This window comes from Prunus avium, chromosome 7, assembly GCF_965620075.1.
Source record: "Prunus avium chromosome 7, drPruAviu1.hap1.1, whole genome shotgun sequence".
Lineage (NCBI taxonomy): Eukaryota > Viridiplantae > Streptophyta > Magnoliopsida > Rosales > Rosaceae > Prunus > Prunus avium.
In genome coordinates, this window is record NC_142290.1 from 32,443,991 (window position 1) to 32,569,199 (window position 125,209).

Sequence of the window (125,209 nt, forward strand, 5' to 3'; positions counted from 1 at the left end):
AACTCAAGTTAACAATTACATATAGTAAGTTTTTACTCTTATTTTACTCATATTTCCTGTCAATTGCTCCTCGGGAATGTAATCAGGTTGCTCATCTATTGGCTAAGCAGGCACTTCTGACTCAGGATTTCAAAGTGTGGTTAGAGGATGGTTCTTTATGGATTTCTGATGTTTTGGCCAGTGACAAATTATTTTCTTAATTATTTTCTACTGGATGTGATGTAGTGGTACTCTTTTTCCTTGACCGGATTTTCCCCTATTTGGGGGTTTTTAAAGGCAAGGTTTTAATGAGGCCACATTTGTTACATTACTAAGGTCCAGTTTTCATTTGTACTATGACATTGTTGTTTCAATAAAGTTATCTCACTTTGATCAAAAAATAAAAAAAAGCTAACAATTACATATAGTAAGTTTTTACTCTTATAATTACAAGTAGTATGCAAAATACCATGTGGTATTGTACGATGTTATCATGTTCCAGTAGAGCTATGATCTCTACCTCCATGTACGTAAATGGTCACATTAGTATAAAAAAGAATTGAAGGAAAAAAAACATTTTGGTCCTTGGATTTGACATGAAAGTTCAGTTAATATTTAGAAAAAAAATAAGGATGTTCAACCCCATACCCATAGGTAACATACGAGTGCAGTCTCAACAACGTTTCTATTATTACATCATTTGCTTTCGCAAAGACAATACTGAAAGTCTTCCTCATTCTTAGGTTGTATAATGTCTCATACCTTAATTTCCTATGCTCAAACTTTTTTTTTCCTCCTCAAAGCTAACTCTTCATTGCATTTCCTATTACTTATGTTGTGATTCGTGCAGGTTCTTTATTTTATAAAATCTAGATAAACCGACTATTTGCAAACAAGGTGAGGAAAGTAGAGTAAAAAGGTTCAATTACTTACCTTATAACCTGATTATAATCGAAATCAGGAAATCGACCAATCTCACTTTCTTCACTGCATGCGTCTCCGGTTCTTGGATGAAACTACCACCTCGAATGCTCCTTCACCTACAAAGATCAAAACATATTATTTTGGCACCGAAAAGAAAAAAACAGATATCAGTAAATAGATATATAAAATAACAAAAGGTACTAACCAAGGACTTTAATCTCCTCAAACTCCATTAACAATCTTGATTTGTTGTTGTTGAAGTACTGAGCCTTTTGAATGACTTCTTTAGTTATTAGGCAATGTATCTCTGCCATCTGATCATGCCCCAAATTAACTTCCAATATGTCAATGCCCAACATAATCTCTAATCAAACCCTAGCACTAATATGAGATAGCACCAAACACTTCAAGCATATTTTGATACAATACAACTCAAGTTTCTTTTTTTTCTTTTTTTCTTTTTTTCTTTTTTTCTTTTTTTCTTTTTTTCTTTTTTTCTTTTTTTGGGTAAAGGCAAACTTCATTCATTAAATATGCAAAAACATTACAAGAGTTTGAATGTTGAATAGCATAGGTAGAAGCATAAAATATAGGCCAAAAAGAATACAAAACATAGTTTTAATATAAGCAAGGCCCAAATACAAAGTTTCAAACCGAAACAACCCTAAAACTGAAAACAAGTTTGAGGCCTTTTTGTGTTGTCATTGTTAACAGAGTTTTATATTGTACTGTGTTAGTGAGAAATGAATAAATTGTCTTTATTATGTTTGGTTATGCATATGACAAAGGGCTTGTCACATTTGAAGTGCATCACAAAGGTACACTAGTCTGTTCTGAACAAAATAAGTAGCTTTATTATGTGGAGGGGTCTATGTCGTACTTGGATTTGTGTGTAGAGTATTATATGTCTATGTTAGAGATGTGGAGGATTGTTGAAATGCTTGGATACAATGGCATTTGGTTTGGGGTAAAGAATGGTGAAAGATTTAATATACACATAGATACTCATCACCAAGAATGGTGTGCATTGGTGCTACATAGCTATGCAAAAGTGATAGTGTTCCACTTGGAAGATGCAAATTTAAGTCCAATGACAGTCAAAGTACAATGTGTAAGAAACCTTGCCAAGGAATTTCATAAGGGAGAGATAAGTGCATTTGTGACAGGACCCGACCTAAATTCCACTTTGGAATCCGAGCCGGACCCAGTTCGTGTCCGACACCTGGCAAGTGCCGAGCACAAAAGACCTAATTGCCCTTCTAGTCAAAATTCAACTAAAACTGGGGTTTGACTTTTGCCGAAAAACTCAGCATAGTCTCCCCTACAATTAGACCAATCCCAAGATTACACCTGTCAAACATGTATAAGAATATACACCAACTGCCAGCATACAAAAATTTACATACTAACAGTTAGACAAGTATACTAGGGCAATATCGAAGCTCTACACAGATTAGATTACAAGTATAAAATAATTATACAAGACCCTACGTTGTCAAGGGATGTAGCGGAAGATGGACTCGGCCCGGTGGTGGCTCACTGTGCACGCTTACTGCCTGGGGGCGCAAAACATTAAAAAGGGTGAGTGGACCAAAAATAAGGTTTAGAAAAAATAGTATACGAACATACTAACCCCACTGTAAAAACTGTTATAAAATCTAAATCATTTCTTTTATCTATATTCATACTGAAATCAATGCATTCATATTTATAACTATAGAATCATTCAAATACTTAATCAAACATGAAATCTTAAAAGCATTGAAATCAACTATAATCTACCACCTAGGTGTACCCATTTATAATTTCGTCAATTCCTTTAGTTTCCGTCAATTCCTTATAATCCGTCAATTCCATATAATCCGTCAATTCCATCCTTGTGCCACCGGAGTGACACGTCCTAGCAGACCTCGGGAAACACAAAGTCACCCAAGCCGCAATCCTAGCAGAACTCAGGGGACACTTGGTCAGCCTGATCCGAAATCCTAGCAGAATTCAGGGGACACTTGGTCGGCCTGATCCGCAATCCTAGCAGAATTCAGGGGACACTTGGTCGGCCTGATCCGCAATCCTAGCACCACACGGTTCGAGCGTCCCCGAGACTCGTGGGGCTGTGTCAAGCATGCTGACCTACCCGAAGGCAACTGGATGTCCGTCGACATCATTATAACCGAAGGCAACTGGATGTCCGTAGACATCGTTATAACCGAAGGCAACATGTTTATCGAAGGCAACCTTAATTACTCTTGGGTACCTATGGTGGTTTCTAAAAAATATATATATATGAAATTCTAAAAAAATTTAATAAATATAAGAATTCTTGTTTAACTTAAAACTCTGCCGTCATTTATCCTAATATTTAATTAGAATTTCCTTTTTCCTATATCCTTTACGGATATCCCACTCGGCAGCAAATGAGTTAAAGTATTTAAAAGCGCAAGTTAAAACTATGCAGCTCTAATAGTTGAATAAAACTTATTCAAGATCAAATAATGAAAATAAATTGCATAAACCATTTATAAAACAAAAAGTCCACTCACAGATACTCTGAGCAAGCTAGACCCTTTGAAGGTCCGTCCTGCGGGTCACCTGGTGCCCGGGTGCCTGTATTACCATCATAATATTTTATTAATAACTCAACTCAATAATATAATATTAAAATAAAAACCCTGACCCTATGCCCACTTTAGCTTTCCTCTTGCTGTGTACAATTTAAAAGCACCTAGGGACTCAAAAGCGATAAAGTCCCAAAAAGTCAACTTGGGACCCCGTGGGGTCCACGACCTCAGAATTCCGTACCCATCGTTCCTAGAGGTTCCGACAAGCCTAGGACACATGTACCCCAGAGTGCCAAAGCTATAGTGATATAGCTAGCTAATTAGCTAATTATATTTTTGAAGCCTGAGTTTTGTTTTTCGTTTTGTTTTTTTTTTCATTTCGTAACATATGTATTTTTTACAACATAAGATTAAAAAAAGCAATGTTCTTTCATTTGGTAACAGACGAGGCTTCAAATGATGGAGTCTTTCACTTCTCTCCAAGAATTTGCACTTCGGTTGAAGACTTGGGCTTGGAAGAAATGCAGGAGGAGGATGTCTTCTGTTGAAACATCAACTTTGATTTAATTTCTAAAGTTACTAAATCCATTGCATCTTTTATATTTAGGTGCCCTTTACCAACAGAAACCAACATGCCAACAAAAATAAAATTTCTTAAATATAACTAGAATATAATAATTTAATCTTGATTTAATTGTACATACAAAGTGATGGAAATTGGAGGGTTTGACCAAGTCCAGGAGCCCTAAAACTACAGCCTACTCAAACAGTAATTTACAAGATCAGCCCCAAACTACATCCATCTACCGCTACCTGGCCACTACAAATTGCTACAACGAAAAACTTCGGCCTAGTTTTGCAAACCCAATTGGTAAAACTCATCCACTGAGACTTTATCACTAGGCTTGGCTTGAGAAACTTGACAAAATTAAAGAATGGATGCAGTAGGTATACATATTCATTCACCAAATCACCTTAAGCTAACACAAACTGACATACATGTTTCCTCCCCTTTTTCTAGCTTACACTTCACGTATGCTGAAATTCCCAAGTTAAACAAACAGAGGGAAGAAAGGTTCTCTGGTTTTAGCTTTCACAAAAGTCTACACCAGCCAGACAAAGTCATTTTCGCCCTAGTCACCAAGGCAGGAGAACAATAAAAAAGACCCAACTGCCTGTGTTCTGATGCTTACCTCTATGCCATGAGGGCTAATCTTTTATTTTATTTTTATGTATGTCTTACTTCACTCTGCAACATCTACTTTCCATACTCCAGATGAGCCTGCACCTTGTACACCCCTTCCTCTAAGTCAAATGGAACAAAATGACTTCTTCAATATTCCATTTCATGTGCTCCTTGCCAAGTCTTTACCACTATATTCCCCGCCTCCAAAGGATGCAGCTGCAGCGGCTACATCGAGACCTCCACCGATAGATGTAATTAGGGCTGACAAGCCTCCACTGGGGCTATTACCAGCGGCCATTCCTAATCCCAAAAGATCGAGTGTGGTTTGCTTAGGCCCGAACATGGAAGGACTTCCCATCATTAGTTCCTTCCATCCTGAACCTCCATCACAAGGAAGAGCAAGTCCAAGCCCTGCAGCAACTGAGGCACTATCTGGTTCTGCTTGCCGCTGACTCCATTGCAAATTCTCTTGTTGCGCAGAAGCTGATGAGGAAGACATAATGCCAAACCCACGAAGCAACGATGCATTAGTTGCTGCTGCTCCCATTTGAGCAGCTTTCTGAAGCAGTGCTGTAGCTGACATAGCTGGTTGTGGTGGAGGCGCATATTGCCTACGCTCCTGTCCTGCAGGCCCAAAAAGTGAGGATCCATGGCTGGTTGAGAGGCCAAGAGAGATAGGTTCTACTGAAGAAGATGGTGCTAAGTCAGTTGTTCTATCTGGATTCCCCATGGCTCGAATTAAGTCAGTATATGCAGGAGGTTGAAGAGGTTGCAAGCTTGCTGATGCTGTTGAGGAAGCAAATAAACTTGCAAAAACACTACTGCTTGTACTACCATTGCTACTTGAGCTGTTGCTGCTGCTACAGTTCCCCTTTGGACCAGTCACAGCTGGTGCTTCTTCCATAGTTTGTGTGGGATTTTCAGGCAATTCTGTCACTACAACCAAAGGAGAAAAGATAAAAAAAATTAAAGGGGTCACACTTAAACACACAGAACATACAGGAATAGAAAGTTAGGCCTTTCTTTATGAAGGACTTTTGAAGGAAAAGGAGGATCAATAATGGTTTCCTTTCTCTTAACCCACTTACTCTTCCCTTTTAGCTTTTGAATCACTAGTCTCTTTATTGAGATTACGCAGTTTGAAAACTAAAACTTTAATATTAACCTCTAAGAAGCTTATTTTTATTCAGTTGTTAATTAAATTCCAAAAATCTCTGTTCAGTTACCATTCTGTGATACATAACCAGCTGAAAACAAATTTCATAACAGACAAAAACTACTACACTCCAAGATCCATGGCATGAGAGAGAGACACACACACAAACAAAACAAAGATAACTAAGTTTTGTTGTTTATTCAGACTAAAAACACATCCGACAAAACCCAACTGAAAAGATTGACAATTTTCCAATTTGGGACATATTTACCTGGATTTTGTGTAGTAGGCATAGGTGAAGATAATAAACCAGCTGACTGAGATGGGACTGATGAAGTTGTAGCTTGGGAAGGAACTGGTGCCTGTGGTGGTGGCTGTGGAGGTGAATTAGCATTTTGAGCTTTTGGGTCTGATTCTGAATTCAAATTCACCTCTGTTTGAGTCTGAGTTGGAGTTTGGGTATGGCCTCTGGCGCTCTCCTCAGCCAAAGCATCACAGAAGGCCCTATGTGTTATGAAGCTATCCCTCCTTCAAAGACCAAAAACACAACTACTTTACCAACTTAAAACCCAACAAGTTAAGCTCAAAAACATAAAATTTCTAAGATAAAAATCAAAGCTTTTTATGAACCTTGAAAACAAAGTCCCACAATCGCATTTGTACTCTCTGGTACCACAAATCTTGGAATGGGCTTTCCAATCCGACTGGACCGCATATTTCTTGGAACACTTATCGCATTTCCACTTCTTCTCGCCGTGCTTTCTGCAAAAGTGCTTCTTTATCCCAGTGAGATCACCCAAAGCTCTTGATGGGTCATGGTGCACACAAGAGGGCTCTGGGCAGACATAGACTCTCTTCTTCACCTCTTTACTCGACCTCTGCCTCAGCTTCCATGGCAGATTGTGACCACGCCTATGAAGCTGCAGATTCTGATCCCTCTGAAACCCTTTGTTGCAAATTTCACAAACGAAACGGTTTGTGGCCAATAGGGTCTTGGGAGACAGAGCAATCACCTCTGCATCTGGATCTGTAACAAAACCCAAAAGTCAAATTTCACCAAATCAGACAAAGATTATGAACATCAGCGTAAAAAACAAATTTGGGGAATTTTCTTTTTGAGCTACCTGGCATTCCTGGCAAGTTACGTTTTTTCTTGGTGGTGGGTTTGGGAGGAGCAGTTTGGTTGCCAGAGGAAGAAACGCTAGCTTCACCTGAAGCTGTAGAGGAATTATCTAGGTCGGTCGGCATCAGAACTAAGAATTTCTCTCTTGTGTTTTCCTTTTTTTTTAACTCAATCTACAGGACAAAAAGCAAAAAATCTACTATTGGGTTTTCATCTTAGAACTCCAAAGAAGCCTTGTAGGTACAAAGTTTTCATTTTCTAGGGTTCAGTCTCATCTCTTTCTCCCATCTACCAGTCAAGGTGCCCCCCTTTTTTTTCCTCTATGCCCACCTACCAGCTCTGTCTGATGGATCTCTGACCAAAGTATACATTACCCCAGAAACACAATGATTAAACCCAAAAGAGTAAAATAAAAGCTTCTCACTCAACCCAGAGATTAATAGAAAAAACCCCCCAAATTACAACTACCCATAAAGATACTCTGATCCAACAGTCAAAATTTGATCTAAAACGTTCAAAATCAAAAAAACTCAGCTAACTTGTAGCTATTTCTTAGCTACTTCACTACTCTCAAAACAACCCGATTGAGCTTTCGTCTAAATAGAACACAGAACAGAAAAGGCAGGGTTTTGTAAAGCCTCCCAAGAACAGAGTGAGATTAAGATTCTGTGAATAAGGAGAAGAAATAGAATAAGCTTGTGACTTGTGTGAGAGACGGAGAGAGAGAGAGAGAGAGAGAGAGAGAGAGTCTGAAGCCAAAGACTTTCCTCTGCTTTTCTCACTGACTTTTCAGGAGAGAGAGAAACTGAGAAAAGTGATCAATTAAAAAATTAGATGTTTAATTGAGATTAATTAGTGGCAAGCAGGGGATTAACCTGAGCTGGCCATGACTTGTTGTTCAAGCTTCTAATTACAGACACGGAGGTTATTACAGTCCACCTGTCGAGTTTTTGGGTGGTGTTGTCGGACGAGAAAAAAGTGGTACCAAATACGATGGGTTTGTCGTTTAGTGGAGTGTTTGAATGCGTTTTGGGCTACCAAAGGACAATCTTAATGGTCGACGACCGGTGCTTTAAATTCATAAAAGTCAAACTACTTTTTTCTTGATTGGAGATTTTTGTGTTCTGACCCATTCTGATCTGGACACGTTGTGAGGTTTCCTAGGCTTCACCACGTTCAATTACTGCTCTCTTTTTATTTATATATTGTTTTTACTGGGGTTACTGCGGTTAAATGAGTTGTGGTTTTACACGTAGGATTAAAAGTGAGGACGTGGCTTGATCTTTTTTCCCCCATATTATCCAATCTCATGCAAACCTTCGAAATATCATTTGCTTCCACCTCCTCCTCTCTCTGTAATAAGATTTTAATCGCAGTCACCAAGAATTCAAAAATTAACCCCCAATATAAGCAACTTGACATGCTCTATTTTTTATGTAGAAAATCAAACATTTTGGAGCAAGTAGAACTTACATTCATTGATTGATTTTTGATCGACTTTTCTTATATCTTCATTTGGATTCCAGAGTTACATATTTTAGGTTAAAGTTTAGGTAATCAATTGTCACTGACGCAAATGAAGTTAATATGACGGCCGATACTCTTGCAAATTCATAATATTATTTTATTTTATTTTGTGTATGATTTTTTAATTTATTGTCTTATGTTGCTTTAAAAATTTATGCTGATTTCTGGAATATTGGGTTCCCTAAGAATTTAATTTATAATCTTATTTTAAGTCATAAAAAAAACACTTAAACGTATTATTTGTGTGATTTTTTTTGCTAATTCATTTCAGAGAGAGAGAGAGTTTGACATTCGACAACAAATGGTACTTACTAAGAATTTAATTTGTAATCTTATTTTAAGTCATTAAAAAAACACTTAAACGTATTATTTGTGTGATTTTATTTGCTAATTCATTTCAGAGAGAGAGAGAGAGAGAGAGAGAGAGAGAGTTTGACATTGGACAACAAATGGTACTTAGTTAGAATGCATGAAGACAAGGAAGGTAAGAAGAAGACACAAAGCATTCGACTACAAAAAGACAAGTTAATTAATTCACATAGAATATTAGTCGTCTTGATCTCCGGCAAAATCAAAAGAGTTGTCTTGACTTGAATTGATCGATGGAAAATGTGTGTGTGTGTGGCATGTGAAGTAGGTTATAATTTATGAATATGGATGGGGTCTTCCACCATGTGAAGTCCGAAGAATATGTTATTATTCTTATTTTTGTCTTCATTCACTTGTAATAAGTCATTTCATTTGTATAATTAACTTTCATACGAGTTTTTTTAAAAAAAATAATTTAATTTTTTTACGATTCACACTCTTTCTTGTCCTCATTTCCATTAACACGTTCCCAATGATCTCTTGAACATTTGAGTGGAGATTAAGGAGGATAAGATTAAATAATTGTCTGATATTTTCAATTTCATGTCCCCTTCTTTAAGGGATAGATGATCGGTCACGGTGGTCCAAACTCAAAAGAAGAAAACCATTTTTGTGAAATTAAAAGTAATGACTTTTGATCCTTCCACGTGGGGTTTTCCTATTATTGTGAAACAAAATTCATCTATTGTTGGATTGTTCATGCATCAAATGGAACGTAAGATGAGTTTAGATTATTATGAAATATGTTAGTTTTATAATATAAATGAGAACGCCATAACGGTAAATCAGAATTTGGACTAGAAACAATGCACTCGCTGCTCGTTTGTGAACTTATTTGAGTGATCGGTCTCCAAATGCACGTGCCTTTTGCAAAACATATTAATCACACAACTATCACACTTGTTGAGAAAAGTCTGTTCTAAAAAGTATTTTTTTTTTAGAGAATAGCGATAGGATTTTATTGATAGGATAAGACGTAACTAGTACAAAAAATCGGGCAATATCGTCGGGGATTAGGCGAGTTTCTCTACACATACGGGCTCGGTCGTCGGACTAACTGAGTAGCCTTACCCGCTCAACTGCAATCAGGAGCGGGAACCTAACCACAGGTAGAGTACCCCCCCGTCCCCCTAGGATCATACCCGTAAAAACTACTTGTTACAATCCTCAAATAAAACATCAACTAGAAAGTCTGGAGGTTCCTCAAAACATGAGATGTGCGTTCCAAGATGTAAAGCAAAGCGCGTTTTTACTTAATAGAAAATTTAGCATAAGTCCAATTATGAGAAGAGATTTTGGGTGCAATCCACGCAGAAATTGTTGTTGATCCAAGTTCTTTTGACTTTTGCGCCACATAAGATTACATGCCTATTTCAATTTATTGATATTTACTTTTTTATTTTTTTTATTTTTTTGTTCCAGTTACGCACCTAAAACATAAATAAGGTAAATTATAAATTCATAAAACTGGCAAGTTATTGATTTGTAGGACATTAATTATCATATTTGATTTGAATTTAATTTAATTGCAAATCTATTTATTGAATTATGAAATTTTCCCAAGGTATACTAACATCAAAATTTGTAATAAGAGTTCATAAAAACTTCATACATTAACAATAGGTAAGGTACTTATGCATACACCTTGTATGCAGTATGCAGGTAATTAAACCCATAAATTACCTCTGGTCCAGATAATTAAATCCATAAATTACCTCTAGTCTAAGTAGTTATACCCTCTAGCCCAGCTAATTGAACTCATATAATATCTTGGTATGGATCTTTAAACTCAACTAAGATAAAAATCCATACAAAATTTCTTTGGAAAAAAAAAAAAAAAACACTGCTACATGGAAGACATGTACATATGTATATAAATATGAACCTCCAGAAAAAACGGCTTAAGAAAACTCAAGAAAAAAACACTTACCCGTAAGGCAGGTACATATATACCTGTATGTATTAACATTATTTACCTGTATGTCAGGTACATAATTTAATGTGGGTGCTTGTCTGATCGATTGATATAATATGTGAGTTTTTACTTTTTATTAATTAAATTATATTTTATCTATATATTAGGAATATTATCAAGAAAAAAAAATTCAAAATTCAAAATTTGGAATTCAATTTCAAGGAAATAATGCATTACATTTTGATTTTCAATGTGTTTTCCTTATTTACCTTAAAGGGTAAAATCAGCACAACAAAAAAGTAATAAATATCAAAGGACCTACATCTAAAACCAAAAACAAAAGGACTAGACCCAGTGACAGCTAATCGTTTTGAACCTAGATCTAAGAACCCCTTTACTTAATCCTAACATAATAAAATAAGGGGTTTCGCTTAATGCATAAGTTCTATTTTTTTGGATAACAAAGGATCAAAGTCCCAAAGCTTGTAGTTACTTTATAAAAACGATGTTGCTTACTTTATGGTTGTCATCTTTGAATAGATCCCAAAGTCTTTCTTTGTCTTTTGAATTCGACAAGTATCTTACGTTTGTCCAAGGGTTCATATAAAATTAAAATAAACAAGCCATAATCCTCCCAAAAGCCATTATTTATCTCAACTAATAAAACCTACCATGTTTGTGTCGATAAATTAGCATAATAAAGTGTGCACGGATTTTCAATTAAACTTAGTTAAGCTTCCAATTTTTCATCATGTGAACATTTGTTAATTTATAGTTCTAAATTATAAGTTTAACCAAAAACTACACATATAAGCTTAACCAAGTTGGCTAGAATGAATGTGCTATCCACTCAACATCTGAGTTTGAATCCCCTCTTTGTAGTTTAGATTAGATTAAAGTAGATTATCGTTTATATAAAAAATAAAACTAAAACTAAATGTAGAAACTATATTACTAAAATATGTAGGTAAATAAATTGGGGTAATTTCAGGTTTTTTTTTCCCTTGGCTCTGTTGACTTTTTTGATTAAGGAGTGTGACTAAAAAGTGTTTGATAAAATGTCACAAAGAACCATGCAGCAATATTTCCTAATTTGTTGTTGAAAAAATTGTCATCTTTAGAGCGAGCCAGCTAAAACCCAATCAGAAAAGCATTTGTACGCTTAACGTGCACGCATGTGGCTTTGACAAAATTGATCCCTTTTATTTACGTACAATTACATGCTTTTGAAACATGTAGTACGTGGGGAAAAAAATACTATATAAAGTAGTATTATTTCAGGTTTCAAATTCTGTTTAACATAAGCAAAAGACAATTAGGCTGAGCCAAGAAATAAATACAAACCAAAAGGCCGGCAAGTTTTCTATGCAGACTCCTATCGTCCACTTCACTTGCATTGACTTGGAATGCATTTCTTTTTTTAATTAGGCATTGTGTGGGGCCCTTTGGATGGATTTCCACCCAGTTTAGAGACGGCAATGACCAATCACATTCTCAATTTGAGATCAAAATGAGATTAAGATTTTAATTATTAGGCAAGAAATTGAAAATAGACAGGCGTAGTCAAATTAGCAACTTCCAAATTTAAAAACTCACCACCGCAAGCATGAGACTCATCATCTGTCTATATTTTTATGCTAATACTGTCGTTTATGAATAAGACGACGTTGATTTCGAGTTTGGATTATGTTTAGGTCAAAAACTAATTACATCATGAAGATTTAAAACGATGTTAACTACCAAAATACAGGATAAGCTTAAACAAAACTCTTGTGAGCCATGAGACGATTTTAAATTCTGATCATGACATGAACGAACGACCCTACTGGTGCTTTTGCTTTTGTCCACATGTTGCTTCTGTCCCTCAACTTGGTGACATTTGCTACCTTGAAACACAGTTGCTATTAAATTTTGTTAGGGTCCATCCTCTGATATATTGGTGCAAATCTGAGTTTCGGGACAGGATTTGCAGGTAAATAATCAATCTATTGGCCATGCTGCAATGAATGTTTTCACGATATTGATAACATCAAATAATTATTATGTTACTACAAAATATCTGAAATCCACTTATAATTGAGATCAAAATAGTACGTATGCACTTTGTTTAATATGTAAACGATGAAAGTTGGGACCTACTTCATGATAAAAGTATAATTAACATTGATATATACATATACGCAAAGAGCTTCAATCGAGGGACATCCTTATAGGGTCCACCATACATTGTTTTTCAATAATCCGAACTGTTTGATATATTCCCTCAAATATCGTATATGCAAAAAATCACTTGAATCTGAAACCATTTGACCACTCAATTAGATGATTGTTATTTTAGTACTTTCTTGAAGCACCATGTTCATCTATTTCGTTGCTTACAATTAGATGTCTTAATGATTTTTTTTTTTTTTTTTTTTTTTGCAAGGATGATCTATGTATAAAGACTTAAAAAATACAGAGTTTGGATTGACATTTTTTTCTTTGGGTAGTAAATCCATCAATGGAAAATAGACTGTAAATATATACATATAGGCTTTAACTTTATATTAAATTGAAGGCATGAGATCTTAATTTTTTGGGCATTAGTTATTCAAGTTTTAATCTAAAACGTATATTTGTCAATTCAAAGACTGCCGTGTATGATTTTTCTTTTGCTAATACATGAGATAGCACACAATTCTTTGCCTTGAGATTAAAAGTCGACACAAACGTGACAATTTGTGCAGCCTAATACAAGGCTCATTGATGCATCTTAAAAGTCATATATGTGCATATGCATGCCCACACACAAAAGAAGAAAGAAAAAGTGTGGCTTTTTCCTCATTAAAAAGGAGCAAAAGCTTTGCAAAAGTTCAAACGGGCTCTCTCGATTATAAATTGTAAAACAGATATTCCATGGAATGGATCAGTTTTTTCTCAAGCATGTCGATGGACCATGCATGATGAATGTGCTTTTCAGAGGCCCTTCTCTATTTTTCCCTCTCTCTTGTTCCTTTCGTGATGTAGCTTGCCGAGTCAGCTGTGCATAATGGAAAACTACAAGTCATTGACTAATTAAATACCAATTTCCCACACTATTTATTTCTGGTTTGAAAGAGAGATGGGAAAGGTGGATGTATATCTCAAACTTTTCTAATAGGTTCCCATCTCCATTGACGCCTTCACTTAAAAGAAAACAAAACAAAAGGTGATTGATTCCTTCTCCTCTTTTGCAATTGCGATAGGGACAACTGACAAGAGAGGTGGCCGGTGGCCACAGTTTCAATCCATCACCCCCACCCCATCACACCAAAAAGAAAAACCCCTAGAAAGAGTAATGATGTTGTACTTGTGTCCATATAATAAAATGAAAATACAAGAATTAATTAGTGTTACATTATATGGTTAGATTGTAGTTCCCTATCTATGTACATGTTAGATCTTAAATTGTTTATCGCAAACAATAATATAGAGTGTGAAAGTGACTAAACTAATTAACCTATAAATAATTATTTTAGGCAAATTTAGAATAGTACTCGATTCGTATTTGAGTCGAGACTATGATGTCTTGGATTTTCGTCGACACGTCCAACACAAAATTAGAATAACTTCTAATAAATGTACATGTCATTTTAGGCCAGCCAATTAGCATTTAACTGTCTCACCATATCATGCTTGTGCATGGATATGAATCATATGATATATGGGATGTAAAGTGTTCAAAGAACACACATTACACACCAATTTTCTTGCCAAGTAATTTGGTGTATTATGTTACTAGATTGTGAGTATATATATATATATAATACTAAATCAGATTTTCTCAAGATTAAAAAAAAAAATTTCGGTAAATCAGATTACTGTCGCGTCACTTATTTCATGTCACTTGAGTTCCTCATTTTAACCTTTCATTCCTTAACAACTACGTAAAATTAGCTGCTCGATTAAGTTTTGAAACAAGATTGCAATGAAAAAACAAACGAAGGGAAGAAATATGACTTGGCAAGTCACATCCTTCCTAAATTTGGACATGGTAAATAAGACTACTTGCAAACACATATAACATAAGATCATCCTCGAATACTGTAAATTTGCAAATTCATGATACCATGAATTTGATAAATTTTCTTTATGGTATCATTTTGTGAAGCTTTATTGGGACAGCTAAAGGCTCGAAAAAGCAATTTTTTGTTATATGTCATGATTTTATTGTTTCCTTTACTTTTGGAGTGGTCCTTTCAGTAACACAAGGATCCAACAACACATCCTTTCACAGTGCCAAGTTGCCAACAAACTTTCTACCAAAACACAATATCTACCAAATTTTTTTGTCCATGATTTTGAAATCCGGCATGGATCAAAGATGAAGTTAAAACACTGTCTTCAATGGTTTAGAATCATGAAAATACTTGTAAAAAAAAAACGCGGAAAATAGCTTCGCAAGTTTAATGTCTGATATGTGGACCAAGTATTACACTGGAGTTTGGGCTTGGGCGCACCCCAATCAAAATGAATTTGCCTATCGTTCCGAACATTCTTGGGCCTTTGGGCTGCCATACACTCACAAAAATTGTCATACGCGAATGAATTTGAACATTATTTGCTAAAAACAAATATGAAAGCATTGAAGAGGCATATATATCCCTAATGGTTTCTAACATGAAACTATTGATCTTAGGCCAACCATACTTTTTCACTACGGTATAACCCCATTTGCAGGAGGCAGATTTTTTTGATTGTGTTTAAATTGGCGTTGGAAGAAGGTCTATGCAATTTTTATAATAAATTAAATTACTGTGTAATAATAATTTGTATGTTTGCAATTTGGAACATATCAGAATTTCCAAAGGTAAAAGATTTAAGATTAGGAAAATCTAAATTTTTGAGATTTGCCAATGGAACGAATTATCAAATCCAAATTAAGGGTTTAGGCCCGCCATTTCAACCACCAAAATTTTTTTATAAAAAAAACCTTAACCACATTTATCTCAATAGAGAAACCATTATAAAAAAAAAATTGAAGAAAAAGAGGACAGAAAAATAATTTTGCTTTGCCTTTGTAACTTGTAAAAACCCCACGCCCAAAACATTCACCCCCAAAAACCCCTAAGCAAACAAAAAAACCGCGCACAAGAAACCTCACAGTGATAGCTCTCTGCTCTCCATTTTCACCGTTCACCGGAGCAAAGAAAACAACAGAACCATGGACCTGGACGACTTCGACAAGCCGAGCCAGGTTGCTGCTCGGCCCAGCAGATTCGTGCCCCGGTCCTCCAAGGCCAAGCCGAAACCGAAATCCGAACCCGTCGTCAAACAAGAGCCTCCGAAACCGGTTCCCGAGCCCGAACCCGAAAAGCCAGGGCTGAAACCTAAACCAGAAGAACTGGATGCCCTGCTTGCGGAAAAGAAAGAAGAAGAAGGAACCGATGGCGCGCCCAAAAACGAAGATTCAAATGGCGGGTTGAAAATGGAAACCGATGAAGAACCAAAAGATGACGACCCTATGGAAGAAGACGATGTCGAAGACGCAGTTGTGCGTGAAATCGACGTATTCTTCAATCCTCATATCGATGACAACTCTCTGGTCTGTCAATCTCTCTCTCTCTCTCTCTCTCCCTTAAGCTCGTTGTTGCTCAATTTTTTATTTTTTATTTTTTGGGGAAATGTTTTCTTTACTTCTTTTGATCTTTCTTTATCAGTTGTATGTATTGCAATATCCTCTGAGGCCATGGTGGCGACCGTATGAGTTGGAGAACCGGTGCGAGGAGGTGAGGCTTAAGCCTGCCACTTCAGAAATGGAGATTGATTTGTCTCTTAATCTTGACCCTAAGAATTACGACGAAGATTGCGGTAACAGACTTAAAATGACTAAGCAGGTCAATTTTTTTGCATAAAGATTGTAGCTATATCTTAATTCTGTTTTTGATGTTGTGACATTGTTGCCTACACTGTTATGTAATGCAGTGTGGTTTTGTGTTCTTGGATTTTTCCTCAGACTTTGTATACAACATGGAAGCCAACTCGCACAACTGGAACTGGCTATGCTGTTGGGGTTTTGATGGGTGATAAGGTGTGTGCAACTTTTCTTGACCTTTTGAAGTATCATCCACGGATTTTATGTTTAATGTGGTTGAATTTACTATATTACTATAGATTGGTAAATGAGCTAGATTTCTTTAGACAATTGCGTATGCGTTTACTCCAGCCATCCTGAGTTTCAGAGAAAGATGTTTTCAATAAGGTTGGTTTGTCATTAAGATCGTCTGAGGAGACCGTGATTCCAGGAAAGAAGTAATGACCTTTAGTTGTGAATTTGTGGCCGATAATCCTCTCAAATTGACTCAATTTGATTTTTTGAAGTAAAAGAGAAAAATTGTGAAAGGCTCCTGATCTTGTAGGTCAGTTAATTTTCCTATCAAATTTCAGATGATATAAACAGTATTTTCATTTTTGAAGAGAATACACTTATTGCTCTTGAAAATATGCATAGTTGAACAAGTAGTGTTGGAATATTTACCTTGGAAGTGGTTAGGTGTTTAGTATGAATGGTGTTAATTTGTTGAAGGGTAGCTAGGTTTGAATAATTACTTGAATGCCCGTATATGCTTAGTTACTGAATTTTAACACAGTCTTCAGACCCCGACAAGGTTCACTTTCAGGCCTGTATAAAGTTTCGTGAAAGGGTTCTTGCGTAAATTTTAGGCTGCTAAATGCTTCTCCTCCATATGTTGTCTCTTAGTTCTGATAAAAGTTGGCCAGAAAGCATGAGTTTTTGTTGTTTTGGGATTAGACTGAGCATGTTAGTGCACAAATCCAACACTCTTCGGTTGGTCAAATGTGTCATATCATGCTAGGCCCCAAGGTGATTCATTTAAAAGGGTGCTTGTGAAATCATGAATATATGGGCTTGCTTGGTTTGGTAGACGAGAGTTGTGCATTTATTTCATTGAATCTTTGATTTATTTATTTTAATTATTTAAATATAATTACCATGGATGCCCTCTCTAGACATACGCGCACGCAAATGCAGACAAATTGTCCTTCTGTGTTCTCTTTATATTGGTGGTTTTGCACATGCAATTATACCAACAGATTTTTTTAAAGGTTACACACAAATGTTGCAACGTAATTAGTAGTTTCTTAGTATCTCTTGCGAGAGTAAATGGTTTTTAAAGTTATAGTTATAGTATCTCACTTTGCAACACAGTGTTGGTTTGACTCATTGATATAGAAGCATTGAAAGAGGTTTTGCTTTTTTTCTTAATCTTGCAGTTACACTTGAATCCTATTGATAAAGTTGTGCAGCTCCGACCGTCACTGGAACATTTGAAGTCTGGTTCTTCAAGAAGGAAGAACAGTGTCACAGGGGATGCAGAAGTTAAAGTTAAATTAGAGGAGTCTAGACAAGAAACATCTTCGGGTCCATCGAAGAAGCAGGTTCTCTCTCTCTGTCTCTCTCTGCAATTTGATATTTTGTAGGAAATTAGGGCACTACAGTGAAGAATTTTTTAGAATTTGGACCCATTTTGTGCATATTTTTAACTTATTAAAATCTATCCAGTATTTAGTTTTAGATTTTACAATGATACTGCAGTTTTGGACTTCTCTAACTCCAGCCTGAAGTCTGACTCCATCTCATCGATCCAAGTTTTGTTTTTTTTAAAACTTTATTTATGTGGTACATAAGAACAGTTGAATCTATGTTATGAACCATTTGAAACTATTTTCTTTCAGACCAAGCGGATGGAGTCTTCAACTGAGAAAAAAACGGAAGATGAAGAGGTATGGGAGTGTTACTATTTATAATCTCAAACGTCTGTGCAGAATGAGGATTATTTAATGAACTTTGCTTATTAGTATGATTCTTTTCATTCTGATCTGACGGCATTGAAGTATTAGTTCCTCCCTCCTGCTATGAATTTGGATTTCTTAGGAGAAAATATTACTACTTAGTAGCACAATGTCAGATAAGAAATTGGTATTCTGATCACTTAGTTGAGTATGACATCACCAAGCTTTATTTCTAAGTGCAGTTCATAAGTAAGAAGTTTTGTTTTCCTATGAGACAGGTGTTATACCTTTCGGTTGAATCCTTTGACTATTTCTAACAATTAACTCGTTTTTTGGGTGATATTATAATGAACCATATGAAGGATGTGTTAGAGATTTTTCATGGTTTATTCTTTTGGTTATAAAAATGGATAAATTTATTGTTGGTGAGGTTTGTTTTTGAAGACTAAGCATTCTGGTGGTCATTCTTTATCTTGCCAGCCTAGATACATTCTTTATCTTGCCAGCCTAGATACATTCTTTGGAGCCCAAGTATTTTGACGATTGCTCGTTTATGTTGCTGTCGTAGATGAAAATTGTCTGAATGTCTGGAAACACTAGACGTTTTGTTCTCCCAGGCATTCCAAACATGGCAGTATCATTGCCATTTTAGCGATTTTTCAAACATTCGCAACAGTGGTTGCTTTGTTGAATTGTTATTTCACATTTTACAGGATCTTTGATTATATTGCTTTATTATCTTAACTTATTCCGTGGAATTAATGCTCCAGATTTCGTTTCTTGATTTCTACCATAAAAAAAAGGCTTATTATCACAAAACATCCCTGACGTTTGCGAAACTATCACATTGCATCCTTAAAGTTTTTTTGTATCACTCATGGTCCCTAACGTTAATATAAGTGCTCTCAAATAGTCCTTCTGTTAAAAAAAATGTTAAGTCTAGGGATATAATCGTCAAATCAATCCAAAACTATAAAATATATATATAAGTTTCTCTCTCCCCTCTTTCTTTTCTGTTTCCTTTCCTTCTCTCTTCTCTCTCTCTCTATTTCTTTTTTTCTTCTTTCTTCCTCTCCCCGAGTGCAGGCCTCTCTCTCCTCTTTCTTTTTTATTTCCTTCCCTTCTCTCTTTCTTTTCTTCTTCTTCTTACTCTCCCCGAGTTCACTCTTCTCTCTCTCTCTCTCTGTTTTTCTTTTTTTCTTCTTTCTCTCTCGCTATTTGACCCGGCTCCAACCGAAGAATCTATGAAATGGGTTTTGGTCCACTTGGGCCTGGAGCTTGTAGGAATGTGATTATCATGAGATTGGAAGTGAGAGAGTTTGGGAACAAGGAAAGATCATGAGAAGAGTTGAAGGGATGCTGTGTGAGGAATTTTCACCTGCATATTATGGGCTCTGCACTGTTGTTGAAATGTTCAGTGCCGGCACTACCCATGTTGCAATCACGCCTCTTGATGTCTTGAAAGTTAATATGCAGGTTCGTTTTATTGGTTAAGAGAAGGGAAGGGGAAAAAAAAAAAAAGAGAAGACTGAACTTGGGGAGAGGAAGAAAGAAGAGAAAAAGAAAGAGAGACAGAGACAGAGAAGAGAGAAGGAAAGGAAACAGAAAAGAAAGAGGGGAGAGAGAAACTTATATATATTTTATAATTTTTGATTGATTTGACGATTATATCCCTGAATTTAACAGTTTTTTTAAACAGAAGGACTATTTGAGAGTACCTATATTAATGTTAGGGACCATCAGTGATACAAAATTTTTTTAAGGATGCAATGTGATAGTTTCGCAAACGTCAGGGACGTTTTGTGATAATAAGCCTAAAAAAAATGTACTTGGTGTTTTGTGTTTGAGTTTCTACAAAGGACTGTGTGCATTACGGTGGTTGATTTTATTAGATTAGTTGGGATAATATCTTCCTCCTCTGCCTCTTTCAGAGTTGGGTTCCACTTCAGTATCATTCCTCAGAAAGTGATTTTTCGGCCAAATATTTACGAAGGATGGTAGGACAAGAAAGTTCTCCTATACAGTTTACTATGAGCCCGTATGTTATTTATTTCCCAATACTACCTTTTTCACCATTCTTTAAAAGCTTTTAAAATTCAAATTATAATGGTTAAATTTTTATTGTTATTTGAAGGTATGACTATGTTAACTCCTTGTGTCCTAGAACGTGCAAAGGTTCTTCAAGAAGGTGCGGTCATTTTCATATTATTGAGTTCGTCAATTTCCTTTCTCTTTAACATCGTGCATACTGTAATATGTTGAGTTCCTTTGATTAAGTTGTACTTTTGAAAGCATCATCTTAAGTTTTCAAAGAGGTAAGCGGAGTATCAATTTTGCCCTTCTTTTAATAGTTGCAAAAAGCTGAAACTGATGGGGTCTTTTAATCTTGCATGAAAACAGAGGATGTGTATTTGAAATTTTGAAGATGAGTCTTACATATAGAAACAAAATACAGAACGAGAAGCAACCAAGACATTGTCATATAAAATTATTGGTTGACCTCACATTCCCCTTGTGAAGTTGGTTATCTTAATCCTGTTGGCTGGCTAGATAAACAACGAGAGAAATATATACTATATGGTGATTGCTCTTGTTTTTGCCTGTTTGTCATTTTGGTGGACAAACAAAGTTTTTGGTTCACATGGTTTTGTGTACATTTATGCATATTTATTTATTTACTTGTTAAGGACATAGCTTTTGAATGAAAACATTCGCACTTTTTTTAAACCTTATTTTGATTTTGATTTAAATATGTGAATGAATGTCGTTTTAGGTTTCTACTTTCCCTGCCTCTGGAAGAGCGTATCAAGAAGTTGCTTGTTGAGGTTGGTTGCAACTTACTTAAGCCACATATTAGTGTTTTGATAATATTATAGTAATAAATTTGAAGCTGGTGCGTACCTTTTTTTGTCTGACCTCATAGTAGCATTGTGCCTTCCATCATATGGAACTGGGGCTAATTTTCCATCATTGTCTTTATTTTTGAAAAATTCTAAGTCATGACAGTGGATTCATAACCTTCAGAAGCACACTCTCTTAGGGCTGTTCTTGAGCAATCCATTAATTCAAGATTGTGCCATAACAGGAACCTGTAGCTCGTCGGTTCAGTGATCTTAAGAAGTACTTCGCTCCTGATCACACTGGGGAAGAACTTCTGGATGTTCTTCAGAAGCATGCTCAATTACTGCTGGACTCTGGTCTCTGGGTTCCAAAAACTTTATTGCTATATCCATCCAAAGATATGAAAGATAGAGATCATGTTGCTCGGCAGACAGCTAGAAATTACGTCCTAAATTTATTTAGGAAGAACACTGTAATCAGTAATTCACAGTTGAACCTCCCACAAAACCATAAAAATCATGTGTATGAATCCATGAAAATTTTAGCTGTCTCAAGACCTTCCTCTCAAGATTGGAAATTAAAAGAGAAGTCAGATAAGTCTTTTAAAGAACTCTACCCAGACATCTTTAAAAGCCAAGAACAGAACTGGGAAAGAATGGAAGAAAAGTTGGCGAATGCTTTTAAAGCTCATACTGACCGTGGTGTGAAGAATGCTTGTATGACTAGTAAGCCTGGCAAGTCACTGAATTCTGATAAAGGTACGACAAAAAGTGCAAGTGATGTACAGATTGGGGGAAGAACCATGTCAGATGAAACTCGAGCAGCTTTACCAGAGGCTATAAAGGAAGTTCTTCAAGAACACAAAGTTTGCAAGTAGGTGATTTGAGCTGTAACCTCTGCACATTTCACAATTTGTGAAGCTGCATTCATGCATCAAAAAGTTTCTGATAGATTTTCTGTAGTAGACATTGAACTGGAATTATAATTGCTAGCATTAGGTAGTTCTGCTAGTTCCAACTTTTATTTTATTTTATGAAAAGTCAGGTGTTTTAGAAAACGAGATAGAATTAGTTAACTCTTGACAGCAGTGTAAATTTTTTTAATTCTTATGCCACCTCATTACTTCTATTGTCTCTTGTTATTTCTTAGTTAAAATTTTGAATTTAATTTTTTGGTTATGAATATCATGTCTACCAAATTTGGCAATTACTTTATCAATTTACTTCAAATTTTCATGTAAAATGTGTAAGGAAACATTAATTAGTACAGTTATGGGTATCAAATTTAATTGTTTAACATGCATGATGAACAAAAATACTAATACTAGCATTCATATTTTAGTTTGGAATTTTAATCCTGTTAGAACGGCTATTAATGTTGCTCTATTATTAAGGTTATAACTATAAAACGGTAGTTTCATAGTATACTTGATTAAATTATCTTTTGAAAAGGTTTCTGCTGTCCTTCACCTATCCAGTTTACACTTTACAGTATTAACGCTCTTTGTTCTCAATATGATGGTGCAATCATGAAGTTGTCAGAACTGATGGAAGTATCTTCCTCTATCTTGTAGTTTTGACTTGCAATTTTCTTGGCAGCTTTAGGCTCATATGTGAAGGATTACGGAGGTTGGCAGTCAGAAAATCTTCTCTTCCAAAGGTTGATCCTAAAACTAAAAGGGTGATTGATGCAGCATATGGTGTTGATGCTCCTCAACATGAGTTGCAGAAAGTGATATGTCAAGTTGCAGCAGACATACATGGGTTATATGTCTTGAAATCATCGCCAGAGCACTCAGAGCATGACAGATTGAGGTTGTTTCCGTTTTCATCTATTTATTGACAAAGTGCCTAAAACATATGATGTTGTGTACCTTGGTGTAGGGATGATATATTAACAGAAGAGGTTATAAGAATCACTTGTTTTCTTACCAGAAACTATGATGATGTTGTGGTGTGTGTTCCACGGTGATTTCTGAATGAGCGGGATTCCATCAGTTGCAAGAATTGTTAAGTAATAAGTTATACTCTTATTTACTTTGTATTTGTGTTTGTTCTTGCAGGAAAGTTGTTATTGATCTACTATGCACAAAAGGACCTGATGCGAAGCTTAAAAGAGGTGAGGTTTTTGAAGCTGCCAAGATTGCCCTTGAGAGGGACATCAACACTAACGAATACAACAAGGTTAGTTGTTTCTTATGTTTGTAATCTGAAGGAGGTTTACATTGGTTGTCAGGCTACCTAACATAAAATTTCTCCTTTTTTCTTTATTTTGACTGTTTGTCACAACAATTTTTTTAAAAATAAGTGAGAAGACCCTAGGCTCTAGAAACCCCTAAGAAACCATAGGTGTTCTCTTCTTGTTGCCCAATGTTTTCAACTCTGTAGTTGAACCCAATTATATGGTTCTTGTGTATCAGTGGTCAGCAAAACACGTTGATTCTTCTGGAACGACGGTACTAGCAGTTCTTGATAAAAACCCTTGCTTTTCTGTTGCACTTGCACCTCAGCATGGAATTGCACATTGCGTCTCAGTTAACCTCATCTGTACCGAAAGATAGGGATGAGGGCTCAATTAGTGGCAATGAAAACCAAATCTTAGAATCACGGTTTAATTAAGTTTATACTTTTTACATGTTTACATAACAGTCTAGGAGGGGTCTCAGCCCTTGTGTGTAGCAGTGTAAATGCTATATCAGCGATGACTGCTTTTGCATGTTAACCAGAAGTATGATTCTTCCATAATAATTTCTCATTAGAAGTTGCTTACTTGTGCAGGTCATGAATGATTTTTGCGTGTTCAAGGGTTCTGCTTGGATCTTAAAAAGCGGTGACGGCAGTCCGAACTAATTTTGGAAACCTGATGATGGATTTATGACAAAATTTTAACCGGTGGTTCAAGGAATAGGGAGCTGCCAAATTCATTTTTTCTTTCTTTTTCATGAAGTACATCGTTGTGCAATGTTAGTAAATTTTGTTTTTTTTGGGATTGCCATGGCGGCCAAGGCCAAAACAAGAAAAAGAACGATACACGCCAACTTGTACAATGATAGTTTTATGCAGGCGCATTTTCAACATGTTATCTTTGTTTCCTCTATAACAAGCTATCCGAGATTTACCGTGATGAACCAAACTCAAAACACACGTATATTGGGACTCCCATGGAAATTTGATGAAACCTTTTGGATGAATAGTTGAAAAGAATTCTATCGTTGGGGCATTTCGTTGTGTGGTTAATGGTCTAAACCACCTAGTTTTTAGATCTCAATTAAGAAATATCTTGGTGAAAAATTTGCAAAGTTTAAGATTATTTGACAATTTAAACTTTTATCGTATTACACATGCTATATCACACATTATTAGATACTGATCTTCAATAAAATTTTGATAGAGCATTGTGTTACGCTAACTCTTAATTTAGTGATATTTCTTTTCGTGAGACCATCAAAATTTCAATATTCTTGTACACATTTCGATGTTTGGTATAAATCATAGCACAAATTATCTTTGTTTCTATACGGACTAAAAGAAGAGATTAGGTTAAGAAGAAGACTTAAATAAGGATACCTCTTCTTCTAGTGTTATTTTTAAAAGTCAACATTTTTCTAATGTTATCTAATAAGAGGTTTCAAGTGCAATTTCTAATTTTTGGTAAAATCTCATCATAATATTACTGGCCGCAGTTTGTAGTAAAAAGTTCAAGAAAAAAAACACTTATACCGCCTAAGGTAAATCCTTTCCGCTCAACTCAACTTCGTGCTCTCTATAAAGTGGAAAAATCCCAATTATCGAGCCCTAGATTTCTCACCGCTCAGAGTCGGTCTAGTCTTCTAACATCGCAGACAATTTCCCCGAGAAACAAACGCCAAGTAAGACTGTGATAGAGAGCAACTCCGAGAAAGTCCGGGATAACTGAAACCTAAGATGACGGACTACGAAGGAAGGTACGAAGGGAACGGAGAGGACGCTGACAACTATGGCGATGGGGGTTCCTCTCCCCAACCTCGTGCTACCAACCATGGCGGTCCCGACGATTACAGCGATTCCAAATCTCAGGTACACCAAGAGTTGCAAAATTATGCGATTACTGACTTCTTATTTTCTTCTGATTACATAAAATTAAGATCGCTGCGAAGGGGCTCCGTTTATGAGGGTGTTTTAGGGTTTATGTTGGGTTAGCTGGACTGGTTAGGGTTCTTTGTATAAATTTAATGTTGTTGGTTGTGTCTGTATGTGTATGATCTGCTCGTTTTCTGCTATGAATCTGGGGCTTTTAGTTTTTCCTTTTTCATATTTTATGGAAATACTCAATATTGGGGTTTTCTAGGATTATGCATTAAAGTGTATTCCATTGTATCTTAGATATCCAATCTTAGAAAAGCTTGTTGATATTTATTAGCACTTGAACTTCCGGTTTATTTTTGTAAAGGATAATAGACTCTTTTCCTTACTTCTGATAAAATATTTATTTCAATATCTTTCTGAAAATGGTGTATATTAGCTTCATTTCATCAGTTATTTTAAGGTACAGTGATCTGATGGTCTCTTTTGCAGCATGGCTCTCGTGACTATGAGAGAGAATCTTCAAAGAGTAGAGAAAAGGAAAGAGAAAAGGGGCGTGATAAGGAGAAGGACAGGGACAGAGATCGGGAGAGGGAGAGGGACAGAGATAGAGATAGGGGGAGAAGCAAGGACAAAGATAGGGAAAGGGACAGGGACAGAGATAGGAATAGGGATAGGGACCGAGATAGAGAAAGAGAAAGGTCTCGAGACAGGGATCGTGATCGTCATCATAGGGACCGCCACAGGGATCGCGAGAGAAGTGAGCGGAGGAGAGATAAGGACGATGACGATGATGATCACTACCGTATCCGGGACTCTGATAGGTATGAGTTTTTTTTAGCTAGTTATTTACTTGTAAAATGAATGTTCTGTTGTGTGCTGTCAACTGAGTTTGATGCAATTTGGAATTTTTTATATTGATTGTTACTAGTGTGTGAATTAATCAGGGGAAGCATTCCCTTTTTTTAAATTTCTTTATTCTAGAAACAAATCCTTTGAATTATTGTGAGTCTTATTTCTATTTCTATTATTATTAATAATATTATTATTATTATTATTATTTATGAATTGATTTTACAGGCGGAGGGATTATGACAGAGACAGGGAGGATAGGCATAGGCGCAAGTCTCGGTCTCATTCGAGGGGTAGATCTGAGCACAAATCCAGATCGAGGTCACGTTCTCGTTCACGCTCAAAAAGGTAGTTATTTGAGAGATTAGTATGTGAATGTGGATAAAAAATGCGTTTGAATCACTTTAAAGGGCTTCCTAACTACCGTAGCAAATTCTATATTTGGAATAAACACTTGGTTGACATGAGTTATTGTCATTCAAATTTTTTGCTTTACTCGGGTCTCTTTATCGACCAACTTATTGTTAGTCATTTTGCTTGCTTGTCGTCTTTATTCGTACTATTTGACTATGTAGGATCTAGCTGCATGGATTTAATTAGGAAAAGGAACTTTGATGGCGTACATAAATATCTACTATCCGTAGTGGTTTAAATTTGTAGGTCATGATCAAATTTATACAAATAATTTTTGGCGTAATTTTTAAATATTGTGCTCCTTGGAGTATGTTTTGATTAGTGTTATCTTTCCAGATGTATGGGGTTTTCAAAATTTGTTCTGTATGTGTTGTGGTTTATCATTTATGTACTAAATCTTTCGTATATTTGTTTCCCTTTTATATGAGTTCGGTATGTATTATCCAGATGTATGGTCTACAGTAACCAGTTTATGTAGTGAAGTAGAGAACTATCAAGTTATATGAATTCTGTAGTAGAGATTTCTTGTATTAGTTTCATGTAGTTTATGTCTGGGATAAGATGGAAAATTTTGCAGATTTTATTTTTCTCTTTTGTTGCGATCATAACTTTTTTTAAGTAATTCCCAGAACGTAGGTTTTAGTCTCAGGGTTTTAAGTTGTCACTTATATATTATATTTGTTCTTTGTATCCTGACATTAACTCCTGCAGCAAAAGGATTAGCGGTTTTGACATGGCGCCTCCTGCTTCTGCAATGTTAGCTGGTGCTGCCGTTGCTGCAGCAGGTACATTTTCACTCCTATACGTAGGATTGTTATATTTTGTTAACTGCCTTTTGTCTTTGTTGGAATAGTGTGGAAAGTTCGTATCCAATTGATGGTGTTACTTTGGTAAGCTATATTTTGTTCCTTCACTTGTGCATATAGCCTTTATAAATCTGCGGTCTGTGGACGGGTTATGATTTTTTATTGTTTAATTGGTGAAATAATTCTGGGACTGAGAGATCTTTCTGGTTTTTTCTTGTGTTTGGTGTTTTTGTTTGTTTGTTTCTATGTCTTGTCCTTTGTTGTAAGAAGGCAATGTTGGGCTACTTGCCCCACTGTGATGACAATGGGTGTGAGCCGACTTCTGTAGCTTTTATGTACAAGGAGGAATCAATGCACCGGTTTGATGGATCTTGTTCGTCTTCAACCGGCAACTATTGCCTTTTTTTGGTAGTCTTACAAATATTTCCTCCAGAACTTGTAAATGATGTATTATTTTGATCTCCTTTTGATAGACTATATAAAATTGAAGGTTAGGATATCCTTAATCTAATGAATTTTCATGGAAAATTAGTGGCAGAGGAGTCATTTGGTATTTACATTCAGTTAGTCCTAGAAGTTAAATTTGATCTGATAACTGAAATGGGATCTAATTTTTTTTGCAGGGCAAATTCCTGGGACTAGTCCGACCATTCCTGGGATGTTCCCAAACATGTTCCCTCTAGCGACCGGTCAGGTATCTCTCTCTCCTCTCTTGCTCACTTTCTTTCGCTGCCTTCATCCTCCCTTCCCTCGTCCCTCCCACCATCCCTCCTAACATATTGCGACCCACACATGTTAGCATGCTTGATCTTCACTAATATTATGTCTTTTTGTGTGCTTACAGCAGTTTGGATCCCTTCCAGTTATGCCTGTACAGGCAATGACTCAACAGGTTGGCATGATTGATAATTTTTTTTTCTTCGATGCATTCCTACATCCGACACTCCCCTATATGTAGCATGTGCTGACATTAATTGTTTTTTATTTATAATCAGGCTACTAGGCATGCCCGACGGGTGTACGTTGGAGGGCTTCCTCCTACAGCAAACGAACAGGTTTACTCACTTTTTTTAACCTTTTATTATTTGTGCTCTTCTACTTATGGTTAGTAAAGTTACATTGTTATATTCTTTGACATTGTTCAGATAAATATCTATTTTTCTTCAATGAATACTTCCATGAATTTTGTTTTTGTTAAATTAGTCACGCTACAAAAAGAATAAAGAAATATGGTTTACTCCAAATGTACAATGTGTCTTAATGTGCCATCATCTGCAGTCGGTTGCTACATTTTTCAGCCAAGTTATGGCTGCAATTGGAGGGAATACAGCTGCCCCAGGTATACTGATGTTTGCACTCAAGTCTGTACATAATCAAGTGTCCTTGCCTAAAGACGATTACCTAATTGTTTTCCTATTTGTTTCATGCAGGAGATGCTGTTGTCAATGTTTACATTAACCACGAAAAGAAATTCGCTTTTGTTGAGATGAGATCGGTTGAAGAGGCCAGCAATGCAATGGCTCTGGATGGAATTATATTTGAGGTATTCTAAACTTCCCTTGTGTTTAGATCAGTATAGGATTGTTATTTGTGCCGCTTTGACATTTTGTAAAGCAGATTGCATGGTATTGACACTTTGTGAAGCATATTGCATGGTATTGACTTTCCCCCTTCTTTAATTGGGTAATTAATACAGGGAGCCCCTGTAAAGGTGAGGAGACCTAGCGACTACAACCCATCTCTTGCTGCAACACTTGGTCCAAGCCAGCCAAGTCCCAATCTGAACCTGGCTGCTGTTGGGCTTACACCGGGTTCTGCTGGTGGGCTTGAGGGTCCTGACCGCATATTTGTGGGTGGGCTACCCTATTACTTCACAGAAGCACAGATCAAGGAGTTGCTGGAATCCTTCGGACCCCTTCGTGGTTTTGATTTAGTGAAAGACAGGGAAACAGGAAACTCAAAAGGCTACGCTTTTTGTGTTTATCAAGATCTTTCAGTTACGGACATAGCTTGTGCAGCACTTAACGGTATTAAAATGGGTGACAAGACGCTCACAGTTAGGCGTGCTAATCAAGGTGCCAACCAGCCCAAACCAGAGCAAGAGAGTGTTTTGTTGCATGCACAGCAGCAAATTGCATTGCAGGTAAGAGTTAAATTGGTTTTTCCTTTAGAAAATTGTGTTATGGACAGGTCACTCCTGCTGAAGGAGTCCGTAGTCTGCAGTTACTGATATTTTGGTGAAAAGGTGTCTTTTTTTGTTGCAAATATGATGTTTACTTTAGAATTGTCCATGTTATCCTAGTAAATAATGCATAAATTATACATGTAGTTGTAGACTTTATAAAATAGTGTATCCTTGATAAATATATGATGTAGTTTGAAAACACTCTTTTTCATAACTTATCTATATATTTCATATTATCCTTGTACTGAATTTTTAATCTTTTCGTTTTTGGGTGAGAATATTTTATGTAATATGGGCCGTATTTCCTAACATGCAGTGTTTAAATGAATGTGCTTATATACTTTACTCAATAATACTTTCAATCTTCTTAATATTGATTCTGATCTGAACTCGACTTTAGTTTTGGTTTAACATCTTGAGGTGTTTGTTTCATTTGCAGAGGTTCATGTTGTTGCAACCGCCTAGTTCTGTCGCCACCAAGGTTGTATGTTTAACTCAAGTAGTAACTGCAGATGAGCTTAGGGATGATGATGAGTATGAAGATATTTTGGAAGACATGAGGCTGGAAGGCGGAAAGTTTGGTAAATTACCATCACTCTAGTGTTAATTTCACAATTTCTTTTTTTTTCTTTTAATTATCCTACAAAGTTTATTGTGGTATTGATTTTCTTTTTCTTTTTTTTTGTCGCCATCTTTCTGTTTTACAGCCTTTTTTGTAGTCACACATTCTGCTATAAAGATTCAGGCCTAACATTCAGACAGAAGCCTCCCTAACCTTCTAACTGAATTCATCTACGATTTGTTTTGTTGTCTATTTCTAAGATCTATTTGTTTTTCACTGATTTGCAGGACCGTTAGTGAATGTCATCATCCCACGTCCAAGACCAGATGGTGAACTGTCACCTGGAGTTGGGAAGGTTGGTCTGAATTCTAGTTATTAATACATTTAAGTTTGAAAAATCTGATTGACAGGATAACGTCTTCTACTTGCTGAAACCAATCTTCAATTCACAGGTGTTTTTAGAGTATGCAGATGTTGACGGTTCTACGAAAGCCCGCACTGGGTTGAATGGCAGGAAGTTTGGTGGTAATCAGGTGGTAGCAGTGTTTTACCCGGAAGACAAGTTTGCCCAGGGCGATTACGAGGGCTAGTTGTTTGTCCTAATATACATATTAACTGGATTGTCAAGATTTCTTAATTAGAACTTTCGAGTTTGCTATTTCCTCAGTGTTCTACATTTAGTGGTATCTTGTAGCCTAGTAAGTAAACTAGGATGATTGTTCCTTTTTTAGTTTCTTTTTTTGGTTGAAAATTACAATTGTGTACTTTTCCAGTTGGTGCGAGAAGTGAAAATATGAACTTAAATATGAGTTATGGTCTCTGTGGTTGAATGCACTTCAGCTTTTCATAAGCAAAACCACGTATTTTTCATTTTTGGTATAAATTAAACACTTTGAAGCATTTCTCAACAACAACAAAAATCACTTTGAGCCATTACCTTTTAGGCCTCATCCCAAACCTTTCTAACTCACCAAGAACTAGTTGGTGAGCTAAACATATCAAATTGAGCTTCAGGCTCGATTGGGAATTATTATCAAATTGAGCTTCAGGCTCGATTGGGAATTATTATTATGTGACGATAACACAACGTGATAAACAATTGATAAGCTGATTTAGTTTACGAGTTTATTCAGTAACATGTCCAATCTTTCATTACTCAACATCATTGAGCAATTATATGATCGGGCCTAAGAAATCTGGAAAGAACAGAAAGGGATTACCCATAGCACAGAACAATAAATTTCACCATAGTGTCGCTTTTTCCTTTGAGTTGAAGAATTATATTTAAATAAAAATATATATATTCCTGGGTAAAAGGTTTCCTGATACGGAAAATCCCGGGAAATGGTTTCCTATATTTATGCTCCGCTCTGACCCCACAAAAAAATGTTTGCACCACGACAAAACCAACTCCTAAAACCCTAATATTCAGAAGCAACCAACAAGTCTTTCACCCAAAACCCTGAAACAGCAAAACCCTAAAAATGTCATCTTCAATTCCTCTCCGCCATCTCCGCCAGCTCTCCACCACCGCTAAATCTTCAATCACCATCTCACAAGCGAAGACCAAGCTCCGAACAGAGCACGACCCTGACAAAGCCCTAGAGATTTACACCTCTGTCTCCGAACACTACTCGTCTCCTACCTCCTCTCGCTATGCTCAGGACCTCACCGTTCGTCGCCTCGCCAAGTCTCACCGCTTCGCCGACATCGAAAAATTCATTGAATCTCACAAAAATGACCCAAAAATCACCCAAGAGCCTTTCTTGTGCACCCTCATCCGATCGTACGGCCGCTCCGGCATGTTCGACCACGCAATGAGGACCTTTGATCAAATGGACCAGCTGGGTACTCCGAGATCTTCACTTTCCTTCAATGCTCTGTTAACTGCGTGCACCTATTCGAAACAGTTCGAAAAAGTCCCCCAGCTGTTCGATGAAATTCCCAACAAGCATGGTGTCTCCCCAGATAAAGTGTCGTATGGTATATTAATCAAGTCGTATTGCGCGGCTGATAAGCCCGAGAAGGCGATTGAGACTCTGAGGTTGATGGAGGAGAAGGGTATTGAGATAACTGCAGTGACATTCACCACAATATTCAATGCTCTGTATAAGAAAGGCAATGGTGAAGAGGCTGAGAACTTGTGGAATGAGATGGTTAAGAAGGGTATTGAGGTTGATGCTGCCGCTTATAATGTTAAGATTATGTATGTCCATGGCGGGAACCCGGACAATGTGAAAGCTTTGATCGAAGAAATGGCGAATGCCGGGCTGAAACCCGACACTATTAGTTACAATTACTTGATGAGTTGTTATTGCATGAATGAGATGAAGGAAGAAGCTGTCAAGGTTTATGAGGGGTTGGAGGGAAATGCTTGTAATCCGAATGCTGCAACTTTTAGGACTTTGATATTTTATCTATGTAAGAATGAGGATTATGATAAGGCGTATAAGATTTTCAAGAGGAGTGTGGAGGTGCATAAGATCCCCGACTTTAATACGATGAGACATTTGGTTGAAGGATTGGTGAAGAAGAAGAAGATGAAGGAGGCCAAGGGATTGATACGCACAATTAAGAAGAAGTTCCCTCCTAATGTTTTGGTTGCCTGGAAGAAAGTGGAGGAGGGTCTTGGTTTGGCTTCTTCTGATAGGAATGCTTCTTCGGTTCCTGATGACGAAGAGGCTAAGGAGGCTACAGCATAGTTATTGGCGGGATTCTGGTTGGTCTTGTGCTGAATGTGTTGATTACTTCATCTGCGGCCGCCCGAATTGATCTGGTGAAACCGTGAGCAAGGATGTCGATTTTCCGAGGAAGCAAGTTTGAAGCTTTTGGAAATTGTAATGCTGTAGAAGCTTCAATTTTGATTTTTATGTTAGTTTTCTACTCTGCTTTCTGCTATTTGGTTGAATCTGTTCACCTATTGTAGTGCTAGTAAAAATTACTCGGCTCATCTGGCATTTAGTAAGATTTCCGAGCCCTTGTTCAAGCTGTCTTTTATCCAGATATGGAAGCAGGCATATTTTATTACTTTGCATCCTGCTTATGCCATATCCAGTATGAGGATTCCGTTCACATCCTGCTAAGTGTTAACACTCTGTAATGTTTTATTTTCCTTTATAAATTTTGATTAACAATATGTTACATTAGAGTATTGTGATAACTTCGCTCAAGAAAAAAGCTGGTTGAAAGTTGTCCTGCCACCAACTATTGGTGTGGATTCAGTGGTCTGCTTGGAAGTCTACTGGAGTAGAGCATATATATTGAATTGCAAATTGCAAACCAGAGTGAGTTTAACGGCTATGAAGAAATGTTCATATTACAATTCGAACCAGAGTGAGTTTAATAGTTTAAGTAATACAGTTCTCTGTCAAGGACCCACAAAACTATTTTGGCTCAGAATCAGAACCAAAAATTTATTTGGAGTTCCCAGATTGTATAGAATAGAGGAGGTCACTGGGTTACTGTTACAGAGGAGGTAGCCTGCATATGAGAGTCGTTCGATTGTAAATGAGAGAGCCATTGAATTGCAGGAGAGAGTGTCAAGGAGAGAAGATAAACTCAGCCAAAGCTATTTTGTTATACACCAAAGAGCAAAAGAAAAAACTCAAAATCACTGTCAGCAGTAAAATTTATAACTAGACATATGACATTTTGTGGGTCAGTTATTTGCTAATTTCTTTTTGTAAATAGAGTAATAAGGAAAGTTTTTCAGGCCCAACCCTGCTGAGTGAAACGAAGATGCCACAGCTTAGCTTAGGCTGGCTATCTTGAAGTTCAGGTTCTCTTTCCTTTATTGTACTTGCAGTTTTAGTTTAATGTTCCTTCCGTTCAGTTCTACTTTCGGTTCAAGTAGTTGATTTTGTTTAATTGCTTTCAGATTACTGAAGATTTATCATTGGAGTTGTTTGTTCAGCTGGCCCTCTTAGCGTGCCCCTGTTGAAGATCAAAGCCTGCCTTGCAGGTTTTGCTGGTTGCATACCTGTGTGTTAAACTCCCAATGAAAATATATGAATTTGAGCGAGAAGCCTTCACCAAGGATACGATTTTGTTGAAATCTGTAATGAGAAAGATTCTGATTATGGAATCAATAATGGTCCTTTTCTCAAGTTACTCTAGCTCCCTTTTCCTTGTTAAAGTTTTCTACTTCCAACTCTATTTTGTATTTGACTGCCAAACAGGAAATCAAGGTGCTTAATATGATCAAACTTTATGGGAAGCCAATATGTGTAAATAAGGTACTGAACTGTTTTTCTTCCCTAGCTATCATTTTCTGGGTCTGTACATCTGTCATCTTGTTCTACATAGACAGGTGCCAATCATAGAATTGCACTTAATTTTTGTTTTTTGAGGGCTAGGCATTCTGTTGTGTCTCTACCGACTGCATATCATATATGTTCTGTAGTGATGATAGATTGTGTGAGAGTTTTCAAGTATCTAAACTAGGGAGGGTTCTACTTATAAGTAAAAGCGGAACTTCTGCTACGCCTTGTTATGAGTTCCATGCTATCACTCCTGGAAATTGGAAATTATATTTGTTTTGGTTTTGAAGCCAAAGTCAAAAGGGTATTATTTTAGTTGCAATACACATATAACTTCTGGCATTTGCTCATTGTTGTAATACTTGCTGAAATGGTGGCTATTTTACATGAAGTTGATTTAGAATTTGAATTTCTTGCACTGCAGTTTTACATTACAAAGTAGCCCAAAACTTATTTTTCTCTGTAGTTTCTTCTGTTGAGTGACAAGAAGGGACTAAATAGGTAGGCTGGGCTAGAACTTAGAACTAAACAAGCCAGATAGATAAAGATCACGGGCACCGTGATTCAGACTCAGTAGACCACAGGGTTGGGATCTTTGATTTGATCCTCTAAAAAAGTGTGCCTCAAACTCAATCCCAAAGGCAAATAGTAGGTAGAAACAAAGATAAGAATCCAAGGGTGGAGGACACATGGGTTATTGCTGCAACTGTGACTGGCTGATGACAAAGATTTTCTGATGAAACAGAGACATAATGAGCACGCTGCAAGGCTAAGCTCTAAGCCTCTAAAGCTAAGATTGATAGATAGATAGAAAGATGGATACACACAGAAGAGACACGAGTACATATGAACCAGAAAGATCTGATCAACTGAGCTCATGCGCTAAAAGAAGCTCTGCTACTTACTTGTGGTAAATAAAACTCATAGGGACATGTGCTGCTGATTTCAATTTTGAGCCAGCTATATAATTTCTCAGGTGGATGATGAATCTCTGATACCTTGTGTGCCCTCTCCACACTGAAACTTTACCATTTCCAGAAAAGATTCATTCTCTTCAGCCAAGAAAGAGAGAGAAAATTAAATGACAGCCTAATCAGCCATTTACTATTAACAGTATGAGTGAAGTGTTACTTTTTACTGCAGTGCTGGGTCACAACAACCAAGTGAGAGAGAGAGAGAGAGAGAGAGAGAGAGAGAGAGAGTAGTGGGGCGGGATTGAAGAAGAGCACCACCTGACTGATGATGATGACTGGTGAGGAGGACTGAGTTGGAGGGTGGGTCATCAATTCGTCATATCGTCATGGATCCGATTCCATTTCTCTACTTTTATTACGTTACGTGGTGTGTACGTAATAATATCCAAGGGCAAGGGCAATTTTCTTTCTTACTTTCTTTCCATTTGTGCGTAAAAGAGAAAGGTGAAAGGAATAGAAACAAATGGCAGACCCCACCAAAAGAAACAACGAAATAATAGAAAGAGGAGCAAGCAAATTGCATATCGGATCCTATAGTGAATTTTAGTTTTTAGTTCATGTATAAGGGATGTGTTAGCTTCTAGCGACTCGAGAAGATTTTGGTAATGTACATGCAATGGCACAATCAAATCAAACAAGGTGGCTATGTGATGTCCAATAAACAATTACAATCCTTTTCAAAGGTACAAGTGTGAGACTCAATTACATCAACAGTCAACGATTACATTATTTATGTGCGTGTGTGCGGGTGTGAGCGGTTGTTCGTAAGTTGTATTAGTACCAAACAAAATTATCAAATATTCCAACAACAAGATACGACATCATATTGACTTTCATGGACTAGAGTTGGATACTAGGCATGTGCACCACAGAAATGAGCGTGCAAAGCGGAGAAGATTAGAGCTTTTTATTGATGTTTCTTCCAAGTTGCAAGCTACAACATCATTTCAGTCCATGAGAAGGCAGAAGGCAGAAGACTGGCTTTTTAATCATTGGTCGGTCCAACTGCTTAATTGGTCCTTAATAACATCATTGATTAAAGTTGTACATCCCAATATTTTCAATTGATTGTGTTCTTGTGTTGTGTCCGCGTGATACTCTCAGGCTCCCTGTCAAAGGAGCTACCATATCATGTCATGTCGACCAAAAGTGCAAACTCGTTTATCAGCTCTTGCACCTTTCACTACCTCCCAACTTTTGCTTTTTAATCAGGCACCATTCAATAATGTGTTAGACAGTTAATTGAATTCAACCCCCACAATTTTTTTTATATAGGACATTTTCTATTGAGGGGTACGATAATAGTCTAAATTCACACATACACGAATGCTAGTACTCGAATCTAGAACTTTGATTGAAGGAGTAAATACTCCAAACCACTACACGGTTTCTTTGCCAACCCCCATCATTTAAGCTGCAAAGAAGAATCACACACTATATCAAACGGACTCCGAGCTATTCCTGAAGAGATGGAGCAACTGTTTGCGAAGAGTTATTGAATCGTTGGAGCCCCATTTGAATTGTTGGATAAATGCACGGTCTCTTTTTGAGTAATCTCATCTTGCATATTGCGCATTTGCATGCCAAGTACTTCCATTAACAGATCATCCATCTTTCTACGTAGAATAACAACATGCACCACAACAAATTAATGAAAATTAGCCACCACCATTATCATCTTAACTAGAAACCTTTGAAACTAACCCATACTATTTCATATGATCTCTTGCAACACATATATTACATAAAACCCTCAAACTGAAAAATCATCAAAGTGATCATCTAGTTCGTGTTTTATTTTGATTCGTTTGAGAGCTAGCTAGCTAGGTTTTAAAGAGCTCCAGAAACCCTTGCTCCTGATGATGATCTTGCACTACCAGTAGCGCAGCAGAATAGAGCCTCCCAAATCTCGGCGAAAGCTTCAACGATGACCCCATGGTGCTCCCTCGAGTTCAGAGACAAGAAACAATGGAGCAACTGCTCCAACTCTCTCTCGTCGAACATCTGCTTCTCCAAAATCATCTCCATCATCGACCTCTTGAAGTCCTCGTACGGATCCTCCGACTTCTTCACCACCGCGAAGCTCTCCCTCACCTTCCCCTCCACCGTGCACGGTATCAGCCTCTGAAACACCGACAGCCTAGCCGGCGCAGCCGTTTCCATCTCCGCCGATGACCTTCTCGAGACGCTGCGTTTTGCGGCGCTGCTGCCACGCTTCTTTTTCTTTTTCCGGCGCGGAAATGGCGGGGACGAGTCGGTGGAGAAGCTTCTGGAAGATCTGGTGGAGACGAGGGTTTCGGTTTCTTCGTCGTCCAAGCAGCCGCCGCCGCCTTCGCTGCTGAAAATTCCGGTTTCGAAGGAGGACGTGCTGATCCGGATGCGACTTGTCGTTGTTTTCTTCTTTTTGTTTTTGACTCGTCGTTTTTGGTTCGTTTTCTTGTTCTGCTCCGAGACAGAGGAGGGAGGAGGCGAAACGGTGTCGTCTACGTCGGAGGAGGCGGAGGCGGAGGAGGTGTAGATTTTGCTGCGTGGGTTAATGTCGTAGACCTTGGCGACCACGTGCCACTTGTCCTCTCTTTCCCACTCGAACTTATGATGATGGTCGGGCGGCGATCTGGTGCGGTCGTCGTCTGAGAGTGTTGGTCTGGATCTGATGCCACAGAATAACACGTGGCGTTTGATGGAGGAGTGGTGATGGATTTTGGACGGTAGAGGTGGTGGTAGTGCGGTGGTGGCTGGGAAGTTCACGTGGTTGACTACGGGGGGTGGTCGGGAGAGAAATGAAGGGACAGGATTTGAGGGGAGAGTGGAGGGGTCTTTTGAACGGCAAGATTGGAAGGAGGGGATCACTCGGGAGATTCGGAACTTGAAACGTTTCGCCATGAAGGATGGACGTTTCTTAAGAAACAAGCTCTCTGTGTATGTATGTATGGGAGACTAACTTGGCAGGAAGCAGGAAGGAGCAGTGTGATAAAATTGACATGCAAACTGTTTGTGTATGAGAAGTGGTGGGGCTTAAATAGAAAGTTGTGTGCACCACTTCTCTCCAGTTCCTCCCATTTTCCACTGTTCTGTTTATAACAATATATTCTTTTACTTTTTAATGTCACTCATATAATGTCGTTCATATTCACGTATCCAATGTTATAATACGACACGATATTTGAAAAATATTCTTTTATCAGACAGTCTAAAATTAGAGTTATAATAACATTAATTAGTTTCATTTTATTTAGGATGTGTGGTACTTTAGATTTACAGCAAAAGTTAGTGAAAATGAAATTATAGTAAATATGCAGGGTAATAAGATATGCACTGGTTAATAATTGGTAACGCATTTTTCGAAAGTACTGTGTGTGGATTGAAATTACTTTGAATCCACATACAAAAGAGAATCTATTGTTGGATTATTTTGTTTTTGGGGTTGTGGATATACATGAGCTGGCTAGCCTGTTTCTCTGTGGACTGGTGAGCTGCTGCCATTTCTCCCTTCTTGTATTATTTTTGAGGGAAGATATATGAAAGCCAAGGAGCCGACTTCCAAGAGAGTAAGACACACCTGAAAATGGGAGACTATATATATATATATATATATATATATATGTATATCTAGGCTTATGTATGGTACCTAGCAGTATCCAGGCCGTACGCTGATGGATTCTTGGAAGGTGATCATAGATTCATAGATTACAAAATGCTGAAATTTAAACTTGGGTTCATTAATTATTATAATATTGTTCTGTATAATACATTCTCTTTGGTGAGACAAGTCAATAGAGTCATGACAAAGTTGATATCTAAAAATTTGATTTTGCTCCAGCTTGGATTGGCACCTTCTTAGCTGACGACGTGATGGGGGTCTCTAATAAGACCTGCTGGATCTGTTTTGATAATAGTTAGTTTTGTTTGTTGCTGGGGCCCTGCCCCCCCTACTCACCCAAAAACCAAAAAAAAATAATTTGATTTTCATCTCCTGCAGAGCTTCCACAGTGTGTTGCAGGGTAGGGGAGCCAATTTCCACCAGGCCCCTACCCACCACAATCAAAGTTGAGTTGTATTATTAAGTCAATGGTCAAGCAAATGCATTTTGACAAACATGTGTTCCAATGATTTGGAATTTTCATCCTGAGGATCTGAGTTAGGGCATGGTCCAATTTCATTATGTTGCATGAACATAGAATAGCAAAGATTAACTAATGCTTTGTTTGGAATTGCATTTTGAAAGGGTCAATAGTGTTAATTATAACTTTTGTTAAATATGTGCTTCTTAATCATAAAAGCGTATTTGGACGATCCAAAGAGGCCTTTTGTTTAGTGCGATATCCTGTAATAAAACCATTCTGCCTCGCCCAATACATGGGTTTCGGCAAAGTTTCTTGACCACAACCTCATCTCATGTTGGGGTTTATGACTCAACCATTGGAGATGCCCTAAGAAGACTGTTGAGGAGCCAGTAGAACACTGGAGATGAGATGACCTAATAAAAGAAAACAGATAGCCGATGATGAGGAGCCAGCAGACGAGTTTCAAATTTGTAAGCAGCGCTGTGTACAAAAATTCAACCTCATAGCCTAGCTAGGCCCCAGCGCTGCAGCACCTGTCTCAGAACTCATGATAGTGGTAATAATCTTTGCTGGATTGGTGGATAAATAGTCAAAAAAAGATAGTAAAAAAAGCGAGTCTTGTCCCCTCCATGCTCCTATTCTAGCACTGAAATTGCATTTACGCAAACGTTTCCAAAGCTTGCAAATAAAGAAGCCAAGCTTCTTTTTTGTGCTTGAGAGATTCAATTTGTACAGAGACTGTGAACTCAAAAAAGTCAAACAGAAGAAGAGGCATTTCTAATTTATCAAACACGTGGTGTGGGATGGGATAAGATATCCATGGAAACAAAATCATCTTTGCATGCAAGCGTCTCTTTTTTTCTTTTTTCTTTTTCTCTGTCCTTTTGGACATGCTCTTTGGCAAAGTTAATGCCTCTTGTCTATACATAAAATCTCAGATGTTCCCCCACCCCAGCATGGGGCGCACTGCGCTCTCTGAGCATCACAGTCGTGACTCTGTGGAGCTCATTTGCACAGTTAATAATATCACTTTTTTGTTCAGGTTGCTTTGCTTGTATTGTTTTTTTCTTTTTTGTCTTTCTAAATTATGAAATTTTACTATTTGGGTATTCTCTTCTCAATTGTATGCCAGGCCATTTTTGTTGAGAAGCGTTGCCTTTTGGCCCTATCATCTCAACTCTACCTATTGGATAAGAGTATTTACTCATGCTCCCGAGGTCATAGGTTTGACTTATTTCTCCCCAAATATTGTTTGTATTTATACAAAATGAACTTTGGAACGAGAAATTATAGAATACTACGTATGGTGGTACATCTTGTACACATATTATAATATGGGTGGGGACAGTTTATTTTCTCTCCTTTTAGGGAATAGAATATCCACTTATATTATAACACGTGTACAAAATGTACCACGTGATCGTACTACCGTAATATTCTATAATATCTCGGAACATAGAAGGTGAGGACAAAAAAATAACAAATAAAAAAATACGGAAGGTGAAGTGGTGTTTGGTAAAGTTTGCAACTTTCCTTGTTTCATCATCAGTAAGATATTTATATCATACCTTAACAACTTATCTTCCACTTGCATATAATTTAATCTGCTAAACAAATACAATGCATTCCAACATAAAAGGGGTACGAATCAAAATAAATTGACCCACCATTGTTTTTCTTTTCGTTTTCTTTTTATATTATATAAAAAGGTAAGAACTTGCCGGCCGTTGTTCGAACAAGAAGACAGTCGAGCATTGGTTTGTGACATCATATAGTTAGTTCTCTTGTCGTATTAGCTGCTAAAACTTAGGAGAACATTACCGTATATCTTTTGTCACACTCTTTGACGAATGTTATATATGTTCGTCATCCCTAAATCTGAAATCGTCGGGTTTCTTTTCTTTCTTTTTCATTTTTGCTGTAAAATTCTTTTATTTTATTTTTTAATAACAAATTATGTAATTAAAACAGAGAAGATGGTAGATGACATGAGTTGCCATGTCATGTTCCACATGTTTTGATATCCAAAAGTAAATAAATAAGTTGATGCCCGTACCGTAGCGCTATTGATCTAACTATATCTATATGTTTCATAATAAAACAGATTTGATAGTAACGTAATAAAACAGAAGTGTAGCTGGCTTTGGCCTAAGTAGAAACAATATACTGAAAAGCTCAGAAAGGATATTTGTCAATTTCACCGCCCACCCACTTCTCTATAGTGCAATATTATTGTATGGCATAAGTGAAAGCGATTCTAATTTGCCATGTCACAATCAATTGGAAATCAAAATACAATTTTGCCAAATCTTCCAGGCACCCCTTTCTGTTGTGCACTTAACCTGGCACAGTGACACGACCATATAAAAAATAAAAAATAAAAAAATTTGAACCATAAATACCAACTTATTCGATCCCACCAAGAGTTTTAATCCAAATTTAAAACCATCATTTTTGGTCAATGGCACATCAAGCGGGTGAATTTGGCCGAATATGCAGGTCGGATTTCATGCTTGACCAAAACAAATAATTTGGACAAGGACTGAAATCAACCCTTTTTCCTTCGAGTTTCTGAGAGTTTATGGTTATTTTGAAAATATAATGACCAGTTTAATTCAAGTCCGCGTTTTGTGTTAAAGGAAAGGTTATCCATTTCCCACATTTTGTTTTGCAATATTGTTTTTACTGTTAGAAAATCTCTTTGGGCAACTATATATGCATTGTTTATTGCATGAACTCCCAAGTTTAGCGCTCTTATGTTCCTATATAAACCCCATCTGTTTACCCTAATGACACATATATTTTCTCTTCTCTTCTGCCCTTTTCTAAATTTCGCTTGAGCGTTTTTGAATCTTTAGTGTAGTGTTCTTGAGTTCTTTTGAGCATTCCTCAATCCTTGAGACTTGTTTTTAACTCTTTTGAAGTCAAAGATTTTCATCCAAAGGATAGAGATCAAGTTGTTTCTCGATACACGTCTTGTTGTATCTTGAAACTTGTTACACCCAGTTCTATATATATATGCCTCAATCTTATTGTTTTTTTTATAAAAAAAATGAATGATTCTCAGTGAAGAAGAGTTGTTATAACAGAGAGACAATATAGGCGAGGGGGAGCTTGTGCGACATACAGACGCTTCAAGTAAAATGGAGCCTAAGGAACACACAGATATGCTAGAGAAGAAGGCCTCGATGGAGGTGGAGGGTAGCCGCGAAGCCCCGGAAAAGATCAACAAGGTTGCTTTACTTTGTGCTGTGGTTGGCTCAATTATATCCATTATATTTGGCTATGGTAGGCTTTCTCTCTCTTGACAGGATAATACTTGTTCATTTTACTTTCAATTTGCTAAGGTTTGTGGTTTAATATCTAGATCAATGTAGGTTCTAAAGAATTTGGGTTTCCATGAATTACATTTTGTGAATACAGATACTGGTGTGATGAGTGGAGCCATGATCTTCATCAAAGAAGATCTCAAAATCAACGATGTCCAAGTCGAAGTACTAGCCGGAATTCTCAACATTTGTGCTCTAGTGGGATCTCTAGCAGCTGGAAGAACCTCTGATTATATCGGTCGGCGTTACACTATTGTTGTAGCCTCCATAATTTTCTTAATTGGGTCAGTTCTAATGGGGTATGGTCCAAACTATCCTGTGCTGATGACTGGAAGATGCATTGCTGGCTTAGGTGTAGGCTTTGCACTTATGATTGCGCCAGTTTACTCTGCAGAAATTTCATCTCCAGGAACCAGAGGCCGTCTAACCGCTCTGCCAGAGCTTTGCATAAGTCTTGGCATCTTACTTGGTTACGTTTCAAATTATGTTTTCGGAAAACTGGCATTGACACTTGGATGGAGACTGATGCTAGGCATTGCTGGAGTTCCTTCAATTGTTTTGGCATTTGGGATTGTCAAAATGCCAGAGTCGCCAAGGTGGTTGGTGATGCAGGGCAGGCTAGCAGAGGCCAAGAAAATTTTGTTTCTAATTTCTAACACCAAAGAAGAAGCTGAGGCTCGTTTTTGTGATATCTTGGTTGCTGCTGGACTTGATGAAAATTGTAAGGAAGATGTAATTGAGGTTCCCAAAAGCAACAAGGGTGAAGGGGTTTGGAAAGAACTACTTTTGAGGCCAACTCCGCCCGTCCGTCGGATTCTAATCGCAGCCATCGGAATCCATTTCTTTGAGCATGCCACAGGGATAGAAGCTGTTGTGTTATATAGTCCAAGAATTTTCAAGAAAGCTGGGGTTAGAAGCAAAGACAAGTTGTTGCTTGCCACAGTTGGGGTTGGTGTTACAAAGACTTTGTTCATATTGGTAGCCACATTTTTGCTTGACAAAGCTGGCAGGAGGCGCTTATTGTTGACAAGCACTGGTGGCATGATTGTGGCTCTAACAGGATTAGGGTTTTGCTTGACAATGGTAGAGCACTCCAAAGAGGAGCTTACTTGGGCACTAAGCTTGAGCATTGTGTCAGTTTATGTGTTTGTGGTTTTTTTCTCAATTGGGCTTGGGCCCATAACTTGGGTTTACAGCAGTGAGATTTTCCCTTTGAAGTTGAGGGCACAGGGAACAAGTATTGGGGTGGCTGTGAACAGACTTACGAATGCTACAATTTCTATGAGTTTCCTGTCAATTTACAAGGCAATTACCATTGGAGGGACCTTCTTTATGTTTGCAGGCATGGCTGTCTTGGCCTGGCTCTTTTTCTTTTTCTGCTTGCCAGAGACCAAGGGGAGATCATTGGAAGAGATGGAAATGGTTTTCAGCAAAAGCAGTGATACTAATAAGTCTAGAAATGGTATTGTATGAATGCAATCAAGAATTAATGTACTAGCTAGCAGGGTATAGCTCAGTTGGTTGAACTTTTCCACGTCCACCTATGTGGGCAGAGGTTCGAAACCCCAAGGCACCCAATAAATATTTGTGTAAACCCCTTTCCCGCAATCGCTTGTACTAAAAAAGAAACAATATTAATGCACTCTATGTTTTATCTAAAACCTTAATTATGTGGTGATTCCAAGCTTTGCTCATATGGTAAACAGATTACAAACCTTGCTTATCTAGTAAAAGAGTACAAGCCAAAATCTCAAATAGTAGTATAATTTACAATAAATTTATAGATGCACAAATTTTCTAAAACAATAATGCATAAAAATTGATTGTGCCATCAAGAAAGAATCAAGGAGATGATGTAGCTGGCTGGTGGCCAATCCTCTGTGTACATATGGGACTTGATTTTTTGGGGACAACTCTTCAAACAATACAAATTATTTTTTATTTTTTTTAATCAACACAAACTTTTGGAATAACCCTTCAAATTAACCTACGGGTAAGGTTTAAAGAGCCATATGCTGGAAGATGCTCTTACACCTGTATCTAAGGAAAAAGTTGCTAAGATGAGACAAGATATAAATCTATGCTCGATCCTGTGAAAAATTATAAGCTGCCTTTTCTTACTTCTCATATAAATACAGTGATATCGATCCTTTCTATTTGGCTATAGTAATTTATCTCTCCTCTTGATTTATAGTCTTTACTAAAGCTTTGTAAAGAATTTATTTTAGGTGTGATTAGATTGTCATCTTACAGTTCATATATCCAAGTATAATATTCATAATCACAATAATGGCTTACCCAAAGTTGACAAGCACTGGGGGCATGGTTATTGCTCTATCAGTGTTAGGGTTTTGTTTAATAATGAAGGAGCAATCTGAAGGTTTTAGCACTGCAAGCCAATATGCATACGTGGCTTTCTTCTCTTTTGGGATTGGGCCCATATCTTGGGTTTATGGCACAGAGATTTTTCCCTTTGAAGCTGAGGGCACAAGGACTGAGTGTTGTTGGGGTCGCTGTGAACAGGGTTATGAGTGTTACATTTTTAATGTATTTCTTTGCAATGTATCAAGCAATTACGATTGGAGGGACTTTCTTTATTTGTGCAGGGATATCTGTGTTGGCATGGGTTTTTTTTTCTTTCTATTTCTTCCTGCCAGAGGTCAAGGGGAGATCTTTGGAAGAGATGGAATTGCTTTTCAGCACAAACGCTATTGATGATTAATGGTGTTGGAATTCAGTCCAAAATCAATGCATAAAATATGTTTCGATGTCCTTCGTTTTCTCTATATCTCTCCTTATGTGATTGTCCGGCGGTGAAAAGAGAAATAGTAAAATATGGAGAGATAGTGAAACGGAAATGGGTAAGTATTGAACAAGTTAGGGGAAGTTGGACATCATTTGGATGTCTATAATTTCTTGTAATCAAGGGCGGATCTATGTGTGGGCTAGAGCCACTCTAACCTAGTGCTAAATTTGGAGATGAAAAAAATTAGTGTTAATTTTTAAGATTTCATTAAATTAGTGCTAAATTAAGTCCTGTCGTCAATAAATTTGTGACTTATGCATGTGTCAAATTTGAGAGAGGAGAGAGTGAACAAATGCTTTATTAATTGGTAAGACTCGGCCTAGATTAATTGTTTCCAAGTTTGTTTTTGGACCTCCGTATAACTTTTTAAAAAATATAGAAAATTTGGCATAAGTCCAATTATGAGGAGAGATTTTGGGTGCAATCCACGCAGAAATTGTTGTTGATCCAAGTCCTTTGACTTTTGCGCCACATAAGATTACATGTCTATTTCAATTTATTGATATTTACTTTTTTTTTTTTTTTTTGTTCCAGTTATGCACCTAAAACATAAATAAGGTAAATTATGAATTCCTAAAACTGGTAAGTTATTGATTTGTAGGATATTAATTATCATATTTGATTTGAATTTAATTGCAAATCTATTTATTGAATTCTGAAATTTTCCCAAGGTATACCGACATCAAAATTTGTAATAAGAGTTCATAAAAACTTCATACATTAACAATAGGTAAGGTACCTACGCATACACCTCGTATGCAGTATGCAGGTAATTAAACCCATAAATTACCTCTGGTCCAGGTAATTAAATCCATAAATTACCTCTAGTCTAGGTAGTTATACCCTCTAGCTCAGCTAATTGAACTCATATAATATCTTGGTATGGATCTTTAAACTCAACTGAGATAAAAATCCATACAAAATTTCTTTGGGAAAAAAAAAAACACTATTACATGGAAGACATGTACATATGTATATAAATATGAACCTCCAGAAAAAACTGCTTAAGAAAACTCAAGAAAAAAACACTTACCTGTAAGGTAGGTACATATATACCTGTATGTATTAACATTATTTACCTGTATATCAGGTACATAATTTAATGTGGGTGCTTGTCTGATCGATTGGTATAATATGTGAGTTTTTACTTTTTATTGATTAAATTGTATTTTATCTATATATTAGGAATATTATCAAGGAAAAAAAAATTCAAAATTCAAAATTTGGAATTCAATTTCAAGGAAATAATGCATTAAATTTAGATTTTCAATGTGTTTTCCTTATTTACCTTAAAGGGTAAAATCGACACAACAAAAAAGTAATAAATGTCAAAGGACCTACATCTAAAACCAAAAACACGAGGACTAGACCCAATGACGGCTAATCGTTTTGGACCTAGATCTAAGAACCCCTTTGTACTGATATTGTGCCTAGGATTTCTTTCATTATTGATGTTTCTATTTGGACCCCAATATTTTAAAAGTTGAAACGGACTCGAATGGATAAAAACATACTAAAAGCCAAAAAACTATCTAACGAGCACATGAAGGTGAAGGAAGTTGTGGTTACCAATTTTCCAGTGTGGGACATTTCTTCACACTCTCACAGATCGTGGAGCCTCTTTATAAGAGAAAGATAGTAAGTTGTGCGTTTGGCTAATGCTCAAATATAATCAATTGTTGTTAGTCATTAGGAAAACAATTTGTATCTGTCTCCTCAGCCATTAGATCATATTTGAGGTAGTTTAAAATTGAAAATGTACAACCTTTTCTAAGAGGAAATAAGGTCTTTTGGCAAATTCGAAAGCAGCAAAACAATAAATTGATTTCAACAGTTCGGTGTACCAAAAAGCATTAGAAAATATTTAGGATGACTCTTCATATATGCTGGTTCACTGTTGGCATAGGCATGGGCTTTGCCCTTGTGATTTCACCAATTTACATAGCCGAAATTTCACCTCCTAAATCCAGAGGCTTCTTAACCTCTCTACCAGAGATTTGCATCAGCATTGGAATGATGTTGGGGATTGTATCAAGCCGCAGCTTTGACTGGACAGTAGCGAGTGGGATCTCAGCCGTCCCTTCGCTTGCCATGGCCATTGGTTTTCTGAAAATGCCAGAGTCCCCGAGATGGCTGGTGATGCAAGGCCGTCTAGAAGAAGCTATAAGAAAACTTTACTACTCGTTTCGAACACAAAAGAGGAAGCTGAATTTCGTCTTCGAGATATCATGGTTGCTGCTGGCCTAGACCAAAAAAATTGCAATGAAGATGTGGTGGAGCTCCTTGATGTTGATGAGAATAGGAGGGGTGTTGGGGTTTGGAAAGAGCTAGTTTTGAAGCCAAGTCCTTGTGTCCGTACAACTTTAATTGCAGCAATTGGCATCCATTTCTTTGCACATGCCACGGGCATAGGACCAGTTGTGGTGTATAGAATGTTGAACGATGACGGTACGGTCACTAGAGGCGAGCTCTTTGTTCCTTGCATAGTTGGGTTGTTACCATTTAACCTCATAATAAATAAAAAATTATATGCAACTTGGTAGCCACATTTTTGGTTGACAGAATTGGTTGGAGGCAGCTCTTGTTGACAAGCATTGGGGGTATTTTTGTAACTTTATCAGCATTGGGCTTAGGTTTAACCATGGCAGAGCACTATGAAGGCTTTAGCACCTTTGGGAAGGTGGCTCAGTACTCATATGTGGCTTTCTTCTCACTTGGGATAGGGCCTGTAACTTGGGTTTATAGCACTGAGATTTTCCCTTTGAAGTTTAGGGCACAGGGACTCAGTTTTTGGGTGGTTGTGAACAAAATTATGAATGTTGTTGTTTTAATGGGTTTCGTTCGGTGTATCGGAGAGATATTCCTTGGAGGGGCCTTTTTCATGTTTGCAGGCATATCTGTGTTGGCAGGGTTTTTTTTCTATTTCTTCTTGCCAGAGACCAAGGGGGGAGATCTTTGGAAGAGATGGAAATGCTTTTTCAGGAGAAAGACTAGACTAGAGATTATGATTCTAGAAATGAAGTTGCAAATGGTGTTGGAATGCAGTCAAAAAAAAGATGAGTAGAATGTAAATTGGAGAGCAAATTTAGGTGAAGCTAAAATGTATTGTACAAGGAGTTGTTCGTATGCAGTGGATCATATTTGTCCTTATTACTTTTATAGATTTATTAGTTTCATCGTTTTATTTTATAAAGATGAAAAATGTGAACATGTGTTAGCTGAAATGGAATTTTGAATACGTACATTATAATTCGATCCAATTGAATAATTCCATTTCAGCTTAACTATAATATAAGGACGTTGTTCAATTTAATTTAACAAATATGGCTTGGCCCCTAAAATAGAAATTTAACAAATCAAATCCATTAATAAATCTTGCCCACATGACACCTACAAAAAAGGAGAACCTCGGGCAAATTCACACCCACCCCATCCTCTCATCAACCCCACTTTCCCCACATAGCTCCCTCTTTTCCCTCATCAGGCAGAGGTTTGAGGAAGGAGAGCAAGGTGTTTAATTAAGCCCTTGACTCTAAGTCTCTCTCTTTTTTTCCCCCTTTTCTTCTCTCTTTAATGTAACATACACATACACATACACATGAAGAAGCTTTGTCCAAATATTGATAAAGAAGATGGCCTTGAGACTGTTCTTGAGGTCCCTATACCAGAAGAGATGTTCACCAGCATGGGAAGCAATGTGCAGTTGCGATTGCAAAACATGATGACGTGGATGAAGGCTCAAACCTCCGACAAATGGTCGGCGCCGGTTATCGCCGGACGGTTGAATGAGCTACGGTTCTTGCTTTACCTTGTAGGCTCTCCTCTTATCCCTCTTCAAGTTCAGTTGGGTCATTCCATCCACCGTCCAGTTAGAGATTCTTCCATTGTAAGAACCATGAATCTTTCTCATAGTTGTTATATATTTTTTCTTGTTGCACATGATTGCAAGTAAAAAAGGTGGAGGACCTAATAATATTTGATTTTTTCGTTAACATGTTCACGGTCATTCGTGCCCATTGTGTTACTAGATACTAACACATCATTTTAGTGCCACAAATGTCAATGACTATAATGTTCATTTGTTTCCATTACTTTTGAAACAAATTCATTTATTTACAGAGAGATGTCACATGGATTTCATCTAAGATACAATTACGAAATTACTATAGATTATTAAATAACATGAGGCATCATGAATTTTCCCTTGCTTAATTAAAATCCCAATAATAATTGGACTCAAAATGTTACAGCAAGCTTCAACAGCCAAATACATAGTGCAACAGTACACCGCTGCAACGGGAGGCCAAGCGGCATTGAACTCGGTGAACAGCATGTGTGTGACCGGCGAGGTTAAGATCAGTGCGTCGGATTTTCAACAAGGGGACGTGAGCCTAGAGGTGAAAAGGAGCTCGGCCGAGAGCGGCGGCTTCTTGCTGTGGCAAAAGAACCCGGACTTATGGTGCTTAGAGCTTGTTGTTTCTGGCTGCAAGGTCATCTGTGGAAGCAATGGCAAGCTTTCATGGCGGCATTCGTCTAACCAACAAACACCCATCTCTCAAGGCCCCCCTAGACCCTTGCGCCGTTTTCTTCAGGTATATATATGTACTTATATGATCTTCAACATTTTCTTGTTTTCTTTGAACAAAATATCTAACAAACTTTGTATCATGAATAAAACTATTTGCACCGTAGTGAGGGGGTCAATGGACCCCTAATGATGTAGTGATGAGTCAATGTGCATGCAATTTTTATTTATATAAACTCTTATCACTTGTTCATTACCATGGCACTGGCAAATATTATATGAAATATGAACATTTTGTAGGGTTTAGACCCAAGGGCCACTGCCAATTTATTCGCAGATGCCATGTGCATCGGCGAAAAGATCATAAACGACGACGATTGCTTCATCCTCAAGCTGGACACAAGCCCAGCAATTCGAGAGGCACAGAGCGGCCCAAACTACGAGATAATCCACCACACAATATGGGGATACTTCAGCCAGCGCTCGGGGCTCCTCGTACAATTCGAAGACTCGAGGCTGCTGAGGATGACCAACAAAGCCGACGACACAGATGTGTTCTGGGAGACGAGCGCTGAGTCTGTGATACAAGATTACAAGTACGTTGACTCCGTCAACATTGCTCACAGTGGGAGAACTAGGGTTAAGGTTTTCAGATATGGCGAGCGGTCTGCAAACCACAAGAGGGAGATGGAGGAGACGTGGAAGATCGAAGAGGTGGATTTTAATATTTGGGGTTTGACTATGGAGAGCTTTTTGCCTCCTGGTGACATAAAGAAGCAAGGGTGAGGGTGAGATGATAATTTTTTTTGTTTTTGTTATGAAATTAAAGAGATAGCTAAAAGAAAACTTGTGTAAATACTAGTGAGTGGAAGGCAATATATGTATGGCAAAATGATGAAAAGGTTTTGTAACAACAGTTTTGTTTGAGCTGCTTAATTAAATTGAATTTTTTGGTAATTTGAATACATTGTTTGCTGGGAGAGTAGATCATACAGCTAGTTTCTGATCGTGGAAGTTGAGTATCTAGTTGTCCAAGTTCGTTTTGTTTTTGTCTATATTATCCGAAATTATATAAAGAAATCAAATTTGAATGCAACCTGATTAACTGGCCTAATTCCGCGTTAGCTCTAAGATTGTTTTTGGACATTGAGAACGTAACTTTATATAGTAACTAATAATAACATGAGATATTAGCAAGGAGCTTTTAACTCAAATGATTAAGAACAATTATCCATGCATCCGAAATCTTGTATTCAATCCCGCTCTCTAAATATCGCGGGTATAAAAAGACAAAACATAAAATGCGTATAATCTTGAATTCTTATCAACTCATTTGTTCTGACTTTGTATCATCCATGTCGGTTATTCTGGAAAGAAAAAAAACAGCGACAAACAATCAACAACGACAACTTTGCCACTGTGCATAAATATTCTTATATTGCTTTGCATGCATAACTCTCAAGCTCGGCAAACGTCTTCGTGGTCCTCCCTGATTCGTCTCCGTAGGGTGCCGTGAGATGCAGACAGGTGTCCGAAGAAAAACGCCCCGATTTGGAAAACTGTCGGGATCTCGGCCAGCACAGAGTTTCTGCATCAGGACGAGGTAACCATCAGCCGCCACGTGTGCGATCCTGCCGTCCCTTGAATGCCACGTATTCGCATTATTGGGGTTAGGAACAGGCCACGTAACATTACGTGGTGAAGTTGCTCACACCAAGCCTCTTCATGCGATTGGCTGGGGAGGCAATCAGTCAATGAGTCATATGACCTACCAAATCAAATGTATATATATAAAAGCCTGCCTGCCTGCCATCCTTTTACGTCCTCTATAGCCATATTTCATTTTCTCAAACACCTACACAAATATCATTAGGCTTTGTCTCTTCTTCTTCTTCTTCTTCTTCTCTCGGTCTCTATCTGTTTAAATGATGGAAGATTCATCAATCGTACGGATTGATAGGAAAACATCAATAGAAACTGAGCCAAGAACGCTGGGGTTTGATCAAATTCAGTTTGCAAGGGTATGTTTAATGAAAACTTTCTGGGTCTTTTTTTTTGCTGAAAAATGTTTTCTGGGTTTTTTCAAACGTGCATATATATAAGCATTGCTCTTAACCACTTAGAATACATGTCGCAACTGGACACACACATATATATGTTGGTTTTACTTCTTCTTTTTTCTGGTTTTTACGTATGAGTTTTAATTTATTTGCCTTTGTGTCTTTGTATTTGTTCTGGATTTGTAATTAAATTTGGTGATCATGGTGTTCATATATGCAGGAGGCAGCTAGGTATGTGTTGAAAACAAAGAATATAGAAGAAGCAATGCGCATTTTCACAGAGGTGGGCGGGGTTTATGGATGAACATATATAATTAATTAGAGATACCACATTACATGAGCTAATTAACTCATAAATTTTGCAGGGTTTGGTGCCAGTGGTGAGTTCGATTAACCAAAACGGTGACGAAATGATGGATTCGGAGGAACTTGAGTACTCAGAAGATAATTATATAAGATCACAAGGGCCGAGGGATTGTGTCTCAGCGCCTTTTTAATTTAGTTGCTTTGTGATAATTTGATTGCTGTGTTCTGAATGTTAAAAATATTGTACATGATGGATTTTTTTTTCCCCGTTCCATCAGTCTCTGTATAATTTGTTTCTCATGAATTGAGGTCGGATCTTGTCTTGTCTCCTAAATCAAAATTTGATTTGCTTTGTCTCGTAAATTTATATCTCTTGCGTCATCATTTTCATATCACGTTTTTATTTTCTATCAACTTAAATTTTGAACCAGTAATTGTTTAAAATAATATTAAAAGTCTCGTATTGTGCACAATGCGGCTGCATGTGAGAGATGATGCTAACTTGATATGCATGGATTCATTCCGTGACAACTTTGGATAACTTGTGTAGTTAGTGCTTGTGTTGTGTAGCGCAGGGGGATCTAGAATCGTAAGATTGGGGTCGAGACAGTGGCAGATGCAGGATTGTGACCTCACAGGGTCACAGTGTAAAAATGTTAAAAAATCTTGCGAAAAAAATAACACTAAAAAGATAGTACTTCCACATATAACAATCAACCAGATGTAATCAATCACTGTTAAATTGCATATTCAATACAAAGATAAACTTTAATTTACTAATGAAACCATGAGAAAGGAAAAAATAAAAATCTTATTTCATTGTTACGAACGAACAAAACAATCAATGATGTAGTACACTATAATTATTGAGCCACGGATAAGTTAAATGGCCAATAAAAATTAAATAATCTTCCCCAGCCAAATTTTCTAAAAAATATCATAGCACAAGCCATTAAATGTGAATTCTCAAGAGGACAAAGGAAATATACATGTGGTGCCAAAACAATTTCTACATAACAGGAACTCAAAAGTTAGAGCAAGACATCGAAGAATTGAGGAAATCCCAAAAACGAGCTGAAAACGTCCAATACCCATTTGATCATGCTACTTTACTTTTTTCCCATCACTTTTTTATTGATGAAAATGCATTGCTACTTGACTTGAAGTCAAACACATATATGTTTGTCGCTCAACCATTTGATTTGATCATGCCTGTTCATAAATAGATAGCTCTCCAGCTTTAACTTCCATATATAGATGATTCTTTAGCTAAGAGTGCACACAAAACATATCAAAACATTATGGGGAACGTATCGATTGGCATGTTCTCGAAACTAGTAATAGTTATGCTGCTGTTTCATCTTGTGGTTGCCAACTTTGTAGACTCTTTGCATACACAATGTTTGTTGGGTTCGGGGGAATACGCTGGGTACTTCAATTATCTAGCCCAAAACAGTGTCATTTTGCCCGAGTTGTTTAAAAAAATAAAAAAGACAGCTGCACTGTGCTTAGCACAGCGCCTTCTCTTTCAGCGATTTCGTCGAGCACTTGGTGTGTAGCTCCAAGAGGTCGCTCCAGCAGCTCCAAGGGACCTCCAAGCCTATTTTCATGGCTTCCAAGAGGTCGGGCATCCCCGACGACCCCACTGTGGCACAGCCACTGGTTAGAGATAGAAAATACAAGTATATTATATATATATATATATAAATGTTCAAAACACATGTTAGAATTAAAAAAAAATTCAAAATTAGTCATGTTTAATTATTTTTAAAGGGGCCATTAATTTAAAGTCAATTTGTCTATTAGTAAGAATAGGTGAAAGGTAAAAAAAAATGGAGGGCCAGGGCCACTCCTTCCCGCCACCGGTGTAGCAAGCATTTTAGAACACACTCTCAATCTCTTCTATCAAACTCCCACCTTCATCAACTATAATTACACTATTACTTATGGGGACACCTTGTGGTATTTACAAAAAAAGAGTCTCTCAATTGTATTTAATATGGGCTTGTTTAATAATTTTGGTTTTTGGTCTTTTTTCACTTTGTTTTTCTGTTTTGGGCTGACTATTCTTGAGCCTTCAGCTCTTGACCGAAAAAGACAAAACAATGAATCCAAATGTATACACTACATTGTTTCCTCCTCCAACTTCTATAGTTGTTTTTGGGTCTTCTTGTAAGTGCAAATATCAATCTTGTTACTTGTGGTCCAAGCCAAAAAAAAAAGACAAAGATGTTATTACTTGTGGAATTCTCCCCAGCAATGCATTCGCATTCATCCTGCATTTCCTTTTAATATAATTGACAATGGTGGTGTTTTCTCTCCCTCAATTATTGGAGTAAAAAGCTGTCATAAGTCTAATATTATGGGCCTTAATTCATCCTCTCTTCAAAAAGCGGATATGTAAGTGAAGCAAGTTAGGGGGCAACTCAAATTGTTAACCCAAATCAAAGTGGGCATCAAGGTCTATCGTGGAAGACTAAGGCTCGAGCAACCTAATCAGTATCTAAGGCTCAAAAGGGTGATGAGAACATGCAGCAATCGGAGTTGAACACTATTCAATTGTAGATTGATACATAGGCGGGATTAAAGGGCTACCCCATCAATTTCAATGAGACTAATGGATTGGAATGTGTGAGGGCTTGGAACCCCTACACATTCCATGCTCTAAGACAATTCCTTAGAGCTCAAGACCCCATTTTTGTTCAAAGACGCTAGCTAACCTCTTGATGATTATTTTGCTTGAGATGATTTCTAGTGTTCAAAACGCCTTTGTTCATGTCCGGTCCATTCCTGATAATCTATTGCTCTTGAGCCCAAGCTTTTAGTCAACAAACAATGACCCAAAAAAGGAGCCAAAGGTGGTTGTGATGCTTGATGTCAATATGGCATATGATAGAGTTGAATTTTCTTATTGTCTTTGTTTTCAATTTGTGTCTTATTGTAGCCATGATAAGTTTGCTCTAGGTAGCGTCTCTTCATACGCTTGGCTTGAAAGAGGGTCCTCCAAGGCTAATGTGTCTCTACTAGTTGACATTGTTATTTTGGTTTTGTTTTGAGTTTCGTTTGTAGCCTTTATGGAGCGTGTGACACTCATTTTCCTTCATCTCATATTTTTCTCACTGGATTTTCTGAGGCAAGATTTTGATGAGACCACGTTTGTTCGCTTGATTTTGTAACCTTTGACAATTAAAAGAAACTGTACTCTTTTTTTTTTTAATTTAAATTTTCCTACATTTCCTTTAATCTTATATGTGCATTTAAAGACTTAATATCTCATCTAAAAGTGCTAGCTTAATGTAATTCTTAGATTAATATATCTCACTTAAGTACCATAAATATTTATAGTGCATTTCCAATGTGACATTCGGTATACCACAATCGGTACTATAAATACTTGTCTAACATACAGACCTTTTCGACGCAGAATTCAATCATTTACCTGCTTATGAATCCATGTTTCTTCGTAGTGCATTCGATGATACATTTTATTTGATTCGTTTCATATATTTTGAATTATTTTAATAGAATAAATCCTACATCAAATTACAAGTTGAAAAAATAAAAATGAGAATGTAGTGTTAGCTGGAGTCATATCCCTTGCTCTGATTTTCTCTACCATAATCTGCTTGATTTTTGGAAATCTACATGTCACCTCATTAAAATTTAATATGAGGGATATAAACTGGACACATTATCCTTAAAGTAAAAACTCAATTTACTAAAATAAAAACTCAATGTACTAAGTAAATTGAGTTTTTACTTTAAGGATGATGTGTCCAGTTTAAATACCTTAAATTAAATTTTAATGATATGGCATGTAGAGGACGAAAAACAAGCAAATTATAGTAGAGAAAATCATAATAGAGAATCTGAATTCGTGTTAGCTTCTTCTGTACCTTCTTTCTTTGATGATTAAATGGATTATCATCAATAAATGTAAAAGAAAAATGAAGAAGGAGATTAATAGTAGTGATAGAAGCATGAGAATTTTATAAGGTTACTATTGAATGGCATTCGTCACATCACTCAATTATTTATAGACTTATGGTATGGTCTTTTTTTTATTGCCATATGGTAAATATAATAATATAGACTTGTATTGACAAAATATAGAGAGAAAAAAAAACAAGGTCATTGAGATCCCATAAAGATCAAACGGCCACAATCCCCCCGCCACAATCCATCAAAACCAAGTCCAATTCATTGTCAACCCTATTGAACTTAATAAAATGTGGTGGCCCGCACAGCATATTTTAAACTCCTTCACCTCTTTCCCTGAAACAGCAATTCCATCAAGGAAACACTCTTCTCTTGCTCCTTCCCTCTCATTGTATCCTCCACTTTGCTTTTTCCATCTCCAAATCTGAGTCCACATCAGAATGTGAACACCAAGCACAAGATTCACAGACGAAATCTAAAAATAGAAAAAACCCAACAAGAACAAAAATTCAAACTTTTTTCTGCAATTAAAGTTAAATAAACTCAATCTCTGTCATTAATCAGCAATGAAGGATGAGGATGGCCTTCCAACGTCGACGACGGCCAGCGCGAAGAAGGAGAGCTCGGATTCGAGTGTAGTACTTGGGAAAGGCAGGTACAAGTTTTGGGCTTTGGCTGCGATTTTGTTGCTCGCGTTTTGGTCCATGTTCACCGGCACCGTCACGCTCCGGTGGTCCGCCGGCAACCTCAATCGGCTCTCCGACGACCTCGACTCTCCTATTCACGACGATCTCGATGTCCTTGTCAGTCCCCTTATGCATTTTTGTTGCTTGTTTTTGTTTTCTGGGTTGGTTTAGTTGGATCTCTGATTTGATGGGTTATTGGCGATTTTGGGTATTGTTGTGTGTAGGAAATGGAGGAGAGGGAGAAGGTGGTGAAGCACATGTGGGATGTGTACACTAACAGCCGTCGGATCAGACTGCCCAGGTTCTGGCAAGAGGCATTTGAGGCTGCCTATGAGGAGTTAACCAGTGACGTCCCTGGTGTTCGAGAAGAAGCCATAACCGAGATCGCTAAAATGTCCGTGCGCTCTGTCGATCTCGATCCACCTCCTGTCCAATCTGCAGTGAGTCCCCTTTCTTTTGTGTTTTTTGTTTGATTACGCAAGGACATTGTTTAGGCTGATTTGCTCTTTGTTAAGCAGGCTACACTGCTCATTAGCTGTAGACTGCATTGCTCTTTTAATTAGTGAAATGGGTTAGTTTAGCTGGGGGACTTCGGTACTTTGATTGGGAAGTGTATTAAGGAAATAGGTTGTTTTGTTGTCCATTAATTAACCTGTTTATGATTACCCAGGAAGCAATATAGCAGCACTAGTGCAACGTTTCTTTGCTTTCATTGTTATGAAGCTTGGGTGGGGTTGGAGTTGGAATTCTCATGCAAGTTATTACTTGAGCTTGACATTATAATCCATTCAAGTAGGATGATAAGCTTATGCTGCATAATCTGCGCTTTTTTTCTTGCTTTTTATATCACTAGGGTAAGAGAAGAATGCTGTTTTACCTTTAGTTTTATTATTTTCATTGATCTTGTATTGTTTAATTCCTTTGGTGATAGCTTAAATTCTGATCCCTACCTTATCCTAATATAGTTTTCTGGCAATCTATACCATCATTTGCCTCCTCATGTTAGTATTAGATATCTAAGTGGCAGTCTGGCAGATACGAAGTTTTAAGACTATGATGTAAGAGTGGAAAGTAAATATGGGTTATCTTTAGACATACCTGGCGTTAGCATCTTAGCATCTAGATGATGGTCCTTTGTTTACCTGTTGTAATTACTCTAAATCACAGAACTTGATCACCTGGTTCGATTGAGATCCTGGTGAATGTCCGAATCCAATGCAAATCTATCATTGCTCAGCTTTAGATTGTAGAAGGTGCAGAAACTCAGGCCATGACAAGTGACAACCCAAACTTCTGGCCAATTTGGACTTGGTATTTCAATAACCATTTTGCTTACGGAATTTGGGTTGCTGAGTGGGTTAAGAAGACTTACTTGTCACGCCAGATTGTCATGTGATCAAAGACAAAAGCTATTTGCCAATACTTGCCTTTCACCCTTTTTATAAGAATTAACTGAATTCATTTTGCACGTCAAACTTAGAGGCAATGGATAGAGTTGGAAAAGGTGACAGCCTGGAAACTATCTTGTTGGATCTGTATCTGTACATTCCATTAATTTCCTCTGTTGTAGTAAGTTGAGATTCAGTCACTTCAAGTTGACATCGTGTTGTGTATGTTTGGATGAGATGATGTCTTCCACAAAATATGAGTGATTGTACATTCTTGCAGACTGCTTAAGTGATGGGCAAACCATCACAAAGCCAACTCATGCCCAGTGTGTCGTTCAAAGGGGAAAAAGAAAGAGATTATTGTGTTCAGTTTTCTTGTTCGGTAATTTGTTGTGCTGGGCATTCCTTTGGTGCTGCTGCTTTGTCTGTTTAGTGTTTGCACTATGTAATTCCAAAACTAAAACTACAAATTAAGGTCTTGTGCGTGGGACTCTTGGAAAGAATTCATGCTGAAAAACCAGAGGATTTTCCTTGGGATTTTAAAGAATTTATGACAATCTTTTGACCCCTGATCACTATGGCATTAAACAGAACAACATCGGTTTAGTCAACTAGCCTCCTAGGGAACAAATTAGACCTGGAATGTAAAACTGATGCTTTATACTAGTTCAACACATAGCAAGCAAGCATCGCATAGCGTTCCACTGGTTGAATTTTGATTGATGTCGTCCTCTAACCCGATCATTTATCCTAGGATGAAGGCAGGTTGTAATTTCTGGTATAAACTGCAAATGTATGCTTGTGATGCCCACCACAACGGCAGATGTTCCAGTACTTTTAGTATCAATTAATATGTCCGTCTTTTGAAAACCACGTACAGTTGTTTGGTTGATCGGGATGATAGACTTAGTAATTGAACCATACCCTACTGATCTTGAGTCTTGGCACATCGACATCTTGATCTTGATCTTGAGTCTTGACTAAGAAATGATTTCCATGTACATTGATGATTAAAGCAAAGCCTTGCTATTTGGTTTCTGAATATCTGTAGATCTTTTCCTAGATGCCTATAGCTTTGTATGTAAATATGCCTTATACTTTTTAACAAGTTTTGTTCTTTGTACCAGAGTGCACGGGAGTTTAGTAAGACTCTGAAGCAGGCAGAGAAAGGTAGAGAACTGGCGACCTCAACAGGGAGCGGTCGATGATGTCTAGAATGTTGAGGACCATGGTTCAAGTCTCCATTTTCCTGCAATTACAACTGTGTGCTGGCCAGAGTTTGTGAGTGATACTGAGGTGCACAGTCATACTCGGTTCTTCTTCTTCATATGTTTTCATAGGGCAAAACTATGTATTTGATTAGATCATCCATTTTTGGATATCACAGTCTTGCCATGTGTGTGGTAAACTGAAAGAACATGTGGAGTAGATGAGTTAAAGTGCAGGAATTTTGTTTTGATATTATTTTTTATAAATTCAATTGAAAGAAATTTCTGAAGCCTCACCTTCAAGTTTCCAATTTTAGTTCTTTATAGCAAGTAAAATCCTAGCACTAAATATTTGTATCACTCCATTTTCAATTAGTTCCTGTTCTAATGTTCATTTTCCTGTCAAATAAAAAACTTGTGACTTGGACAAATTGAGAGAATCCTAGTCAAGACAAAGTTTGATACTGGTGTGGTGTAACAAGAACTTCTGGTAATCCACAAAGTTTCAAACTTTTTTTAATGTGTAATTTGCATCTGGTATCAAACAAGAACTTCTGTAATCCAACTCACAAATAAAACAAATTCAGTGAGTTAATAAAACATTAAGGTTAATCTCCCTAATCTATCTTTCTTTTTTCTTTATAAAGAAAAAGAAAAAGAGAAATAACATATATGGTATAGTCGTATGAGAGTTGACCCCCAAACTAACGGACCATCCTGAAGAAGAGAGAGCGGCGGACTCAGGGCTCTCTCTCAGTCTCAGCCCAGCCGCCGAAACAATCAACACCAATCTCTCAAACACAGAGAAATGAGGTGCCCGTACTGCTTGGCCGGGCAAGGCCGGTGCGCGACGACAACAAACTCCCGTCGTTCGATAACAGAGTGCACGTCGTGTGGTCGTGTGGTGGAAGAGCGCCAATCCCAATTCCACCACCTCTTCCACCTTCGCGCCCAAGACAACCCTCTCTGCCTCGTCACCTCCGACCTCCCCACCCTCCACCACCAAGCCCAACCCAACAACGCCGCCGCCGCCGACGAAGACCCGTTCGAGCCCACCGGATTCATCACCGCCTTCTCGACATGGTCCCTGGAGCCCAACCCGCTCTTCCTCCGCTCCTCTCTCTCCTTCTCTGGCCACCTCGCCGAGCTCGAGCGCACCCTCGAATCCACCTCCTCTTCTTCTTCTTCATCCCCGTCGTCTTCCACCGTTGTGGTCGATAATCTCAGGGCCTACATGCAAATCATCGATGTCGCTTCGATCCTGGGCTTGGAATACGACATCTCGGACCACGCGTTTCAGCTCTTCAGGGACTGTTGCTCCACTACTTGCTTGAGGAATCGCAGCGTTGAAGCTCTCGCAACTGCTGCCCTTGTGCAGGCCATCAGAGAAGCCCAAGAGCCCAGAACCCTCCAGGTACATACATACATACACTGATTAAAGCTAATCGGCTTACTTCTAAGTTTTCACCTTTTCAGTTATAATGCTAATTGGGTTTGTAATTGTATTTCTTGTAAGTTAATTTCTGATTCAAAAGTGTGGATTTTGATGATGGGTATTGTGGAAGTGAAGTGGTTAACCTATTGGGTTGTGAGTTTTGTGGCTGTTCTTTCCAGTTTCTGGAGCTTCTGTGACTTGGCATTTGGTTTTGTATTGCAGGAAATCTCAATTGCAGCCAATGTGCCCCAGAAGGAAATTGGTAAGTACATCAAGATACTTGGAGAAGCACTGCAACTTAGTCAGCCCATCAACAGCAACTCCATATCCGTCCATATGCCTCGGTTTTGCACTCTCCTCCAGCTCAATAAATCTGCTCAGGTACCTTTTGTTTTGTTGCAGAGTGCACTACTTGAACTACTCATTACATTAACATACTTAGATCAAGTCATTTGCCTGCATAAGCCTGATGATATACAATTGGATGATTATTAAAAGGAAAGAAATATGGCATGGGATTTGCAATCCAAAATTCTTTAGGGAAATCCTATTAATTAGGACTAAGAAAGGTTTCAAACTAGAATTAGGAGTTGGGGAACTGTGAACCCAAATAGACATAGAGTTAAAAGTTGTGGAAAGTTTATCTCACAAGAACTGGTGAAACCAATTTTTGGTAGATTCTATCATTTTGATCTTCCAGTTTCCATGTAATTGAAAGCCAAATGGAGGCACATTTTTAAGGAACCCTGCTAATGACATTTTAGTTTCTTAACCACTATCACAATGTGTCTGATGAGTTTCTTATTTGTGTCATTGGCATCTTGCAACATCTTCAATGTTTAGACTATGGAATGAGGTTTATGTAATCGTTTACTCACAGGGGTTTCCTTTAGTGACTTAAATTGTTGTGTTCTTTGCTGACAGTATTGAACTTGAATTTTCCTCCTGATCAAGTCTGACCATGGTTGACATACTTTCTTGTAGAAACTGGCAACTCACATTGGAGAGGTTGTCATAAACAAATGCTTCTGCACTCGTAGGAACCCCATTAGCATCTCCGCAGCTGCAATATATTTAGCCTGCCAGCTTGAAGACAAGCGAAAAACTCAGGCAGAGATTTGTAAGGTGACTGGTCTTACTGAAGTCACTCTCCGGAAAGTTTACAAGGAGCTGTTGGAGAATTGGGATGACTTGCTCCCATCTAATTATACTCCAGCCGTTCCTCCAGAAAGAGCATTCCCTACCACTGTAATCGCTTCAGGCCGTTCTTCAACATCTAAAGTTGATTTAGTTGAAATACCAGTTTATTTGGAGAGAGAGAAGCTGTCTGAAATAAAACCTATCAAACCAAATGAGGGATTAGACATGAATGTTCCGGCCATAGGTAAAGAGGAGTTTGAGCTTAAAGGTAATTCTCGAGGTGCGCAAACCACTGTTTTGAATCAATCAACAACTTTCTGGCAACACCAGGTTCCATATGGTACTTCTGGTTTAAGGACGGCAGGAAAGAACTCTCATAATGGCACCGAAGGAATGGACATCGATGAGCCGCAACGTAACCAGCAGCCTAACCAACAGTTCGAGCAGAAGATGGGTATGGACTCAAACGGTCTTACTAGTACACGAAAGCCAACTCAAATTTTGAGCCCCCCAGCTTCAGGTGCATGCTCAGTTACCAGGCAGTTTCGTTGCCCTCCACCGTCATCAGGTTCTTCTCCAAATGTTTTGTATGTGCTGCCACCAAAGCTGGCACCAGGTTATACTGAGCTTAGAGGTAGCGGGAGTCAAAATGGAAGTGAAAATGCCAAACAGAGTGGAGATGCCTAGTGGTATGACTTTTGTATATAGAGACCTTACAAAATGTATCTTCCTTGTCACGATCGATGTATTTCTTCTGTATTTCGGTGACAAATGCGTAGCCTAGTTACTTGTTTAAGGTTTGAACGCGGTTTGATTATTGTTTATAGGAGTTGTAGAATTACAGAATTCATTAGGTGAGGGAGAATCGATCGAACCTAAAAAACCTAGAACCTAAAAAACCTAGAACTTCGAGTGCATAGGTAAATACTTTCAACATTGAGCTACAAATTGCATTTTAATTTTTCTTTTTGTGTGTGTTTAGTTTCAGTCCCAACAACAAATCCACAGTTTTACATTTTTATTTTCATCCCTCCCTTTCAAATGTGAAAAAGAAAGAACAAAAAAGAAGAGATATTTATTTATAGAAGGGAAAAAGTGTGGTTTATACCACGGGACAAACCAGCTAAACGAGCAAAGAAAGCATGTCGTAAGTAAAATAGACGGTAAAACAAAAAGCAGCGTCGCAGTTACGACATGCAACGTAAGTCGTCCGTCAGGAACAATCATGGCAATCACGTAATTTAGTCAAATCGTATAGGCATATCTATAACCGCCCCGATATTTCCACAACAGTGACGTGTCTTTCATGCGAAGCCGAAATCTTCTCTCTCTCTCTTTCTCTCTCTATCTCCCCATACAAACAAACACAACAAACCATAATCTTAACCTTCCATTCATCCATGTCACCGATCCGCGCCTTGTATATCCAACGGTCTGAAATCCTTCAATAATTCACACAGCCTAAACCATACGGATAGGTTCAGGCCCACGAACCCTAGCCACGGAACCCGAAGACTTACGAGCCCCCTCTAGAGGTTTATCCCGATTCACACACTCGCCCAATACCAATAGGAGAGAGAGAGGGAAGAGAGGGAAGAGAGAGAAAGAGAGAGAGAGAGGAATTCCAATTTCATTTTAGGTCCTTTTCTTGTTTTTGCTCCTTAAGCATTTCCTACTTGCGGAAGAGCGTCCGTACATCTGAACGTTTTAGGGTTTTAAAGCGGTTCAGAGAAAAACGATTTGAATTCGTGTCGTTTTGATCTTGAATTGGGGATACGGCTAAGGTTAGAGTTTCTCTGTCATTTATGTTCTCCCCTCTCTGGGATTGAAATATTGAAGCTCCGTTGCTTGTTTACAAAATACCAAAAAAGAAAAAAAAATAGCGATAAATTTTAGTTTTGTTCTTTGTATGAGATAAAATAAGGTTTCGAATTTGATGGACGAGATCTGGGAGCGGGCCGTTGAGACAGCGCTAGAGGGCCAGAGCGACCACGCCGCGGCTCGAGCCCTAACCCTAGACGGCGCCGTTAAGTGCGTCCAGGGTCGTCTACCTCCTCCAAGCCTTCTAGAGAAGTTTCAGAACCTTCAGCATCTCTCAATTGCAAACGTCGGCGTTTCGTCTCTGGAGCAGTTCCCGAGGCTCCGAAATCTCCAGAAGCTAATCCTCTCGGATAATCGAATCGCTGGAGGCCTTGAATTTCTCGTAGAAGCCGGTCTCGACTCGCTGAGAGACCTCGACCTCTCGAACAATCGGATTCAGCATGTCGAAGATCTCGCGCCGCTCGCGCAGCTCAAGCTGGTGTCCCTTGATCTGTATGAGTGTCCGGTCACTCACGTCAAGGATTATCGATCTAGGGTTTTTGGATTGATCAAGTCGTTGAAGTATTTGGATAAGATGGACGCGGAGGAGAACGAGAGGCCGGAATCTGATGACGAGGAGGACGACGAAGATGACGAGGAGGATGATCCTGGGAGCGGTGAAATCGATGGTGAGGATCGGCCGTTTAGGATGACCAATGGCCACAGTGAGGCGGTTGAAGGTGTTGTTGATGTTGATGAGGATGACGAGAGTGATGCAGACGAGGAAGAGACTGTGACTGCGACGAGGGTGAATGGACAAAATCACCAGACAGCAAATGGGTTTCGGGTTGCTGCTGTGCCTGGTGAAGAGGGAGATGAGGATGAGGAGGGAGACGATGATGAAGAGAATGATTCTGGTGAAGAAATCGATGAAGAGGATGTTGATGATGACGATGTGGTGGAGGTTCAAGAGATTGAGGATAGTGACGATGAGGATGGGGTTGAGTATGATGAGGAGGATGATGACGACGATGATGAAGATGACGAGGAAGAGGAGGTGGACAATGATGAAGGGGATCTTGCAGAGCCGGAGAGTACAGGGAGGTTGACGAGCACGGAAGGAGAGATTGATGGACATGAGCAAGGGGAGGATGATGCAGATGAGGATGATAATGGAGAGACCGGGGAGGAAGAGCAGTTAGTAGAAGAGGATGGGGAGTTTGAAGATGAAGATGGTGAGGAAGAGGTGAGGAGTTCCTTGCAAGAACATTTTTTATGTACTAATAATTGGTTGTCTGCATTTATATTTATGTTTGCTATAATATTATTTGCTTATTATTTTGTAGCAGTGTTTAACTGTTTATGGCTGATGTTCTTTTAGATCACTGGAGAGGAGAGACATGGCTGCTGTTGGTTTTCTCCATATGAGTCGAAATTGGTTTTCTGCATATGGGTCGAAATTTGTTTTCTGCATATGGGTCGAAATTTGTTTTCTGCATATGTCTTTGTATATGTTGATTGGTTGTATAGGTTTAGGAGGATGATTCTTTCGAGTGTCTTCTGCAGTACTGTGAAATAATGTTTGTGCTTTTCCGTGGTTATATGTGGTGTATAGTATGTCTTGAAAATTTTGAACAATTATAGGTTATAGGTTGTTGAACCTTATTCTTAGCTAATTGTTTTAGTTTTGTAGTTTTGGAAGCGTTTTGAAAATCAGATTTCTGTTTTGGTAACAGTTGTGTAGTAATAAGGTAAATGTTAGAATATGCCTTTTAAAACCCCTGCACTTTTATTCTATTTTCTTGCTAGACCTTTTTGTTGTTATTGTTGTTAGAAAACTTTTATTTGATGCCTTTTTCTGATGTATCTTGTAATACCAGTGTTGCTGGAATGTGTATTATTTTCTGTTGACTCTTCAGTGTTTATATCTTTGTGGGAAAAGAAATTGGAGGTGTCATGAAAAAATTTGAAGGTCCTTTTTTTCTGATTGCTGTTATTTAGTACCTGAATTTGTTGATTTGATTGTCAATTGCCTTCCTATGTCAGATTACATGATTTAGAGTGTTCTTGTAAGATTTTGTGTGACATGCACTTAACTTCAAACTTTTTCCTGTAATATTTGGCGCTCATGGTTCTTAAAAGTAGTATTCTTATAGGCTGGCACTTTCCTGCGAAAGAATGGTTGGTTGCCCAAGGGTGGCGGATTGTTGTTCTTTGATAAATTGGCTGTTTATTCGAAGCAGTGTCTGTTTTTAGTGTGTTATAAATCAAAGTTGCACTTTTTTTTAATCGTGGTGTAATTGTATGATGATTTTTTTCGTATCAATTTGGCTGTTTTTTCATTACTATTACTATCATTATTATTGATTTTATCATGATTACTTAAATTTATAAACTTACGGAAACAATTGGATCGCAGGAAGAGGACTATGGTGCAGGTTACTTAGTTCAACCTGTGGCGCAGGCTGAGGAAGAGGATGCTGGTGGCAGTGACATGGATGCAGGAAATGAAGAAGGTGATGGTGAAGAGGAGGAAGTTGAAGACGATGAAGATGATGAAGTTCAGGTGTTGCCGCCCCCTTCTTCTTCTTCTTCTTCTCAAATGAAGAGGAAGAGAGATGAAGCTGCAGATTCGGATGACAATGGTGAGGACGATGAGGAGGACGATGATGTTGTCGAGTACAGCAAGTCTTCAAAGAAGCATCGTTGACAGTCAGTAAATCTGTCAATGTTTATGTTTTGTTGATGCTGCCCTTTTTCTAGTTTGGAAAACAGAGAACCTCAGATTAGATTTAGATTGGTTGGTAGAACTGTTAGTGATTTTCCCTGATCTTGGACAAGCATATATATATATATATATATATAATGTTTTAAGGAAAAAGAAAAGGGGTTTGGATGCAATGTTTTTCAAGTTCAAAAAGTCGTTAGTATTTTATCCCTACTTGGTTCTCTCACATAGCCGTTGCTGTATGTTATTCAAATGACAGTTATGCGCGGCTCTAGTTGGGGAAGAGTCAGTTTCAAAAGGGGGTGTTGGGGAGAGCATATGGAGGGAAAAAGAAACTTGAAAATTGTCATTGTTTTTGGCTTCAGTTTTTTGTCCAACCAGTTTTTTTTTTTTGGGAAAAATGGGGGCATGTAAAAACGCTTGTAGATAGTTCTATTAAATCAAGTTTGGCTTCGAGTCTTATTTGCTCTGCTTTTTTATGTTATTCAGCAGGTGACGTGTAAATTCTGTTTATCTTTATATTATTGGGTGTCTAATATACCAGGTGGCAGTGATTGTGTGGTAAATGGTGCCCATGTGACATGGGACCTAAGGTGTCGATCTCTGATGGAAGAGTGCAACAAAATATGGTAGATTTGGTTATAGAGTAACTGTACCCAAGTGTTGCCTGCTAGTAGCTGACTTGATTTCAATTGGACAGCTTTTAAATAAGCATTCATTACAAAATAAAGTAAGTTTTATTTGTATGGATGAGCTAACTCGCTTTGAAGCTCAAGCTCAACTTGTAGACGGCTTTACCGTTAAAAGCAAGCTCTGCTGCGGCTCCCATTTCATGCTAGCTTTTGGTGAGCTGAAACAAGCTAGTAATAATTATGTAGAAGAGTTTTTTTCTTTTTCTTTATTCTTTTCTTTTTGGCCATAGAGAAGAAAAGAGTAGATGACGGAGACACTTTTATGATAATAAAATAATGAAATTGGTTGGTCTTAAATTGAATTGACTCTATGGTTGCTCTACTGTAAATACATCAAACTGGTTCCAACATGTGAATTCAGCAAACTAGAAACAAACCCTCTCTCTCTCTCTCTCTCTCTCTCTCTCTCAATGATGTTGCTAGTTTCTCCAGCATCCACCTCCCTATTATCAAACCCACTTCAAAGCTTCCATGCCACACACAAAACAACAACCAGATTGCAAGCCCCAGCCAAGGTCTTAGCCATGGCAAAGCAAACCAGCGACGACAGCAGCAGCAGCACCATTGCAGAGAAAGCAGCCATAGCAGGAGGCCTAGTCTCCACCCCAGTGATTGGCTGGTCACTCTACACCCTCAAAACAACTGGCTGCGGCCTGCCGCCTGGACCCGGTGGCTCCATCGGTGCCCTTGAAGGCGTGAGCTATTTGGCTGTCCTGGGAATTGTAGGGTGGTCCTTGTACACCAAGACCAAAACTGGCTCTGGCCTCCCTAATGGCCCTTTTGGCCTTTTGGGTGCTGTTGAAGGTCTCTCTTACTTGTCTTTGCTCTCCATTTTGGTGGTGTTTGGGCTCCAGTTTTTTCAGCAGGGCTCCATTCCAGGACCCCTCCCCAGTGACCAGTGCTTTGGATGATGTGGGATTATTGGCCACCACAATTCTATCTTGTGTTTGTGGACATGGTTTCGTCCAATTAATTTGTCCTGCATTTCAAGTACTAGTACAATGTTAATGTGTATCTATAAGAAATTCCATGACAATGTTTTTCCAAATTTTTCCTTCTTCTTTGATCTTTTAACCATTTCAATGTCGCCAACTTCAATTTTCCTTGGTTTATTGTGTATAATGTAACAAGATTATTCTAGTAGTAATTTAGGGTCGAATCCAATTAATTCTATTATTTCAATGGGGTTTTCACAAGTTTTAATCATCTTGCTCCTAAGTTTTATATAATGATGTATGCTCAAAGACAGAGAACACATGAAGAAGATATGACAAGCAGAAATAACCACCATATATTTAACAATTTGAGTTCGGTTTTTCACTACCCAAATCACCGATATTATAACACATAGATTAAAAACATCACGTAATGGTAACATACAAAATTATTTTCGATGCAAATAAGCCCACCATAAATTAAGGTCTCAAGTATGTTTTGTCTACAACACACTTTAAATCCTTACTTCCTACCTATCCTTTTTCTCCAATTGAAGAGATAAACACCAAGAAAAAGGTAATCATCTATTCAAGTAATTTCCTTATATAAACGAATGGTAATTTGTTTATAAAAATCAGTTGCAGATCCTCATTTCCTTAATAGTAAGATCGTTATACAAATCAGCTTTCATGTAATTTCCTTTTTAGCCTCCAATTTCCAAGCATCTGAGGCTAATGAAATCTTTTCATAAAAGCATTACCAAACAAAAACTTGAAATTTCCACGGTATGAAAATGTAATTAAAGAAAATTATCCATGAAAAGCATGATAAAATTATGATTTCTATTAATGATAAGGTCAAAATAATATTTTTCTCATTTTTTCCCCCTTATTAAGCCTCATTTGACTTGCTTATTGCCTATTGAATTCCAAATTCTAGAATAAAAGTATGAGATTTTCATGAGCCCCGAGCAATTCATAAATTCAGAAAAATTAGAAAAGTTATGCGGATTTGCTCCCTCAATATACCGGTGTAGCTCCGCCTAACAACACCGGGTGTTACATTCTGCTCATGTTATAGCACGTTTATATTTGTTGGTGTTACGGTAAAACACAATAATTACTCCGAATCCCAAACCGGAATAGTAATGTTGTTCTATTCCAGAATAGAACATAAGTCTTCTTGGAACCAAACAGCCGCCCTATTGACTGACACCACTAAGTCAAGCTGAGTCCTATTTTACCACAAATAGCGGGCCCCAAAAACCCCAAGCAGGAGTCCAAAAAGACTGTTCTTCAATATCTTCGTCTCTCTCTCTCTCTCTCTCTCCTCGACGATTTCACGAACGACGAAATCCGATTGGTACGATCGCTCACTCACTCACAGTTCTACTCTCTTCTCTCACTTTGATTTCCTTTTAATCTTCGTTTTGATCATTAATTCAGGTTTTTAATCACGATTAGCTCTCAGCAAATTTTTTCATGAGTTTTGTATGCTTCCAGTTTGTTCACATTTTGTGATGAATTGTTTTTGGGTTTTACAGCCTGATTTTCTCTGGCTGCCTCTTGATTGTGTTAGAGTAGCCTTGGATGTTTTCGTTTCTGTTATGGATCTGTTTGGTTGCTTAGAAAATTTAGGCTGAAGAAATGAAAGGGGCTTTTTGAGTTGGTCTATGCTCTCAGTTATTTTTTGGGTAGAAAATAGAAACAGTGCAAGCCTAAGAAGTTATGTTAAAAATGTGGTTTGTTTATTTATTCTTGTTAAGATTCCATATTCTCTGTGGAAGTTGATTTTGGAGAGTTCATAAGATTGTGGAATATCGTCTTTGAATATTCTCTGAGATCCTGAACTGTGTTTTCATCATGTAATTTTAATTAGACGAATATGCAGAAGCCAATAGTGATTGGTGATTGTTGGTCATAAGAAGAAATTGGTTGATTTCCTTGGGTCTAGTATTTAGAATTGATTATGAGTTAAACTATCCTTTTACCTAAAATTTGTATTTGTATCTAGCGCGGTGCTCTGTCAAATATGGAAAACGTGTGACATACAATAGTCTTCAAATACTAGACAAATTCAAAGATCTGATCAATGTGTCACAAAACAAATCTACAATGAAACATTCGGAAAAACCAGTAGTGACGTCTCTGTCTCAGATGTGTTGGCTTGTGTCAAATGTCTCTTTTACGTTATTGTACTTCAGATGTCTTACCTTTCTTTCTTAAGTTTTGAATATTTGATTGCTTTTGAAGGAGTGGAAGATTTAATTGAGGGCATAATGGATCGAGGAAGGAGAGCAAATCAGGTACTAGTAAACAAAAACAGTAAGATATACATGGACCTCAAGGACATCGTTAGGGATCATGCCCTCCCATATCTACCTGCTAAATCACTTTTCAGGTTCACTGGAGTTTGTAGGGACTGGAAGCTCGACATCCTAACTCCTTTCTTTGCCCACAAGCAGTCGAATTGTTTTTCTGATATCTCGGGCTTCTTTTATCAATCCAGAGCAGACCCACCTTCATTCATATCTCTTGACCGCAATGCATATGGTGTTCCAGACCCATGTCTGAAGTTCTTGCCTGAGCCAGTTGACATAAGGACTTCTTCCAATGGATTACTTTGCTGCCAGGGTCGTGATGGCTACAAGGCTTATTACATATGCAATCCTGTTACTAAGAAGTGGAAAAAACTTCCTAAGGCAAATGCTGATCATGGATCTGACCCTGCTATTGTTCTCATCTTTGAACCATCTTTGCTGAACTTTGTGGCCGAGTACAAGCTAGTATGTGCTTTTCCATCCGTTGATTTTGACAATGGATATGAATTTGAGATTTATTCCTCCAAGGAGGGGTCTTGGAGAGTTTCTGGTGAGATTTACTTTGGCAATAAAACTCTCGTGCCAAGATCCGGTGTTCATGTGAACGACATAGTTTATTGGCAGGCAATGGGTTCTCAGATTCTTGTTTTTGACTTGAAGATGGAGCGCACACAACTCCTCTATGGTGATTTTTATGGCACAGGAGGATGTGCAGCCCTGGGTCTGATGGATGGAAAGCTTTGTTTGACAAAGGCTCAGTCTTCAGGATTAACTGTGAATGTGTTGTCTAACGCCTACACAAACACAATGGAGATGAACAGCAAGGCCAGGACATGGAAAACGAAACATCAGATCACTCTATCACCTTCACCCTTTGCTCCGGCTGCTGATCGCTTGTCTAGTAACATAATGTTTGCCAGTGGAAATGTGGTCTTGTTTCGCAGTGGTGGAAAAATCTATTCGTACAACCTGAAGACTAAAGAAACTCAATGTGTGGGTGATGAATTTGATTACGATGCGAGGATTGTTTCTCATGTGAACAGTCTTGTGGAGATCTAGCTGGCCTCTCTTATGCCTTAGTTTGCCGTTGTGCAACCATGAAGAAAATGACACCGGGTAGTTTTTATTAGATGGCTGTGTTTTGAACTAGTTAGAAAAGTTTCTCCATTTATGCTTGCTTAGAGCTTGTGTTCATGGCCATCCAATTGTCCATGAGTCAACAGTCAACTGCTTATTTCTTCTTATTGGCTTCCTTTGTAGACCTGCTGCTTTACCTCATATGATATTATTGCGTTTATAATTGAGTTCTGCTAAACGAACCCTAAAATTAACTGAGTACACCTTACTATTAAACTATTTATTGAATTACTTATTTACCCTAATATAAAATGACCAAAAAGATAAAATAATATTGGTATTTATTGTTTTGAATCCATGCCTTCAAACAAATTGACTTAATTTTTAACAAACAACATGGAATTCATGAGAAGTGTATTGATCCAAGTTGATTTTTTATGCATAAAACTTAAACAATCAATAACACAAACCAATTCATGCTGAAATATTGGAAACCCACACCCAAAGAGTTCTCCGCTGAAAGGTTGGAGGCTAGGAGAGTTTGAGATTGTCATGGTTGAGGGAGAAGAAGCATTCAAAATGCCTATTGATATTTTACATTATTTTCCATACGAGTTAACCGTGTTTGTGTATTGTTAAAGGTGGAGAGACGTGTCAAAATTTTAGATAAAGAACATGAGGAGACAGGGAATGTGGGGATAGCAGATCTCAACTACCCTGAGATCCTATTCTCTACGCCACCCCCCTTAACAACCCTAGTCACCATTTCTACTTCAACTCCAATGGCAACTCATTAAAACCCAATTCTCAAATGCAACAATCTAATCCCAATCTCAATTCAAATGTTTCCAAAAAACACATGGTGGTCGTGGTGGAGAACTGCAATTCCAGGTGGTGGTGGTCGCACATGAGAGAGAGAAAAGAAGAAGAAGAAGCAGGAGAGAGAGAGAGTTTTTTGTCAAAGTATTATTTTATTATTATTTTACTGTAATTTTTTATTTTAAATACTTTAAAAGATTAAAAATTAAAGAGGGTGTACCATGGGTATTTTTGGTAATTAAATAGGGTGTACTTAGTTAATTTTACATTTTAATTTAAACATTAGGGTGTACTTAGCTCATAGGGTGTACTCAGTTAATTTTAGGGTTCGTTTAGCAGCACTCTTATAATTATATATACATGAATGGATAAAACCTTGACCCAAACCAAACAAAAAGAGAGTGGATAAAACCTTGATGCATCATGATTTTGGGTTTTTAATTATTATTATTTTTATTAAAGATCATGATTGTGCATGAAGCGTAAAGTCATTCATCATTAGCGAAAGCTAAAACCTAGTAATTTTGTTCGCATTCAAAGCTAATTTGAACCATAATTATTTAGAAATTAATACTATTTATTTAACTTCCTATTTACTTCCTTCAAATTGGGATGCAATTCCTACAAATTAGGCTACGAGATTATTGTGGAGAAAAACTTGGATTAGTAATTATCTGTAAGTTTCTTACTTCGTATTAATCACTCGGATTATGGAGAAAAACTTGGTTGGAACCTAAAATCCAATATACAAGTTCAACAACTCGTGCGAATTCCTTCACAAGCTTCAAACTTAAAACTTAAGCAACCTCTGGCCTCGTCAAGACCTTGTTTCTCCGCCAACGTACCGATCTGAGGCGTACACGTGTCCAGAGAAACCCGACATAATCCATTGGAATTCCACGTGTCAAGAAAACCCCACGATACAAACAAACCATACGGCCTCGTTCGTGACTTTAAACTGCTCTCTCACTCTATAGACTTTTCAGTTCTAAGTCCTCTCTCTCACTCTGTTGCGTTGAACGCTGCGTTCGATCACCGGCTTGCTTGACTCTCAGGTCTTCGAAGGTACGCTTCTTGCTATTGCTTCGTTGATTTCTCTTTTGCCGAGATGAAAAAGCCCAACTCATTGGCAGAGTGCTCCTCTGTTTTTTGTTTGGGTTTTTGTGGAAAAATCTTGAATCTTTATGGCTTGTCATTTTACATGCATGACTGGGTTTTTTTTTTGGGTTGCTTTCGATCGTTTCTAAGGTTTTACTGTCTCTGCTTTATGGGTTTTGTTTGATCATTGTAGGGTTTATCTGTGTGTTTTGGATTTCGTAATTTAGAGAAAGCTCTCTGCTCTCGCTCTGTCTTTTATCCAATTTTCATGTTTTTATCTATGTTTTGATTTGTTTGGCTACTGAGAAACCCAAAGAAACTGAAAGTATACTGGGACTTGATGCCATTGCGATTAGGGTTTGAATTTGAATTTCGAAAAAAATACCATTTGTTTCTAAGAAAACAAGAAATGTATTTTGGATTTTTCTTTATGGGGTTTTATTATATTTCTTCTTCTTCTTCCCAACCCCAGAATTTTAGAATTTTTTGAATTGGGATATAAGAACACCTTATTGAAGCAATCGAACCAAAACTTGGGGTTTTTGTTATGATCTGATTTTGTTTTGTTTCTTTTGTGCCAAGCAACCATAATTGAATACTAGGCTTTAATTTAGCTGCTGTTTAAACAGTTGTTCCCTTGTATTTGGCAGCAAAAAGAAGCTTATGTTGCTTTCCTCTTGTTTGAAAGTCCTGATCTGTTATGGGTCTTGATGTTTGGGAAATTCAATTATCTTCGAATGGTTATTAAATGTGTTCTAACCAACTTGATGTCATTGTGCAGTGGTGGTGAATTCTGAGGATTATATACCATGGATAATGATAAAGATGTGGGCTGTGACTCTGACTCGTCTTATGTCGTTGTGAGCGATAACAATTCTGTGGGTAGTGATTCTGAAAATTATGTAATTTTGGGTGATGAAAGTTATGTGGCTACTGCTTCTGTAGAAAATCTATGTGAAGTAACCAAGCAACAGTTGAAGATTGTGGATACTGACATTTCTGTGGGTACGGATTCTGAAGAAGATCTATCTGATGAAAGCAAACAACAGTTGAAGAATGTAGATAAAGACAGTTATATGGATACTGATTCTGAAGGATATCTATATGGCTGTTATTTGGGTTCTGATTATGAAGAAGATATATTTGATGAAAGTGAACCACAGATGAAGAATGTGGATAATGACAGTTATTTGGGCACTGATTCTGAAGAAGATCTATCTGATGGAAGCGGAGAAGTGTTGAAGATTGAGGATAGTGGCAATTATGCGGGTACCATAGTCCCTGTGCCTCGGTCGAGGATAAAACGTTATTCTTACAAGGTATGACATTTTTGTTTGGTCGTAGTGTTTGGTAGTGGATGTATTATATGCGAGATGAAGTTTTCATACTTTTATATTTCTCTGTTACTGTTTTGGTTAATTGATTGCGTATGATTTTAAGGGTTAGTTCTATCCTAAACAAGCATTCCTGGCTCCTGCAGATAGAACCAAATTAAGCAAACTGATAAGGTCCTATCTTGGCCCAGATTTCCATGATTGTTTTGTTTATTGATGAATTGGAGGCTGTCATTGTTCATGTGATTAAATGTTCAAGTTTTTTTGTGTCTTTGTTTCTTTTCCCTTGATTTGCATCTTGATGAACTTTTTAACGTGCAGTTTCACACATATTCATATAAAAGAATTGGTCATATAGATGATTGTCCTGAAGACAGAAAGCATATTAAGAAAATGAACATCAATGATGCTGCAATGGAGTATGTTCTTCCTTTCCTCCCTGCCAAAATACTTTGCAGGTTGAGAACTGTTAGCAAACAATGGGATCAGTGGATTGGTAGTGCTTTCTTCAGTCACAAGCAAACTTACTACTTCAGGGACATCTCTGGTCTATTTTGTCAACTCTCTGGTGATTATCCTTTCTTCATCTCACTTGATCGTGATGCTTATGGTGTTCCCAGTTCTTCCCTCACTTTCTTGCCTAAACCAGTTACTGTAAGAACCACTTGCAAAGGTCTGCTATGCTGCCAAACCTGCGATGGAGAAGATACCTACTATATCTGCAACCCTCTGAACAAGCAATGGAAAGAGCTTCCCAAGCCAGGCTACTATCATGGGCCTGAATCTTTCCTGGCACTAGCCTTTGAGCCTTCTGTGCTTGATTTTGAAGCAAAATTTGAACTTGTCTGTGCCTTCTCTGTACCTGGTCATACGGGTGTCTATTTTGATATATTTTCTTCAAGGTCCAACTCTTGGGAACTGTCTGACGCAGTATGCTATGAGCTCAATGCTTTGGAGCTGAGTGGGAATGGGCTCTTTTTGAAGGGTGTGGTCTTTTGGGAAACATCAACTGGGCACATTCTGGCTTTTGATTTGAAGGAGAAGCAATATGGTATGATGCTACTCCCTCTCGGCAGCGGACCACAAGGTGTTATGACAGAGATGAATGGGGAGCTGTGCTACATTCTGCCTTGTGAAGATGACGACGGTCAGTACACCTTGGAAATCTATGGCGATATGTGCATGAACCTGAAGCGCAGGATCCATCTCGACGGTGAGGTTTTCAACCATGTTACTGAAGGGTTGAGGGCTTTGGCCTGTGTGAATGATGATGTGGTGGTAATTCTTCTTGGAAGGTACCTGATTGCTTATCATGTGAAAGCAGGGGAGATTGAAACACTAAGAACTGGCAGGAGCAATGCTGGATATGAAAGGTTTCTTCCATACGTGAACAGCCTTGTGGCGATTTAGTTGGCCTCTCTTCTCAATGTTGCTTGCTGCTGTCCTATGTTGCCGTTTGTGCAAAACCATGAAGAAAGAAGGCATTTGGTAGCTTTTGTTAGGTGGTTATGTCTGGAACTAATTGGTAAAGTTATGTTTAATATTAGGCTTCTGTCCGTGGCTATGTAATTTCCTTTGAGTTAGTTATCCACTGCTTATTTCTGATTGGCTTTGTGTAGACCAGGTGCTTTGCTGCATCATATGGTATTATTGGGTTTATAATAAATAATATTGGAGTGGATAAAACCTTTTCTTATTTGAGTTCTATGTATGCACTTTGTACCTATGATATTCCATTTAGATTTGATTGTATAATGCAACTTGACGCAACTTGACCCCATACCCCATACCCATTTCACATTTCTTATTGACTTGACCCCATACCCAAAAAGAGCCAAAAGAAAAATGACCGACCCAAAATGAAAATGATGGCTCATCTTGGAATCATCATTTCTTAACTTTATGGTTCGAGTACAAGTTTGTCACTTTCTGCATTCCTATTACGTTCATTTTGACGATGCATGTGAACAAAGGTACCAAGAGAAAAACCCAATAAGTTGTTTTTTATTTCTTTGATACAAGCGAGATTGGGAAGGAGACAATCGAATCTAGGACCTTAAGTGCAATGTTAAACGTTCTTAACTACTTGAGTTACAGACTTCTTACTTCTTCAAGATAAACAAAAAGAAAAAAATTTGTAACTCAAGTGGTTAAAAGCAGTTATTCTTACATCCGATGTCCTATGCCTTGTATAAATAAACTTGTAGCTCACGTCACCCTTGATATCCACTTTGCGAACTATTCTCAGCTAGGCCAATATAAGTCAGCCACGTGTTCAAACACCATTGGAAGCCGATATAAGCCCAATTTATGTGCAGAGGAGTAAAGTACTACGTACGTCATTTTAACTATTCATTAAGCTTGTTATAAATATCAACATATTAATCCAAAGATTTTTTGGACTTTGAGCAATGTCTTCTCTTTCTTTTTGGTCTTTTTAAGGTTTCTAGAGTTTTAAATTTTATAATAAATGTTACTAATAACAATAAAAATCTCAACAATCACCACATCAATAAAAAATCGTAACTAATAACTAATAGCAATAAAGAAACTAAAAATATGATCAATCACACTCAAGCATGAAACAAAAGGTGGTGTCTCGTTCTAGTGCTGAGGCCGAGTATCGTGGGATGACCCATGGTGTATGTGAGTTACTGTGGTTGAGGAGATTATTGAGAGATCTTGGCTTTGGGCCTAAAAAACCCATGGATTTATATTGTGACAACAAGGCTGCGATTGCAATTGCTTATAATATGGTACAACATAATCGTACAAAGCATGTGGAGGTTGATCGAAATTTCATTAAAAAGAAGTTGGATGCGGAGATTGTTTCCTTCCCGTTTATGTTCTGAGTATCAATTAGCGCGATGTCCTTACGAAAGTTGTTTCTACAAGTATATTCCTCAACTCGCTTGACAAGTTGGGCATACGTGACATCTTTGCTCCAACTTGAGGGGGAGTATTGGCGAGATATATCCTTATTCAATTAGGATATTTCTTTCTTATTCTATTAGGTTTTTATTTATTTATTTTTGTATAGATATTATGTAATTAGGACTTATCTTGTTTCCTAGTATAACCCTACTAGGGTTTGTAACTTTGTAATATAAATACCTCCTTTCGGAGAAGTAAATACATATGAAAATTATTCTACCCATATTATTTGAGCAAGCGAAGGGAACCCAATTCGGCACCATATTGAAGAAGGTTCGTTAACGTTCATGTTAAAATCAAGTATGGCACTAGAATTTATCGGCGGAGCACTGTTTACGCTGCTCTACGATGGCGTTAAGCAAGCCATGAGCAAGAGCGGCACCTTTAAATCCCTTCTCAGAGATCTCAATTCCACCCTAGACGCTTTGGTAGACATCCAACAAATTGGAGAGCTTAACGTCGAATTGGGTCTCCCATATGAGGAAATCGAAGGTCTCAAAATGCTAATGGAGGAAGGTGTAAAGCTCGTTGAGAAGCTCTCGAACTTTCGCATGTGGAACTACTTCTGCTTAAATGATTACACTGAGCAAATTGCTGAATTGAATAGGGCTCTGAAAAGATTGTTGCAAAAATTGAAGTTCGAAGAATCAAGGGATGTGAAGGAGTTGTTGCTTTTGGGAAGGCAAAACCGAGACAAGCTCGATGAAGTGAATAGAAGACAGTTGGATATAGAGAAGTTGTTCCAGGAGAGAGCAGGGGATGTCATGGAGAGCTCGGTTTCAGGCGGCAATGCGGAGACGGTGCGGGAGCAAAGTCAAGGGAATGGTGAGCAACCAGGTGAATTTCTTGGAACTAGATCTATGCACTGTCCAATTGCTATTGTTTTTTCTTTCTTACACTGTCGATTTTATTTTCCCTTTTGTGGAGTACAAGTATACAGAGCTTATTGAATACTTAACTGAAATTTAGATTAGAAGAATGTTAATCAAGCACAAATATCTGATGTAGAAATTTATTTTATATTTTTTGAAAAAGAAAACAAAGATTAACACCAATGGCAGACGTAGCTTGTTTATGTTGTATGAATCTGATCACCAAAAAAAGGGGAGAAAATTGAGTTTTGTGTTGCTTTCTTTGAGTCTCTTGATTTGTTGTTATCTTGGGTTCCGTATGACCTTAGGTTGCATTTAGATGTATGGACTTTCGTATTGCTTGGTTTGACTTGATTCTGTTCTTGGTTTCCTAATGAAATTTAATTTATTGGATTTTGGTGGTGTCTCTCACTTTTTTTTTCGTCACATGTTGAGACAATTACGAGCTATCTGATTTTGGTGGTGTTGTAATTATGCAGTGACGTCATTCGACAGAGGGACTTCTCTACATGCAGTTTTTGTTGTGTTGTTTGATGTGGTTATACAAGTGAAGGAAAAGACTACGGTTTTTAAACCCTTCCTTGAAGATATCAAATCCACACTAGATATCTTAAAACCATTGATCGAAGAGATTGCAAAGCATAACAAAGTATTAGATCGCCCAAAGGAGGAACTTGAAAATTTTAGAAATCAAATGGAAAAGGGTGTAGAGCTCATCCGCAAGTGCTTCCAGGTTCGTTTGTGGTCCAGCTGCAAACAGTATAAATACACCGACAAACTTATGGGATTGGATGAATCTCTTCAAAAAATGTTAAATATACTCAAAGCGCAGGTAGCAAGAGATCTCAAGGAGACATTGGTTTCAATCAAAAAAATAGAAGGGGTGATCAAGAAAATTGAAGAAAGTGGTCTGGTGCGAGATCAAATTCAAACTAAAGGTTTCGGGTGCATTACCTGAACCTTTATCGCCTAGAGTTGGATTGGATATAATGAACATGCAAGGAACAAGGGATGTGAAAGAGGCATTGGTTTCATGTAGGAATACTAATTCTAGTCCATGTTTTTAAAGAAAAAGTAAAAGCAGTTGTGTTGTGTGGACGATAAATTTGTGTCACATTTTTAAATAAATATTGTTGTATAGATAATATTGGGTTAGTTATCGACTGCTTATTTCTCATTGGCTTTGTGTAGACCAGGTGCTTTGCTGCATCATATGGTATTATTGGGTTTATAATAAATAATATTGGACTGGATAAAACCTTTTCTTATTTGAGTTCTATGTATGCACTTTGTACCTATGATATTCCATTTAGATTTGATTGTATAATGCAACTTGACGCAACTTGAAAAAGAAAACCCACTAGGCAGAAAGATAAAAACAAGACATTTCACATTTGTATTGACTTGACCCCATGCCCAAAAAGAGCCAAAAGAAAAATGACCGGACCCAAAATCGAATCTAGGACCTCAAGTGTAATATTATTAAACGTTCTTAACCACTTAAGTTACAGATCCCTTACTTTTTCAAAATAAATAAAAAGAAAAAAATTTGTAACTCAAGTGGTTAAAAACAGTTATTCTTACATTTAATGTCCTGTGTCCAAATTTCATGCCCCTTGTATAAATAAACTTGTAGCTCACGTCACCCTTGATATCCACATTGCGAACTATTCTCAGCTAGGCCAATATAAGTCAGCCACGTGTTCAAACACCATTGGAAGCCGATATAAGCCCTATTTATGTGCAGAGGAGTAAAGTACTACGTACGTCATTTTAACTGCACTCAACCGTGAACACAGAGCCTCTCTCTCTCTCTCTCTCTCTCTCTCGCGTTCAAGTTCAACGCAGCGTTTGATCTCCGGCGGTCTCTTAGGGCTACGACGGTAAGCTTCTCGTAGTTTTCTTTTTCAGGGTTTTTTTTAAGTGTTTCGAAATTGCCGATACGCACATTGCTTCTTTTATGGAAATGCAAAACCCAACCCATCGGCAGAGTGCTTCTCTGTTCTTTTTTCCTTTTCTTGTCAAACACTCTTGAATCTATATGCATTTCGTTTCACTTTCATGAATGGGTTTTGTAGGAGTGTCAATTTCTCTGTGTTATGAGGTTTGTATGTTTTGGGTTTCTTGAGAGACCGCTCTCTGTTTTCGTTCTGTTTCTTTTCTTTTTTTCTTTCAAGTTTCTTATTTCTATTACCATTTTGGTTTGTTTGGTTACTGAGAAAGCCAAGGAAAAAGAAGGAAAACTAGGTCTCTAAGACATTGTCACTGTGTTTTGGGTTTGAATTTTATTTTTGAAAAAATTGCCAACTTGTACCAAGAAAACAAGAAACCCACTTCGGATGTTACTGATGGGGCTTTTGTTTCTTCTCTCCTAATGGATTTTGGGTTTGAATTAGATTTTCGGAAATGACCCATTTTACGAAGAAGAAAAAAACCCATTTTGGATTGTTCTTTATAGGGTTTTTGTTTCTTTGCATTCAAGATCGTATGGAAATTAAGATACCAAAATTTTCATTTCTGATTCTCCATACCTTATTGAAGCAATCAACAGAGCAGTAAACATTTAAATCTTCGTCGATTTCGTTAAGATCTCATTTTGTTATGTAATTTGGTTCATTTCTTTTGCCCCAAGCAACCGCAATTGAATGATCTAATTCTTTGAAATTTGAAATTTGATTTTGTTATGTCTCTTTTTAGACAGAAATGGCGACTTCTGTGGACAGCAAGGAGCATAGTACTGGGAATTCTGAAGAAGGTGATCTATCTGATGACAGTGGACAAGAATATCCACCATCTCCGGTTCATGAGGTGAAGGTTGTGGATGGCTATGATGTGGTATGCCATTGGTAGATTTTTAATTTGTACTTAATAAAATAAATGGATGGTTGATAATTGTTGGTAGTTTGGCTTAAATTGTATTGTGGGTCTGTGAGCTCCAAGAGAGCTCCAATGGGTATCTCCGGACCCTCAAGAATTACGCTGAACAGGTTGTTTATGCTTCTCTGCATTGTGTTCCCAATAGAAAATTATAAAATGGAATCATTCATGTAAAAGAGGGTCACCAGATGAGTTTATGTGACTCGATGTTTCAATTATTTTTGGCAGATTTTCCTTTCGTTTGCTTGGCGGTGCTTCTGTTATTTGTGCAGTATTGATAATCATTTTGCTTGGAGTTCTACTTGTTGGAAACCATTTTGCTCCCCTTGTCTCTCTCTCTACTAATATTTTTGTCATTTCTTCATCAGTAATCTGCTTTTCCTCTGACCAAATTTTTGTTTTTGTTTTTCTATTGCAGTTTGACGGATTTCCAAATGACAGAAAAAGGATTGCTCTTGTTGTTGACTATTCTGAATTTCCTGGACCCAAAAGGTTCAAGCAGAACATAGAGATCGAAGATGTTGTAAAAGAGCATGTTCTTCCTTTCCTTCCAGCCAAATCACTTTTCAGGTTCAGAGCTGTTAGCAAAGAGTGGGATGAGTTGATTACCAGTCCTTTTTTCATTCACCAGCAATCTCATCACTTCCGGGACATCTCTGGTCTGTTTTGTCAACTCCCTGGTGATGCGCCTTTCTTCGTGTCTCTTAATGGTGATGCTTATGGAGTTCCCAGTCCTTCCCTCAGTTTCTTGCCTGAACCAGTTACTGTCAGATCCAGTTGCAATGGTCTGCTCTGCTGCCAAAGCTGCAATGGAGAAACTACCTACTATATTTGCAACCCTGCTACCAAGGAATGGAGAGCGCTTCCCAAGTCAAACTTGTATCATGGCCCTGAACCAGCCCTAGCTCTAGCCTTTGAGCCGTCTGTCCTGAACTTTGCAGCACATTATCAACTTATTTGTGCTTTCTCTTTAACTGATCATCCGGTTATCTGTTTCGAAATATTCTCTTCGAGGTCATCCTCATGGAGACTTGCTGACACAGAATGCTGTGAGCTGGATGCTTCGAAGCTGAGTGGAGATGGGCTCTTTATGAAGGGTGTAGCCTTCTGGGAAACTTCTGCTGGGGACATTTTGGCTTTTGATTTGAATGAGGAGCAATATGGTATTCTGTCACTCCCTCTCGGCAGCGGACCACATGGTGCTTTGGCAGAGATGCACGGGGAGCTCTGTTACATTCTGCCTCATCGAAAGGGCTATGAGTACAACCTGGACGTCTATGGTGATATGGACATGAATCTGAAGCATAGTATTTCTCTTGATGGTGATATTTTCCGCGAATTTACTGAGAAGATGAGGGCTCTGGTTTGCGTCAATAGTGATGTGGTGATAGTTAATATTGGAAGGATACTGATTGCCTATGATGTGAAAGCAGGGAAGGCTGAAGTGCTAAGAAGTGGAACCGGGACTGATGATGGATATGTGAGGTACCTTCCATATGTGAACAGTCTTGTACGCGTGCATTAAATATACATGAGCAGCCTCTTTTCTGTGGATCCTACTGCCTAAGCCAAGCTAGCAAACTGGATTTTGTATTTTAGGATGAGATTGTTTGCAAGTTTAATTCCGAACTTCTTCTCAAACTCCTGACGAAGTTCTTATTTGAAACTTGTTTGAGGTCATAATCTTTGGCTGCCTGTATGATGCAGACCATGGAAATTTGATCTCGGAAAATGGTGAATGTTGAATGCTGAATATTTCCTTTTGCTCAGAGCTATGTACTCTTGAATGTTGAATGCTGAAATATTTCATTTCTTAAATCAGGTTTAAACACCGCCAAGATTCACATCAGAAAACAAATCAATTATGGAAATTTTGGTCATAACAGTATTTTGGTCACATCAGAAAACATACTATAAACATCTTGTAATGATAATTTATACATGACAAACGATCGATTTCGTCCCAACTATAAAGAACATGATGTTATTTTTCCATTTAATTTGAAAAAAGAATGGCGAATATATGATAAATATCTCGAGAGTTGGAAGATTAATGAACAGATTTTGTACCAGAAAAAACCGTGGGGGAGTGCAAGAATCGAACTTCTGAACTTATACACGTTGGTTGCTATTCTTGGAACCTTCATATGCTGTCATTACTGTTGTGCGCAGCGGAAGCGGATTGCACTGTGGTGGTTGATATGAAACCATTGAAACAACAAGAGCAAACTATGAAATACAGAAATCCAAACGACACAAAGATTTATACTGGTTCGGCCCGTGTGTAGCCTACATCCAGTTCGAAGACAGCGAGAAATTCCACTAGTATCCCAAAAGAGATTACAACCAAAGGAGATTAACCCTCTCACCTACCTTAGGAATTACAGAGTTTAACTCTCACAACCCAAATCCCAAATACACCCAAGTCACTCACACACCGATACTAAAAGAAAGAACAAATAGTGCCACACCCAAAGACCAGTAGAGAAATGGATTTTTCTCTCACTGATCAGACAAGCAAACGTCTTCAAATGTGCAGCCACAACAAAGAGGAGCAGCAGCTCCTTTATCTCCCTCTCTCACATGGTGCAAACGGCACCTCCAAGATGGTGCGACACACTGCCCACACACACCTCACTTGCATGATTCCTTTCTCCCTTTTATAAACCCATGCAGCAACTCTCCAAATGAGAGAGAAACCGCATGCCGAAGAAAGCCACGTGATGGTCAGTCAAAGAAGCCTTGAGACATGCACCATTAGCAGCCCATAAATATGCCTCGAGCCATGCACCTCGTTTCCTCTATTTGACAAAAGACCATCCCTTTAACAGCATGCCCACGTGAGTTGCTCCATTCCAATTACTTTAGGTGCAGACCCCACTTCATCTCCTTGTCTCTAGCCTTTTAACAAAGATGGCATGTGCCATCATTTCCCATTTGAAAAACCACGGCATGACAAATGAAGAAAGCTAGCAAACAACAATAAAGTGGCCCTTACACAATTAATTAATCAATACAATTTGGGCCAATTTTTAACAATCTCCACCTTGGCACAAATTTACCAAGCCACAATAGAACTTTCATCGCTCATCTTCCTCTTACCAAATCAAGCTCAAGCACTCCTTGAACTTGCAATAAAAAATGTGTGCTTCGATCGAACCGGATGACCCCAACAGAAGAACCTCTTCTATCATCCTCATAACCAAGCCACACCAGCTGAATGTACGTGCATAAACCGCACAAAACCTTAAACGCTTGAACCTCAAGCTTCTTCCGCTACGATACACGCATAGCCCGGGCGACCAAGTAGCAGAACGAACAATTTCAGCTGTCATAGGAGGGAATCATCCTCCCGAAAGATAACCCCTTACAATCAAAACCCTCACTTGAAAATCTAATGATCGAAAGAAAAAAAAAACCCATGTAGCCATAAACAATGCTACCCAAAGTACATAGAGAAAATCAAAGCAACAAACTACACACTACCCACAAGGAACACCCACGAAAACTCTTGAAACTCCACCGTAAAGAAAATTTCAAAAGTCACCAAAGACAAGTAAAAAATCACACCCCAAGCACGGCACACCGGAATCATCGATCATAGGAGGAACATAAATTTTATCCTCCCTACGACATCCACAAAAGCACCTGCAAGAGGAATTATTAGACTCTTTTTCTTTCTTTAACTGATGGGCAATCAAATCTCAAATGCCCGTCCTTGTGGCAAAGTTGCATTTGTCCTCCTGAACATTCACCTTGGAACGCGATTTTCCTCCATTACTGTCTGATCCTTATCATCCTATTTTCATATTCATGACCTACACATTCATGAAATCTTATTGAACTCAACAAGATAGTTTTGACTAAGTGTACCTTCCGCCATACCACTGAGTGTACAATCGTTGTTTGGCATACAACCGATTTGGAAATGATTTGGTCATATATGTATTCTCCACCATTTCAGCCATAGCCCAGCATGTGCAGTCTCATCGGCAACCTCACGAAGAACACCGTCCGCTAACTGCAATCCAATCGCAGTGAGTGCCCGATTCAAGACATCATCCTTCTCCATCGTTGGAACACGTTGCTGGCCATGCTTAGATACCCTTTAGCACCTTTTGAGCAGCCCCTGTTGCAATAACAAGGCTCTCATCTTCAACACCAAAGTCTGGAATTTTTCTCCTGTCAAAATAATTTCATATTTTCTCAACAAGTCTCCTGGTTTCATCATCACAAACACAAAACTCCACCAGATCGAAAAAACTGGAGCTCTGATACCACTTGTTGTGCGCAGCGGAAGCGGATTGCACTGTGGTGGTTGATATGAAACCATTGAAACAACAAGAGCAAACTATGAAATACAGAAATCCAAACGACACAAAGATTTATACTGGTTCGGCCCGTGTGTAGCCTACATCCAGTTCGAAGACAGCGAGAAATTCCACTAGTATCCCAAAAGAGATTACAACCAAAGGAGATTAACCCTCTCACCTACCTTAGGAATTACAGAGTTTAACTCTCACAACCCAAATCCCAAATACACCCAAGTCACTCACACACCGATACTAAAAGAAAGAACAAATAGTGCCACACCCAAAGACCAGTAGAGAAATGGATTTTTCTCTCACTGATCAGACAAGCAAACGTCTTCAAATGTGCAGCCACAACAAAGAGGAGCAGCAGCTCCTTTATCTCCCTCTCTCACATGGTGCAAACGGCACCTCCAAGATGGTGCGACACACTGCCCACACACACCTCACTTGCATGATTCCTTTCTCCCTTTTATAAACCCATGCAGCAACTCTCCAAATGAGAGAGAAACCGCATGCCGAAGAAAGCCACGTGATGGTCAGTCAAAGAAGCCTTGAGACATGCACCATTAGCAGCCCATAAATATGCCTCGAGCCATGCACCTCGTTTCCTCTATTTGACAAAAGACCATCCCTTTAACAGCATGCCCACGTGAGTTGCTCCATTCCAATTACTTTAGGTGCAGACCCCACTTCATCTCCTTGTCTCTAGCCTTTTAACAAAGATGGCATGTGCCATCATTTCCCATTTGAAAAACCACGGCATGACAAATGAAGAAAGCTAGCAAACAACAATAAAGTGGCCCTTACACAATTAATTAATCAATACAATTTGGGCCAATTTTTAACAATTACATGGTGCTGGTAGTAGCTAGGTTATGGAAGTTGGTTAGTGCACCCAAACCAATAGGATGTGATGTGATTTGCGTCCAAGTGTGAAGAGAAGCGCCCAACGTGGAAGCAAAGTCTAAATTTGAGGACAATATTTGTTGCTTGTGAGCCAATAGCAATGTGAAGCAAATTAAATGGGGGAGGCTCCAGCGAGGTGCCAATATGAGACAGAGGAACTGGTAAAAGAAATAACCAACACAATCTAAGTTAGGGGTGGCCGAGACAAAAACAGAGGTTTAGAGAGAGAGCTAAGGGTTGGTCCCTCCTTTGTAGGAGGCCATAATGGCAAGGACACACTAGAGTGCTCCTCCCTTTCTCTTTCCTTTCAGAAACCCTCCTACCCTATCTTCTTTCCATTGATCACCAGGTACCTTAATTATTTCGTTATTTCGTTCCGCCCTCCTGCATATCTTCTTCTTCTCCGATCAATTTTTTTTAAATTCGAAAATAATAATAATAATCTTTTGATCAATTAAACTAAAAACTACAGATGGGGTCCTGGAGGTCCTGGAGGGGAGATTAATGTTGTTATGTCTACTTGGTAGCACATGTTACATGTACATTAAGCAAACGTTACACATTTTCAATTTCTCTTATTCTTTATATATGCACGCATGCATTTAGATTTGATTATAATTTGCAAATTATAACCTAGTGTTAATTAATTATTATTGCTTTCAAATTGTTTTAGGGGGTCTTCAATCATTGAGGCGAGCAGTTACGGGAGAGGTGAAGTGGTACTTGGCCGGAGGTTGATCAAGAGACGAATAATGTCTTCTGATAGTGCTCCGTCCCCGGATGACTCTTCACCACCATCACCAGACTCCTCGTCGTCATCCCCGTCTCCAAAGGAATCCCCAAAGGAATCATCTCCCACGAAACCTCCCTCGTCGCCGCCGCCATCCTCACCACCACCATCCTCACCGCCACCGTCATCGCCTCCACCGTCATCACCTCCACCATCATCTCCGCCACCTCCAAAGGACTCATCGCCACCTCCCAAGAGTTCCTCATCGCCACCTCCGCCGAAAGGGGCATCCTCCTCGCCACCTCCGCCAAAGGAAGCGACCCCAGCCAGTTCGCAGCCTCCTCCAAAGGAGCCGCAGGCTGTGCCGACACCTCCGGCGGCTGTTACTGGAGAAAATGATACGGCTGCCGCTACAACATCTCACGCGCGTCCTAAGACTTCTCCCACTGGTGCACTATCGCCGCCGTCACATGGAAGCAGCACCCCATCAACAGATAGTTCTGATGAAGACAGCTCATCCTCAACGGATAATAAAGGTAAGATAGCCGGAGTGGCGATTGGGGCGTCGTTGGTTATAATTGTCTTGCTCGTGGTTTGCGTGGTTTGCATCAGAAGGAAGAGGAGAAAGCGTCGTGAAATGCAGTACTATGGAGATCCTGCTGATCATCACAAAGGTGCCAAATCCTAATTACTTATTGATTTAATAAGTACGCATCAACTGTGAAATCATCTAGTCGTCGTGGTGTTATGAAATTGTAACATCTCTTGTCACTTTATTTCCATTGACAAAAAAAAAATCTCATATAAAAGAAAAGATTCACTTGGTTCATCACCCCATATATAAACAATCTTGAGCATGCATGCAATTAGCCTCATTAACTTTATATTTGCAACAGGTGGTGGTGGCTATTACAACAATACACAACAACAAAATTGGCATGACATGAATAATCCACAAGGAGACCATGTGGTGAGGCTAAACAACCAAGCACCTGGTGGTGGTGCCTGGCCTTCGGGGCCACCTCCGATCAGCAGCGAAGTGACCACCAATTTCTCAGGGGCGCCATTGCCACCTCCGTCGCCAACAATGTCACTTGGGTTCAACAAGAGCACCTTCACTTACGATGAGCTTGCAGCTGCCACCAATGGGTTTTCAGAGGCGAATTTGTTGGGTCAGGGCGGGTTCGGGTATGTGCACAAAGGTGTCTTGCCCAATGGGAAAGAGGTTGCAGTGAAAAGTCTCAAGTCGGGCAGCGGTCAAGGAGAACGAGAATTTGCGGCGGAGGTGGAGATCATTAGCCGAGTTCATCATCGGCATCTTGTGTCGCTGGTTGGATATTGTATTGCTGGTGGGCAGAGAATGCTGGTCTATGAATTTGTTGAAAACAAAACCATGGAATATCACTTGCATGGTGAGTTTGAATACACTTATACTCTACATTGTCGATGTTACGAAATATCAATTGAATACTAATAAAATATCGACCAAATATCAACACTGCACAATTTTTTCGGTTACTTAAACTCAATTTTGAGTGCTAATATTTAAACGATTTTGGTTGATCATCTCTCTAAACCTTTAAATTCCATCTAAATAGTCGTATTTGTCGATTTTATGACATGTGTTGATAAAATTATGGGTTGCAGGAAAGGGTCTTCCACCTATGGACTGGCCAACTAGGCTTCGGATTGCGGTTGGATCTGCCAAAGGGCTTGCATACCTTCATGAAGATTGTAAGAAAGTCAAAGCACCTCGCTATTTATTCTAATTGTTTCTCTCTCTCTCTCTCTCTCTCTCTCTCTCTCTCTCTCTCTCTCTCTCTCTCTCTCTCTCTCTCTTCACATATATTTACTTAATCGGAAATTAAATGAATCAATGCAGGCCACCCGAAAATCATCCATCGTGACATTAAATCTGCGAACATTCTCCTTGATTTCAACTTTGAAGCCATGGTATGTGTTGCTGACATACATATTTTTGTGATGCTTATAGTATGCATATGCCAAATTCAATCAATCAATCAACCACCTTGATCATCCTTTTAATTTGCTTTTTCAGGTTGCTGATTTTGGGTTGGCCAAGTTGTCTTCTGACAATTACACCCACGTGTCTACACGAGTCATGGGAACTTTCGGGTGAGTTCATCCGATTCAAAACCAATTGGCGATGATTATGAGTGATAGATGTAGAATAATACTCTCAACATTGTCTGAGTTTTGAAGAATACTGCAATTTAACTCAATCTTATCTTAATTTCCAGATTAATATAAATTTGGTTTTGTATCAAAACAATGCAGGTATTTGGCTCCAGAATATGCATCAAGTGGAAAATTGTCAGAGAAATCAGATGTTTTCTCATTTGGGGTCATGCTCCTGGAACTCATAACTGGAAAGCGACCAGTGGATCCTTCAAATGCAATGGACGACAGCTTAGTTGACTGGGTTCGTACTTCCTCGTCTATTAATCTTTGCAAGTTTTGAGTGCTAATTATAATAAATCTTACCTACTTCCTCTCTTAATTTTTGTGTAAATAATAATGTGACACATTAAATGTACAGGCTCGACCACTTCTCAACCGTTCACTAGAGGAAGGCAATAATTTGGAGCTAGTTGACATCCGCTTGGACAATAACTTCAACCTTCAGGAGATGGCACGCATGGTGGCCTGCGCTGCTGCAAGTATCCGTCACTCTGCTAGAAAGCGCCCGAAGATGAGCCAGGTAACGTGTATATATATCGGACATGTTACGTTATCATTCATAATTAATTAGTCGAGATTGACAGTCTGATAACACAAACGCTCCGTGCTGAAAAAACAGATTGTACGTGCACTCGAAGGAGATGTGTCACTAGATGACTTGAATGAGGGGACAAAACCAGGGCAGAGCTCCGTGTTCAACCCCACCAGCGGAGGAAGCTCGGACTACGACACGCAGGCATACAATGCAGACATGAAGAAGTTCAGAAAGTTGGCCTTGTCAAGCCAGGAGTTTGGGAGCAGTGAGTTTGGGACTTCAAGTAATGACTCCAGAGAAATGTCTGGCACACCCAAGAACCCAAAGCAGCAACTCCCTTGAAGTTTGAGCCCTCACCACAACAATTAATGTCCAACAAGAGCTTAACTAAGAGAGGACATAATTTCACAACAACACAGTACAAAGAAAAACAATTGATCATACTGCATATGGATGAAAATGTGGCTACAGTTTCTAATTTGCTATTGAATTTTGGGATTTGGGATTTGGGATTTTTACCTAAAGGTGAGAGAGTGGAGGTTTGGAGTGACATTGGAAGGGCGTTTGGGGGGGAGGGGGGGCATGTGCTTTGGGAAATTGTGTATTTTGGGGACCAATTGAGATGACCCAGATCTTGATTAATTAGTTTGATTAACTTGTTTTCTTTGATAAATATGGATTTGTACTATATTAGTACAAATACTTTGGACTTAGAAGAAGATAGCTTATCTCTATTGTTATGAATTGCCATGAATGTTTTATTATTTTATTCAATAAATTTATTTGTATCACAAATTTATATACTACAAAATGTGAATTTTTAATGTAATATGATTATACTGACGTGGAATGATTAAACTTCATTAGATTAATCAAATGGTTTGGATTTTTTTTAAATACGTATAAATGTACTGATACTAATTGGAGAGACTCGGGATCCCTTGAGTAGCTAGAGCACCTCCTCGCAAATCAACTCTATAGGATCGCACAAATGTATTATTCTTGAAAGCTCTGTTTTTTCCCATTGTTTTCTTTGAATCTATCCCCTGAACCAACTTGGAGACATGTATACAGGCGGAACTGCTCATAATTAACAATTTACGAGTCATACTTGAAACAAATTAACAATTTAGAATGGCTACTTTTAAAACAAATTAATGACTATGTTAGAGAATTATCACTAGACTAAAATTTATTAGTTAGAGCATCCACAGTGGGGGGGTGTATAAGGGGGTGTATGTTAAATATACACCCATTGTGATCGGAATCACCCGCAATGGGGGGGTGTATATGAATGTATAATTACATCACCACCTTGGAGATGTATATTTAGATGCAATTGTACATCTTATTTTACATCTCTTGCAGGTGGGACCCAGCTGCAAAAAGGTGAGGGAAAATGGAGAAAAGTGGCTTTACACCCCCGAAAATACACCCTCTCATTGGAGCAAAAAGCGTATTTACACCCCCCCGAGGTGTAAAGGGGATGTAAAAGTGGCTTTACACCCCTGAAAATACACCCCCCCACTGTGGATGCTCTTAATATGATTTATATATTTACAAAGGGGAATTGAATATGGGAATTTTTTTTATAACATTAAGTGGTAGAGAAATACCACTAGATTAAGATTTAGTTAATATATTTTATATTTACTTGAATATTTTTAGTTTTCGTAATTTAATTTATTTTCCATGTCATTTCAATTTAGACATTTTTTTTGAGATTTTTTATTTAAACCCCACACTTCTCTTAGTTCATCCCATATTCTAAGTTTACCCCATATTTTAATTTTAATTTTCACAATTTCTAAGAAAACCCCACTATCTTCCCAAACTACCCTTAAATAAACCCCAAACTGAAATAAATAAATAAATAAATAAATAAAAGAGATTTTCTATTTAAAACCCACAATTTTCTTTGTTCCCAACAGAAAAAAACACAAACAAATGGAACCCCAAACCCGAAATTTAATACTTTCTAGAGAAAGAGAACAACTTTACCTCTCTCCAAGTAGAAAAGTTTGTCCTGATCTGATTCAAATTTTACTTTACCTCTGTCCTGATCCAATTTAGATAGGATGTAGAGGAGTTTGTATTATTCTAAAACTTAATTAATATGAAGAGTGGTGGGGTGTGTGAGGTGTGTGTATAGATGTACTAGGGTTAATTATTAAGTTGGATGACCTTTTTTGTCTTTTTACACAATAATAAAATAGATATTTATAAAAATACCCAATCCTAGACATGTATTTATAAAAATACCCAAGCACTATTTAAACATAGAAACATACCCAAAATGGGTTTTGGGTATGTGTGTAATGATGGGTTTTGGGTATGTTTATAAATGAATTTTGAGTGTGTGTAATGATGAGTTTTGGGTATGTTTATAAAGTGTTTTGGATGTTTGGTATTTTTATAATTTCAGCCCTCATTTTGGGTATTTTAGTGAAACTCCCATAATAAAACTTACAGCTTAATGATTTAAGTATTTTGGTTAACAAAGAGAAGTGTGGGGTTTAAATAGAAAATCTTTTTTTTTTTTATAGAGAACTTTGTCATAATTAGTCATGTAGTTTTGTTTGATTTGTAATCAAGTTTGAATCATAAATTTTGTTTTGTGAATTTAATAGATGAAATTCGATGTGGCAATACGTAACCATCATTTGTGAGGGCGCAATAATATTTGAAATCAACAAAAGGACCTAAGAATTAGGTCTATCTTCTTAAAAATGTTAGAGTTGTAAGACTTAATTGCTTAATAAACAAAACTATATAACTAAAGTTGTCAATCCCGTTCATCTAAGGACCTACAAATGAAGTTATGTGAGCATATATTTAATGAAGATTCTTGGATTAATCCAATGAGACATATAATTAATAATTTAAACTCTCTTTAATATATGCCTACAAGGGTCTTTATTAAAGAGTGCTGCTAAACGAACCCTAAAATTAACTGAGTACACCCTACTATCAAACTATTTATTGAATTACTAATTTAACCTAATATAAAATTACCAAAAAGGATATATTGAATTGTGTACCCTAATATGTACACCATCCTTAAGACTTGACGCATGTCCATTGTTATAACTATAGTCAACTCTTTAATTTTAATCTTTTAAAGTATTTAAAACCAAAAAATAAAATGAAATTTTAAAAAGAGAAAAATAGCTCTCTCTCCTTCCCGACCCACCCCACTCTGAGACGAGTTGAGATATGCTGTCCCCAAATTCCCAAACTACCAAATCTCCCTAAATTAAATTGAAAACCCACACCTCTCTTGAAAGATTGAAGACAATATATTTAATTAAGAATTAAAATCTTTGTTTTACTACTTGAGCTTTTGAACCCATGCCTTCATACAAATTGACTTAATTTTTAACATACAACTCGGAATCCAGGAGAAGTGTATTGATCCCAGTTGATTTTTGTATGCATAAAACTTAAACAATCAATAACACAAACCAGGTGGTGGTGATCGCACATGAGAGAGATAGAAGAAGAAGAAGAAGAAGCAGGAGAGAGAGAGAGAGAGAGAGTTTTGTTAAAAAAATTATTTTTTTATTATTTTACTTTATTTGTTTATTTTAAATACTTTAAAAGATTAAAAATTAAAGAGGGTGCACCATGGGTATTTTTGGTAGTTAAATAGGGTGTACTTAGTTAATTTTACATTTTAATTTAAACATTAGGGTGTACTTAGATCGTAGGGTGTACTCAGTTAATTTTAGAGTTCGTTTAGCAGCACTCTTATTAAATAGGTGCTCACATGACCTTACTTTTAAGTCCTTAGATAAACGGAATTGTTAAAATTAAAATGATGGAAAAAAAAATGTTGAAAATTGGTCACAAACACCGAAAATATGATTTGGTAAAAAAAAAATATTTCGAACTACAGGTTAAAAAGAGTAATTATCCTCCGTTTTTAACTTTTTAACCGACGTTGCATATAATTGACATTACAAAAGGACAAAGCTCACACATAATTTGGCTATAAATACCTTCTCGAAAACCCTTCTCGGATTTTCGCTGCCGCTATCTGGCTTTCCCAGTCCGACCCGACTGTTTCAACCGGATCCGGATTCGGATTCCCCATATATTGATGCAATCTTCATCATCTGAGAACAGAGTACTCGGACTGCTTCAGAAACCATAACTCAGCTCCGATCGATTCGCCATGGGAGACTACAATAACAACAACAACAACAACGATGCCTTCATGCGCAGCCAAAACGCTGCCGTTCAGGGCCGAACCAAGGCCCAGAACCGCGCTAATGTTCTTCAGCTCAAACTGGTTCGTCCTTAGGGTTTCTTCCTCTTACTTGTTTAGGTTTAGTGTTTCTATTCGTGAGGCTAAGTTTCTGTTTTTATCCTTCTCAAATTACTTGATTAATATGGGATTTTCATGTTTTAGATAAACCCTAGCTAAATATGTAGTTGATCTCTGTAGTTTTCTCCTAATTTATTGAATTTTATTGCATGGCAATTTATAGTACTCAGAATTTGAACATACTTTGCTTTTTGCGTTTTGACTGGGCGTTCTGTATTGGTTGCTTTGTAAACTTAGTTAAGGTCTGGATTTATTTTGTAAGGAATATCGATTTGTAATTTTTGTGTTTGCGCTGCAGATTGGGCAGAGTCACCCCACTGGTTTAACAACTAACCTTTTGAAGCTTTTTGAACCTCGACCACCGTTGGATTTTAAACCGCCTCCAGAGAAAAGAAAATGCCCACCCTTGACAGGTTTTTTTAGTAAATCTTATTGGGGGCATGAATAATTTCCAGTTTGGCATTACTTTTTAGGTTGTAGCTCTTAATTTTTGTGTATTATTTTTGGTTAATGAAGGGATTGCGCAATTTGTGAGTAAGTTTGCGGAGCCAGGAGATCCTGAATATACTGCGCCTGTCCAAAAGGGCGAAACTCCTGTAAGTTTTTAACTTGAAATTCTTGTATGAAGACATAACCTTATGAAGTCACTGTTCATTCTGAAACATATATGCTTTCTGTCTTGTTTGATTCAGACACAAAGAAGGGCTCGGATACACCAGTTAAGGCTTGACAAGGGTGCAGCAAAGGCTGCAGAAGAGCTAGAGAAATGTGATGACCTACTCTTCTTTTGATTGTAAGACTTTGGATTCTTATAATTTATGTTACCTTGTTTTCCTTATATCTGTTTCTGTGCAGATGATCCAAATAATGACCCAAATATTTCTGGAGATCCATATAAGACTTTGTTTATTGCTAGACTGGTGAGTAACATTTTTGGGTACCGTATTGGTTTTCCTCATGCTATTCTTTGTATTTGTTAAGGTTGACGTGTAATCTTCATCGTATTCCTGCAGAATTATGAATCAACTGAGAGCAGAATCAAAAGGGAGTTTGACGTTTATGGTCCAATCAAACGGGTAGGTATTTTTTTGAGCAACCCCAAGGGGGTTCGGTAAGAGGTTCACTTGCATTGTAGCTTGTTCCTTTTCGTTTTCTCTACAAAAATCCCAGATTTTCTAATCTTTGAATTTGGAAAAAGTATGCTCAGGATTGTTTTCCTTTTTCCTATTTTGTTCAAAAAGATGCCTGGGGTACATATTACTGAACTTTTCTGAAGTTATGTAGTTAGAACCCTCAAGAGCCTGTTTCATACATTTTCTGCATAATAAACTGAATTTGAAAATTCATTCAGCCAACTGGGTTGAGATAATGCATTGTTTCCAGCCATAACTATAACTGGTAATGCCTGGTGATGCCTTTCGAGTCTGTTCTCCTTGATTAGTTTTATTGTTAGTGGAGTCTATGCAAGTTTGTATTACTATTACAGGTGTCTCTGCAAATATGCCGGTAATGTCTTGCGGGTTTGTTTAAATCCTTCCATAGCTCTCTTTTTTATATGGTTTTATTTAGAGATCTTGGAATTGGGCTTTCTAGGGTATATACTAGCGTTAAGTTTTAACATTCAAGAAGTATCCCTGGTAAGGGGTGAGTATTCATCAATATCTTTGATTTCTACCTACCTGATTCCGAACATGGTGCTTCGTCCTGCACAGCAAAGCTGAGTTTATAAGACTTAAAAATTAACACAGGTGTCACTGCGAGTATACTGGTAATCTCGTATGGGTTTGCTCCATTTTTAGCTCCCTCTTTAATGTAGTTTTATTTAAGAGATCTTGGAACTGGGTGTTTCTAGGATATGTATTGGTTTTAAGTTCTAACATTCATATCCCTGGTAAGGTGGTAATTTGTTCGCATATGGTATCATTGATTCCAAAATTTCTCCCTATCCAATCCCAAAAATGATGCTTCATCCTGCGTAGCAAAGCTGAATACTATAAATTGAGCAGAGCAGTGATGCATTGTGCCTTTTGCACTTTATTTCAAGCAACAAAAGGAGACCAACAGGGTAAAACAAGTCGGGGGTATTAGCATCTCTTTCTCCTTTGAATTTTTAGTACATGCATTTTCTGCTGAAAATTTTACTTTTGGCTTTGAAGACTCTCAAAAAAAAAAACAAACACATCGGCAGCAGGATGTCCTTGTATTTTTAATAGTATTACAAAAAAAATTTATTATTAAAAAAATCTCCCTGGTAAGGGGATAATAGTCTGTTCAACTGGTAAGTTGGCCACAAATGTCAGTTTTTCTGCAACTCTAGCCGGTGATGATGCATCTTGCGATGGAAGCTGTATGATTTAAAGGTGAGCACGGCTAAAGAGGCATAGTGCCTGTCTGCCGTGCCATTTAGGATTCAATATTTTTCTGCAGTATGATGCTTTGTTGTAGATGTTAAAACATCTATCCATAGTTACTTAGTCTTAAGCATTCTTTGCTTAAGATCAGAATCCTTTATATCTAGTTTATTAATCGTATTCTTCTTCTATGAAATTTCAGGTTCGGTTGGTCTCTGACAAAGAAACAAATAAACCTAGAGGCTATGGATTCATTGAGTACATGCATACACGGGACATGAAAGGTTTGCTTTAATACTTTATGTACTAAATTACAATATGATTTGTCCTTTGTTTCTAAGACTAGTTATATGCATGTTACAGCTGCATACAAGCAAGCTGATGGGAGGAAGATTGAAGGCAGAAGGGTTCTTGTAGATGTTGAACGTGGGAGGACAGTCCCAAACTGGCGTCCTCGCCGACTGGGTGGTGGGCTTGGGACCACCAGAGTTGGAGGTGAAGAAGTTAATCAGAGATATTCAGGAAGGTAAGGAGTTTGATTCCAACATTTCCCAACTTTAGTCATCGAAAACTGACGTGCAAATACTGTGCATATTGTACAGTAGAAATTTAGTTGTAAGAGAGATGGACCTCATTGCCTATAGTGCTTATGTTTTGTCCTGAATTAACATGGGGATGAAAGTGTTCTTTTAGTTTCAGAATTGAAAATATGTGAGATTATTTATAGAGTATGCTTGAATTTTAGAAGTTTTATAGGGGATATCAAAGTTTTTCCTACTGAGGTAAGGATGTTTAATCTCTTCTGTACATGTCTTTTTTTTTCTTTAATCCCAAATGTGGTCAATTTTTTGATAAGAAATATAGTCAATGGTAATGTAATAGTCATCCATTGCAGAAAAAATTATAGTAACCAACATTATGTGAGCACCAACAAATGAAGAGAATTGTATCTTCTATGGTTGTTTTATTACTCATCTTTAAGTAGTATGTTGGTAGAGATTTCTTTGTCTTCCTAATATGAAATCTATATTATGAAAACTAACTGCTTTGTTTTGTACTGTTTTTATATAAGCTATGGGATTTTGGGAACATGATCTTTTTGTCAACTTCCAAGTTGTGTCATAAAATTGCTGGATGTGTTCCAGTGAAAACTTTGTTTTCTTGTATGTTTAGCATGTTTTTTAAGTGCCTTTGTTAACTTTAACATTTATCTTTGTTTGCTTAGGGAGCAAGTACAATCAGGAGGACAACCCCGGTCCGAGGAGCCGAGGGTACGTGAGGAGCGGCATGTAGACTTGTAAGATTTCCCAAACTGTTTTGCACATTGTTTGAAAGGTTTTGGTAGTAGTGATGCTCAGCCTTAAATGATTATTTTTATGAAAGCTTGTTCAAAATATAAAAACCAAAAAAAGAGGTGAAAACAAAAGGCATGCCAGATAAAGGAGGGTTTCCCTAATGCAAGATATCCTTGGGTGCACTCAATCTGTCATGGTTATGTACTGCTTTTTACTTGCGTACTTTAATGATAGTTAATACAATTTAAATTTTTGTAACAATTGTCTTGAAGTAATTGTTCTGGCATTTGGTCATGCTTTGTAGGTATTCATGAATTTTTATTATTATTACTGCAATTTCATGATTGCTTTATGTGAGTGATATTGAGTGAACTGATTTTCAGGGATAGAGAAAAATCCCGTGAAAGGGGAAAAGAGAAAGACAAGGAGAGAGAGCGGGAGAAGTCCCGTGAGCGCTCCCGTGAACGCTCCCATGACAAGCCTAGGGATCGTGATCACAGGGAAGATAGGCACCACAGAGATCGTGATAGAACCAGGGACAGGGACCGGGATAGGGATAGGGAAAGAGATCGTGGTCGTGATCGTGATCGAACTCGTGAGCGAGGACGTGATCGTGGCCGTGACTATGAGCGTGATCGAGAAACTAGGGATCGTGATCGCGATCGCCCTCGAGAAAGAGACAGGGATTATGAAGTTGGGGACCCTGAGCATGATCGTGGCCGTTCCCGTGACAAGGAATCTGATTATGACCACCGTACTGAATCAAAACATGAGAGGGACCGACATGGCGAAAGGGAACGGGATTATGACCACACTGCCCAGGAAGACGGCCAGGGGTGGTTTGAACAACCTGAACATGGCCATAGGCACTCAGACCCTGACCAGGATGCTGAGCCCTATGAACATCATCGTAGCCAGTATGAACAATTGGATGTCCAGCATGACCATGACCGTTACAAACAATATCCTGATCGCGGGCATGATCGCTATGATCGAATGGAGGAGGATGATTACCATTATGAACAAGCACCAGTTGAGTCCCGCGAAAGGGATAGGGATGGAGATTTGGAGCGAGATTATCGGAGGTCATCTAGATCACTCTCTCGGGATTATAATGAATATTAAGACTGAAATTGAATACCTATCAAGTTTTTGTGCTTTACTGGTTAGCTTTTCACTCTGATTGGGTTCATCAGCGCTCAAGATTGCGTCTTATGCAGCAGCTGCTTTCTGTGTTGGGTCTTTGTTTTGTTCTTTTTCCCCTTTTCTTTCTACTCAATACTACATAGAGCTGTGTTTAAATGTCTTTGCGACTAAGCTGGCTTGAGGATGTTATGTGTTGGGTAATTTAAATGTCTTAACGTTTACGGTGGTGGAATTGGGTAGTAGGTATTTTACCTCTTTTGTAAACCTTTTTAAATTTGTGAAAATTAATGGATCTTGTTGGTGGATTCGTGTGAGACATTTAATTCCAAGATGTCTTGGAGTGCATCTCATTTGTCTCCTGGACCTGGAAGCATCTTGAAATTCTATTTACCGCCTACCCAGATTTCATAAATATCTTCGATTTTATGAGCATTGCATTGCACATCAGTCATTTTATCTGATCTGATTAGCATTCAGGCACCAACCACTTCTGATGGAATTCTGTGTAGGTTGTACAATTGGGCTGGAATAAAATGAGGCCCAATAGTATGCAGGCCCATGCCCATAGTCTTCCATTCTAACCATATTTCACTCATAAAACAATTTTCTGGTTACCCATGCCCAAAAGTTCAAATTAATTTGTATTTCAGTTTTACACAGTTTAGTATATATGGTCCAGTCCAAGCATTTTCTTTTTGGTACAAACAAATGGTCCAGTCTAGTTTTCCATATATAAATCTTTTGTTTTGATATAATTTTATACAAAGCGTAATCGAACCTAAGACCCTCCGAGGTAAATAATTTTAACCACTTCAGTTACAAGTTAATTAGCCAAATGAACAACTTAATAATTCAAATATAGGAATTTTAGAGGGGGGCTGTGTTGTGTTTTTGTTTGGAAGGGCCAGTGAGTGCCACCGCCCTGTTTCTTCCATGGAGACAGCAAGAAGAGGCCAAAAACCAAGAAGCAGCGATGAAGCTTCATATTTGAAAGTGCCACCGCACCTGTTGCTTACAGCTTCTTCAAGAATGTCAGTTCGTAAAAGCTTCTTCGTGTTGGTACTGCGTTGCCTCGAAAAAATTGATGTTGCTTCTCGGAAATTTCTAGGAAGAAACCCCTTGTCTTGCTTTATGGTAGGAAACAAAATCACAACAGAGGTTTTGTGTGGCCAGCAGGTTGTTTAGAAAACAAGTAACCATGACAACAAAGAAACAAAATAACGTTAAAATCACTTGGGTATCAAATTAATCCCAATGTTGAAACTATCATTTCAAAATCATTAGGTGAAGTGAACCCACTTGCCCGTTCCAGTTTCTTCCATTGAGCTTCTGGGAAGCTTCTTGATTAGAAAAATGACATATTGTGGACAAAAAGCCTCTTACGTTTGCTTCCTCTTTCTTGCTCCATCCAAATTTGAGATTAAGAATTTTTGTTGGTAATTTTTAAGACGGTGCATCATTGTGTACTGTGGAGCAAGATTTGTACCATTTTAAGATTTTGGACTGTTTGTTTGGCAGAGTTTCACTGAAAGCTTGCAATTTTGACTTGACTGTTGTGTAAATGCCAAAGAAAAACGTGTTTGAGAGTTTGGGTTTTTATTATTTTCTTGAGATCCTTTTTGAGCTTAAACACCAATTTTTTTTTTTTACCCTCCTCTAGATTCCTTGAGAATAAAGAATGAAGGACACCAATAATGTTAAGTTAGTGATACTTAGAAAGTTTAGAGATGTAGCATTTGGTGTTTTCTTCACCCTGTTATATCACTTTATGAATGTGAGTTGGCATGATTGCAGCAAAGCTTTGATGACTCAGCACTCCCCAGTCCCTACTTACACTCTTACTAGGATTTGAGGGTCCCAACTCAAAGAGAGAGAGAGAGAGAGAGAGAGGGTAAAAAGGATTTGAGGGTCCCATATGTAAATTTTTTTATAATCTTAATGAAGTCCAAATCAATACACATGCAGAGAGAGAGAGAGAGAGACTATAAATGTAGACAGCAGGACAGTAGGCAGGTACTAGAAGAGTGCACTCCGAATTGTGCACTACACTTAAAAAAGCTAGGAGGAGGAGAAAAGCGAAGTGCAGAACATTCAACAGAAGTATTATTTCTATATAGAAACAGCTTCTCTGAGCCATAACTTCATTGCCTTGCTATTAACTATCATCACCTGAATGGCTCAAACCAAGGTTACTCAGAGGGCAGTTACAATATCAGCAAGAGCAGCAGCAATAGCAATAGCATGGGCACTCTTCATTAACCTCCTTATGACAAGTGAAGTTGCCAGTGCAGAGAGGCCTCTCAAAGATGAGAAGCCAACAAAATTTATTGAGCAAGACATACATGAAGCATTTTTTGTGAAAGTGGTCAATTTTCTATGGCAGGCGGGAGGATCTTCTTATCAGCCTGTTTGGCCAGTGAGTTTGATCTCTCTTAAACACCATAGTTAATGCATCTCCAGCAAGAACACAGAGAGAGAGAGAGAGAGAGAGAGAGAGAGAGAGAGAGAGAGAGAGAGAGAGAGAGAGAGAGAGAGAGAGAGCATAAAGGGGATATAACTTTTACATCTAATTTCCTATAAGATTTGATGATTCTTCCTTTCATGTTTACTGTTGTAGTATTTTGACTTTGACATATAAATATATATTTTGGTTGTTCAGGAGATGAAGTTTGGTTGGAAAATTGTAGTTGGCTCAATAGTTGGATTCTTTGGTGCAGCATTGGGTAGTGTGGGAGGTGTTGGAGGTGGAGGTATTTTTGTACCAATGCTTGCCTTGATCATTGGTTTTGATCCCAAGTCTTCCACTGCCATTTCCAAGTGTTAGTAATCACTTTTCCTTTTAATCTTTTCTTTTAACTTGTTAATTTAATCTTAATGTATTCAATTTAGACAGAATTGAAGAACTGTATGCCATCCTATTGGTCATGCAGGTATGATAATGGGTGCTGCAGGTTCAACAGTATACTTCAATTTGAGACTTAGGCACCCAACACTGGACATGCCCCTTATAGATTATGATCTGGCTTTGCTCTTTCAGCCAATGCTCATGCTAGGCATCAGCATAGGAGTTGCCTTCAACGTCATGTTCGCCGACTGGATGGTCACAGTTCTACTTATCATTCTCTTCTTAGGTAATAACATTTTGAACACAAATTCCTTATTTACTTTGAATACTCCCAATAATCTTATTAGATATTCTTCTGAATTCTGGCAGGTACAGCAGCAAAAGCTTTAATGAAAGGCGTAGAAACATGGAAGAAAGAGACAATGATGAAGAAGGTAAGGTTTTCACTTAACTATTTCCTGAGCTATCAATGAATATGGTCTGGTACCAATCTAGTAACAAGGAATTTGAGATTTCAAATGACTTTCAGGAAGCAGAAAAGCAGTTGGAATCGGAGTCCAAACCTGGCGGTGAGTGCTCATCCAATCAAACATTCCTATATATATAGACCAAGTTTAGAGATTATACACTAATATCAACTAAAAGAAAACTCTAAAGTGCGCATCTCCTTTGTTGCAGATGGTTCTGGAGAAGACTACAAACCACTACCTGGTGGTCCTGCTTCATTGCAAGATGAGCAGGTAAGTTCCAAGAATATCAGAACACTCTAGGGCAGTATTCTTTTGCAACTTCTTTGTCATCTTCAATTTTTAAGTTGTTTCAGTTTTTGTTTTATTGATATTATGAACAACTCTATCCAGGTGCCTATATCACACAACGTTTACTGGAAGGAGTTATCGATGCTTGTGTATGTCTGGGTGGCTTTTCTTATTGTTCAGATTGTTAAGGTAAGTTATTTTATTCTGTAGTTCTGTTCAACTAAAGAAGCTTTTCTAGGAACTCATCTATTCGCATACCGGACCTTAAAATGCTCTCCAAAAGATATGATCATCACTAGCAATGCAATCAAGTTCCATCTTTCTAATTCCTCTGCATTTGCTTCCAAAGCAACATGATTTTAACTTTTGTTAATGAATTAGTGTATCTGAACTTTGTGCAGACATATACTGAAACTTGCTCCACCATGTTCTGGGTCCTGAACTCCTTGCAGGTAAGGTTAACAACTAGGGTAGTAAGATTTCTTTCAGGAGCACTATAGAAACACATAACTATGTACACTCAAGCATGCATAAAAAGAATGATGTCCAGTTGAACATAATATTTTATCATTTTGTAGGTACCAATTGCAGTCTCCGTTACGCTCTTTGAAGCCATATGCTTATGCAAAGGCACCAGGGTGATTGCATCCAAAGGAAAGGAAATCACAAACTGGAAGTTGCATCAGATTTTTCTTTACTGCAGCTGTGGGATAGTAGCTGGTATGGTGGGTGGCCTACTTGGGCTGGGAGGCGGTTTCATCTTGGGACCCCTTTTTCTTGAATTGGGAATTCCTCCTCAGGTATAGTTCAATGCAAGACAAAATTCACTCTATTCTTTTTATCAGTCAGAAAATCTTGTCCAGCCCAAATCCAATGGTGCAAAGGATATCAACTAGATAACCTGCCATTAATAAGTCAACTGGACTGGCCTCAGCTGAGAGAACATATATTTTCGGGTATCATAACCGAAAACATCAGGAAGAGAAAATCACATCTGCAACCGAAATAAGCAGGAAAACGAAACCAGATTGATGATTTTTTATCTTTTGGCAGGTAGCAAGTGCTACATCCACATTTGCAATGCTATTCTCATCCTCCATGTCAGTTGTACAGTATTACCTTCTCAACCGTTTCCCAGTCCCTTATGGTAAGTAGTAGCAATAATCTAACTTCAGCTGAGATTTCAAAAATTATATTTGTTCATAACTTCTATATATACCAAAAAAAGAAGAAAGAAAAAAAACTAACTGTTCCAAGTTTACTCTATGCTGCAGCTGCTTATTTTGTTCTAGTTGCAACAATTGCTGCATTCACTGGTCAGCATGTAGTGAGAAAGATAATTGCAGTTGTTGGGAGGGCTTCCATTGTCATCTTCATACTAGCTTTGACCATCTTTGTGAGCGCAATCAGCTTAGGTATAACAAATAACTCACACAAAAGCAAAATGAACAAGTATTTTTTCAGCTTATATAATAAGCTAAAGTACTTAATTTTGATTTTGCTGTTTTTTTTGGTTCAGGTGGGGTGGGGATAGCAAATATGGTTGAGAAGATGGAGAATCAAGAGTACATGGGATTTGAAAATTTCTGTCACCAGTCCTAAGTATGTTGTGTAATATCCTATTTGTTTGCTGTGGAATTTGTCAACCCACAATAACTATTATCCACACCACAATCTACTTTAAATATTGTTGTATATTTTTCCAGTAATTTTCTGGCAAAGATTACTTTCTATTTCTGTACTGGATTTTCAAATCATTGTTCCACCAGTTCCTAAAACGTCGTTGTTTCCAACATTGCATTGTTAATGAGAATGTCCATTAGAATTCCAATTAAAATAATTTTTTTTTTGAAATGCTTTCTCTTTTTCAATTCAAACTTAAATTTTGTTAGTTTGTCATAGACAACTATGATAACCCTTTTTCTTCTCATTGTTCTATTTCTGGTTGACAAAGCGTTTCAAATTAAGTCAAACGTAACACACAGTAATGTTTCCTATCTATAAATTGTGAAACATCAAATATATACAACACATTACATATAACTAAGAAGAAAAAACATAATAATCAAGGAAAAAATCAAGTTCCTAAAGAAATTGGTCAAAGGTGACGAGCATTGAGAAAATAAAATAAAAACATTCCATATAATTATCCATATCCAAAAACTGAACTAAATTTTTAAAAAATCATATTTTTCCAAAGGGTGGACTCAATAACGACAAATCCGAGAAAATGCCGGACAAAGCGTGCCTGTTCCCTTCAATTTGGGAACCCAACCCACCAATATCTCCATTCACCGAAAAGACTAATAACACCCTACGTGAAGAAAAAACCTAACAAAAAAGGAAAACATCGTAAAACAAGAAAGGTGCAGGAGTAATTAACTACTCGTTCTAGGGCAATATTCAAACCCCGTTTTCCCGCCCAGTCACTTCGCTCGCTTGAAAAATTTAATAAATTTGGGGTACTTTATAGGACCCTCTGCTCCACCCACTACTCTCTCTCTCACTTAATAATATCTGAACTGTCAAGCGCTTCTTCATCTTCCCTGCTCTCTTCTCTCTCTGCTACTGTGTGCTTTGGAGGCATTCGCCTCTCCCTGCGGTTCACTCTGGGTACGGTTCCTATTCCTTCATTTCATGTCTTTTTTTATATTTATATTTATATTTCATTATTTCGTTTTTTTTCTTGTTTCTGTTCGCTTTTTCGTATGGTTATTGTTTGGAACCCGAAACCTAGGGTTTGTGTTTTCTGAAACCCTAATTATTTTTATTTGGAATTTTTTATCTTCTGTTTGGTTAATATGTACTGAAAATGTTTTTTTTTTCTTTTTCACATTTAGATTTTGAAATGGCGGCGAAGAACGATGCCTCAGCAGAATCCCCGACTTCGGTTCTCGAGGACGAGGTTTGCTTTCACTAATTTTCTAATGGCGGTTGTTTCTATAGCTTTTCTCTGTCGGTCTGGTTGGTTCTTAGGAATGTGGCAGAGTTTGAAGGAAAATGTTTGAAGAACGAGTAGAAAGACAAGAAATTCCTCAAAATAACGAATTTTGTAGAAAAGAAAAGAAATCATGCCTGTGTGTGTTTATGTCTCTGACGTACTTTTTGAACTAAGAACTTTCAAGTTTTGGTCTTGCTGTGGGAAAATGATGTTTGCATGCACATGCTCGATCTATTGTTTCTATGAAATATGTTCTTTTATAGTCCTGACAAGCTTCTTCTGTGTGACAAATTATAGATGCCTAGTGTGTGGTTTCTGTTGAATTTGATAGATAGGGTCTATATTTGCTTCGAACTACTACTAATGTTACATTTTTACCCATGTTTTGTTCATTTTATAATGTTGTTGTATTGAAATAATGTTTAAGGAAACATGCGAGGAGAAGATTGATGTCAAATTAGAGAAGAGCGAGGTCAAATCAGAGGAGGAGATACTTATTGATGAAAATAATGAGGATTCCTTGCTTATGCCAAAAGCCTTGACTGATGTGGAAGAAAAGTTGCTTGAAGATCGGGTGAAGGAAGAGGAGGCAGAAAAGGCGGCAGAGCAGTTACCCAACTTGAATAACACTCAGATTACCAAGTTGGATGAGCTCCTAACACAAACTCAGCTTTACTCGCAGTTTTTGCTTGAGAAAATGGATAACATCACACTTGTATCTTCTCTTACACTTTTCTCTTAAATGGTAAATTCTTTCTAATGCTTTTTGCTGATTAAGTTATAAAATGAAATGTCATGCTAGATTGGAGCCGAGCAGCAGACTGAAACTGTTGAGGAAAAGAAAGGTCGTGGTAGAAAAAGAAAAGCCACTGCAACCTACAATAACGTAAGAAATTCCATGCTTCCTTCATTTTTTCCAAAATGAGATATCTTGTTCATTTGAGTCTGGTTTGGTTGATCATGAATATATATGGATGTTCTTGTATAGTTGTCCTATCAGATGTAATTAGTATTGTCACAATTATCTATCAGATGAACATCTATTTATTGAGGTTTTGGGTGGTCCGATTGCTCTTTATCTTCTGTCCCAAGTGGATTAATCTTTTCCACGGGAGAAAATTTGCTTGCTGGGTGACATAATAAAGTCTAAATATTTTTGCGGAATATAGTGAATATATCTTTTAATTATGTTTTAAATTTCATCCCATTAGAAGTTTATTGGATATTTCTCTGTCTTCTTTAAGTTCCTTGTATATTGACATCTTGACCTTTACTATCTTCATTTCCTTAGAAGAAGGCCAAGAGGGCAGTTCAAGCTATGCTTACAAGATCTAAAGAGGGTGAGAAAACTGAAGATGTGGACCTCACTGAGGAAGAAAGAGTTGAGAAAGAGCAAAAGGAACTTGTGCCTCTGTTGACTGGTGGAAAATTGAAGTCTTATCAAATCAAAGGTGTAAAGTGGTTGATCTCATTATGGCAAAATGGGCTGAACGGGATCCTTGCAGATCAAATGGGACTTGGAAAAACTATCCAGACCATTGGTTTTCTTGCTCATCTGAAAGGGAATGGATTGGATGGGCCGTATTTAGTGATTGCTCCTCTGTCTACTCTCTCCAACTGGGTAAATGAATTCTCAAGGTAAATGTTTTAAATAGATTCTTTTTGGTTAACTTCTCTGAATATAGTTTCTGTCAACTTTATTTCTTCCTTTAACCTTCTATCCCCAAATAGGTTCACCCCTTCAATAAAGGCTATGGTCTACCATGGGGACAAGAAACAGAGGGATGAGATACGAAGGAAGCACATGCCTAGAGCAATTGGCCCTAACTTCCCTATAATTGTTACTTCTTATGAAGTTGCAATGGCTGATGCAAGAAGATTTTTGAGACATTACAAGTGGAAATATCTTGTGGTTGATGAAGTGAGTAGACTAGTCCGTTTACTGATATTGTTTCTATTAAAAAAAACCTATAATATAGCATGAATGTTGACCTATTCTGCGTCTGTTTATTGAAGGGACACAGATTGAAAAACTCAAAGTGCAAGTTATTGCAGCAATTGAAATTCTTACCTATAGAAAATAAGATTCTGTTGACTGGAACACCTCTGCAGAATAATCTGGCAGAGCTTTGGTCATTGTTGAACTTCATTTTGCCTGATATATTCTCATCCCATGAAGAATTTGAGTCATGGTAAGTATGGTTTTCTGTTTTTTTTAATCCAGTTTGATGCTTGTTAATTCGCAAACTCGTTCATCTATCAAGGTGGAAATATTTTTTGTTGGTGATGGGCGATATCAAGCTCCACTAGGTGTCTAGTTTGTGAACCACCTGCTTTCTAGAAACTGCAATGGGCAACTGAATAACTGTTGTATATTCATACTTGTTATAATTAAGCTTCTTGCCTAGTAATATTTTTAATCTCTGGAATGGTAAACATGCAACTATTATATATTATGTGGAAATCCTGCAAATGTCCAGTGAAGGAATAAGTCAGAAGCATTTTCTTTGGCATAATATGGTTTTACCTGTCCAGTCCAATTCCGTTATTCATCTGGATTGTAGACACGATTCAATCATTACAGTGATGTCATTAAAATAGTATCTTTGGTTTAGAAGGTTAGCTGTTGAAAGAACCACGCTATATGTCTTTATGTTTTGCTAAGACCTAAGCCCATGATATGCTGGGTGAATAACTTTTGTGGAAATAGATTTCTTTTGTATGGCTATGTTTTGTTAGTCTATTAGATAATTAGCTTAGTGCATTCTTGTTGGCAGGTTTGATTTAGCAGGAAAGTGCAATGGTGAAGCAATGATGGAAGAACTGGAAGAGAAGAGAAAGGCCCAAGTATGCGTCCTTGCAAACGTTGTGGGTTCATTTTTATAGAAAAATTGAACTGTGTTATGATGAATAGGGTGTTTCAATTGTCCACAGATGGTAGCAAAACTCCATGCCATATTGCGTCCCTTTCTTCTTCGAAGAATGAAGACTGATGTTGAGCAGATGCTTCCTAGGAAAAAGGAAATCATATTATATGCGTCCATGACAGAACATCAAAAACATTTACAGGAACATCTGATAAATAAGACACTGGAGAATTATCTACTTGAGAAGGGGGACCGTGGTATGACATCTGTCTGTATTAGTGAAAACTGCGATTTGCATTGTAGTAAGATATATAAGGTCCTAATTTTCTGTGCATTTGGTTTTCCTGGAACCATTGGTAGTCTCCTTTAACCAGTTAAGACACTGATGATGCATATCATGGGGAAAATGCTGTATCTTCCAATATCAATATGCCAGACTTTCAAAATTGACCTTTGTGGAACAGATAGGGTTGACCTTGGATTTGTTTTTCATTATTTACTCATTAGATGAGTCAAAAAATAATTTAATGATTTCCTGGTTGCTCCTATATTTTTTATTTTCTGTAAATGATCCCAAAAGGTTGGCTGTCTGGTATCATTTCTGCAATGTGTTTGTTCGCAGCACCACTTGTCCCCAATTTCTTAAATTTGGATCACTATAATTATTTCTAAGTTATTCTGTTTCCTGTGTTATGGTCCTTAACTTAGGCGTGTTATATAAAATACGATGATTAGCTCAGTTAGTTATTGCTGTATCATATTATGCAGTTATTTATGTTATCTAACAATTCTCAAACTTGCAGTACGCGGTATGAAGGGAAAGCTTAACAATTTGATGGTCCAACTTCGGAAGAACTGCTGTCATCCTGACCTTTTAGAGGCTGCATTTGACGGCTCGTGTACTTCACTTTAAATTAATTCAGTGTTACCATTTGAAATGGGTGCTCGACCAATCCTTATTCAGTTTTCTATTTCTTGACAGATTTCTACCCACCTGTTGAACAGATGGTTGAGCAGTGTGGCAAATTTAGCTTGCTGGACAGACTGTTGAAGCGGCTGTTTGCCCGCAAACACAAAGTATGTCTACCAGTTATTTTGGGTATATTTTTGTTTGCTATTGGGTTGCTAACTATCTTCCATTTGTTTTGTATTCAGGTTATAATCTTCTCTCAGTGGACTAAGATTTTGGATATAATGGATTACTATTTTGGTGAGAAAGGATTTCAAGTCTGTAGAATTGACGGTAGTGTGAAACTTGAAGAACGGAAACGACAGGTTCGTGATTGGTTTGAATCAGAAGTCTTAATTCTGTTGGAGATTATCTAAGTTGTTTAGCAGATGTGCGTGTGCTTTGGCTGCATTAAAACTGGAATTGTTTTTTCAGCACTGTAGCCATCATGTTTTTTTTTCAGACTTCTGTACTGTAATTATGTCATTCAGTTAAGCGTAATTGCAGAAATAAATTCAACCATGCCATCTGTATTTGTTGCTTGGATTAACATCTATTATTAAACCATGTATATAGCAGTTAGATCCTGTTATTTTAAGTGGAATACCTCTGGCAGACAAAACCATTCCAGTTCTGGCCATAGGCTAGGATTCTGACAGTGCGTAGGGTTGAGAGTTTATTTCCTCATTGCACGACTGGTTTTCATACTCAAATTTAGTGTTACCCCTATTTTAGGTTCATTGCTTATTGATAAATATTCTATTACAAGCAGATTGCAGTGTTCAATGATGTGGACAGCAATTATAGAATTTTTCTTCTAAGCACCAGAGCTGGTGGACTGGGTATCAACCTTACTGCAGCTGATACTTGTATACTGTATGACAGTGATTGGGTATATTCTTGGTCCTCTCCTCTCTTTTATTCTTTCTTTTATTTTTCTTTTACTGCAATTCAACATTCACACAGGATTAATTTGATTTGTTATTTTACATGTGCATACCAGAACCCTCAAATGGATTTGCAGGCCATGGATCGATGTCACAGAATCGGTCAAACGAAGCCTGTTCATGTTTACAGATTGACAACAGCACAATCTGTAGAGGTGAGTTGGTGATGCAGAGTTTTAATATTTGTCATATAATTAGGTGCACTTTATTTGGTATATTGGGAAAATTTTCTGAGAAGATGTGAATTAACAGGGTCGGATTTTGAAAAGAGCTTTTAGCAAGTTGAAGCTTGAACACGTGGTGATTGGGAAAGGGCAGTTCCATCAAGATAAGGCAAAGCCTGGTTGTACCGATGTCCTCGAGGTTTGCATGCTGTCCTTTGTTCGTTATGAGAACTTAAATAGCAAATCTTGCTCTAGAAAGAGTCTCATAGTTGCAAAAATCAATTTTGCAAGTCTTAAATATTCAAATACAATTTTCATTCATTTTTGCATGGGACAATCTGGCCGCGTATGTGAGTTGAAGATCATGCTCACTGATATGAACGTGATGCCAATTTTTTTATAATTTTTTTAGGAAGACGATCTTATAGCTTTGCTCCGAGAAGAAGAATCTGCTGAAGACAAGATGATACAGACCATGATTACTGACGAAGATTTGGAGAGGGTGTTGGATCGCAGTGATCTGGTGGTTACTCCTGATGATCATAAGGAAGAGAAGGCCGATGGCATTGCCGGTGCTCTCCCCCTTAAGGGCCCTGGCTGGGAGGTGGTGTTACCAACTGCAGGGGGAGGCATGCTCGCCACCCTCAATAGTTAGATTTAACTGTTATTTGAACTTGGTAGGGGTAGTTTAGTTATTTACACATCAGTGGATTTTGGATGATGTTTTTTTAGTATGGAAAGTTACCCCTGGTGATATGGGAGCTAAAATGGAGGGGCTCGATTATTTTGTATATGGTAGAAATCGAGCTGTATTTTTGTATTGGGAAGATCCAAGTTCCATGCCAAGACACTCGTCGAAGTTGAAGTTTCAATGTTTAATGAAAATGGCCCAGCCATATCAAGTTATTAGTTAAAGACTGAGTTATTTTTTCTTTCTCTGTGATTTGCCAATGAATAATTATGTTTTGTTCACGAAAGTATTTTTCAAGGGGATCCGCTTGAATACTCTAAACTAGGGGTGGGCACAGTATTGGCTGAATTGGATCAATTTCACCTCAAAATTATGGTCGAATCAATTATAATAAAACAGTTTGGTTTGGTTCAGTTTTGTCTATAGTCAAAGGAAATTAAATCAAACTAAACGAATTTAGGACAGTTTGGTTCGGCCGATTTGGGCTAAGCCCAGTTCTCTTTCTTTTTCCATTTTTTCAACATTGTTAGCCTAATTACAAGTAATAAATTCACAACTTGCTCATATTTAAATCATTTTCTTAAGTAAGAAATCATCCTAAAACTCAACATGTTATAAAATTTCTAATTTCAATAACTAATATAGCTCAATTTAAATAGCCATATATAGTTACTACCTCATAAGAGTACACATGTGAAATATAATATAAATAAATAAATATACACATAAATTATCCAATTTGGTTTAAGCTGGTTTATAAAAGCTCAAAACCAAATTAAACCAAATCATATAAAATCAGGTTTGATTTTTAAACCGTTTGGCTCTTTTTTAATTAAACCAAACCGAACAAAATTAAAGTAAGGCTTCAAAATGAAATGTTTAAGATCAAGGGATGTAATATCCGGAAAAAAAATATTGAAGGAAAAAGGTTAAAGGAAAAAGGAACTTTCACCAAAATAATATCCAAACAGAAATTTGAATGAAAAAGGTTTTAAAATAACAAAAAGTTCCGTTGCCGGGAATCGAACCCGGGTCTCCTGGGTGAAAGCCAGATATCCTAACCGCTGGACGACAACGGATGCTTGTAATAATAGTATAATTATATTTTTATAAACGTTTCTTCTGACCAACAAAAACACAACCAAGAGAAAATTTGACTATTTTTTCCAAACTCAAATTCTTGGTTTAAACCATCCCATCCGTTAACCGGGAAAATTGAACGACAGGCCATGCACAGCCACCCAAACACCGTCACTGATGTTCTAAGCTCTAAAACTCTAAATCCAAACAAGTAACCTCCACCTGGTATACTATTCTCAACTCTTTTATCTGTCTATTAATTATTTATTTTAAAAAAGATTTTAGCTTTTGCGCAGTTTGTATTGCTTTTGTTCGTGGCTGGAATCTCCATACTTGAACTAGTCATTTTGATCTGAAACTGATCACTACTTGTCTTGCTATGTGCTCAAACGATTTGGGGATTAAAATTTGATAGCTTTTTAGTTGGGTATTTAGGTGAACCTCAAAAGCGTTTGCTTTAATAGCAATTTGTATAAATTACGTTTCAAGCTAACTTTAGCATTATCTTGATCTTGATGGCATACTCAAAATGTGTTTGGAAAGTTGAGTTTTTTAAGAGAAGAGTGAGTTGGTATAAGGGATGTCACTGCGAGTGTTTGTTTTATCAAATTCATTTGCACAAGAAAAACTTGGGTTTTATCTTATGGACTGAGAGTCTCTTATCTCCATGACACCCCAACACTATAGGGATGCCCACCATGAGTATTTGTTGCTGTTTAAAAAGGATCAGAATTGACAATGGCTCTGACATGTGATCAATGCCTTTCAAGATAAGACCTGTGGAATAGGGAAAGGTTTCTGTTTTTCGGAAAAGCATAAATCTGCTTCCAATTTTCAGGGGTCATATAATTGAGGTCAAGTCCACAACTTTAACTAAGATGGACAACTGGACTGTTCCCACAACGTTATACCAACTGAGGTTAAAGCAAGGATAATGATGTTTGAGCAATAAAATCGTTAATAAAGTCATAGATTTATCAATCTATGTTTCCTCCCTCCTGTTGGACTTACTTTTTCCCTTAGATCTCCCCTCTTTCCTAACTTTTATATTTCATAAGTGCCTTTATTGGTTGTCTGGATTTTCCAAAATTATATCCCTTCAGTAGTGCCTATGGTGCATTATATGTCTCAAATCATTGTTGATGCAACATATTTTATTACCTTTATGCAGGGCTGATGCTACTGTGGCTATCTTTTGGGCCTTAGTTTTTATTATGCTTGTTGCAGCATTTTGTATGACCCTGCATTTTGAGCACGTTTGGCTTTCTTTTGTCATTATATTACCCTGTATGACCCTGTACTTTATGGAACAATCTTGAGGTGTTCTACAGTTATATGTTATGGCATTTCTATATCCTTTACGCCTTAAAATATCTTCGCGGGCTGTGGCCAAGAAGAGGGAGAGAGAATGCTGTTAACACTGTCCATGGGATCGTACATTTACAGTCATCTCATTTGGGCTTCATAGACTCATTGCTCAGTCCTTTTGGATTTTAGTTGATGTCACTGAAGCCAGAAGTGATGATCTTGCTGAACAAGCTATTGCACCTCTTTCCTAAATAGAAGACACTGTTTGTTTCCATCCTTACAACTCATACACAGACTATGAGAATTTCCAAATTCTTTCACTAATGTAAACACCATAAATACAAACCAAGTTAAGAGGCTGCTTCGTGTTATTTTCCCCTGATTGGCTTGTAATTCCGTTCTAAGTGAAAAATATTTAATTTTAAATTGTTCTGTTGATAGGGTTGGTGAATGAGTTGTTCTTCAGTTTTAAACTAATTTTGATTTATGAAAAAGGGTGGAACTACATTGACATGTGGTTTCTAGCAGCCTGATATATAGAAAGAGTTGGGAGTGGCAGGTACCTTCATGACATTGATACCCTGTTAATCTTGTTATTTCAATATTTTTGAGGAATGAGAAGTTGATGAGTACATATTTTTGCTCACGCAGCTTGGCATTTACTCTGGATAATAGCCATTCAGCATCCCTGAAGTAAGAAGATCAAGGTGCTTCCCTACTTGTATGTAAGTAATATATATTTTAAATGAACTACTTGTACAGAAGTAATAAATATTTTTTTAACTAATTTTATGGAAAAGGTAATCTTTCTTAGAAAGTAAATAGAAAACAACTTTAACTGTTGCCTGGATTCATATTATGATGTCAAATCCATGTGCAGGGTTTCATTGTAACTTTATTTCTCGGGAAGTAATATTCAATTACCATAGAAATTGCAGATTTGAAGGATATTACAGACTTGTCTTTCTTTACTTTGTGAAGGAAAAGATTATAAATTTTTTATATATAGACTTGTCTTTTTAAATTTTACGTTCAGCATTATTGTCGTCTTCCCTTCTCAAATCACATATCTGTTTTGCCAACACAGATTGGAGATAGATTGCAATTTTGTGTTGAGACCTGCACATATTAGCCGGTGATGTCAGTCGTATATCATCTCTGGCATTGCTGCCAGTTAATTCAACTCCTGAGTTGATACTCTATTGATTTGTCATCTGTGTTCTCCTTTTTAATGCAATAAAAGGGGTCAGGGGAAATCAATCGAACACTGGAAATTTAGTCACTCTAAAGTGAATGCATTTTTTGCTTGTCATATCATTTTGCATGCACCCGTGTTTCCATGGTCCCCCACATACAGGAATGTAGTGTTCTTTTTCCTGTAAACATGGCTCAAAGTCTAGTTATGATGAGCTAGGGAAGAAGAAAAGCAAGAAATATAATGAAAAACTGAGTCTGTCGGTGGCATACAAATGACATGATTGCTCTAAATTAATGAGTGCATGGTCCTCCAGCACGTCAAAGTTGTGCAGGGATGTCTTTTTCATCGGAAGAAGATGAAAATGAACGGTGCGACCAATTATTGTTGTTCAATACTGTTTTTGTTTCTTTGTTGTTGTAGTTCGAGTTCATGTCATATACTGTTTACTGTTTCCTTCGATAGAAAGGATTATTCATGAAGCTCTATTCAATTATATCATTCTAATTATTGAAAGAGATTATACATATATATATATATAGCCTATTTATGTTAAGTATTTGGTGCCAATTGGATTCTGCAATTACAGTAATTATAGGAGTTGGTTAGCTGGTGCCAGTTGGAGTCTGCAATTATCCTAAACCCTAGAACCCAAAGGCAAGGATGATGATGAGGTTGCCCACTTGACAGAAAAAGAGAGAGAAGGTTTTATTATATGTGTAAATGGTGTATTCTGGGTGGAAAAAAGGTGGAACTAGTGGCAAGAAACTTTATGGAGCATGTTATTCACGCGAAACACTGATTTGGCACAAGACAATACAATAGACGTTCTTAGTATGCATTCCTATTAATTGATTGGGACAGTTTATTTGTATTCAGATTTAGCAAAGCCTAGAAATTGTCACCACTAAAGATTACCATGATCCATTTCTGATGATCCTTCTGTAACAGTAGTGTTCAAGGTTGGTTGAGGAGGAAGTTTTTTTCTCAATGTCTTTGTTGATGAGATCCCAATGCATTAGTTCAAATTGGTTCTGAGGCTCCATCAAAAAATTTCTTTTCAGACACTTGGAGTGTTTCAAGTTTGCAGGATTTTAGCTCCACTTAAGAGCAAATACATGTGTCATCTGCTATATGTGAAAGATGAAAGTGGATAGTGGGTTTTGTATGTTTCAGAGGAAACATTCTGGTGTTTTGGCACTTTCTTTATCTCCACATCAGGTTTTGGATTATGACAGATGTTTATCCAGGAACAAGATAACCCTATATTAAAAATGACTCCCCTCTTTTAGTCTAATGCTCTAACCCTATTAGGTCTAGTTGTCATAAGATTATTAGCCTTCCCCTATATTTAGCTGATAAGACAATGCAAATACTCAGTTACATTTCCACGAAAGGCCGAAATTCTCGGATAATTAATGATTCTCTTCCACTAAGCCAAATTTAGTGTTACATCTTTTGTATCTTTAGCATATACTTAGCCTAAATGCCATCATAGAAAAACTATTGATTGTTGTATTAAACTAATAATTATGCATGATGAATTATGGTGTTAATGTTTCCTTGGCCCTAAAGATGCACTCAATTCACTTTGTGCATGAGCATGAACCCTGACCATCAAATTATTGAGGGGACCATGTGTTGGTTGCTTCACAGCGGAAAGCAAAAGCTTAGATCGGTTTTCCTCACCATAGTCGAAAGGCTAAGCTCGCCCTTTTCTTTTGTGCTGGAATGTTGGCATTGCATGTTGCTTTATTGAAGTTTTTAATTGCAGGAAATCATGGCTAAGATGTGTTATTAAATTTAAATCCATGTTTAGAGCTAACATGAAGAAGCCCCACAAGTCCATCAAAAACTCCTTTTTTGACTTTTTGCTTCGGTGGCTTTTGCAGAGCAAAAGTCTATGTTGCCTTGATCATGTGTTGCTCAAAGCCTCCTCTCTCACTCGTGTGGCTCATTTATAGGGCTTCTTCACCAATACTTATCTCCTTTTACCAGAGACCCCAAAAGAAAGAAAAGAACACACTTATCTCCTTTTTTTTATCTTTATATTGTGTGGTGCTTCTGCTTCCTTGATGAAATCATTAAAACACTTTGGATCCTTATTTTGACTTTTGTTTCTTTTCATATTGTTTGGCTGATCACTGACTGTGACATAAGGTCAATAGAGAGAGATGGGTGTGTGTATGTACTAGAATAGAAGCATTGCACGCGTGCGATGAGTGTAATATGATGAAAATGTTGATGACTATAAAAAGATAAGCAAAACACTCCCATCTTTCATCATAGTTTCGTAAATGCATAGTTGTTCTCATAATAATACTCACTTTAAAGCGATAGTTAAAACTACAAGAGGAGGGTTTTTTTTTTCACACACACTACCACGGAGCCATGGAGGTTCAAACATGAGACCCGCAAATCAAGGGTATTTTCCACTAGACCCCGTTGACACCCCATGATTTTAAGATATAGGAAAATGTTACTTTCTAAGAGTTAGAGTTCTTCGTGTTAGGATAATGTAGAATAGTATATATGTATGTATATACATGCGTGTCTAACTTTCTTCCACCGCATCTTTGTAAAAGATTAAAAAAAAAATCGACATCAAGAATGGTCCCTGATTATAAGATGTTGGAAAATGTTATTTTAATAGTTAAAAATTGTTCCAGTTAGAATAATGTAGAAGAATATAGTTTTGACGTATATGATGGGTTACAAGTGTATGTACGTAGTATTTCATTTTAATTTTATACGGCAAGTGGAATGGGCCGTGTTGTGTTTTCCTAGTGATGCTGCATGCTAAAACGAAGACAGGAAACTAAATCAAGACCTCAGAAAGTTAAAAATAAAAATGTATATAGATATATATTAGGTTTGCTTCCTTGGCATTATTAGATGAATGAATGAACCATTTGCTGAGCAATGGCCAGCCATGCAAATTCAAGCTGTTATCCCTCATTGTGGTCCTTCATAGCAGAGAGTCTTTAATCTCATTGATTAAGCCATTGGAACAACTTCATCATCATCTTGTTTAAAGGGCCTCCATAATCCCAACCCAAAACCAAATTTTGCATGTGCGTGGATGATTGTCTACATGTGCGTGGATGATTGCGAGTCGTTAATACAATTTAGTAGATATCAACTGTTAATGTAATGCGTTGTGAGACTCACTTGCATAAACTGTTAACAGTCACTTGCACCGTACATGGATGCATGAGTAGTTGTAAGTGGTTGAGCTAATCTGATGACTATTAATTGTTCATATAGTATCAGTCTCACTTGCATCAACAACTGACAATCACCAGAAAAACACAAAACTCACTTGCATCAACAACTAATAGTCACCAAAGACACACAGGGCGATTCTCCCTAGGAAGAAAATCAGTCAGTCAAAGTGGTTGAGAGTAGAGAGAGACCCAAAAGCCAAAGTGCCATCATTTGGCTGACAAAGGCCTGTGAATTTCTTGGAGCATCGTGCGGCCACGTTTTAAGGCAAACCCGCTCGTGAGCAATGATTGAGTTGAGGCCATTCCTTCGTTTGCACAATCATCATCATCATGGGCTAACCTCACCTCACCTCACCTCACCTCTTCTCTCTCCTGCTCTTCTCTGTTCTGCTGTCCATTTTTACATATTATTATTTAATATTAATATTAATATGTATTAATTTATGTACTTCCTTCCAAATTTTGAATTTGACACTGCACCAGCTTTTTCCTATGCAAATACATACTTACAAAACTTCATGGCAACTCTTGTCGTTGTTTGAACTTTGAGGACTAAAAAGAGTTTGAGTTTGGTGAGGAGGGGATATGGGATGATGCTTCGGCCTTTGTATGAGGATAAAATAAAATAAAACCTTTATCTTAATCAAAGATCTTGGAAGTTTCTCACTCTTTTAGTCAAACAATGATATATACTACTGCCAAATTAAGCTTCCAACAAAAACCATCCCAATCTTTCAATCTTTTCCCCAATTTTGGCTTTACACAAAATTAGTCTATGGTTTAGTCCTTTTCATCCAATTCAAACCACACTCTCTCATCACAAGTTCAATACAAAGATTTAATTTGATAAACTTTAAATACGCTTCAATCACATACAAAGATTCAAATTCACAAAATTATCTAGTTTATACTCTAAATAAACTTTTAATTTATTCATGTAACTTATTAACCATATAAATGAAAGGACAATTTTCTCCTTGGCCACACAAGGAAGAAAAGGGATGCTTTGCCAAGGAAGGTTGGTTAAGTTCTCTTCACTATCAAGGCCTAAATTCGAGTCCCGCTGCCGACAATTCCTCTTTGTGGGTAATCTATAAAAACCAAAAAAAGAGCTAAGACCTCTTTTGAAAGTTCTCAAAGAGACCTTAATATGTCCTGGGCCTGATATGGAATAATCCTCCCCTCCCCTAAACTTTTGTTGATACAAAAAAAAAAAAGGGTGTTTTAATATCTCCATTATGCATGTTGTTTAAGGATGATATTAATGGATTTGTACTTTGGTCTTCTTATGCGAAAGTAGGGATGGCATCCAAACCGTACATAGTGTCGGTCGTGGCATCCGTATCTGTCCTAAACTACAAAAGGAATGAAGGAAAGCACTTCATACTGTAGTTGATTGAAATGCCACTTGCCTAACCTCTCTCTGAAACTGTCTGTGTACAGTGTATGATTCATTTTGGACCAAGTTTTTATCTCTAATAATATCAACCAAGCTCACGTCCTTATTTTTCTTCTATTTATTACATATTTATGTACCTATTAAATCCGACAATGATTGTGGTTATGAATATCATAAGCTCTCTCAAAGAGATATCATCACATTCGTGTCGTTTAGGAGAAAAACTTACACGAAATAGGTTCATGCAACTATTCCTCCGCAGTACTTCAAACACATTCTTGCATTTCTTGCATTGTCGTATAGGTTTTCTTCATTGCGAGGTGAAAGTTCTGACTGAATCAACAGTCGACTGACATATGAATGACATTCCCACGATGCAGCTCCGCATGGGATGGAGAATTTAGCAAAAAAACTGGGAAAATAATGCTTAGAAAATGAAGAAAGAAGAACCTAACAAAGCATCAAGAACAGTGCAGACACTGACATGGTATTTTGAGTCAAACAGAAACAGACGAGACAGTATTTAGTAAGGGGCAAAGACAAGCTAAATTACTGTGGTGAAATCCAAAAGCTTTGTCTCATTAAAGATCTCTTGCTTGCTTGACCTTTTCGTGAGGGTTCCAAAGCAAATCCCAGTCTAATCCACAATGGGCTGTAAAGGACTTTTTCAGTGCCCCTACCCTTACTTGGTTGGTACACGATAACCCCACACTGCACTGGCCTTGCCAACCACACGTGTGGTCAGACACGTGGCTGAAACCCAGTACCGTCTTATGGTTGCAATGATTGGCTTGTTGGCCGCGCGCACGAGTGGGCTGTGGTGGTCTACATCTTCAACATTCGTGTGTCGTTTGTGGTTTACTCATGTAATCTTCGTTATTATTATTGTCATTATTATATAATAAAAAAATATTTCATGTCAATATATCTCTCCTTTTTTTATTATATAAAATTAACGACTCTTTGTTATTTTATTATTATTTATTCTCTCAGTTCAAATATTTGTCACGGGTTTTACAGTTTAATTATAATTAACATGTTTGAATATCTTTATTTATGAAAAAGTTAATGCAAAATTAATTAATATGTGGAGAATGAGTGAACATACATACATATATCACGCGTGTACCAATTATTTTTTATATATTTTATTTTACAATTTAAAAAGATAATTGTATTTTTATGAAACACAACTACCCATTATCTGATTTTATTTTTATTTTTAATTATGTTTTAATATAAAACAATGTGAATTTACCATATTATCCTCATTTAATTAATATTTTCAATTCTTAATGTTTGCTGTATTTTGAATGTTTTATTATTTTCTGTCTTTTTGGTAAATACCACGAGGTGTCCCCACATTTAAATTAATCTCAAATTATTTTTTGTCTTTTGCTTTATATATACATAATTTGTATGAATCTTTGCTATTTTTTTATTAAGAATATATATAGGTCGGAATCCAATTCTCTATCTAGTGTGAATTAAATAAATATTAAACAATTTGATCCAAAGAAAGTTGAGGAAAATGTCCGGAAAATAGTTCGGTTTTATTGCAAAATATTTTTTTTCTTATTTTATGAAAATGGGCGAATTCTTTTGGTAAAGGTTGGGTCCTAGGAAGGAAGATAAGTTGGCAGATGAGTTTTCACGTGGAGGCCAATAATGCATACATGTGGATATGATATTGGAACGAACGGTGATCGTTTGATGCTCTAGCAGATGGTCAAAGAGAACGAACAAATGCCCATTAACTATAACTAATTTGAGATTAATTAATGCAAATTATAATTTAAGACCTTTATTACCAAACAAATCTTTGTCGTCATTGTGGTTGAGGAAAAAAAAGGATATTTGATGTCGTTTTTCATAAATAAAAACTCATGTGTGAACGAATTAGATACCAAATTTGCCTCACAATTTATATTATACACGTCTAAATCATTGCAAGACATCTTGAATATCTGAAATCAAGATCCTGATACGTGGTACGATTTGTCTTTGCATAATATTTTTTTTTTAAAATAAATAAAGAACAATTGGCATTATTGTGTTAGAAAAGTATGGTGATTATTCGATTGATTATCATTGACCAAGATAGGCAACCCTTGGATTGGCCACAATCTATATGTTAATTATAATTAGCTACTAAGGGCCTGTTTGAAGTGGTTTTGCAATGGCTAAAAGCGCTTTTGACAGTGTTTGGCAAAAAAATTTAGAAGGACTTTCTGAAGAAGCACATGACTCCCGAGTACTTTTCCAAGAAACACTTTAATTTCTTATGAAAATTTCAACATCTTTATAATAAAAGAGTTTTTGTTAAAAACACTGATAAACATAAGTGCTTTCTAGAGAAATAGTTCCAAACAAGCCCTAAATATAGATTAGTAAACCACATGGGATGAAGCAACTACTATAATTCCATCGAGCACCACACCTCCCCTTCTTGTATATGATTACTTGTTCAATGGATGGGCTCACACCTAACTTTTATTACATGGTCCTCACTAGAATCTACTTAAACATAATTTAATTTGAAGATTTTTTAGTCAAACCATAAGCCTCTAAAACATTTACAAACATTTACAACCATGGTGTTTACATACTATATAAATCGCGAAAAATGTAAAGAATGGTGAAACATTTAAAATACTAGAAAATGTCATTGGTTAATGTAAATATTAAAAATTAATTAAATAAAGATAATATAGTAAATTCACACCTATTCATATTAAATAAATTTAAAATTAAAAGTAAAATAAAGATAATAAATCCTATTTTTATGGAACACAACTACCTATTATTTTTTTCTAATTCTAAAAGAGGCTAGTAATTATTAATTACGACCATGTTTTCCAGTTCTGGTATATTTTTTTCAATAAAAAAAAGGTTAGACTTGTCTGGAAATGGAAAGCATGGAAAATATGGTTTATTTTATTTTCGTTTTCATTTTGTATACATTCAGCTAATAGAACCAATTAATATTCTTAGTTCTAGATAATGGGCCATGCATCAGCTCTGTCACTCCAGGATTTCTGAATGATTAGAACAGCTAAAATGAGAATATTAGTGATCAATCATGTTAATAGTTGCTATTAGTCATAATCAGCAATCAATTATATTATAGACCTGTCGTCTTAAGCATTTCTATGTCACCACGCGTGGTCTTTGATGCTAAACCATACTTTTTGAGACAATGGCGATAGTATATTATTGAAAAAGAGATGAGTAATTAGTACCCAAAAAAATCGGGCTATGTCGTCAAAGATTAAGCCAATGTCTCTACTTCAATAAGCTTGGTCATCAGTCTAACTGAGTAGTCTTACCATACTAAATTATACTTAAGAAACAGACAGGATCTTAATCAAAACAGATAAATAAATTTTTGGAGAAAATGCTAAATCCACATATAAGTTGCCAATAAGATCCATAATTAGAGCGAGGGCAATGTCGGTAGAAAGAAAATTTTATATATTTTCCAATTATCGAAGTATAAGTGTAGATAAATAAACTAGCTTTCTAAAATTGAAGGATGTCTCAAATTCGATTTTGTTCTCCCCATTATACAAACTACAATACTTGTTTGGGCCTAAATACAATATTTTTATTGTCTGAATATTTTTTTTTCATTTAGTTAATATATACTTTCTTGCCCAAAATGATGAAAATCGAAGACTAAATTCCACAATAATTGTAAAAACAATAAAGGTGTGTATAAGGATTTTATAGTTTTTTTCCCATGCAAGCGGAAAAAAAAGGGAGAAAAAGACAACCTCGTTGTGTACTTGCTTTGATACCCATGCCCCCAAGTCAATTATACCTTAAAACCAGCAAAAAACATATTGAAATCGTTTTACACCAATGCTTCGAATTGAAGTCACTCCTAGAAAACAAAAACAAAAAACTGTAATAACAATCCAAGGATTTAAGTTTCCATTTGGGTAGATATATCGGCAGTCTAGATTTAGAGAAATATTTATATTCATATAAATATATATTAATAATTGTAGAATAATATCAAAAATAATAAAAACATTGCTTCCCCTCTTTGGAGAATGGGCAATCCAATTTTACAGATATTTAGAGAGATATTTCGGAATTTCATCTTGGTATAATCACATCTCAATTACCAATTCTCCGGTTCTTTCCTTGCTCTCTACCATTTATATATTTCGATTCCTCATGCATTAACGATTGAAAATTGTCTTTTTGAATAAAAAAGATCAACGGTTGAAAGCTTTCTACTTAAATAGGAAGGAATGACACAAAACCAGCTGATTTTACTTTTCAGGATATACAGAGTCTGTAAGCAAACTCAGGTGAGCAGTGCAGGTCATCAGCATGGTCAAAGGCAATTAATTGAGTAAATTAATTAGTCGTATTGATGTTTGCAGGAGGCAGAGACGCAGTAAAATAAATATTTTCCTTTTGGTCCTAGACTCAGAACATAGGATGGGCGACAATTAGTGCCGAGTATTAAAAGGCTCACATTACTATGTTTGTGTCTCTCTGCCAAGAACATGCAAATTGAAGACACACTGATAAGTAATAAGAGATTATTATCCAAACCCTAATCTCTAGTTATTTTGACTGATTTTGTTCCAAATGCTTTAATCCAGTAGATTAATTATCACCTTGGTCATTCTGGGAAAGAGGAGAGGTTCGAAGAGAAACTTTTTTTTTTTTTTTTTTTTTGAAGTATCCTCGAATATCAGAACGAGTTTTCCTAATATGAAAAGCATAACGAGCTAGACGATGAACGCATAATTAACTTGATAATGACTATATAAAAAAACAACCGTCAATAAAAATTATTCAGAAGCTCCTGGCAGTGTCCTCAATAAGCATCCATGTAGTCAAAATAATTTTCTGCTCCTTTGGAGATGTGGGGCTACTGCAAATTTACGATACCAATGACAAATGCTATAATAACTAACATGATGTGAACGACTGAGAATAAAATCTCAAGTTCAAATTTCTATGACAAGGAAACAACATTATGTTATTCAAGATTCACAAACTTTGGAATTTTGGTGGGTCTAATCGCTCAAAGAAAATTACTTGTTTATGTTTCGAGCTCTGTTTTTTTAATTAGGCTTGTAAGACACAAGTGTATTAAAACTAAAAAATAAAAAATAAAAAGCTGTATTCGTCTCTTTTCTGACACATGCCATTGTTTGAATGGCTAATTAT

The 125,209-nt window shown here is 37.5% G+C and overlaps 20 protein-coding genes, 1 long non-coding RNA gene, 1 other non-coding gene and 1 pseudogene across 26 annotated transcripts; 19 read left to right on the forward strand and 4 right to left on the reverse strand.

Moving 5' to 3' along the window:
* Nucleotides 1-4,111: 4,111 nt before the first annotated feature.
* Nucleotides 4,112-7,725, reverse strand: LOC110765347 (zinc finger protein GAI-ASSOCIATED FACTOR 1). The gene is made up of 4 exons (XM_021968452.2): nucleotides 6,928-7,725; nucleotides 6,434-6,830; nucleotides 6,075-6,331; nucleotides 4,112-5,583 (listed from the first exon to the last, which is right to left on the reverse strand). The coding sequence occupies exons 1-4, from the start codon at nucleotides 7,049-7,051 to the stop codon at nucleotides 4,808-4,810; spliced, it is 1,554 nt and encodes a 517-aa protein (XP_021824144.1). The 5' UTR covers nucleotides 7,052-7,725; the 3' UTR covers nucleotides 4,112-4,807.
* Nucleotides 7,726-15,782: 8,057 nt separating this feature from the next.
* On the forward strand, nucleotides 15,783-24,424 carry LOC110765353 (SIN-like family protein). The gene is made up of 12 exons (XM_088244324.1): nucleotides 15,783-16,300; nucleotides 16,416-16,592; nucleotides 16,712-16,786; nucleotides 17,989-18,153; nucleotides 18,451-18,498; nucleotides 20,439-20,545; nucleotides 20,642-20,695; nucleotides 21,281-21,332; nucleotides 21,593-22,221; nucleotides 22,947-23,162; nucleotides 23,411-23,531; nucleotides 24,126-24,424. Exons 1-12 carry the CDS (start codon nucleotides 15,920-15,922, stop codon nucleotides 24,195-24,197), a joined length of 2,097 nt encoding a protein of 698 aa, XP_088100450.1. The 5' UTR covers nucleotides 15,783-15,919; the 3' UTR covers nucleotides 24,198-24,424.
* A 685-nt stretch (nucleotides 24,425-25,109) lies between these two features.
* On the forward strand, nucleotides 25,110-31,037 carry ATU2AF65A (U2 snRNP auxilliary factor, large subunit, splicing factor). 4 transcript variants are annotated; one of them, XR_002528020.2, is made up of 13 exons: nucleotides 25,110-25,403; nucleotides 25,902-26,233; nucleotides 26,490-26,609; nucleotides 27,387-27,460; nucleotides 28,105-28,175; nucleotides 28,326-28,373; nucleotides 28,477-28,536; nucleotides 28,760-28,820; nucleotides 28,912-29,024; nucleotides 29,178-29,624; nucleotides 30,106-30,247; nucleotides 30,374-30,583; nucleotides 30,681-30,762. XR_002528020.2 is itself a non-coding variant. In XM_021968445.2 (13 exons), the coding sequence occupies exons 1-13, from the start codon at nucleotides 25,272-25,274 to the stop codon at nucleotides 30,816-30,818; spliced, it is 1,803 nt and encodes a 600-aa protein (XP_021824137.1). In that variant the 5' UTR covers nucleotides 25,110-25,271; the 3' UTR covers nucleotides 30,819-31,037. The 4 variants fall into 4 exon arrangements, 3 of the variants coding, with proteins under 3 accessions (XP_021824137.1, XP_021824134.1, XP_021824139.1); XM_021968445.2 differs by having other exon boundaries at nucleotides 28,329-28,373; nucleotides 30,516-30,583; nucleotides 30,681-31,037; XM_021968442.2 differs by having other exon boundaries at nucleotides 25,111-25,403; nucleotides 30,516-30,583; nucleotides 30,681-31,037.
* A 542-nt stretch (nucleotides 31,038-31,579) lies between these two features.
* Nucleotides 31,580-33,364, forward strand: LOC110765356 (Tetratricopeptide repeat (TPR)-like superfamily protein). The gene has a single exon (XM_021968466.2). The coding sequence runs from the start codon at nucleotides 31,713-31,715 to the stop codon at nucleotides 32,928-32,930; it is 1,218 nt and encodes a 405-aa protein (XP_021824158.1). The 5' UTR covers nucleotides 31,580-31,712; the 3' UTR covers nucleotides 32,931-33,364.
* A 3,785-nt stretch (nucleotides 33,365-37,149) lies between these two features.
* OFP7 (ovate family protein 7) lies at nucleotides 37,150-38,475 on the reverse strand. Its single transcript, XM_021968434.2, has one exon. It carries the CDS (start codon nucleotides 38,342-38,344, stop codon nucleotides 37,292-37,294), a length of 1,053 nt encoding a protein of 350 aa, XP_021824126.1. The 5' UTR covers nucleotides 38,345-38,475; the 3' UTR covers nucleotides 37,150-37,291.
* A 3,678-nt stretch (nucleotides 38,476-42,153) lies between these two features.
* Nucleotides 42,154-44,515, forward strand: LOC110765339 (putative polyol transporter 6). The gene is made up of 2 exons (XM_021968437.2): nucleotides 42,154-42,813; nucleotides 42,949-44,515. Exons 1-2 carry the CDS (start codon nucleotides 42,669-42,671, stop codon nucleotides 44,325-44,327), a joined length of 1,524 nt encoding a protein of 507 aa, XP_021824129.1. The 5' UTR covers nucleotides 42,154-42,668; the 3' UTR covers nucleotides 44,328-44,515.
* Nucleotides 44,516-47,529: 3,014 nt separating this feature from the next.
* LOC110765360 (putative polyol transporter 6 pseudogene) lies at nucleotides 47,530-48,654 on the forward strand (annotated as a pseudogene).
* A 450-nt stretch (nucleotides 48,655-49,104) lies between these two features.
* On the forward strand, nucleotides 49,105-51,130 carry LOC110765340 (uncharacterized). The gene is made up of 3 exons (XM_021968439.2): nucleotides 49,105-49,546; nucleotides 49,911-50,252; nucleotides 50,486-51,130. Exons 1-3 carry the CDS (start codon nucleotides 49,259-49,261, stop codon nucleotides 50,969-50,971), a joined length of 1,116 nt encoding a protein of 371 aa, XP_021824131.1. The 5' UTR covers nucleotides 49,105-49,258; the 3' UTR covers nucleotides 50,972-51,130.
* Nucleotides 51,131-51,990: 860 nt separating this feature from the next.
* On the forward strand, nucleotides 51,991-52,914 carry LOC110765343 (uncharacterized). The gene is made up of 3 exons (XM_021968441.2): nucleotides 51,991-52,206; nucleotides 52,466-52,528; nucleotides 52,611-52,914. Exons 1-3 carry the CDS (start codon nucleotides 52,111-52,113, stop codon nucleotides 52,740-52,742), a joined length of 291 nt encoding a protein of 96 aa, XP_021824133.1. The 5' UTR covers nucleotides 51,991-52,110; the 3' UTR covers nucleotides 52,743-52,914.
* Nucleotides 52,915-56,793: 3,879 nt separating this feature from the next.
* LOC110765342 (uncharacterized) lies at nucleotides 56,794-60,068 on the forward strand. The gene is made up of 3 exons (XM_021968440.2): nucleotides 56,794-57,293; nucleotides 57,401-57,616; nucleotides 59,692-60,068. Exons 1-3 carry the CDS (start codon nucleotides 57,057-57,059, stop codon nucleotides 59,770-59,772), a joined length of 534 nt encoding a protein of 177 aa, XP_021824132.1. The 5' UTR covers nucleotides 56,794-57,056; the 3' UTR covers nucleotides 59,773-60,068.
* Nucleotides 60,069-60,428: 360 nt separating this feature from the next.
* Nucleotides 60,429-63,193, forward strand: PBRP (plant-specific TFIIB-related protein). The gene is made up of 3 exons (XM_021968436.2): nucleotides 60,429-61,186; nucleotides 61,430-61,588; nucleotides 62,192-63,193. The coding sequence occupies exons 1-3, from the start codon at nucleotides 60,581-60,583 to the stop codon at nucleotides 63,032-63,034; spliced, it is 1,608 nt and encodes a 535-aa protein (XP_021824128.1). The 5' UTR covers nucleotides 60,429-60,580; the 3' UTR covers nucleotides 63,035-63,193.
* LOC148293346 (uncharacterized) lies at nucleotides 61,021-62,196 on the reverse strand. Its single transcript, XR_015825606.1, has 2 exons — nucleotides 62,086-62,196; nucleotides 61,021-61,673 (listed from the first exon to the last, which is right to left on the reverse strand). It is a non-coding gene; the product is annotated as an uncharacterized LOC148293346 (long non-coding RNA).
* A 668-nt stretch (nucleotides 63,194-63,861) lies between the features above and the next one.
* Nucleotides 63,862-67,337, forward strand: LOC110765332 (Leucine-rich repeat (LRR) family protein). Its single transcript, XM_021968428.2, has 2 exons — nucleotides 63,862-65,393; nucleotides 66,567-67,337. Exons 1-2 carry the CDS (start codon nucleotides 64,284-64,286, stop codon nucleotides 66,855-66,857), a joined length of 1,401 nt encoding a protein of 466 aa, XP_021824120.1. The 5' UTR covers nucleotides 63,862-64,283; the 3' UTR covers nucleotides 66,858-67,337.
* Nucleotides 67,338-67,476: 139 nt separating this feature from the next.
* On the forward strand, nucleotides 67,477-68,615 carry LOC110765333 (anti-muellerian hormone type-2 receptor). The gene has a single exon (XM_021968429.2). The coding sequence runs from the start codon at nucleotides 67,978-67,980 to the stop codon at nucleotides 68,476-68,478; it is 501 nt and encodes a 166-aa protein (XP_021824121.1). The 5' UTR covers nucleotides 67,477-67,977; the 3' UTR covers nucleotides 68,479-68,615.
* A 1,093-nt stretch (nucleotides 68,616-69,708) lies between these two features.
* LOC110765348 (F-box protein At5g07610) lies at nucleotides 69,709-72,084 on the forward strand. The gene is made up of 2 exons (XM_088244853.1): nucleotides 69,709-69,865; nucleotides 70,756-72,084. Exon 2 carries the CDS (start codon nucleotides 70,782-70,784, stop codon nucleotides 71,880-71,882), a length of 1,101 nt encoding a protein of 366 aa, XP_088100979.1. The 5' UTR covers nucleotides 69,709-69,865; nucleotides 70,756-70,781; the 3' UTR covers nucleotides 71,883-72,084.
* Nucleotides 72,085-73,625: 1,541 nt separating this feature from the next.
* On the forward strand, nucleotides 73,626-76,852 carry LOC110765355 (F-box protein At5g03970-like). Its single transcript, XM_021968465.2, has 3 exons — nucleotides 73,626-73,784; nucleotides 74,599-75,136; nucleotides 75,473-76,852. Exons 2-3 carry the CDS (start codon nucleotides 74,627-74,629, stop codon nucleotides 76,559-76,561), a joined length of 1,599 nt encoding a protein of 532 aa, XP_021824157.2. The 5' UTR covers nucleotides 73,626-73,784; nucleotides 74,599-74,626; the 3' UTR covers nucleotides 76,562-76,852.
* A 1,376-nt stretch (nucleotides 76,853-78,228) lies between these two features.
* On the forward strand, nucleotides 78,229-80,253 carry LOC110747236 (uncharacterized). The gene is made up of 2 exons (XM_021947443.2): nucleotides 78,229-78,922; nucleotides 79,437-80,253. The coding sequence occupies exons 1-2, from the start codon at nucleotides 78,373-78,375 to the stop codon at nucleotides 79,913-79,915; spliced, it is 1,029 nt and encodes a 342-aa protein (XP_021803135.2). The 5' UTR covers nucleotides 78,229-78,372; the 3' UTR covers nucleotides 79,916-80,253.
* Nucleotides 80,254-80,928: 675 nt separating this feature from the next.
* On the forward strand, nucleotides 80,929-83,475 carry LOC110773887 (F-box protein At5g49610-like). Its single transcript, XM_088244069.1, has 3 exons — nucleotides 80,929-81,061; nucleotides 81,655-81,792; nucleotides 82,253-83,475. The coding sequence occupies exons 1-3, from the start codon at nucleotides 81,023-81,025 to the stop codon at nucleotides 83,357-83,359; spliced, it is 1,284 nt and encodes a 427-aa protein (XP_088100195.1). The 5' UTR covers nucleotides 80,929-81,022; the 3' UTR covers nucleotides 83,360-83,475.
* Nucleotides 83,476-87,186: 3,711 nt separating this feature from the next.
* Nucleotides 87,187-91,081, forward strand: LOC110773861 (proline-rich receptor-like protein kinase PERK15). 2 transcript variants are annotated; one of them, XM_021978385.2, is made up of 9 exons: nucleotides 87,187-87,402; nucleotides 87,727-88,457; nucleotides 88,680-89,195; nucleotides 89,431-89,517; nucleotides 89,666-89,736; nucleotides 89,843-89,919; nucleotides 90,082-90,226; nucleotides 90,344-90,505; nucleotides 90,605-91,081. In XM_021978385.2, exons 2-9 carry the CDS (start codon nucleotides 87,806-87,808, stop codon nucleotides 90,860-90,862), a joined length of 1,968 nt encoding a protein of 655 aa, XP_021834077.2. In that variant the 5' UTR covers nucleotides 87,187-87,402; nucleotides 87,727-87,805; the 3' UTR covers nucleotides 90,863-91,081. The 2 variants fall into 2 exon arrangements, with proteins under 2 accessions (XP_021834077.2, XP_021834071.2); XM_021978379.2 differs by lacking the exon at nucleotides 87,187-87,402 and adding an exon at nucleotides 87,463-87,592.
* Nucleotides 91,082-94,520: 3,439 nt separating this feature from the next.
* Nucleotides 94,521-99,947, forward strand: U1-70K (U1 small nuclear ribonucleoprotein-70K). Its single transcript, XM_021978395.2, has 10 exons — nucleotides 94,521-94,814; nucleotides 95,149-95,263; nucleotides 95,367-95,446; nucleotides 95,543-95,618; nucleotides 95,706-95,770; nucleotides 95,864-95,926; nucleotides 97,404-97,485; nucleotides 97,565-97,727; nucleotides 98,427-98,498; nucleotides 98,880-99,947. The coding sequence occupies exons 1-10, from the start codon at nucleotides 94,698-94,700 to the stop codon at nucleotides 99,619-99,621; spliced, it is 1,575 nt and encodes a 524-aa protein (XP_021834087.1). The 5' UTR covers nucleotides 94,521-94,697; the 3' UTR covers nucleotides 99,622-99,947.
* Nucleotides 99,948-101,647: 1,700 nt separating this feature from the next.
* On the forward strand, nucleotides 101,648-104,982 carry LOC110773851 (sulfite exporter TauE/SafE family protein 3). The gene is made up of 12 exons (XM_021978370.2): nucleotides 101,648-102,058; nucleotides 102,302-102,461; nucleotides 102,573-102,773; nucleotides 102,857-102,921; nucleotides 103,017-103,056; nucleotides 103,166-103,227; nucleotides 103,348-103,434; nucleotides 103,647-103,697; nucleotides 103,824-104,045; nucleotides 104,299-104,392; nucleotides 104,520-104,660; nucleotides 104,765-104,982. Exons 1-12 carry the CDS (start codon nucleotides 101,816-101,818, stop codon nucleotides 104,845-104,847), a joined length of 1,449 nt encoding a protein of 482 aa, XP_021834062.2. The 5' UTR covers nucleotides 101,648-101,815; the 3' UTR covers nucleotides 104,848-104,982.
* Nucleotides 104,983-105,732: 750 nt separating this feature from the next.
* On the forward strand, nucleotides 105,733-112,028 carry CHR1 (chromatin remodeling 1). Its single transcript, XM_088255821.1, has 16 exons — nucleotides 105,733-105,858; nucleotides 106,086-106,150; nucleotides 106,614-106,901; nucleotides 106,989-107,072; nucleotides 107,478-107,824; nucleotides 107,918-108,107; nucleotides 108,203-108,378; nucleotides 108,964-109,033; nucleotides 109,121-109,310; nucleotides 109,857-109,952; nucleotides 110,036-110,130; nucleotides 110,209-110,328; nucleotides 110,775-110,894; nucleotides 111,006-111,104; nucleotides 111,202-111,312; nucleotides 111,526-112,028. The coding sequence occupies exons 2-16, from the start codon at nucleotides 106,094-106,096 to the stop codon at nucleotides 111,766-111,768; spliced, it is 2,286 nt and encodes a 761-aa protein (XP_088111947.1). The 5' UTR covers nucleotides 105,733-105,858; nucleotides 106,086-106,093; the 3' UTR covers nucleotides 111,769-112,028.
* Nucleotides 112,029-112,811: 783 nt separating this feature from the next.
* TRNAE-UUC (transfer RNA glutamic acid (anticodon UUC)) lies at nucleotides 112,812-112,883 on the reverse strand. Its single transcript has one exon. It is a non-coding gene; the product is annotated as a tRNA-Glu (tRNA).
* Between the last annotated feature and the right edge of the window lie 12,326 nt (nucleotides 112,884-125,209).

Excerpts from the sequence above, each read along its gene's own strand:
- LOC110773887 (XM_088244069.1), top strand. The coding sequence starts at position 81,023 with ATGGGTTTTGTAGGAGTGTCAATTTCTCTGTGTTATGAG. Across the intron at positions 81,062-81,654 it reads CAATTTCTCTGTGTTATGAG|ACAGAAATGGCGACTTCTGT; the intron begins GTTTGTATGTTT and ends GTCTCTTTTTAG. Across the intron at positions 81,793-82,252 it reads TTGTGGATGGCTATGATGTG|TTTGACGGATTTCCAAATGA; the intron begins GTATGCCATTGG and ends TTTCTATTGCAG.
- ATU2AF65A (XM_021968442.2), top strand. The coding sequence starts at position 25,272 with ATGACGGACTACGAAGGAAGGTACGAAGGGAACGGAGAGGACGCTGAC. Across the intron at positions 26,234-26,489 it reads CGTATCCGGGACTCTGATAG|GCGGAGGGATTATGACAGAG; the intron begins GTATGAGTTTTT and ends TTGATTTTACAG. Across the intron at positions 28,374-28,476 it reads TACAGGCAATGACTCAACAG|GCTACTAGGCATGCCCGACG; the intron begins GTTGGCATGATT and ends ATTTATAATCAG.
- PBRP (XM_021968436.2), top strand. The coding sequence starts at position 60,581 with ATGAGGTGCCCGTACTGCTTGGCCGGGCAAGGCCGGTGCGCGACGACA. Across the intron at positions 61,187-61,429 it reads AAGAGCCCAGAACCCTCCAG|GAAATCTCAATTGCAGCCAA; the intron begins GTACATACATAC and ends TTTGTATTGCAG. Across the intron at positions 61,589-62,191 it reads AGCTCAATAAATCTGCTCAG|AAACTGGCAACTCACATTGG; the intron begins GTACCTTTTGTT and ends ACTTTCTTGTAG.
- LOC110765342 (XM_021968440.2), top strand. The coding sequence starts at position 57,057 with ATGAAGGATGAGGATGGCCTTCCAACGTCGACGACGGCCAGCGCGAAG. Across the intron at positions 57,294-57,400 it reads ACGACGATCTCGATGTCCTT|GAAATGGAGGAGAGGGAGAA; the intron begins GTCAGTCCCCTT and ends TGTTGTGTGTAG. Across the intron at positions 57,617-59,691 it reads CACCTCCTGTCCAATCTGCA|AGTGCACGGGAGTTTAGTAA; the intron begins GTGAGTCCCCTT and ends TCTTTGTACCAG.
- LOC110765339 (XM_021968437.2), top strand. The coding sequence starts at position 42,669 with ATGGAGCCTAAGGAACACACAGATATGCTAGAGAAGAAGGCCTCGATG. Across the intron at positions 42,814-42,948 it reads ATCCATTATATTTGGCTATG|ATACTGGTGTGATGAGTGGA; the intron begins GTAGGCTTTCTC and ends TTGTGAATACAG.
- LOC110765353 (XM_088244324.1), top strand. The coding sequence starts at position 15,920 with ATGGACCTGGACGACTTCGACAAGCCGAGCCAGGTTGCTGCTCGGCCC. Across the intron at positions 16,301-16,415 it reads ATATCGATGACAACTCTCTG|TTGTATGTATTGCAATATCC; the intron begins GTCTGTCAATCT and ends TTTCTTTATCAG. Across the intron at positions 16,787-17,988 it reads GGGTTTTGATGGGTGATAAG|TTACACTTGAATCCTATTGA; the intron begins GTGTGTGCAACT and ends TTAATCTTGCAG.
- OFP7 (XM_021968434.2), bottom strand. The coding sequence starts at position 38,344 with ATGGCGAAACGTTTCAAGTTCCGAATCTCCCGAGTGATCCCCTCCTTC.
- LOC110747236 (XM_021947443.2), top strand. The coding sequence starts at position 78,373 with ATGTTAAAATCAAGTATGGCACTAGAATTTATCGGCGGAGCACTGTTT. Across the intron at positions 78,923-79,436 it reads AGGGAATGGTGAGCAACCAG|TGACGTCATTCGACAGAGGG; the intron begins GTGAATTTCTTG and ends GTAATTATGCAG.
- LOC110765332 (XM_021968428.2), top strand. The coding sequence starts at position 64,284 with ATGGACGAGATCTGGGAGCGGGCCGTTGAGACAGCGCTAGAGGGCCAG. Across the intron at positions 65,394-66,566 it reads ATGAAGATGGTGAGGAAGAG|GAAGAGGACTATGGTGCAGG; the intron begins GTGAGGAGTTCC and ends ATTGGATCGCAG.
- LOC110765343 (XM_021968441.2), top strand. The coding sequence starts at position 52,111 with ATGATGGAAGATTCATCAATCGTACGGATTGATAGGAAAACATCAATA. Across the intron at positions 52,207-52,465 it reads ATCAAATTCAGTTTGCAAGG|GAGGCAGCTAGGTATGTGTT; the intron begins GTATGTTTAATG and ends TCATATATGCAG. Across the intron at positions 52,529-52,610 it reads CAATGCGCATTTTCACAGAG|GGTTTGGTGCCAGTGGTGAG; the intron begins GTGGGCGGGGTT and ends TAAATTTTGCAG.
- LOC110765356 (XM_021968466.2), top strand. The coding sequence starts at position 31,713 with ATGTCATCTTCAATTCCTCTCCGCCATCTCCGCCAGCTCTCCACCACC.
- LOC110765355 (XM_021968465.2), top strand. The coding sequence starts at position 74,627 with ATGGATAATGATAAAGATGTGGGCTGTGACTCTGACTCGTCTTATGTC. Across the intron at positions 75,137-75,472 it reads TAAAACGTTATTCTTACAAG|TTTCACACATATTCATATAA; the intron begins GTATGACATTTT and ends TTTAACGTGCAG.
- LOC110773861 (XM_021978379.2), top strand. The coding sequence starts at position 87,558 with ATGTTGTTATGTCTACTTGGTAGCACATGTTACAT. Across the intron at positions 87,593-87,726 it reads CTTGGTAGCACATGTTACAT|GGGGTCTTCAATCATTGAGG; the intron begins GTACATTAAGCA and ends AAATTGTTTTAG. Across the intron at positions 89,196-89,430 it reads CATGGAATATCACTTGCATG|GAAAGGGTCTTCCACCTATG; the intron begins GTGAGTTTGAAT and ends TATGGGTTGCAG.
- LOC110773851 (XM_021978370.2), top strand. The coding sequence starts at position 101,816 with ATGGCTCAAACCAAGGTTACTCAGAGGGCAGTTACAATATCAGCAAGA. Across the intron at positions 103,057-103,165 it reads ATCGGAGTCCAAACCTGGCG|ATGGTTCTGGAGAAGACTAC; the intron begins GTGAGTGCTCAT and ends CCTTTGTTGCAG. Across the intron at positions 104,393-104,519 it reads CCGTTTCCCAGTCCCTTATG|CTGCTTATTTTGTTCTAGTT; the intron begins GTAAGTAGTAGC and ends TCTATGCTGCAG.
- LOC110765340 (XM_021968439.2), top strand. The coding sequence starts at position 49,259 with ATGAAGAAGCTTTGTCCAAATATTGATAAAGAAGATGGCCTTGAGACT. Across the intron at positions 49,547-49,910 it reads CAGTTAGAGATTCTTCCATT|CAAGCTTCAACAGCCAAATA; the intron begins GTAAGAACCATG and ends AAAATGTTACAG. Across the intron at positions 50,253-50,485 it reads CCTTGCGCCGTTTTCTTCAG|GGTTTAGACCCAAGGGCCAC; the intron begins GTATATATATGT and ends AACATTTTGTAG.
- U1-70K (XM_021978395.2), top strand. The coding sequence starts at position 94,698 with ATGGGAGACTACAATAACAACAACAACAACAACGATGCCTTCATGCGC. Across the intron at positions 94,815-95,148 it reads ATGTTCTTCAGCTCAAACTG|ATTGGGCAGAGTCACCCCAC; the intron begins GTTCGTCCTTAG and ends TTTGCGCTGCAG. Across the intron at positions 95,927-97,403 it reads TTTATGGTCCAATCAAACGG|GTTCGGTTGGTCTCTGACAA; the intron begins GTAGGTATTTTT and ends ATGAAATTTCAG.
- LOC110765348 (XM_088244853.1), top strand. The coding sequence starts at position 70,782 with ATGGATCGAGGAAGGAGAGCAAATCAGGTACTAGTAAACAAAAACAGT.
- CHR1 (XM_088255821.1), top strand. The coding sequence starts at position 106,094 with ATGGCGGCGAAGAACGATGCCTCAGCAGAATCCCCGACTTCGGTTCTC. Across the intron at positions 110,895-111,005 it reads TACTGTATGACAGTGATTGG|AACCCTCAAATGGATTTGCA; the intron begins GTATATTCTTGG and ends TGTGCATACCAG. Across the intron at positions 111,105-111,201 it reads CAACAGCACAATCTGTAGAG|GGTCGGATTTTGAAAAGAGC; the intron begins GTGAGTTGGTGA and ends GTGAATTAACAG.
- LOC110765347 (XM_021968452.2), bottom strand. The coding sequence starts at position 7,051 with ATGCCGACCGACCTAGATAATTCCTCTACAGCTTCAGGTGAAGCTAGC. Across the intron at positions 6,831-6,927 it reads TAACTTGCCAGGAATGCCAG|ATCCAGATGCAGAGGTGATT; the intron begins GTAGCTCAAAAA and ends GTTTTGTTACAG. Across the intron at positions 5,584-6,074 it reads GCCTACTACACAAAATCCAG|TGACAGAATTGCCTGAAAAT; the intron begins GTAAATATGTCC and ends CTTTGGTTGTAG.
- LOC110765333 (XM_021968429.2), top strand. The coding sequence starts at position 67,978 with ATGATGTTGCTAGTTTCTCCAGCATCCACCTCCCTATTATCAAACCCA.